This window comes from Moschus berezovskii, chromosome X (genome assembly GCF_049115385.1).
Source record: "Moschus berezovskii isolate FMDL1 chromosome X, NW_MosBer_1.0, whole genome shotgun sequence".
Lineage (NCBI taxonomy): Eukaryota > Metazoa > Chordata > Mammalia > Artiodactyla > Moschidae > Moschus > Moschus berezovskii.
In genome coordinates this window covers 14848318-14992496 of record NC_142488.1, presented here as the reverse complement: position 1 = coordinate 14992496, position 144179 = coordinate 14848318, and the positions used below count along the sequence as shown (strand labels likewise).

The following is a 144179-nucleotide window of genomic DNA, read 5'->3' as shown; positions in this document are numbered from 1 at the left end:
AGGGGTGGGAGAGGGAATTATAAATTCTGTTACTGAGTAGTTGTGTGAGTCTATGATGAAATGAGGTAGCTTTTTAAAGATGAAGTGAATAATTAATACATAACATTGCTGGCACTTGGCACTCTCTGGATGTGTGGGGTTGATGACCTAGGACTCCAGGAGACTGTGGACAGGATGTTCTTCTGGTGCTGCTCCTACCCCAGATGTAATCTCATAGGCCCCAAGTAAAGGCCCCAGGCAGCACCTGCCAGGGGGCAAAAGAGGAAGTTGAGTTGCCCATTCACTCATAGCCACACCTGACTAATAATAGCTGAACTACCCACTCAGGGGGCCCCCTGAATAGGGCTGGTAGCAATACTGAGCAGAGAAGTGTGAAAAACCGAGAAAAAAAAAGAACCACAGCCTGACATTTGTAAGGCTATGGTGTTCAACTCCTAAAATGCTCTTCTCAAAAGAGCTTTTCACTCAGATTTTTCCACCTTGCAACTGGTCTGACAGTGTAAAAGATATATTGAGTTTTTTAAAAGATACTTCCCTATATTTCTATTTCTTCATCCCCAAAAGGAAGGGGTGGGGCAAGTGAACTCTAATATTCATTCCAAGTTTAAAAACTATGTGAAAAAAACGATTCTTCCTTTCAAAGGGCTTCCCTCGTGGCTCAGCTGGTAGAGAATCCGCCTGCAATGCAGGAGACCTGGGTTTGATCCCTAGGTTGGGAAGATCCCCTGGAGAAGGGAACAGCTACCCACTCCAGTATTCTGACCTGGAGAATTCCATGGACAATATAGTTCATGGGGTTGCAAAGAGTCAGACAGGACTGAGTGACTTTCACTTTCACTTCACTTTTCCTTTCAGAGGCCCAACTGAAGCTGGCTCCTCTTGAAGAGTTCTGCTCTGGAAATCTTGCCAGCACTAACCTCTCCCTTAGCCTTTACTGTTTCTACCATCCATTAAAGCAAATAATCTATCACAAGCTAATTCATACTTTAAAAGATTATATTACCTGCATAATGTATACAGAATAATAAAATAAATATCTATGTATCCACTGCTCAATCTAAGAAATAATGTTACCAATGTTTTCAAGGCCCCTATCTGTATCCCTTTCACTCCCAGAAGTGTGAAAGGGATACAGATTTTTGTTAACTATGTATCCCTTTTTTACTACTTCCTTGCTTTTCTTAATAATTTTATAACATATATATCTATCCCTAAAGAGTACTCGTTTAAAGTTGTTGCTTCTGAATGTTATATCTGTGTTTTCATACTTTATATATTCTATATTCTGTGACTCCTTTTACTCATTAGTGTATTTGTGAGACAGCCATGTTGATGGGTGAAATTCTAGTTCAATCATGATCACTGGCTCCATCACATTTTATTATTGAATATACTGCTGCAGTTGCTTTAGTCGTGACCGATTCTGTGCGACCCCATAGATGGCAGCCCACCAGGCTCCCCCATCCCTGGGATTCTCCAGGCAAGAACACTGGAGTGGGTTGCCATTTCCTTCTCCAATGTGTGAAAGTGAAAAGTGAAAGTGAAGTCGCTCAGTCATGTCCGACTCTTAGTGACCCCATGGACTGCAGGCCACCAGGCTCCTCTGTCCATGGGATTTTCCAGGCAAGAGTACTGGAGTGGGGTGCCATTGCCTTCTCTGATTGAATATACTACCATTTACTTATTCATCATTCTGGTTAGTGGACTATTAGGCTGTTTTCAGTTTGCTGCTATTTTGAATAATGCTGTGGTGGACATTTCATTCTTTACGTCTCCTGGTGCAAAGAGACCAGGGTTTCTTAGGGTAGGTGCATCTTCTCTTTTCTCAGTTCACTTCAATCGCTCAGTTGTGTCTGACTCTTTGCAACCCCATGGACTGCAGCACGCCAGGCCTCCCTGTCCATCATCAACTCTCGGAGTTTACTCAAACTCATGTCCATTGAGTTGGTGATGCCATCCAACCATCTCATCCTCTGTCATCTCCTTCTCCTCCCACCTTCAATCTTTCTCAGCATCAGGGTCTTTTCCAGTGAGTCAGTTCTTCACATCAGGTGGCCAGAGTATTGGAGTTTCAGCTTCAGCATCAGTCCTTCCAATGAATATTCAGGACTGACTTCTTTTAGGATGGACTGGTTGGATCTCCTTGCAGTCCAAGGGACTCTCAAGAGACTTCTCCAACACCATAGTTCAAAAGCATCAATACTTCAGTGCTCAGCTTTCTTTATGGTCCAACTCTCACATCCATACATGACTACTGGAAAAACCATAGCTCTGATTAGATGGACCTTTGTTGGCAAAGTATTGTCTCTGTTTTTTAATAAGCTGTCTAGGTTGGCCATAAGTTTTCCTCCAAGGAGCAAGTGTCTTTTAATTTCATGGCTGCAGTCACCATCTACAGTGATTTTGGAGTCCCCAAAAATAAAGTCTGTCACTGTTTCCACTGTTTCCCCATCTATTTCCCATGAAGTGATGGAACCAGATGCCATGATCTTAGTTTTCTGAATGTTGAGCTTTAAGCCAACTTTTTCACTCTCCTCTTTCACTTTCATTGAGAGGCTCTTTAGTTCTTCTTCACTTTCTGCCATAACGGTGGTGTCATCTGCATATCTGAGGTTAATGATATTTCTCCCGGCAATCTTGATTCAGCTTGTACTTCCTCCAGTCCAGCATTCCTCATGATGTACTCTGCATATAAGTTAAATAAGCAGGGTGACAATATACAGCCTTGACATACTCCTTTCCCAATTTGGAACCAGTCTGTTGTTCCATGTTCAGTTCTAACTGTTGCTTCTTGACCCGCATACAGATTGCTCAGGAGGCAGGTCAGGTGGTCTGTTATTCCCATCTCTTTAAGAATTTTCCAGTTTGTTGTGATTCACACAGTCAAAGGCTTTGGCGTGGTCAATGTTTTCCAAAGGGGTTTACCAATTTACATCCTCACCAGCAGCCTATCAGTTCTCCGTGCTGCATGTCTTCCACCCAGGATACTGTGAGAGCAAATAAAATCAATTTCTCTGCTTACAGTGGGCAAAGAGACCATTCTCCTACCCACCCCTTTTCTTAAGAGTACTTCCTAAAACATATGGACAGAATGAATCTGAGCCCTCATTCTAAACTTTGGAATAGAGATAAATCTCTCTACGGGTTAAGCCCAGTCTCCAGTCTTTACAACAGAGTTATCTCCAAGGCCAGGAGCAAACAGAATTATAAATACATGTGTACTTCTGGAATTAGCTAAGGGGTTGGTAGGAGACTTTCAGAAGGCACAGTCCTTTGTCTCTCCAGGAGATAAGAGAAGTCATTGCTCTTTCTTTTGCTCTGGTCTATAAATTACATGAGACTTTGTCCTAATTTGTAGTCTCTTGCATGGACCACCTGCATCATGCGTTTTCTCTCTTCCAAAATTGATATGGAGGAGGTCTTGCTGGCAGGATTGTTTTATTTCTCCAACATATTACTCTTTCATCCATTATTAAAATAATTTTTAAATTTTGGGAATAAATTTAGATTTGCAGAAAAATTGTAAAGATAGTATAGAGAGTTCCCATGCACCCCTGATCTCAACTCACTGGAAATTTTTATTTAGTTGAATATTTAGTATCTTGCATTATTTGCATATCATGTATATTATACATAGTATATATATATATATATATTTGCTCATATGCATTTTTGTTTACATAAGGGTCTGGGCAAGGCGCTGCTCTAGGTTTCAGTACTTACTATAAAAAGTTAACAATAGGAAGAAAGGCCCTAGCTGAATTTGAAGGCAGAGGTGGGAGAGGGCCAAATTGTTCCCTTAAGAAAATGAAAGGAATTTATATTTGTCTTCTGAGAGAAATGAAGCAGAAAATGGGAAGGAGAAGAAAATTTAACAAGGACAGAAGCTGATATGGAGGTGCAGAGGAGGCCAAGCAATTGTTTTAAGAACCAGGATATTGAATGTTAATTTTAAGTTTTGTCCACTCTAAAGCTGGGATGCACAAAAAACACAGTTCAGTCACATGCCCAATGGCCCAAGCAAGGCCAGAACCAAATATTCTATCCTAGGATGAAATTCCATACATAAAATTTTATTTCACAATATTAAAATTTTATTATTAAAAGTTATAGTCATTTTCTTAAGTACAATGTTTTACTGTAGCTATAGAAGCATTTAGGCTCAGACAGCTGCTGGCCTGCTCTTTCAACCACTGCACCATTGTTTGTAATTTTGTACCAAAGGGATATTCACTTTCAAGTGAGGTCAGAACAGGTACACCACGTTTTTGGTTAGCACCACCTGCATGGAATTCTGCCCTTAGTGACGCCATCACCGATTTATTAAGTTTCTTTCCTAATAGTAACTGACCAAGGTCAAAATTTACCTCCTGGAGTCCAAGGTTAGGTTGATGGTGACAGTGCAATTTCACTGAAGCAGGCTCAACCAGCTGAGCTTTGTGAAAGATTTAAAGAAGATAATTTCTGAATATTTTCAGGAGCTGCCTTAAGATTGTTGTTCTTGCTCTGGTTTTTTATTTCTAATATGTGTTCAGCACTTACAATGCTTCACATGATCACAGGAGATAAATTTGTCCTCAAACCTTGGATCTGGAAATGTGGCATTGGAGCAAGTAATTGGCTTTCAAGATGACAAAACTATCTCTGAATTTCCACCTGCATCTCAGCTTTCATTGCATTCACACCAATTTCAGCATCTTCACTGGAGAAAAATGATAGAGGTATCTCTCCAGCAGGTCATGGAGAAAATACTTGCAGCTTCAAGGCACATCAGGCTGGTTAACTGCTTCAGTAGCTTTCAGCAAATAACTACCTTCTCTGCAAATAAATGCTGGCTGCTAATAAACCCTGCTATGTTGGTATTGTTATCTTCAAAACACAGAATTAAGGTTCCATTGCCCAAGTAACATTTTTTTTTTAAATGCGTTAATGCTGCTTTTATATCTTGTTTGGCCTGCAGTTTGGAAAGCACCTTGCACACTGTTTAGGGAAGGAGTTCTCATTTATTAAAGGTTCAGTTCAGTTCAGTCACCTAATCATGTCCGACTCTCCGCGACCCCATGAATCACAGCATGCCAGGCCTCCCTGTCCATCACCAACTCCAGGAGTTCACTCAAACTCATGTCCACAGAGTCGGTGATGCCATCCAGCCATCTCATTCTCTGTCGTCCCCTTCTCCTCCTGCCCCCAACCTTTCCCAGCATCAGAGTCTTTTCCAGTGAGTCATGAGTTAAATTAATACTTCCTCAGCTTTAGTGATGCCTAGGGATTCTGATTTGGTAGCTTGGGGTAGGACCCACATTTCTTTTTTTTTAAGATTTATTTATTTATTTATGGTTGTGCTGGGTCTCTGGTGCTGCATGTGGGCTTTCTCTAGTTGCAGCGAGTGAGTGGGGGGCGAATTTTGCTTGTAGTGCTTGGGTTTCTCATTGCAGTGGCTTCTCGTTGTGGAGCACAGCCTCTAGGGCGCTCAGGCTTCAGTAGTTGTGGCACACAGGCTTAGTTGCTTGGTGACATTTGGAGTCTTCCTGGACCAGGGATCGAACCCATGTCCCCTGCATTGGCAGGCAGATTATTAACCACTGTACCACCAGTGAAGCCCCAAAATTCACATTTCTAATGAGTTCCCAGGAGCTCCAGCTGCTGGTAAGGGGCCTGTACTTTGGAACAGCTCCAAATTAAATCATGACCTTGTCTCCACCCACTGCCTTCCGTTGTGGGTCTGGTTTGCTGCAGGGGTGTCTGTCTGCTTTTCTTATTTTGCCGGCTTCTAAACTTCTTTCCAAGGAAACCACTTAGTCTTCTAATTTTTTTTTTAACAGCTTCATTGAGATATAATACACATGCCATATAATTCATCCATTTGAAAAACAATCCAATGGTTTTTACTATATCTACAAAGTCATGCAACCACCATCATAATTTTAGAATATCTGCATCATCTCAAAAAGAAACTCTCTTTAACTCTCACTGCCACCTCTCTCCAGGCCCTGGCAACCTCTAATCTTCCTAATGTCTCTACGAATGTGCCTATTCTAGCCATGCCATAGAAATAGAACCACAGTCACCCTCTGTCCTTGAGTACTTTCATGAAGGGACAGGAACACAGCAATATTTGTCATGACTAAACATGATTAGAAAGACAACCCTGTTGGGCACCGTTCTTCAAAAGACGAGGCACTGGAGGATGATATCTGTCCCTGAACAGGGTCAGTTAGTGGCGTCAGTGGCGAAGGTTATTTGGATTTTGAAGGTTTACTGCTGTGGTGGCATCTACTGACCTTATGTGGCCATCACTCCACCTTGTGAGAATGATGCATTCTTTCTTTTGGAGGACTCATCTTCACTGGTCCAATGGTGTGATTGTGAAGGTGCTACTAGTCATAATACCCTCCTCCCAACTCCCATCATTCCACCTCTTTAACCCATGTTATGGACTAAATGTGTGTGTCTGCCCCAAATTCCTGTGTTGGAACCCTAACCCTGAATGCATGGGCTTTAGGAGGCAGAGCCTTTCTTTCAGAAGTGATTAAGTCATGAGGTGGAGCCCTCATAAATGGGATTAGTGCTCTCATAATAGAGCTTGCTGCTTTTCTCTGCTCTGTGCTAAGTAAGAAGGTGGCCAACTGTAAAGCAGAAAGAAGGCTCTCATCAGAACTCAACCATGATGGCACCATAATCAGAACTCCCACCCTGTAGAATTCTGAGAAATAAATGTTGCTTAAGCCACCCAATACATAATATTCTGTTATAGCTGCTTGAGCTCAGACAACTCAATTCATAGGAGAGGATACACGATCCAAGTTTGCTTTGTCAGAGGCCTTCCCTGGACATTTTCAAATCTGTCCTAAGGGAACAAAACAGTTGGGAGAATGTGAGCCCTTGATCTGCCACCAATCAAGAGTTTCAACATCCTGGTTGATATGGGCAGGGAGTCAGAATCTTGAGGAGAGGGGGTTCCAATCTTGTCCCTGAGGTTCCCACGTTCTTGTTTCCCTAAGAATTGGGTTTGTTCATTCAGTCTCTATTCTAGAAATATGGAATGGACCTCAGGCAGGTCTGAAGGCTCAGACCTAGAAACTTGTGGTAACTTAACCTTTAATGTTACCAGTCTCATGGCAAATGAGGGGTATGCCTACTTCTTATAGCTTCTATCTGCTTCTATCTCTGTGTCTTACTTCTCACATACAGTGAGCAGGCAAGCAGATAGCAGGTTCTCCCCAGTATGACTGAAAGGGGCTAAGAGAGTAAAAAGACCTCAAGGGTAGAGAAGAGCAAAACAGTCTGTGCTCACTATCCTTAAAGGGATCCTGGAGGAATAAGGATGCAAGCCACATCGTCTCCTGCTTTGTGAGGTTGCTGGGTGCAGCTGTCTTAGTATCTTTTGAGGTCAGAGAAAACACATTCCTTTAACTGTGTTATGGGCGTCTTTCCACCAGTCACATCACTGCCCCACTGAGACACAGTGCACAGTGAATTATCCCAAGATCCTGCCAATAAATCCCTTTCAACCTAAAGTCCTTGGTTTGCTTTACCATCTGTTTTTAAAAGTTCCACCTATATACAACGACTGATGCTAAGAAATTTAGTTGTCATCCTGCTTATCTAAAGATAAGGCATGCTGCTGCTACTGCTGCTAAGTCACTTCAGTCGTGTCCGACTCTGTGTGACCCCATAGACAGAAGCCCACCAGGCTCCCCCGTCCCTGGGATTCTCCAGGCAAGAACACTGGAGTGGGTTGCCATTTCCTTCTCCAATGTGTGAAAGTGAAAAGTGAAAGTGAAGTCGCTCAGTCATGTCCGACCCTTAGCGACCCCATGGACTGCAGCCTACCAGGCTCCTCCATCCATGGGATTTTCTAGGCAAGAGTACTGGAGTGGCTTGCCATTGCCTTCTGACTTTTGCATAAATGTGACTGTCAGGCTGAACATCATGTACTGGCTACCAACACTAGAGAAGGACTCTGAACACTTCTACCTACTGTGTGTTGGGTTGGAGTTGCCAAGGAAAACACAACACAGTCAAGCACCAGATGGAATGATGCTTTACTTACATAGAGAGGAAACAGAGCAAGATCTGTTATGCCCTGAGTCCGGTCCCCCCATACCGGTAGAATAAGACACTCGTAGCAATGCAAAAGCAAGAATGGGGTTTATTTCTAGCTCGAGCTAGGGCTCATGCCTCCTCCAGAGCAGTGGAGTGTGGACAAGAGCCCTGAGTCCAGGTCACAGCGGTTTTTATAGTCTCAGATTACATAAGCACCTATTTTTGTTCAATCAAGCTGGCAGAAGCTCATTGGCCAGTTCATGTGCGCGCAGAAGCTCATTGGCCAGTTCATGCGCATGCGGGGTTTTTCTGGGGGATTTCCCGTTTTCCTCTGATTGGCCTGATTTTTGGCACCAGCGGGACTTTTCTAGGGAGGAGTTTCTGTGAACTTAGCCTCCACCCTGTCTCCAGGAAATCAAAACTTAAGCCTAAGCAAGGTCTCAGGCCTATCCTGGCTACTCAGATGTTAGGGCTCCTAACAGATCAACTTCAATAGTGGGTTTCAGCCCCTTGTGGCCGGCAGGCCCCAGGGCAGCCAACACAGAGCAACTGGTCTATGCACACCCCTCTTGTGCTGCAACAGAAGGACCCTGACCTCTCCCTGTGGAATCTGAAATATTGAAAGCTGGGTGCCTGCCTGTGGGCCATTAACATACATACTTAGGCACCATCAACACTCTGTGAGCATAAAACAGGGAAAGATACTCCATACAAGACAGAAAGACCAGTATGGGCTGTGTGGGCTCTTTACCTCTTGGTAAGGAGGTGTTCCAGGCCCAAAGTGAAAGTGTTAGTTGCTCAGTCATGCCCAACTCTTTGCCCAGGGCTCTTTCTTATTTGGCTGAGCAGAGGGTCAAAAGATTGCCTTTCAAGCCTGTCTTTACCCGAAACAACCATCTTTACTTGGAAACTTTGGCTTTAGAGATACAGAAACCCCAACTCAGAACTGGCTCAACACAACTAATAAAATTCAGTAGTAAGAGTCTCAGCTCCATTTATTTGTGACTCTTTGCTCTTCCTTCTTATGCAATACTGTCACCATTTTAAGACAGGTATTCTTTATGGAAGCAAAACAGGTGCGCACTTTGTCTCTCCTTAAACTCTTCTCTACTTGGACAAACTCAGCATTCTTGAAACAAAGGGGAAGGCATTAAGGCTGCCACTTATTGCAAGAGACAATCTCAAAGTTTTAGTTTGATAATGGTTGAATTCAATTGTTTACGGAGTATTGTCAATGAAACAACACAGCCCTGCTCAAAGAAATTGAGTCTTCTAGTCAACACACAAATAGTTACTCTGAATATAATACAGAATGCTAATTTAAAAGTAACCCAAGAAACCCAGAAGAGGTTACTTTGCCTAACCTAGAGTGCTATAACCCTGGATGAGGCCATGGCAGTCCACTCTGATATTCTTGCCTGGAGAATCCCATGGAGAGGGGAGCCTGGTGGGCTATAATCCATGAGGTCACAAAGAGTCAGACATGACTGAAGTGACTTAGCACAGCAAAGAGTGCTGTAAAGGCTTCCTGGTAAACCTGGTAAATTGAACCTGCACTTTGAAGGGATTTCCACTTGGGACTTCAACTCCACACAGACACTCTTATGAGGGCAAGGCCTGTCACCACAGTATCCACTTATCCTGGCAGGGACTAGCGCTCATGCCAACCTAAATTTGTTCCAGAAGAAGCCATTGCATAGTTGTATTTTAAGTGGTTTGTGGTTTTCTTGTTTCCATTTTCAGTCAAGTTGTTTGTTCTTTTCTATATTCTCCTTCCTCAACTTCTGATAGTGTAACAATCCAATCCTGCTCTCCTCCATTTGTTCTTACAGCTCTCCACCTTCTCCATCTACATGTGAAAACTTAATTTTCATTTTCCAATGTATGGAGACACAGAAGTACTTTTCAGAGCAAGTTTGACAATACAGGGAAGGTGAGAACTGACATTTATTAAGCACCAACTGTGTGCCAGGCACAACAGTAGGCTTTTTTGCATCCATTTAATTCTCAGAGAAGTCTGTGGGATAGATATAGTATCCCTGTTTTACAAATGAGGAAACTGAGCCCATAGAAGATATGTTACTCACAGAATTCTATACAGCTGCTTAGTGGAGTGGCTGCATTCTCTACATAAGGCTACCTGATTTCAAAGTTTTTCCAAAGCTACATTCTTTTCATTACCAAGTGATTTAAATTTTCATTACAAAGAAAAATCATCTGGAGAGGTCACACATACACACACACACACCAAGACCTTGGCTCCACATCTAGAGATCCTTATTTTAAATGGGGGTAGGGCCAGTATTTTCCTTCAAATCTCCTTGGATGATTCTAATGAGAATCCAGGCTTAAAACAAATTGTACTAGAATGTGTTGCCTCCAAAACCATATCAATAAATTTCATGAAACCTAGCAGAGTCTGGACAGCACTTCAATCTCAACATCTAAAAATAGCTAATAGTGGCACCAATACACAGTATTAAAGGAAACTGAGGGTAATTTCACCTAGAATGCTTCACCCATGCAAAGTGTTTATGATTGGCCTGGGACCAAGATAGATAGACTTTGCTTCTGAGCCTGTGTATGACGGTTGCCTTCTCAGCACACACTGCAAATGCCCTGCCCCATGCCCCCCTGGCAGGGCCTGGGTCACCTGCAGCTGTTGGGAAAGACAGTCTTGTTCCTGCTGACAGTTCTTTGCCTCCAGCAACCACCCATGCCTCTCTCCATCTCTGCCCCAGGGCTTCACTAGCACCTTCAGTGTGAGCTCACTGGTACAGGGCATCTAGGAAGTGCCAGGGACTTAACTCAGCCTTTTTTTTGCTGACTTCTCCCTCGCCGTCCAAAAGTCCCCACTCCCTCACTTATGCTCCCTGAGGTCACATCCCCAGTTTACTCCCTGCCCCCAAATCCTAGTCTCAGGATCTGCTTTGGAAGAACCAGACAGGAAATAACCTCCAAGTGTTTCATTTTAGCCTCAGATACAAATAAGCATTAGGCCAACAATGATACTAACTTATATATGAATTTTACTTTACAGCTTACAAAGAGCTTTCACATTCTCATTTTGATCACTAAAGGAGAATATTCCCTAACACCATCACAAGGGGAATTGGGGATGGATACAATTCTCTTTCATTTCTTTTTTTTTTTTTAATCAAATAATCTAATTTTATTTTTTTTTCAAGTTGAACAGACTAAATTTCTTTAAACAAACTTACTTATACTCCAGAGTCCTTTAAAAACTTAATAGCATTTATACATTGAAGGTATTTGATTTTCTTGTAACTAGCACTTCAAATGCAACAAGCATTTGAAGCAACAAGCATTTGACCCAACAAGTAAAACTTTCTACAGTTCATAACTTTTATAAATAAAATAAATTAAATGTACAGTGAATAAGTTCTCTGAAATATTTCAATATTTCTGCAGGTTTAGTAACATCGTAAAATACATTTCAACTAAAATTCACAAATCTAAAAACCTGTTAGGCATTTTTAGGCGTTTTAAGTTGGAAATGAAGACCAATGTTACATCGTAATATGCCAATTACAAATAGTACTTCAAAGAGCAAATACTACAGTTTGTCCCAAACTTTAAAAACTATTCATGAACTCAACACTGAACTATTGATGGCTATGAGAATTGTTTCCTAGCCTTTTTGAAAATTTCAACCCATTTACGTTTAAGGTAATTATTGATAAGTATGATCCCGTAGCCATTTTCTTTATTGCTTTGGGTTCAAGTTTATACACTTTTTCTGTGTTTCCTGTCTATAGAAGATCCTTTAGCATTTGTTGGAGAGCTGGTTTGTTGATGCTGAATTCCCTCAGCTTTTGCTTGTCTGTAAAGCTTTTGATTTCTCCTTCATATTTGAATGAGATCCTTGCTGGGTATAGTAATCTGGGCTGTAGGGTATTTTCTTTCATCACTTTAAGTATGTCTTGCCACTCCCTTCTGGCCTGAAGAGTTTCTGTTGAAATATCAGCTGTTATCCTTATGGGAATCCCCTTATGTGTTATTTGCTGCTTTTCCCTTGCTGCTTTTAATATTTGTTCTTTGTGTTTGATCTTTGTTAATTTGATTAATATGTGTCTTGGAGTATTTTGCCTTGGGTTTATCCTGTTGGGGACTCTCTGGGTTTCTTGGACTTGGGTGATTATTTCTTTCCCCATTTTAGGGAAGTTTTCAACTATTATCTCCTCAAATATTCTCTCATGGTCTTTCTTTTTGTCTTCTTCTTCTGGGACTCCTATGATTCTAATGTTGGAGCGTTTAACATTGTCCCAGAGGTCTCTAATATTGTCCTCATTTCTTTTAATTCGTTTTTCTTTTTTCCTCTCTGTTTCATTTATTTCTACAATTCTATCTTCTAGTTCGCTTATCCTGTCTTCTGCCTCTGTTATTCTACTGTTTGTTCCCTCCAGAGTGTTTCTGATCTCATCTATTGCATTATTCATTGTATATTGACTCTTTTTTATTTCTTCTAAGTCCTTATTAAATCTTTCTTCCATCTTCTCAATCCTTTTCTCCAGGTTATTTATCTGTAACTCCATTTTGCTTTCAAGATTTTGAATCATTTTCACCATCAAAATTTGAAATTCTTTATCAGGTAAATTCCCTATATCTTCTTCTTTTGTTTGTGTTGGTGGGCAATTAGCTTGTTCCTTTACTTGCTGGGTATTTCTCTGCCTCTTCATCTTGCTTATATTGCTTTGCTTGGGGTGGCCTTTCCCTCTTCTTGCAGTTTGTGGAGTTCTCTTTATTATGTAGTTTCTTTGCTGTGTGTGGGGTTGGATGGGTGATTGTCCGGGTTCCCTGGTTAGGGAAGCATGTGTCGGTGTTCTGGTGGGTGGAGCTGGATTTCTTCTCTCTCCTTTAGAAGACAATGGGCTGCTTTTCTGGGAGCCTGATGTCCTCTGCCAGTATTCAGAAGTTGTTTTGTGGACTTTACTCCACGTTCAAATGTTCTTTTGATGAACTTGTGGGGGAGAAAGTGGTCTTGCCATCTTATCCCTCCGCCATCTTGTTCCTTCCTCCCCAGAACACTGGATTCTTATATTCCACTTGGTCATGGAGTATCTCTTCCCAGCTGCTCCAGCAAGGCGTAGCCGCTGTACCTTACCTTGGACGAGGGGTATCTCCTCAAGGCCGCCCCTCCTGCTTTGAATGTGGATCAGCTCCTCTCGGCCCTCCGGTGCCCAAGCAGCCACCGCCTCCTGAACGTGGTACAGCTCCTCTCGGCCACCGCCCTAACCCTGGGCGCGGGGTAGCTCATCTCAGCCACGATTCTGCACGTGGTCGGTTGCGCCGGAGCCGGGCGTCTCCTGCGTCTCCTCTCTTTCATTTCTTGAGAGTAAAGTACTCCATTATCATAATAAAGACAGGCATAGATTAACTTTTCCCTGTATGCACACACTCTGCCCACTCTTGACTCTGTGTGTTCTTCATAAGAAAAATGGCCAATTCAAGCAAATATTAGAAATAACTTTATATAGTTATTTATATATATATTTATATAGTGGATTCTCAATTAGTGCAACAATGTTAGTGTGGGTTGTTTTTTTTAAACTTTTATCGTGACTAGTCATTCATGCTTCATTATGTAAAATTATATGTCAAAAAATGATTGTTGTGGAAACATTTTTCACTGAGATAAATACAATTTAACATGGGGCACAGACTAGGGATAACAGGGAAATTCAACATTTTTTATGTGTTCTTGTAAGTTAAATAAAAATGAGATAGAAAGGGGGAGATCATTGGGGTTGCACCATAAAAAGTAATATACCTTTGCCATTTCTAAAGATTCTGCTGGGTATTATAGCTTACAGCAGTCTCAACTATAGAAAATTTTAAATAAAATTGACTGGCTTGAGGAAAGAATATTATTATTTTGAGAACAGGAATGAGCAAAAATGCGCAGCTCTCTCTCTGAGTCTAAATCCCTAATGAAGTGGATAATCCTGCAGTAGAAGAATTCAATTTAAGCTATTATTGTCCCATCTGTGCTGAGTCAGGGCTCGCCACCTTGCACAGAAAAGTAGGGCTCCTTTTCAGTAGAACTGCCATCTTTTCTCTACAATTTGGATCTTTTTGCTGCTGGTTGGATTTCTATTATTTGTATTTTAAGGAATTTCAAGGCATTTCCTTAAAAACAAGATTAAAAGTTTTAAGTTTATATGAGAGGTACCACATGAACCATGTAGGTAAGGTTCTTTTAGTTTTATATTTACTTTTCAAGAAAATATAGATTTCTTAAAATGTCTAAGCTCTAACATCCACAACTGAAGCCTTGAACTTCCAGAGTTTTTATTCTTAATCCATTACCCGCCCCCAGAGAGAAGGTGGATTTGCTAGTGACTGCATATTTGACCTTCTTAGTATAGTCATGGTTCCTCGAATACATAAACAATTCCTGTTTTATCCACCAATCCCTATTGGAACATTCCGTGTCAAACTGGGGAGAGCAACGGGTTGGGCTCTGTCTGTAGTCTAACATTTCTATTCTTGATAATAATAGTAGGGAGATGTTCACATATTAATTAAAACAGTAGTAGTGTTCTTGATCATGACGCTAATTATTACTACAGGCTTAGGATAGACTGCGAAACAGTAAAATCTAGTAAGTGCATATATTCACCCATTTTCCTGTGCTAAATTAATACGACATTTATCTTGGGGAAGCAGAAAGATGTAATGCTCTTTTCAACATTTTTCTTTGGAACTTTTCATCTTTACCATTGCCTTTTGGATTGTAAATGGAAATCAGTTCTTTGGAAAAACTCAAAATGCATTCACATCTCCTTTGAGGCATATAATCTAAAAGAGGTGATTATTTGTTACCAGCATTCCCAAAATGCTGTTTATTGGGATGACTGCCCTTATCTGCACTTATTTTTATAACTTACCAAACACTACCATTCCAGTCTGCAAGTAACTTTAAGAGGAAAAAAAAAGTGTTTGAATTGGATGGTACTGAAATTAATAGAGAATTCAATTTTGGCATTTCCTACCTGAGGACTGTCTGAGACTCAGTTGAGTTGTTTTAGAATCTTTCCATGGCCCCACATTGACTTGAATTTTATGGGTGTTGCTCATGAAGATGTCATCTTATCCAGATGAGGCATTTACATTTTATTCTGGGTTTTGGAACAACTCCTGTTTTTCTCTTTGCTAGGGTAGACATATTTTTGATATGATATATGAATTTATGGTTCTGAAAAGTTTTAAATAATCAGGTAACTTAAAGTTCAAACACTACCACATAACACAGAATACTTGTTTATATTTGCAAACAGCAAACATTACTTTAAAATCATCCTTGCTGTAATGTTCAGATGAGTTTTCTTTCAACACTTGGAAATTATAATATTCTTGGATGTTTTATTTACCAGCTCCCTTTCTCCTACTGCTGTTTGCAAGTTGAAAGAACAATGCAAGACAAAAGATTTAAGTTTAAATCAGGTGAAGGTTACAAAAGGTGGTGACTGTAACTGGACTGGAACATAGATATTCCTATGTCACTTCATGCAGATTTTTTTTCTGGATCTGGCTAAGAGTTAAGTCCTTTGACATCAGCTAAGACTGTCAAAATCAAGTCAGTTGTGAAAATTCAAGTCTTATGAGGCATTCTTTATCTGAAAATCTGTAAGTATGTCCAGGCCCTCAGGAGAAAATCTGGTGAAAAAGATTTTGCAAGAGCAGATTTGAATTTTCTAATGCATGTTTCACAGTTAGAAACAAATCATGTTTATTACCTTTTTCTTATTTTTTCATCTGCAATTTGTGGATTCATAAATACTATACATAGTTAAAAATTGAATGGAATTCTATGATTTACTTTTTTGTAATTTTTTAGAACATAATTGTCTTGTTCTTTGGTGCTCTCATGATATTGAAGGTGAAAAATATTACATAAGCATTTTGATGGCTTTTGAAGTTTTACAAAATTAATGGTGTGGAAGTTGACTCTGGAATAACAGTCTCTGGTTTGGAGTCTAAACTGAACTGTTTCTGCCCCTGCTCCCACCCTCATGCACACACTCCATTCATTAACTGCATCAGGTGTGGCACCTGGAGGGGAAAGTGCTCCTAAGAAAGAGATCAGTACAGCAAGCAAAATATTTGGTAGCCAGTGGTTTTTTAGTTTGTCCACATAGAAGATTACTGAAATTTTAATATTAATCTGTTATGAGACGTTGGAAATACATCCAGGCACTTTCAGTGCATTCTTCAACAGGCTACCTGGGTAGCCTCTAGCACTAGCAGCTATTGTCATGTTGATTTTTCTTAAACAGGCATTTATTCTTCCTAGCTTTGTTACTCTTTGAAGGAAAAACTAAATCCTTAAAATGAACCCTGGTTAAAATATATATTCAGTTCAGTTCAGTTCAGTCGTGTCCGACTCTTTGCGACCCCATGGACAGCAGCATGCCAGGCCTCCCTGTCCATCACCAGCTCCCGGAGCTTACCCAAACTCATGTCCACTGAGTCGGTGATGCCATCCAGCCATCTCATCCTCTGTCGTCCCCTTCTCCTGCCTTCAATCTTTCCCAGCATCAGGGTCTTTTCCAATGAGTCAGTTCTTCGCATCAGATGGCCAAAGTATTGGAGCTTCAGCATCAGTCCTTCCAGTGAGTATTCAGGACTGATTTCCTTTAGGATGGACTGGTTGTGTTAACTGGCCTAGGAAATCTCTGGACTTCGCTGGTGGTCCAGTGGTTGAGAGTCTGCCTGCAAGTGCAGGGGATGGGGGTTTGATCCCTGATCCAGGAAGATCCCATATGTTTCAGGGCAACTAAGCCCATGCACCACAACTACTGAGCAGGTGCTCTACAGCAAGTGAGCCACAACTACTGAGTCCATGTGCCACAACTACTGAAGCCCGTGAGCCTAGAGCCCACGGTCCCTCCACAAGAGAAGCCAACGCATTGAGAAGCCCGCACACCACAATGAAGAGTAGATCCCCTCACCACAACTAGACAAAGCCCACATGCAGCAACAAAGACCCAGTGCAGCCATAAATAAATACACACACACACACACAAAGAAAATTTCCGATTTTTTTCTACAGGTGATCCATCTGACCCACTGACGTTATTTGCAAAATTAAAAAAATACACACACACACACACACAAATAAATATCATCTGGTTAGGTTTTAACTCATCTTTCCTGCTTGCTTCAATCTTTCAAAATCCTCATTCTAAATCCTGATTCAAAATCCTTTCATTTGAATGTCATCTGAAAATTTGATCAGTTTGCCATTTCAAGAGATGGATAGTCTGCTGGATGGGCCTGGGCCTTCCCTCAGGGAGCTGAGTAACACACTGTCTCATAGGAAGGACCTCAAGGTGTTCAGATGAGAAGCATTTGCAGCGTGCAAATTTTAGGTGCTTCACATCCTAGATAAAGATGAGTCTCACTTCAGCAAGGCCATTCTGCTGACCATTAATCCAAGTCTTCCTAATTCCTGATGATGCTCTCCTGATGTGGTACCTCTTGCCTTTCCTAACTTCTCTAGAAGTAAAGAGGAGCAGAATCCTCCTGAAGCCAACCCTTGGTGCTTCCCACTATACCCTGCCTCCAATACTTCCCATGGAAAGAACAGCTGCTGTGGAAAACAGTTCAATAGGTCCTCAAAAGGTTAAAGACAGAATTTCCATATGGCCCAGCAATTCCACTCCTAGGTATATACCCCAAAAAATTAAGAACAAGTGTTCAAACAAAAATTGTTCACAAATGTTCAGAGCAGTATTGTTCACAATAGCCTAAAGGTGGAAACAACTCTAATTTCCATTAACTGATGAATGGGTGAGCAAAATCTAATATAACGTTCAGTTCAGTTCAGTCACTCAGTCGTGTCCGACTCTCCGCGACCCCATGAATCGCAGCACGCCAGGCCTCCCTGTCCATCACCAACTCCTGGAGTTCACCCAAACTCATGTCCACAGAGTCGGTGATGCCATCCAGCCATCTCATTCTCCATCGTCCCCTTCTCCTTACTCAACTATTAAAACGGATGAAGTACTGATACAGGCTACAACATGGATGAACTTTGAAAACATGATGCTAGGTGAAAGAAGCCAGACAAAAGAGGCCACGTTATATGACTCCATTCATACGAAGCACTCAGAATAAGCACACTCACAGACAGCACAGAAAGCAGATTAGTGATTGCACAGGAGTGGGGGTAGGGGAAAATGGAGAATAAGAATGGCAGTTTCCTTCTGGGGTGATGAAAAAGTTCTGGGACTAAAAAGTAGTGACAGTTGTACAACATTGTGAATGTGCCTTAATACCATTGAACTGTATACTTCAAAATGGTAAATTTTATGTGTATTTTACTACCACACTTAAAAAACAAAAGAAACTAATAAAAAAGAACAAAGCCATCTAACAGGGTGACCATTCAAAGCATGTCTACCATCTCCTCTATGAGGATATCAAGACCTTGCCAAATACTTTGCAGAAATCTCTGTACACTATTTGTACTACACTACTTTGATCAACCGCTTAATATCATTCATGAAGGTGTAAGTGAAAAGAAGTCTGATAACTTATGTGATGTTCTTTTTGACCCCACCATCCTAGCTCCCACAGTTCACTCACTTCCTGTGTGGGTGCTTATAAATCATTCTTTGAATATCGTAGCCAATTACCTGGGAGTAACATCAAGTATACTCGGCTGGTATTTTTGGCACTGTCTCTTTTTTTCAGAATTAGGACTCCCCCTATACCGTCCCCCCCCCCTTCCATTCCTCTGGCTTTTCTCCTCCTTCCCAACCACAGGAATTTAGGGTCTCATTTGTAAGTTTTCTCGGAGGGTTTATCACATTCATCCGGGCCCAAAGCCCAGCACTTACAGCCAATCCATCCGGCACCTTTTTTCTCTGTGGTGGTGGTGATGTTCTTCTTGTTTTTATCTCACCTCTCATCACTATCCTCTTCATTCACTTCACTCCAGCCAAGGTAGTCTCCTTCCAATTCCTTACTTTAGATATGGCTTGTTTCCTCATGCCGAGCTCTAAGATTTGGCAGTCTCTGTTCTCTCTGCCTGGAAAGCTTACCTCCTGGATTCTACTTCCTCACTGCCTCACTTTCTTCAACTCTGTGCTCAAATATCACTTTGCTAGAGAGGCATTTCCCAACGAGTGTATTTAAAATAGAGATTCCCAAGACCCCTCTCTGACACTTCTGTCTCTCACTATTTATCACCTTCTGACCTATTTGTTTATCTGCTTATTGTGTGTCTCCCTCTGTCACTCTGTTCCCTTCACCTCTTGGCACTCCTCACCATTTGACAGATTTATGTGTTTATATTTGGGTTGTCTGGCTCTGCTGGGATATGATGGGGGCTGTTTTATTTATGTAATAAATCGAGATTGGCCTTCAACTCTCCCCTGACCCATTCAGTCAATCAACCAGGAGTTATTGAGCAATTTTTATATGCCAGGCACTGTGATAAGTCTCTGAACTAAGGAAAATGAAAAGACATGGTCCCTGCTTGTAAGTAGCTTCCTGACTAGTCAGAGTAGGTCATAGGAGAGGCTACAATCTAGGGAATGAAGAGGTGATGAGGGCTGAGGTTTTCTGAAGGCCAAGGAAGGCTTCCACAGGTGTTCAGAGTCACTGAGGTGGGAGAGAACATAGCTCATTCAGAGAACTTTAATATTCTAAGGCTGGAGCCCCAGATGTGAGGGAGAGACGGGTAGCACTTATTATCACCTGATTATTTGTTAATCGTTTATCTGCCCCATTCTCTTCCCTTTAGTTCTTGGGCTTATCACCTCCTGAGCAAACCCCAAGAGCCTGACCTCGAGGGCCATCACACAGAGTTTGACACCTGTAGGTGATGGAACATGTGGTCAAGAAGACAGCAAGGAGGAAAGGAGGCCTGGAACCCAGCAGTTACGCTGTTTGTACAAAGCCCTCATTATTCCTGCTTTCAGATGGCTGCAGTACTTAAGAAAGCTGCCAAGTCAGATTAAAATCAATCAAGAATGTAGAATATGGGTCTTAGGTTCAACAGACAGAACTACTGGCGAGGGAGTCGTTGCTATACAAAAGCCTCCCTGTTTCAGCGTAGGCTGGATCAGGGCAGTGTTCAGGGAAAGGCTGGTTAACCAACCCAACATGTAATTGAGTCTGTTCTTTTCTCTGTTCTACTAATGATTCATTAAGCAGAGTGTACCACTCACTGTGATCCAGACTCATGACTTCAAATCAAACAGAGGAGGCCAATTTCTGCAAAGTACAGGAAGGAAATAATTAGTGCCCTGGGCTTGGTTAGGGCAGGCTACAGATGCAGGAACCCTGCAACTGCTTTGCTACGGGCAAGGCGTTTTGGGAAAACTATAGTTTCTTTTTGCAGAACCAGTAGTAGAAAAAGTCGAGGCTAATAATAAAGACATGCGTTGGATTTGGTTACCATCACACAAATTTTTTTTTTTCGCACAAACCTATAAATAATTATTAAGTTAGGACATTTTAGCTGTAGTTAAATGATTGTGTTAGGGAAAGAAACGGCCAACCGGCACTAAATTTTTTAATATACAAATATTATAGTGTTAAGAAATTAAATTAGACATGTTACTTTAAGGGAGGTTGAGGATTATTGGAAAGTTACTGTGGGAGAAATTAATAATGATATTCATATTCCATGGTATATGTACTTCCTACTAAGCATTATGATAGGTTATTAGCACACTTTATTTCACCTTCAAAATAATTTCCTGAAATATATATTAATGACCTCCTTTAACAGATGAGGAAACTTTGTCTCTGAAAGATTAAGCAAACTGACTAAGGTACCCAGAAAAAGCCAGGATTTAAAGCCTGAGGCTGTTTGGGTTGGTAGGGCAAGTTTTATGTTTTCTATCGTGCCCTGAAAAGCTCTTCTAAGCTTTTGTGTCAAATACCAAGTACTTTTCAAATCAAAGTCCTACTGGAGAGAGACTAGGATGAGAATTAGGAAAATATTTTTATTTAATATAAATTTACAATGATGAAAATCATAGTACGGAGGCGCAGTTTCTTTAGAGTACACACACATGATTCTCCACTCTTAAATTAGGAGATATCCACAAGCAAAAAGAAAGCACTTGAAGGAGAGAAATCACCTCAATGCAAGGCTAAATCACAAAAATAAACGAGATATAAAGTGAGAAAGCATCTTCATGAGAAATACAGAGAAGCTTAAAAAAAAGAGCCTCTTCACTGAGTGCCTGTGGGTTGGGCATTATAGGGGAGAAGCAAAGCAAATTCTTGACACTGGCCTTCTACCTCATTTGTGCCTGCGCATTCTAGAATTCTGATATATAAATCATTTCTGCTTAGGGTGGAGAGAAACAACATCAAAACACATACCCACAAATCCCCAAACAACTGACTGGAGGTGAGATTTTCTGGATGCCCAAAGTGAATAAAAAGCCTTTAAGGTTCTGAGCATTCAACCCTTCATATAGCAGAGAAGTCCCCTCTGCCAAGTCATTTGTTTGAATATCTCCAACAACAGGGAGCTCACCTACTTTGATTCCAGACTCTTAATTATTAGTAGTAACTTGTTTATATTTTATCTGAAATCTACTACCCCAGTAACTTTTATCTGTCAATGCTCATTTTCCTCTTGAAACTAAAGAGAATTCTGTCTTATGTCCCAGCTCTTTCAATGTTGTGAGAGAGCCATCCTTTTGCCCCTATTTTATTCCCTGAGCTAACCATCCTCACTCATTTCAGCTGTTGCTCATATACCATGATTTATAGTACTCTATGATAGGACTGCTATGAAGGAGTTGAAGTTGGTCTATGTCCCTCATGAAATATATTTCCAAGAATTGAACATAATAAATCAAAGTTTAGTAAGATTGATTATCAAAAGCCCAGAACAGTCAGAATACTGTATTTCTACTTAAACAGCCCAATATTCCTTTGGGTTTTTTTTTTTTTCCTTCTTCTTTTTCCTTTGTTTTATAGCCTTATCATGCTCTTGGCTCGTATTGGCTTCAGGCCACTAACATCCCTAAGTCTTCTTTTCAACATGCTGCTATTTAGCAAGTTCTCCCTATATCCTTAACTTTGGTTCCAAGGATAGAACACTAAAACTTGTCCATTAAACTTTTAATAGAGATGACCATTTATTAACATATTTACCCTGCCTTTTTGCAAAAGATACTACCTGATACATCATTCCTGGGCCAATGCCAATTTGGAATCTGCTTTGTCATCTGATTTATTCACACAATTTATTCACACTCTCTCCCAGATTCTTGTTCTCGATACACTGATAACCAGGTCCATTCAGCCCACATCCAGATACTTAAAAAGGACCATGATAGTAAAGCAACCCTGTTCAAAACAGATCTTCAACAAAATTTGCCAGATTTGACAGAGATCCAGTAATCAGTATTCTTACAATAGAATGATTATGCTGTTAAATTATCCAATTATCCATCCAGTTTCTCCATCTTTTCAGGAAGGATGCCACAGAAGTGTTTGAAAAATGCCTTGCAGAAGCACAGAAACTCTATGTTCACAGGATTCCTTTGATCTACTCATCTAATAAACATATAACAAAAGAAAGCAAGGCCTGTCAGGCTCTCTCTTCTTAGTGAATTCGTGCTGGATTCTTTAAGGATCACCTCTTCTCTCTTTGGGAGTTCACACAGCACCCATTTGATAGTCTTAACAGTGAATAAATATTGAAATCCTGTAAATATTTGCATCATCTACCATCTCCCCGGGTCAGGAAGATCCCTTGGAGAGGGAAATGGCAACCCACTACAGTACTCTTGCCTGGGGAGTCCCATGGACAGAGGAGCCTGGATGACTACAGTCCATGGGGTCACGAAGAGTCAGACATGACTCAGCAATTAACGCTATACTACTACACCATCTCCCCATTTTTGAAAACCAAGACATTTGTCCATCTCCTGTCTTCAGGAAGCACTTCTATTTCTAATCTAAATTTCCTAGGAAACATAGATTGCAGATGATATTTTAAGAATCTCTTTTAAAAATTGTCTTCATAGTCTCAGATGGGATGTGTCCCAACCTGAAGATTTGCATTTTTAGTTTGCATCCTTGGAATGGGAGTGATAGTGGGATAGGGAGAGAATAGTTTCCCTAAAGAATAAGGGTACTGTTTTTAAAAGGAGTGAGAGATGCTGGGCAAACAAAAGAGATTCCACTGCAAGTGAACCTTTAAATTCAAATACCCTTCAGCAAGCTTCAGTTCTCTCTAGCTGGTCTTTCTTGCATTAGTGTTATAGCTCTGTGCTGTTCTTGCGGTTTGAGTCTCTGATTACTACCTACCTCCCTCTTCCCAGGTTTTTATGTGTCTTTTACAATCTGAGCTCCTCAGAGAGCCTTAGCCCCTCTCACCAGCATATTTAGTCTCTTGGATTACTTCCTGTACCATTATTAATAAGGGACTCTAGTCCCTTCATACAGATAACAGTCCCTTCTGCTTATTTGTAATTGACATTTCCCAGAGGTTGATGCATTCATTCGGCTTTATTGCTTTCAGCAGGCTCTGATCACATTTTTGCAGTTTCAGTTTCCAACATGGTTGAAAAAAATTATCCAAAGACCAGAGAAGATACAGCTGTTGAGGGCTTCTAAGGTCAATAGGTTAGAAAATATATTATTCCATCATCAGGATGAAAACTGAATCCTCGCATTAACCTTCCTAATTGCTTGCTTACCTTGTTTTCATACTTACTAAGTGAACAAGAACAAAGCCACTTGCTGATGTTCTCATTAACACTAATGATCAATAAGTAGAAAAAACTTTTTCTGCTGATTCTTATATTTTGTTCAACATTATGTAGGCTTAATTTAGAGCTTATTAAGGCATTGCCAGTTTTGCTCATTATCTCCTCTATAAGATGAATGTTTCTCAGGCAAATAGTTAAAAGAAGCAACAATGACTGACTCAGTTTTTGTCATTAAGCAAGACTTCTGGTTATGTTTACTGCTGGGGGTGGGGAGGGAAAAAGCAGGCATGAGTGTTTAACACTGACTTAGATACTCCCCAGAGAAGGATGAGATGTACTTATAACAGTTTCAAAACTGAATGTCAATGACCAGAGCTGACTTTGCGTACAAGGCAAGTGTTTGCCTTGCATCCGCCCCCGAACTCTTTTGAAGTTCTTTCCAGCCATTAAAATTGTGCTCTGAAATGAAATCCTGCCACAACATGGATGAACCTTGAAAACACTATGCTAAGTGAAGAAAGCCAGACACAAAGAACCACCCATGATATGCTTCCGTTTATACTGAATGGTCAGAATAGGTAAATCTATAAACAGAAAGCAGATGTGGCTGCCAGGGGTTGGGTGGTAGGGAAGGGGGAGTGCTGGGGAGATTGGAGATGATGACTAAGGGGTGTGGAGCTTCTTTTTGCAGTGAGGAAAATGTTTTGAAATTGACTGTGGTGATGGTTGCACAACTCTGAATATACTAAAAGCCACTGAATTGTACACTATAAATGGATGAACTGTGTGGCACATGAATTATGTCTCAATAAAAACTTATTTTCTTAAATCACACCCTACTCCTCCTGCTGCCATTATATACTACTCCTTCTTTGGAGTCTTTAGCAACTGGATCACTGTCACCTTTCCCATCAGGTCTTACTACCATCCCGGACGACTTTGACATCCACACAGATAACCTACTACTCATCAATCAACCAGAGAAGGCAATGGCAGCCCGCTCCAGTACTCTTGCCTGGAAAATCCCATGGACGGAGGAGCCTGGTGGGCTGCAGTCCATGGGGTCGCGAAGAGTCGGACACGACTGAGCGACTTCACTTTCACTGTTCACTATCATGCATTGGAGAAGGAAATGGCAACCCACTCCAGTGTTCTTGCCTGGAGAATCCCAGAGATGGCGGAGCCTGGTAGGCTGCTGTCTATGGCGTCGCACAGAGTCGGACACGACTGAAGCGCCTTAGCAGCAGCAGCATCAATCAACCCAGTGAGTCCCTCCCTGGGTCTTCTCTGCTCCAGTGGCCTTTGCCTCCTTTCTACCTGGCCGCCACTCCACCCTCATTTGTTGCATTTTCCACCCAACCTCCACCTCCCCGCCTCTAACACAATGCCCTCACAGTCCATCTCAGAACGCAACTCCCAACACTTCCAGCCGCCTCACTCGGCTGCTCTAATTCTAACCTGGTCCTGGTGCGCACAGGCTCCTCCTCTTCCACTGACCCCATCACTTTGCCTCCTTCTGCTCTATCATGTTGGCATCCACCACCTCCCTCCTGCCCCCAAACTCCCTGCTTGGGAATGGCTCTCCTTTTCTACCTTGAATCCCACCACTTCAGTGTTTCGTCCTTCTCTCTCAGCCATCAGGCAAATCTCAACCCTCCACCGATGCACCTAATTCCAGAACGACCCAGCCACAGATCTCATCTCCACTGCACACTCAGCGCCCTCAGTGATCTGTTCACATTGCTCCAGGATCCTCTCTCCAGTTCTCCAAGGTCTCTGGGAGAAACCTGCAGATAATCTGCCCTCCGCCTCTATGTCAGAGAGGAAGAAGTTGCTTCCCTACCACCAAAGTATGTGCTTGCTGGCATCCTTTTCTCTCCCACCATTCGCTGATCTGAACAAAATGGAAAAAATACCCCTTCTCTTATTTAGCCTATACCCCGTCTGGCTTGCATCGCCTCCCTCACAGCATCCTTGCAGGACTAGCATTTACTCCTTCCCCCGATATCTTCAAGCTCTTCCTCTCTACTAAGTCCTACCCATCAATACGGCTCTCCCTCTTGAAGCAACAAGAGCACCTCAAACGTGATGCCACGCCCCCTTCTCCAGCTCTCTTTCTTTCCTCTTCTTTAAATACAAACCTCCCAAGAGAGCCATCTTCACTTCTCCCTTTCCACTTTCCCTCTATATGCTCAGGGTGTTTCCACACATCACTTCACACAAATGGCTTTTTTGAATCCGGTGAGCCCTTTCTATTCCTTCTTGAATTCTCAGCAATATTTGGCACATTCAGCAACTTTCTCCTTATCGGGATCTCTTCCTTTAGCTTTATTACTCTACATACTTCTCGATCTCCTCCTATGCTTCTGACCACTCCTTCTCAGTCTTCTTCTGAGGCTTTTCATTTGCCTGCCCCCAAAGGTCAGTTTTCATTCCAATCCCAAAGAAAGGCAATGCCAAAGAATGCTCAAACTACAGCACAATTGCACTCATCTCACATGCTAGTAAAGTCATGCTCAAAATTCTCCAAGCCAGGCTTCAGCAATACGTGAACCATGAACTTCCAGATGTTCAAGCTAGTTTTAGAAAAGGCAGAGGTACCAGAGATCAAATTGCCAACATCTGCTGGATCATGAAAAAAGCAAGAGAGTTCCAGAAAGACATCTATTTCTGCTTCATTGACTATGCCAAAGCCTTTGACTGTGTGGATAACAATAAACTGTAGAAAATTCTGCAAGAGATGGGAATACCAGACCACCTGACCTGCCTCGAGAAACCTATATGCAGGTCAGGAAGCAACAGTTAGAACTGGACGTGGAACAACAGACTGGTTGCAAACAGGAAAAGGAGTACGTCAAGGCTGTATATTGTCACCCTGCTTATTTAACTTATATGCAGAGTACATCATGAGATATGCTGGGCTGGAAGAAGCACAAGCTGGAATCAAGATTGCTGGGAGAAATATCAATAACCTCAGATATGCAGATGACACCACCCTGATGGCAGAAAGTGAAGGGGAACTCAAAAGCCTCTTGATGAAAGTGAAAGAGGAGAGTGAAAAAGTTGGCTTGAAGCTCAACATTCAGAAAATGAAGATCATGGCATCTGGTCCCATCAATTCATGGCAAATAGATGGGGAAACAGTGGAAACAGTGTCAGACTTTTATTTGGGGGGCTCCAAAATCACTGCAGATGGTGCTTGCAGCCATGAAATTAAAAGCTGCTTACTCCTTGGAAGGAAAGTTATGACTAACCTAGATAGCATATTAAAAAGCAGAGACATTACCAAGCAAGGTCCGTCTAGTCAAGGCTGTGGTTTTTCCAGTGGTCATGTATGGATGTGAGAGTTGGACTGTGAAGAATGCTGACCACCAAAGAATTGATGCTTTTGAACTGTGGTGTTGGAGAAGACTCTTGAGAGTCCCTTGGACTGCAAGGAGATCCAACCAGTCCATTCTAAAGGAGATCAGTCCTAGGTATTCACTGGAAGGACTGATGCTAAAACTGAAACTCCAATACTTTGGCCACCTCATGCAAAGAGTTGACTCACTGGAAAAGACTCTGATGCTGGGAAGGATTGGGGGCAGGAGGAGAAGGGGACGACAGAGAATGACATGGCTGGATGGCATTACTGACTTGATGGATGTGAGTTTGAGTGAACTCCGGGAGTTGGTGAGGGACAGGGAGGCCTGGCGTGCTGTGATTCATGGGGTCACAAAGAGTCGGACATGACTGAGCGACTGAACTGAACTGAAAAGTTAGTGCTCCTTAGTTGTGTCCTGGGTATGTGAATAAGTAATTAATTTATAATAAATTTACACAAACTTAGCAGTTTAAAACAACATCCATCTATTATCTCTTAGCTTCTGTAGGTCATGAGTCCAGATTAGCTGGGTTCTCTGCTCAGGTCTCACAAGGCTAAAGTTAAGGTGTTGGCTGGGACTGCATTCTCATCTGGAGCTTGGAGTCCTCTTCCAAGCTCATTCATGTTGTTGGCAGAATTCAGTTCCTTGTGGTCATAAGACAGGTCTGGTTTTTGGTTGGCTGTCAGCTGGGTTCATTCTCACCTCCTAGAAGCTATCCTCAGGTCCTGCCATGTGGGTTCCCCTATCTCATCTATGAAGAACCCCCTCTGATCAAATCCCTCTTATGCTTCAAATTTCTCTGATTTCTTTTTCTATTAGCTGGAGAAAATTCTCATCTTTTAAAAAGTCCCATATGATTAAGTCAGGCCCAGTTTTATAATCTCTCTACTTTGTCAACTGATTGGTAACCTTAATTATATCTGAAAACTCCCTTTGGCCAGGTAAACTAACATAACATCATGGAAATAGCCTTATGATTCTGTCTTTCATGGTATTTTTTAAAAGAAATGTATTATTGTTGTACATAATCTTCTGGAGTGACCTCATCCTCCTACTCAGCTTAATTTACCAGCTCTATGCTGATGACTCACAAACCTCTAGTTTCAGCCCTAACCTCACTCCTGAGCCTTCAGATTTAAATCAGCAACTCCCACTGTCCATTTGGAGGCCCCATAGATATCTGATTTTGGAGGATGAAAAACGAGTTCATTATTTCACCACCAGTCTGTCTGCCTTCCTCCTGGGATCTGTCTCTCAGGGAAACATCCCCCAGTGGCATCCTTGACTTTATACTCATTTCCCCTACACTGGGATCAAAGCAACCTACCTCCTAACTCTCTCTAATCAATTCTTTCTTTTTATTCCTTGTTCAAGCTACCTCCACCTCTCATGTGAATTATTTAATAGCTTCTCAATTGCTCTCTCAGCCACCAGTCTTGACCCCTGCAGTGGACACTGTGGATCTGCTTGCTCAATATCAGTGCTAACGCCCTTCAGTATTCCTTCCAGAAAACAAAAAACTACACTCCATACAAGGCTTCTGGTTGTGACGTAGATTCCAACACTCAGGTGCACCTATGCAAGACCTGGAAGGGGGAAATAACGGGTCATGAAGAGGTGGGAGCCTCACCTCTCCTATTGCTGCTGACTAGCATGGTTTAGGGAAGCATCTGACTTTCAGGGGCAGTTGTCGAGGCAGTCCAGTGTCAAGTCTCTAGCCACAGGAGTGTAAAGAAGGGAGACCCATGGCATCCACTTTGCTAGCAGCAGATTTTTGATTTCTCGATTACAGCAGAGGCAGTATAGGCCTGAAGCTAGCAGTGATGAAGACAGCTTCTCAGCATTCCAGCTCACTGATTATTGCAGACATAGTAGCTCCCTGGCAGTCAAGTTCTGCAGTGTTTTTCTGGAAGGTTTTCCCAGAAACTCAGCCCAGATTTGGCTCTTCCAATCATTTTCAGACTGCTTCTGTTTGTTTTAGTTACAACGGTTTATTTCATCTGCAACTAAACTCAAACTAAAGTGCATCCTACAATTAACTGCATTTCACCCTGAGTGATTTTTCTGAAACTCCAGTAATGGCACTGCCCTTGCTTAAAATCTTTCAATGTCCCCAATAACTTTATATAAAGCCCAAAGGCTTTAATCCTGTTGAAACATCCTGTATAATCTGGTCTTCTTATTCTCTGCAGATTCATATTTACCTAGGTACTCCCTGACCACACTGATCTTCTATTTAGGTCAGCGAAACAGTCATACACTCATCTCATCTTTGTACATACCATTCTTGGAACACTCCTGCCTGTCTTCTTTTGACTAACTTTTTTCTTTCCCAATTTTGGCATAACGGCTGTATCCTACAAAAATCCTTCTCTGACCTCCCCAATTCTGCCATGGTCCTCTTGGTAGGATGGATAGGAAGGGGATGGGGGTCCTTTTAAAATGTACACTCCTTGGAAATTCTTAGAACTCTGTAATACAGACGGGGGCTCCCCACTCTCCACCCGGGAACTGGGGGCCTGAGAGGTCTACCCCAGGATGCTGGGCATCCTGCTGGCAATGCTATTCAGGCCCAGGAGGAGCCCCTGTCCTCCCAGGCTCACATGCTTACCCCACACCTCTTGTATCACCATGAAGGCTGGCTTCTGAAATGTTGCAGTGTGGGTACCCCTCCCAGAGGACCTGACCCGTGGCTCAGATGGTGACTGCAGCCATGAAATTAAAAAATGCTTGCTACTTAGAAGAAAAGCTATGACAGGATATTAAAAAGCAGAGACATTACTTTGCCAACAAAGGTCCACAGAGTCAAAGCTATGGTTTTTCCAGTAGTCACATATGGATGTGAGAGTTGGACTATAAAGAAAGCTGAGCACCGAAGAGTTGATGCTTTTGAACTGTAGTGTTGGAGAAGACTCTTGGGTGTCCCTTGGACAGCAAGAAGATCCAATCAGTCAATCCTAAAGGAAATCAGTCCTGAATATTCACTGGAAGGACTGATGCTGAAGCTGAAACTCCAATACTTTGGCCACCTGATGTGAAGAACTGACTCACTGGAAAAGACCCTGATGCTGGGAAAGAGTGAAGGAAGGAAGAGAAGGGGACGACAGAGGATTAGATTGTTGGATGGCATCACAGGTCGATGGACATGAGTTTGAGCAAGCTCCAGGAGTTGGTAATGGACAGGGAAGCCAGGCGTGCTGCAGTCCCTGGGGTCGCAAAGACTCAGACACGACTGAGTGACTGAACTGACTCCACCACTTATCACTGTCACTGTCTAGGTCAGGCCCTCTCCTGTATATTCTCCCAGCAGCCTGGCCTTCTCCCTTTTGAAACACTTACTTTACTGCATTGGGATTGCCAGTTGGAAACTGTGCCCTCCTGCCCTTATAGCATATGCACCTGGTAGAAGGTTTCATGTCTATGTTGTTCTCTATTTTACCCCTAGTACCCAAAGAGTATCTGGCCCAGACTTAGACATAAATATTAAAGTAATAAACAAACTGAATTATTTTAAGCAGAGGGTCTAATCTTCATTGGACTTAAGTTTCAGGAAAAAAAAACAACAACACTCAGATGGCCACATGCAGAAGAAATTACAGTAATGGGATCAGATGGAGGAAATGAGCTGAGAGAGAAAATCCAGTCTGTTGATTTGACCTAGAGCAATATTAGTGGGGATGGAAAGGAGATTACTCTGTATGCTATGGTAGGGCAAGAGGAGCATTAAAAACTGATAACACTCAAGGAGTTTATTTGAGAGATATGGGCTTATTTTTCTTTTAGCATCCAATTCAAAGTAATGTTTTCTGAGCATCTACTCTATGGACTTAACAAGATGGCAGAGTAGAAGCACATGCGCTCATCTTCTCCTGCAAGAATTCCAAAATTGCAACTCGCTGCTGAACAATCATCAACAGGAGAATGGTGGATCCCAACCAAAAAAGATACTCTATGTCCAAGGATAAAGGAGAAGCCCCAACAGGACGGTAGGAGGGGCAAAATTGAGTTTAGAATCAAACCCCAACCCTCCAGAGATGCTCGGAGGGTCAAGTTAAACCCTGGGCGCACCAGGACCCAGAGCCCCACGGAGACTGAGGCCGAGCTGCCGTTCAGTTTCTGAGTGCCTCCCGCGGAGGCAGGGCAGCAGTGGCCTGCCGCAGGGGTGGGGACTCTGGCTGCAGGAGACCGGGCCACCCTGCGTGTGGCATAAGCCCTCTTGGAGGAGGTCACCATTAGCCCCACCATAGAGCTGCTGAGCAGATGACTCACAAATTGCTGAAAAATTATACCAAAGAAATTCTTGTACTGTTAAGTTCTAGAACCCACAACAGATTTCTGATCCAGCAAAGGGACTGAGAACTGCCAGGGAATTTGACTTTGGAGGCCAGTGGGAGACTGAGCCAGACTTGCCAGTGAGTGTCCAGGAGTCTCCAGTAGAGGGTCAACAGTTTGGCCTCAGGTCAAACAACAGGGAGGGAATGCAGCCCCACCCATCAATAGAAAATTGGATTAAAGATTAACTGAGCATGGCCCTGCCCATCAGAACAAGACCCAGTTTTCCCCCCCAGTCAGTCTCGTCCATCAGGAAGCTTCCATAAGCCTCTTATCCTTATTCATCAGAGGGCAAACAAAATGAAAACCACAATCACAGAAAACTAACCAAACTGATCACATGGGCCACAGCCTTGTCTAACTCAATGAAACTATGAGCCATGTTGTATAGGGCCACCCAAGACGGACGGGTCATGGTGGAGAGTTCTGACAAAACGAGGTCCACTGGAGAAGGGAATGGAAAACCACTTCAGTATTCTTGCCTTGAGAACCCCATGAACAGTATGAAAAGGCAAAAAGACAGGACACTGAAAGATGAATTCCCCAGGTCGGTAGGTGCCCAATATGCTACTGGAGATCAGTGGAGAAATAACTCCAGAAAGAATGAAGAGACAGAGCCAAAGCTAAAACAACACCCAGTTGTGGATGTGACTGGTGATGGAAATAAAGTCTGAAGCCGTAAAGAACAATATTGCATAGGAACCTGGAATGTTAGGTCCATCAGTGAAGGTAAATTGGAAGTGGTCAAACAGGAGATGGCAAGAGTGATCATCAACATTTTAGGAATCAGTGAACTAAAATGGACTGGATTGGGTGAATTTATTCAGATGACCATTATATCTACTACTCTGGTTAAGAATGCCTTAGAAGAAATGGAGTAGCCCTCATAGTCAACAAAAGAATCCGAAATGCAGTACTTGGGTGCAGTCTCAAAAACGACAGAATGATCTTTGTTCGTTTCCAAGGCAAGCCATTCAATATCACAGTAATCCAAGTCTATGCGCCAACCATTAATGCCAAAGAAGCCAAAGTTGAATGGTTCTATGATGACCTGCAAGACCTTCTAGAACTAACACTAAAAAAATGATGTCTTATTCATCACAGGGGACTGGAATGCAAAAGTAGGAAGTCAAGAGATACCTGGAGCAACAGGCAAATTTAGCCTTGGAGCACAAAATGAAGCAGAACAAAGGCTAAAAGAGTTTTGCAAGAGAACCCACTGGTCACAGCAAACACTCTCCTTCAACAACACAAGAGAGAGAACTCTACACATGGACATCACCAGATGGTCAACACCGAAATCAGATTGATTATATTCTTTGCAGGTGAAGATGGAGAAGCTCTACACAGTCAGCAAAAACAAGACCGGGAGCTGACTGTGGCTCAGATCATGAAATCCTTATTGCCAAATTCAGATTTAAATTGAAGTAGTTTTACACATTCGTAAGTAAATGGTCTGTATCCCGTGCCTTTGTTGGCTTTCTGTGAGCTGTAGTTTCTGGGAAGTGAGCAGCTCTCATTCCTGTAACTCTTGTAATTCAGTCATTCGTGTGCCTCCTTCATGAGGATTCCGTATGGCTGTGGTGCTGTTATCCCTCTGATAGGAACTCTAACTCGGTGTAAAGCCCCAAAGGTCTGTTACTTATTTTTATTTTATATTGTACTATATTTCATTTACAGTGTTGTGTTTGTTTCAAGTATATAGCAAAGTGATACAGTCATATATATATATATATGAATTAACAAAAGCAGTTCCCGTCTTTTGATGGGGTGCTCATGGTTTATAACATAAATGGCATTATTTTGAGAGAGGGATAACTTATGTATGGCATTGGGTTTTTTTTCTTTTTGCAGCCTGAGGCAGTTGTAAAATAACTTAATGTAGCTTTCTACAACTGTGTATTCTATAGTATTTTTTCATTTGGTGAAATTTTAACTGTTAATGTTTTTGGCATTGTGCTTTGTACCATTTATTAAATAAAAATTTAAAAAAAAATTGAAGTAGGGAAAACTACTAGACCATTCAGGTATGACCTAAATCTAATCCCTTACAATTATACAGTGGAAGTGACAGACAGACTCAAGGGATTAGATCTGATAGAGTGCCTGAAGAACTATGGACAGAGGTTCCTGACATTGTACAGGATGCAGGGATCAAGACCATCCTCAAGAAAAAGAAATGCAAAAAGGCAGAATCATTGTCTGAAGAGGCCTTACAAATAGCTGAGAAAAGAAGAGAAGCCAAATGCGAAGGAGAAAAGGAAAGATATACCCATTTGAATGCAGAGTTCCAAAGAATAGCAAGGAGAGATAAGAAAGCCTTCCTCAGTGATCAATGCAAAGAAATCGAGGAAAACAACAGAATGGGAAAGATTAGAATCTTGTCAAGAAAATTAGAGATACCAAGGGAACATTTCATGAAAAGATGGGCACAATAAAGGACAGAAACAGTATGGACCTAAGAGAACCAGATGATACTAAGAAGAGGTGGCAAAAATACACAGAAGAACTATACAAAAAAGATTCTAATGATCCAGATAACCATGATGGTGTGATCACTCACCTAGAGCTAGACATCCTGGAATGCGAAGTCAAGGGGGCCTTAGGAAGCATCAGTATGAACAATGCTAGTGGAGGTGATGGAATTCCAGTTGAGCTATTTCAGATCCTAAAAGATGATGCTGTTAAAATGCTGCACTCAATATGCCAGCAAATTTGGAAAATTCAGCATTGGCCATAGGACTGGAAAAGGTCAGTTTTCATTCCAACCCCAAAGAAAGGCAATGTCAAAGAATGTTCAAATTATCGCACACTTGCACTCATCTCCCTGGTGGCTCAGAGGTTAAAGCGTCTGCCTCCAATGCAGAAGACCCGGGTTCGATCCCTGGGTTGGGAAGATCCCTGGAGAAGGAAATGGCAACCCACTCCAGTACTCTTGTCTGGAGAATCCCATGGACGGAGGAGCCTGGTAGGCTACAGTCCACGGGGTCGCAAAGAGTCAGACACGACTGAGAGACTTCACTTTCTGCACTCATCTCACACACTAGCAAAGTAATGCTCAAAATTCTCCAAGTGAGGCTTCAACAGTACATGAACCATGAACTTCCACATGTTCAAGCTGGATTTAGAAAAGGCAGAGGAATCAGAGAGCAAATTGCCAACATCCACTGGATCATAGAAAAAGGAAGAGAGTTCCAGAAAACATCTATTTCTGCTCTATTGACTATGCCAAAGCCTTTGACTGTGTGAATCACAACAAACTATGGAAAATTCTTAAAGAGATGGGAATACCAGACCACCTGACCTGCCTCCTGACAAATCTGTATGCAGGTTAAGAAGCAACAGTTAGAATCATACGTGGAACAATGGACTGGTTCCAAATTGGGAAAGGAATGCATCAAAACTGTATATTGTCACCCTGCTTATTTAACTTATATGCAGAGTACATTATGTGAAATGCCGGGCTGGACGAAGCACAAGCTGGAATCAAGATTGCCAGGAGTAATATCTATAACCTCAGATACGCAGATGACACCACCCTTATGGCAGAAAGCAAAGAGAAACTAAAGAGCCTCTTGATGAAAGTGAAAGAGAAGAGTGAAAAACCTGGCTTAAAACTCAATATTAAGATCGTGGCATCCGCTCCCATCACTTCATGGCAATTAGATGGGGAAACAATGGAAACAGTGACAAACTTTATTTTCTTGGGCTCCAAAATCACTGCAGATGGTGACTACAGCCATGAAATTAAAAGACGCTTGTTCCTTGGAAGAAAAGCTATTACCTACCTAGACAGCACATTAAAAAGCAGAGACATTACTTTGCCAACAAAGGTCCATCTAGTCAAGGCTATGGTTTTTCCAGTAATCATGTATGGATGTGAGAGTTGGACTATAAAGAAAGCTGAGCACTGAAGAATTGATGCGTTTGGACTGTGGTGTTGGAGAAGACTCTGGAGAGACCCTTGGACAGCAAGGAGATAAGACTAATCAATCCTAAAGGATATCAGTCCTGAATATTCATTGGAAGGACTGATGTTGAAGCTGAAACTCCAATACTTTGGCTACCTGATGACTCCTTGGAAAAGACCCTGATGCTGGGAAAGACTGAAGGCAGGAGGAGAAGGGGACAACAGAGGATGAGATGGTTGGATGGTATCATCAACTTGATGGACATGAGTTTGAGTAAGCTCCAGGAGTTGGTGATGGACAGGGAGGCCTAGCGTGCAGCAGTCCGTGGGGTTGCAAGAAGTCGGACAGAACTGAGCAACTGAACCGAACTCAACTCTATGCAAAGTATTGGATTAGGTTCTGTGATAGAAAGATTAGTAAAATACTATCCCAATCCTGGAGATCGCAAAGGTTTCAGTTCGCTAGTGCAGACAGAAATACTTTAGTACCAGGCAGAAAGGCAAGATAAAGAAGAGTTTGTATTTTGAGGGGCTGTGGGTGTATGGTTTTCCAGTTTATCTGTTTATTTTTGTGATGGCTGGATGGCATCACCGACTCGATGGACATGAGTTTGAGTGAACTCCAGGAGTTGGTGATGGACAGGGAGGCCTGGCGTGCTGTGATTCATGGGGTCGCAGAGAGTCGGACGTGACTGAGCGACTGAACTGAACTGAATGGGTTAGTAATTTATGGGCAGGAGACAATGGACTATAGTGGGAAACCACTGGCTAGATACAGAACACAGGGCTCTGAGCTCCTCATGATCTTGAGCAATTTGTTTACTTTTTGGGGCTAAATTTCCTTATTTGTAAAATGAAGTTTTTAAGTGAAGCAACCTTTAAAAATCCATTATTTCACTAATTGTTAAATTTAAAATGTATGTATTATTTCTAAAAGGTTTTCAAACCATTCAATTGAAATGTCCACGTATTCTAAGTAGTGTTTCAGGATAATGTTTTAACTTTGTCCTATAGTATTTAGAAGACGAGGATATAACCTGATGATAAATAAACTGTCAGCTTTGGTGTGGTTCTAAGAAACTGGCAACATCATCCACTTTCGACAATTCGGGATAGTTCACCAGAATACGCTCCCCCATGCCATTTTCTTGGCTCTTTCAGTCGTATGTTTTTCTAAATATCGCATCATTTACTGCCTGGTACAAATGTGATGTTTTGCCAGAGGAATGTAAAGTTAATGAAAATTCTCAAATCAGTCTTTTCTGCCCCTTTGATAGATGAGTAGTTTTAAATTCTGAACTAAGATTTTATATATAGGTTTCTCTTTATATTTCAATTGAAGCAAGACACATGTAGCAGCACAAAAAGTAGGTTCAGAATGGAGACAAAAAACTTAAGTATGTAACAGTTTACAAGGACGGCTAGTAACACTAATAGTTGTAACAGATGAACCTGGAAAAAAATCACTGGCTTGATATCACCCTGGGTGTCCATATCCAAGGGGGCAAAAGCAGGGTTGAGGCGGGATGGAGGGAAGAGACCTTCTTGTGGAAGGTTTTCAGGGCCCAGCCTGACAGCTCTTCCATCCACATTTCATAGCCTGATCTCAGCTCCATGGGCCTATTAACTGCAAGGGAGGTGGAGGAACAGGGTAGTTGGGTGCCAAGGAAGAGAAGGCAGATATTGATTAAAATACTATTTAGTGGTTTCCGCCTTATCCAGGGATACAGATTCTGTCTAGCTGGTTCCTCTCAACTCTCTCCCTTCCACCTCATGTCTGTAATCGCTGACAAAGTATTTAGAGGTAATCCCAACTTGGAGGAAGTAGTTGGAAAAAAATTTATATCAGTAGTGATATTCATCAAGTAGGAATCTGATTTTTATGGTACAACCTTCAAGTTTCTCTAAGTGCCCTAATTTCTAACTTGGACTATTACAGTACATTAGTTTGTACAAGGCACACCATGATCATAGGCAACTGTGGGTTGTGTATATAGACTGAGTTTCAGGTTCATATAACTGGGAATGTTGCTTTTCCAATGTTATAAGACTTAATGAGATCAGCAATAAAAAATATTCAGATCTCAGGTTTCCTTTAGATCATTTGTCTGGGAAAATTATATCACAATCACTGGCTTTGAGAACTTTTCTACTAGCTGCTGCTACTGCTACTGCTGCTGCTAAGTCACTTCAGTCGTGTCCGACTCTGTGTGACCCCATAGACGGAAGCCCACCAGCCTCCCCCGTCCCTGGGATTCTCCAGGCAAGAACACTGGAGTGGGTTGCCATTTCCTTCTCCAATGTGTGAAAGTGAAAAGTGAAAGTGAAGTCGCTCAGTCGTGTCCGACCCTTAGCGACCCCACGGATTGCAGCCTACCAGGCTCCCCCATCCAAGGGATTTTCTAGCATAGCCTTTTTTTCTATAGGGTAGTGGAAATGGCAACCCACTCTGGTATTCTTGCCTGGAGAATTCCATGGACAGAGGAACCTGGCAGGCTACAGTCCATGGGGTCGCAAAGATTCGGACACGACTGAATGACTGACACACAGTGGTTCTCCAAGTGTGATTCTAAGACCAGGAGCATCAGCACCACCTGGGAACGTTAGAAACCAACTCTTACCATAAAACTTCTAAAAGAGAATACAGGCAAAAGATTCTCTGACACAAACTATAGCAATGCTTTCTTAGGTCAGTCTCCGGAGGAAAAAGCAATAAAAGCAAAAATAAACAAATGGGACCTAATCAAATTTATAAGCTTTTGCACAATAAAGAAAACCACCAACAAAATGAAAAGACAATCTATGGAAAGGGAGAAAATATTTGCAAAAGATGTGACCAACAAGAGATAAATTTCCAAAATATACAAGCACCTCATACAGCTCAATATATACATTTTTTAAAAACCTATTCAAAAAACAGGCAGAACACTAAATCGACATTTGTCCAAAGAAGACATACAGATGGCCAACAGACATATGAAAAGATGTTCAACGTCACTAAGTTTAAGAGAAATACAAATCAAAACTACAGTGAGATAACATCTCTCATGGGTCAACATGGACAGCATCAAAAAATCTACAAACAATAAATGCTGGAGAGGATGTGGAGGAAAGGGAACCCTCCTGCACTGCTGATAGGAATGTAAATTGATACAGTCACAATGGAGAATAGTATGGAGGTTCCTTAAAAAACTAAAAATACAGTTACCATATTATCCAGCAATCCTACTCCTGGGGCACATATCCAGAAAAGACAAAAACTCTAATTTGAAAAGAATCATGCACCACTATGTTCATAGAAGCATTATTCACCATAGCCAAGACATGGAAATAAACTGTGTCCACTGATAGATGATTGGATAAAGATGTGGCGGTGGTTCGTGTCCGACCCTTGTGACCCCATGGACTGTAGCCAGCCAGGCTCCTCTGTCCATAGGATTTCCCAGGCAAGAATACTGAAGTGGGTTGTCATTTTCTTCTCCAGAGGATCTTCCCAACTCAGTGCAGGTGGATTCTTTACCGACTGAGACACCAAGGAAGCCCAAAGAAGATGTGGTGTGTGTGTGTGTGTGTAAATATTACACACACAATATGGAATATTACTCAGCGAAGAATGAAATAATGCCATCTGCAGCAACATGGGTGGACCTAGAGATTATCACACTAAATGAAGTAAGTCAGACACAAAAAGAAAATATCGTATAACATCACATATATGTGGAATCTAAAAAAATGACACAAACTTATTTATAAAACAGAAACAGACTCACAGATATAGAAAACAAACTTACAGATACCAAAGGGAAAAGTGGAGGGAGGATGGATTAGGAGCTCGGGATTAACAGATAGCAACTACTACATATAACATAGGTAAACACCGATAATGGAAGAATCTGAAAATGAATATATCCTTATAAATATATACACATGCTCTATGAATTGCTTTGCTGTACACCAGAAACTAACACAACCATATAAAATAACTATCCTTCTCCAGGGGATCTTCCTGACCCAGGGATCGAACCCAGGTCTCCTTCATTGCAGGCAGACGCTTTACCCTCTGAGCCACCAGGGAAGCCCCTTAAAATAACTATACTTCAATTTAAAACAAGAGAAAAAGAAATGTAATTCTTAGGTCTCACCTCAGACACGCTGAATCAGAAACTTTGGGGATAAGGCCCAGCCATCTTGTGTTTTCACAAGTCCCCTAAAGAATATCCTAGAACCACAGGTCTAATTGAGTTAGATTACTGCTGAAACGTCTCATTTTAAGGACCAGGTCAAAAGAAAATTATTTCAAACTGCTTTGCTGAAAATATACTGAATCTCTTATACTGCTGTGACGGAGAAGGCAATGGCACCCCACTCCAGTACTCTTGCTTGGAAAATCCCAGGGACGGGGGAGCCTGGTGTGCTGCTGTCTCTGGGGTCGCACAGAGTCGGACACGACTGAAGCGACTTAGCAGCAGCAGCAGCAACCTGCTGTGAATTAAGAGTGTTGTAGCAAACTCACAGAATGAAAAGATTGTGAAGAGCCCTGGGAGGTCATTAAGGTAGATTGTTTCCAAAGTTGTCAGTTACAGAAATCTATAGTTCTGTGAAGCATCTCTGCTGCTGCTGCTGCTGCAGAGAAGTCGCTTCAGTCGTGTCTGACTCTGTGTGACCCCATAGACGGAAGCCCACCAGGCTCCCCTGTCCCTGGGATTCTCCAGGCAAGAACACTGGAGTGGGTTGCCATTTCCTTCTCCAATGTGTGAAAGTGAAAAGTGAAAGTGAAGTCGCTCAGTTGTGTCCGACCCATAGCGACCCCTCGGACTGCAGCCCACCAGGCTCCTCCATCCATGGGATTTTCTAGGCAAGGGTACTGGAGTGGCTTGCCATTGCCTTCTCCGATGAAGCATCTCTAGGGGTTTCCTAAAAGAAAATGTATTAACATGTTCGACTGGTGATTGCTCCCTTGATCATCCAGAGTTTGTTGCTAAAAGACATGGAATTCTGTGTCAGGAGAAATCATTTTGGAGCTTTAGGACAGAGTCAACGTCTTACTTGTCTTTGTATCTACATTACCTTCCATAGTGCCAAGCAGAGAGCAAACATAATAAACATATGTTAATGATGAATGGATGGAATAGTCACCTCATGGATCTTGGTTGTAAGTAACTTCCACTAATATTCCAGGATCACTTTGAAAAAAAATCCCATTTGGATAGCTTATTCTTGTTAGGTTAAAGAATACTAACTGCCTCACATATGTGGCTGGCCTTTTTAGCAGTTACGGATTTTACCTATCAAATATTAAGAACGCCCCCAACTATTCCAAGAGAAAACAAACATATGAAGGTAAGTGCTTATTTCATTTCTTGAAATATCTATATGATATTTCCATTGCTGCATGTTAACCTCTTCATTGACTAACTCAGGTTTCTCAACCTCAGCACTACTGACATTTTGATAATTCTTTGTCATAAAAGCTGTTCTGTGCATTACAGCAACATCAACAACTGTTCCTGAGCTCTCTTGTCCCGCTGTGACAACCCAAATGTCTCCAGATGCTGCTGGTGGGTGTCCAGATGCTGCTGGTGAGTGTCCGCTGGTGGGGGATAAAATTGCCCAGGTTGAGAATCCTTGCTTTAACGTAATACTAAAAGGAGAAGAGTCATTTACCTGCATTTTCTTCAAAGCTATGGAAACAGGCTTCAAGAAAGAACGTATGTTCCACATTTCTCTTTAGTTCATTGTGGCAGTGACAGCTCTTTCTACTTGAAATGATTTGGTTCATAAATCCTCATTATTTTAGGCCAGTTTTCTCCTTAGAACAACTTTATCTTAGGAGATGCAAATTCACAAACTCTAAGTATCTTTTTTATACTTGCTGTGATTTTCTATACTGATTCAGCATTGAATTCCATTAGAAGACATTTTTATTTAATAAATAATATATAGACTGGCTAAAGGAATACTGCACAAATCCATACTACAGTGCTAGCATTAACAGAAGAGTTTTTATCTACTTCATTACAGTATTTCAAAAAACTAAGTAAAACCTACACTAAAATAAAATGTAATAGTAACTTTTATTACATCCTACCTCAAGATTCTATCCCTGGAAAGACATCACTGCTTCTGGAATTTACTTCCTGGTATTGAAATATGCTAATAATGCTAATTCTCTTCTTTTTTTTTTAATCTTATATATTTTTTAATATTCATTTTTATTTATTTGGCTGCACCAGGTCTTAGTTGGGGCATGTGGGATCTTTTTAGCTGCACCCTCTATTTCTGGATTTATTTTCTGTTACTGCATGAGAGCTTAGCACTGTTTCAACATTCCTTCACTTCTGTCCTCCATATTCTCAATATAAATACAGTACTATTTTTACTTAAATTGTCAGTGGTTAATAAGTACCTTGTCACTGCCTAATGACACCCTAGTTGACACCCTCACGTTAATGTCCCCTCCATTACTGTCCATGTGGGTCTTACTTTAAACATTCCTCTTTTTTTTCATTTAATGGCATTTTGAGAGGTAGAGGAGATAAAAACATATGGTCATCACATATTTAACAGGACATTAAAACTATTTTTGAAAAATTATAAAAATCTCAAAATTTTAGTGTTAGAAGGTAGAAATCTCTATTTCACCCTCACCTCTTGGATTTACTACAAATAAAAGCTAGGCACTTTTTTTTAAAAAAAAAAACAAGTGATGTTAACTAGACTTACTTCAATCATTTTGCAATATATATAACTATTGAATCATTATGTTATACATCTGAAATTAATATAATGTGATATGTCCATTATATCTCAGTAAAAACATAAATAAAAGGTAGGTTACCAGAAATACTTCAATTCTTCCCCTTCTGTACACTTGGAATACAGTTATTTCTATTCCATGATAAATCTCTTCTCTCTTCTTACCTTGCTAATTTTCTTTTATCTACCAGGACTATTGAAACCTGGGAAACATCTGGCAGCCGTACACCATGAAACCACATGCTCTTTTTCCATTAGAAACAGTAGTGTAATAAATGTCTCCTGTATCAGAAAAAAAGTATAAAATCTTATTTTTAGTTCTTCATAAAAAATAATCCTTGTACCATCAATCAATAACAATCAAGAAATCAGGACCACCCAGATAACAATAGCAGAGGACTAAAAACAAGATACCCTATTAACATGACAGATGAAGATACTAGGTGAGAAGAACCCTCTGTAAAACAAACAAAGCCCACAATTTCCAAATTGTGGGGATCAAAGTCAAGCAGTTAATTACCAACAAAGACAATAACAGTGCTCCTTTTGTCTTTCACAGTGAATGGACAATTAACACTTAATCTAAGACTGGGGAATAAGCCATCTATAATCTACTGAAAAAGACCATCTGCTTCTATAAATTTTGTTCTTATACACTTGCCAAAAGAAGAGAACATATTAACAAAATAATGGGTCCTGCACTGTTAATTGCTAGGTTGTTTGCAGTTGTGCTGTTGCTATTAGAATTTAATAAGCCATTCCTTCTGCTAAATTAATAAGCAGCCAAGATTATGTAATAGCTGCTTTCCGCTGCTAATTATTTTTCCCATAATTCCTTTCCCTCCCTCCCCTTAACCCCCACCTTTTGTTGGCTAGAAACATCAGAGACTGCCAGTATGTCATCAGCAAGTCTCCCGTCCTCGTTTTCAGAACCACAGACCAAGATGAGAAACATAGCCAATGACTTTAAACTTGGAGGTAGTTATCTCAGGAAACTTGAGGACCTGAGTTTTGTACAGAAAAGCAGCTTTTCTGGATTTGGATTCAGAGGGCGAGTTTTCATTACATACTATTAGATCTGTCTTTGGCTAATGGCATGTTTTCTTTAGTAAGGGAGAAATGTGACATTAACATGTGCCTCTGGGACAGGATTGGTCAGGTTGCTGAGAGAAATTTGGACAGGGGGCCTAAAGACCTACAGAAAGTCAACTCTGTGCTTTATGCTGACCACTTTTTAAATATTACAGTAAATGTTTAGCATACACATTAGTAGGAAAATTTCCAAGCAGCATAGCAGTGTCTGAAAGGGGAGGTAATATACATTTTTATCGTGCCAAAGAAGGGCATTAAAAAATGCCCCCAAATCCCTACTATGTACTTAGTTTTACAGACATTTTAACACACATGAAAAGAACACAATCCCTAATAAAGGATTCCTTTAGATTGATTAAACTTCGCTACCTGGAAAACTTTCCCTTGGGCCATTAAAAAATTCTGGCGATTATGTTTGGGTACCTCTGCAAAAAGGCCATAGCTTAACAAAAGCAATATTCTAAATTTCCTTTATTAAGAACCAAGGTGTCTGGGATAATGAATAGCATTCGACAAGAGAAACCCGTGGCTGCTCAAGCAAGGTCACTTAATCCCGTGGGGCTCCCCTTTCCTCATCTGTAAGAGATGAGTTGGACTGGATGATTCAACTATTCTCTCATTCGAAAAAAATGGACATCCATTATGTGCCAGACACAATGCTCAGCACCATGGCTCTTAACTAACAAATCTACCGTTTTAGAGTCCTTATCAGTCAACTCACATGTATTAGTGGTGTTATATACCAGGCAGAGAACTAGAATGGGATGTAAAATGAAGAAAACTCAAGATGTGCTAATGGGTATATGGGTGAAAGAGGGAATTCATTCTTACAGAATTTGAGAGTGAGGCTTCATAGGAGCTGTGACATTTGAGAGCAAGGGCATGCCAGGCAGAGAAAGTCGTCGGCAAGACTAAACTTGAACCCAAGCGGCTGTGGGGAGGAGAGGGTGAAAGAAGCGGAATCTAGAAGAGGTGCCGGTCGGGCTTTTCAGCAGGGAACGGACAGTAACTCCTCAGGTTCGCAGCACTGAGGATGGGCGAGGCAAGTCACGGCAAGAGACACTTGCAGAGTTTGGGGCGAAAAGGTGTCTAGGACTGTAGCACTGCGATGGGAAGGGCCGGATTCCGGATGGTTTTGAGGCAAAGTAATTGCAAAAAGCCCTCTAAACGCGTGCACAAGCTCCACGAAAGAGCTTTGTTTTCTTCCGAGTTGCAGCACTCCCTCTCTCCCCTCACCAACATCACCGGCCATTACACGGCCCCGTCCCACCCTCTTGGGGCACCGAGAGTTATCGGAGCTCGAATGTGGTTCCTGGAAGTACGGAGCTTCCCTGCCCAGCTTAGTACGGTCAATAAACGGCACCGCGAAACACTATCTTCTCACTACAAGATAGACAGGACAGCCGCGCGCGTCACAGAGACGCACTCTGGAGAGCGCAGGCGCGCCAGCCCTGGCAACAGCCGCTTCCGGGTCACGTGGCCCGGCTTCCGGTCCGGACCACCCCTCTCGGTAGAGACGCGGCCAATCAGATTCCTCGGACTTCGCGGTCACCTGAGCTGCCTCCGGAGCCGTTGGCAACAGCCGAGCTGCATCCAGCGCACCGCCCTGCCCGCCCCTCCGCTAGCCGCAGCCCCGGCTCCTCCCTCGTCCGGCCCCCGGGGCGGGGTCTGTCGGCTCGCCCTCCCCTCTCAGCCTAAGCCTTCCCTCCGCGAACCGGGTCCCCTCCCCACAGCAAAACGGCTTCTCTTCCTCAGCTCAGCGACAGGGGCTTCCCCTCAGTCGCCGCCGCCGACGCCGCCGCCGCCGGCCGAGCCCCGCCGCACCCGCGGCCCGCGGCCGCCGTAAGTCCCGGGAGGCGAGCGGAGACACCGGGATCGGGGAGTGGGGAGGGAGGGTCGGGCGAGCCCCCCGGCCCCCCGCGAGCGCCTGGACGACCCCACCCCACGCCTGCCCGCCCGGCCCGCCACTGGGGCACCGCGCCCCGAAACTCACTTCTCTTGGCGTCCGCGCCCCTCTCCACGCGGCGCCGCGTCCCGGGCTGCGGGGACCAGTTACGGACGCTGCAGCGGGTCCGCGGCACTTGTGGTTTGGGAATCGCCTCAAGTTTTGCGGGGCATTTGCGGGCGGGGTCGGCGGCCGGGGGCGGCGGAGACGGAGGACTCTTGGCGCCCCCTGCGCGGCGGTGGTTGCCATTGTCTTCCCCGCTCCTTGCCTGTCACCTCGCCCGGGCTCGATCGGTCAGTGATGGAGTGCGGCCCCGTGGGGCGGCGGACAGGCAACGACCACTGGCCCCGAGCCCGCTCCGCGGCTGAGCCCATTGTTTTTAATACCAATCTCCAGGAATTGAGGCGCCTTGTGATTTGAAGCAAAATCGGAGCGTTGGTTTTTAACTAGAGGGAAAGAATACTTGTACCTTGCGACCAGGCATCATCCTATGTTAACATGTAATTTATTTTAAAGAGCATAAGTTATTTATTCGTCATATAAAGTGATGGTGGGGAGAGATGGAGGACCTTGCTATAGACTCCCTTGAGTCCTTGAGTTTCAAAAGCAAACCCCCAGTCCTCCTGGTCTCCAAGATCCTGGAATACGGGTCTGTTCTTTTCCAAGTTCTGCTAACGGGTTTGCGCGAAACATTGTCCAGTTGATGCGTTACTTGCTGTCCCCTTCTAATGCCGCTGTCTTAACAGGACTTCTCTGTGAGGCACTTTGACATCACCAGTATTGTTCGTTCATTTCGTGCCAGTGATGCGTTTTAAGTGTGGTGTTAACAGCCAGTTTTAACTTTATTAAAGTTAAATTGTCGCATCGGAAATTTCTAAATACCTTATTGGTGCCCGTTTGGATTATTACAAAAAGCGGCAATGATTTCTTGGCGAAATTTAGCGCCCATTTTATTCAGATGAATGGTGTAAATTCCCCCACCCCATGTTCAAATTCAGTATGGTATGGGTAATACCAAGAGTCAGGCTGAATCCTACTTGCAGAAACTAGTACTGAAACTTAGAATAATTAAAAGAAAAAATCTGAATTCTACCTTTAAATTACCTTTGTAGAAACAATGCTTTCTGTTTGCAGTTGGGGAGACCGATTGAATTACAAGAAGGTTTCCTTAAAAATTAAAACATGTAGACTAATCATCATTTGCAGATTCTAAATAAATGTATACAAAATAGTTTGTGTGAAATACACTAGAATTCAGCATCCACTCCATCTGTAGATGCTATGTTTTTAAATCGTTTTAAATGAAGTATTTCGTATAATGTTTGAATGTGTGTAGCTCTTAGTTTGGCTTTTTAAAGGTTTATATTCTCTTTAGTAAAGTTATATTAACTCACTGTATTGTGTGTATATTTATGTTGGAATTTTTTAAATGAGATGTGAATTTTTAAAATCAGGCTTTTATTAAGGAAGATGTGTGTTTATGGGCTTTTTTTGGTTTATATTTTAGTTCTTTTGTTTTGCTTAAAATATGTAAACATAAACTGAAGACAGCATTCCAAGTTATAGCAGTCTGTCTACAAGTAATTCAGTTTGGCACTAGAACAGCTTGTTCTGTGTAGGGTGAAAAATAATAGGTCTGTTTATTTCAAATGCATCTAAACCAGTTGATGTCAACAGTTCTCTTTTGATCCATATACATTCCTATAGCACACATACACAATAGTTTCTTAAATTGCAAGAATTATCTTTCTTTTTCATCAGAATTTTCACCTCACCTGTTTTTGTCCTCCCCGTCTCCTCCAACTTAAATGGAACAGGGTGAGGTGGGAGGATTTGCATCTGGTGGAAAGATCTTTCTACAAGAATTTCCTGCTATTTTAACTAGCATAGAAATATTGATGGCTACTCATCATTTGTTAGTAAACGCCCCGTCCCTCAAAGCTTCTCTTTGCCACATGTCATCTTAATCTTAACTTTATTGAATCAAAGTATTGCCTGTAATCTTGGTTCTGTTTATCTTAACAGATGCAGTTTATGTTGCTTTTTAGTCGTCAGGGAAAGCTTCGACTGCAGAAATGGTATGTCCCATTATCAGACAAAGAGAAGAAAAAGATCACAAGAGAACTTGTTCAAACCGTTTTAGCACGGAAACCTAAAATGTGCAGCTTTCTTGAATGGCGAGATCTGAAGATTGTTTACAAAAGGTATAATTTTTATTTATTAGAAAGGTAAAACAGAATCAGATGTTTGATCATTTATAATGTGGAAACTGCAGACTTTCGAGAGATGACATTTATAAATAATGATTACTAAAGATGAAATAGTCTTAAGGTAAAGCTTTGTACTTTTAAGATAACTACTGTTTTGGTGAAATGATAAAATCATGGGACTCTTTTTAAACGAAATTATGTAACTAAAGGCATAAATAATACTTCATGCTTAATCATCTTTTTAGGAAAACTGAAAGAATTCATTTCTTTGCAGGGGAAAATAAAATCAGTATTTTAAATTGTGTGAGTGATTCTCTGAATATAGATAATCATTTACCTCCCCCTCCCTTCTCCCCACAAATCTGTAATGACTGGTATTTGATATGCCTTTTAATCTGACTTTCAGAATCTCTTACTCATGTATAAACTCCTTAGATACGTACACCATTTTAGTCATAGATGTTTAAAAATTGGATGTATACAGGATTTGTTCGTTACTGCTTATTAGTTTGAGGTACACTTGTTGCCATGGTGGAGGTGTGATTAGATCTGGTAGATAGATAATTTTTCCCAGAACAGATTTTTAAAATTTTGATGTTGCAAAATGACTCATAGATTGGCTTTGAACACTAAGCTTTTAAATGATGCTATACATCTTTATTAATATCTGAAACTTTTTGATACATTAAACTTCTCAAGATTGTTCTAATAGGGTTAAAAGAAATATAATTACTTTGTTTCTTCACTATTTCTGTTCGCTTACAAATAACTTACTGAATTTAAGATAAGAATGGTCATGCATATAAAAATTCTCTTCTGTGGGGGATGTGCAGGGAACTAACTATGGATTGCAAGGAGTGTCAAAGAGAAGTCTGGGTTTTATCTCAATTTTCATTTATTCCACTCTACTATGGATGGGGTCGTGGGCAAGATGGCAGAGAAAGACATGAAGATTATAGAACATGTAGAATTTTTAAAATACCATGGATGACTCTACAATTTTTAAAATACCATAGACTCCTCTTTACAATAGGATGAATTTAGTCATCTTTGGGTGATTTTGTATCCAGTGTTTGGTGTAGTATTTGTTGATAAAAATCATAAAAATACCATTTTAGAGGTGGAAGATGTTTTAGAGTAATCTAGTCAAGTGTTTTGTTTTTTTTTTTTTTTTTAAAGAAACTTTTGCCCCAGGGATAAAACCTTAAATGAAACAAGTGGAAGTGGAGGTGCTTGTGTGACCGTATCTCTGCTCACTTGACTTCCACCCTCTGTGTAGGGCTCCTGAGTTTGAAAACCACTACTGTTGGTCAAAACTGAGTTTTATTTAAAAAAATGAGAATTTGGGAGAAGTGACTTGTCCAAGGTCAGTTGCTCATGACTGCCATAGGGGCCAGAACTCAAATCTTAAACCTGGAGGCCAGGGTTTTAAGCTGGGATGAGAAGAAAATTTGCATTTCTTTAAGGATCCTGTAGTTGGAAAATGGGTGTGGGGAGGGCTGAGACTGGCACCTGAGGGATCTATTAGGATATGGCAGTCCTGAAGGAAGATTTCTGCTGTGGGCTCAGCAGGTGGAAGAGGTGTTCCTGAGGTAAGTTTGGTAAGACTTGGTCATTGCTAGAAGCAGCGACGGCAGTGAGAGAGAGGGAGGACTGGGGTGATTCCGCATTTCTGGTTCAGCTGATGAGGTAAGTGTGCGGTAGAAAGTTGACTTTGAGGAGCCTGTGTGACTTCGATTTGGAGATGCCTAGTTTTCTCAGGGTGGGCACAGGCACGGACGTCTGGGGGAAAATGAGGCATAAAGTGTTAGATCAGCAGCATTTAAGCGGCAGACAGAGGGTAAGTTATAGGGTCAGTCACCTTAGGAAAGGGGAGAGAGTTCAAAACTAAGGTCACCAGTGCCAAATGTTGCATGCTGCTGCTGCTAAGTCACTTCAGTCGTGTCCGACTCTGTGCGACCCCAGAGACGGCAGCCCACCAGGCTCCCCCGTCCCTGGGATTCTCCAGGCAAGAACACTGGAGTGGGCTGCCATTTCCTTCTCCAATAATGTTGCATGAAGGTCAACTAAAGTGAAGAATCTATTAGATTTTACAGTGAGCATTTCACAAAATGCCCTTTGTTGGAACATTTTCAGTGAATAGTAGAGACAGAACTCTTGAAACAATGGGACAAAGTGTGAAGAGGTGGAGACAATAAAACAGCAGGTGCAGACTGTTGCGGGGGTTGGGGGATGGGGGAAGCTTTGCTATGAAGGACAGAGGAGGTGATAACCACCTATAGACAGGAGTAGGGAGACAGACAGGGTTAAAAAATGGCATGAGAGACTTAGGCTTATTTCTAGATAGGGAAAGGAGTCCCCCGTGTGGAGGAGGAAAATACTAGCAAGGGAATCAGTCCCGGGAATCAAGATTCTTGGAGCTGAAGGAGATGGCATGTCCATCAAGAGGAAAGAAGCACTAGTTGGTACTCGGCATAGCATTCAGCCCATCCGTGTTGGGACACTGCTTTTTTTGTTGTAAAAACCTGTAAAATGTAGTCTCACCTGACTCTGATATTTACATCAAACTCCTATAAATAAAGATGCACTTAAAAACACCAGCTTTACTAAGATGAAATTCACATACAAAAGTTAGACCCCATTTCATACTAGAAACTTTTCTAGCACCTTAAGGACATTTTTTTGGTAGATATGAACAGGTGATTATTTTTTCCCTAGTCCAGCTAGAAGAGAAGACCTTTTAAGTAAAAGAATTACCACTTAGCTACTGAAAAATTTTGAACTAGCATTTTTTACTGTTCATATCACCAAGTGATCTTTCTGTTTGCCTTCCTCAAGTTGCCTCATCCACATTCTTTATCCCTGAGCCTTTCTTACAGTTGCCCCTCTTGGGGAGGGAGGGGTGAGAGAGTGGAGTAAGGTTAAAATAGCTGAAAAAATAGACTGAAAATCTGGGGACTTGAGTTCAATTCCTTTGTGCCATTAGTTTTGTGACTTTGAACAGGTCATTTGCCTTTGTTTCCTCATCTCTAAAATAAATACTCTTGAAGATCTTGTGAAGACAGAAAACACTATGCTTTTTTGATTCCTATTTTGTGCAGCATGTTACAGGATTAAAGTCTTTAAAAAATATACACCTACCAATTACAAGCTTCAGAATTTGTTCAAGAGTACTGTATTGATTTTCTTCACTAACAAAAGAATTTTTAATGACATACCAGTAGAATATTGAGAACAGTTTGGTTACATTCATCCACAGTCAGCTGATATTTAGCTGACTGGGGAGAAGTCATGTGTTATGAATATAAGAATAGGCACTTTCAGATGTTCTCTGAGTGCCAGTAATTAGAGTAAGCCTTAATCTACTCTGCTAAAAATAACCAAACATACCTTCTTTCTTACTAGTCTATTATTAATTTTACTTCAGATTTAGACTTACAAATATGCACTGAGAGAACAAAATGAATTCATTATTAAATTTTTTTAAAATCACTTGGTTCTAAAAATAAGGAATACTCTTCAGGTTCTCTTGATAATCTTGTACTAAATCAGTATAACAATTTTTCTTTCCCTCCTCAAAGCATGTGAAATATTGCTTTGAATATGTTTTAATTTTTACCAGTTGCAGGATTACTTTATTTAATACAGTTTTGGACTGTAGTTTTTAATATAAAACTTGGACTCTGGAGTCAGATTACTATTCCTGAGAAGGTTACTCAGTTAAGCCCGAGTCTCCTATAAATGCAAATAATAATAGTACCTCTCTGAAAGTTTGTGAGGATTAAAATGGTAAATTATGCCAAGGACTTAGGTAACATTTAGTGTCTTAGTCACAGTGAGGACTCAATGAATGTTACCTGTTATTATGCTTCTGTTTCTTCCTTAAACTTTTTGGAAAGAGGTGCCTTCTTATGATCCTAATAACTAGATGTTCACCTACAATGAAGAATTCATTTAATTTGATATTAAAGTAATATTTCTGAATGATTCATACAATCTAGGACCTTTGACTACTGTTGAAATGCTACTTATTTGTAAGTAAAAGGCAGTTCTGTGGTTAAGGAGCAAGAGTAGTGTAAGCATTAGATTGCATTGGAGAAATCTTGAAATTAAAAATAAAAGGAATTTTACCCGACATTGCCTATTAGTAAATTCTTTCTAGTGGAATTTATTTAGCACTGTGTTGATATCAGCTAGTCATGTCTGTTTTTTATTTACCATTTTTAATGTCTTTCCCTTTAATCTTTAGTTTTATTAATTCAGAGAATCTTATGTGTTATTTATATCAGTTTTCCAGATTTACAACTCTATTTGAGCAGCATGGGTTAAGGAGGATGGAAGGTTGGGTTGGAATATCTCGTTGCCTTTTAAAGCAATAAACAGAATAGTGCTGGGAGAGGGAGCACTTTGTTAGTAAAGCTGGAGGTGGTGCATGTTATGCCCTTTATGATAATAAATGAATGTGCTTGAATGCCTTCTCCAAGACTGCAGGAGACCAACCATTTAAAATAATGTCGTGAAGTAGAAATCAGACAGAATGGACATGACAACTAGTGTACGGTGTATGACAAGGGAGTCACTATGGTAGGTGGAAAAAGGCCTGGACTTAAGGTCTCAAGATCAGATTTCTTGTCCCAGTACAACCACTTGGCAGGCCTTGTACTTTTGGGCCTATTTTTTCTTCTGTAATCAAGGATGATGGTGTTTACTGTTGAAAAGCTCAAATAAGATTAAATGTTTTCTGATAATACTGAAATTCATAGTGTTATGAAAATACTAGTTATTGTCAGACTGAAGAGCAGAAGTTCATTGGATTTCAAACTGAGGTTGTATGTGTGTGTGTTTGTGTATTATTTTACATTAATGCTATGAGCAGTGATTACCCATTGTTTCCTAAAAATTGCTTAAATGCTCCTCAGTAAAAATTATAATGGCACTTGAGACTTACTTGGAATGTCTTAGTTTTTCATTTTGTTCCTTTTCAAGAGCTTCAAACACATTTAAACCATTTGAAAATACTTTTAATCCTCCTCAAAGGATTTGGTTAGGTCATCCTTTGTTAGGCCTCAAGGTTTTGCGTTAATAAGTTTTGGCTTCCTTGGGTCAAGTATAACTTAATCCCATGTACTAGAATTCTTATTTGGAGAATATGAGTTTTCCAACCTTATTCCTTCTTCAAGGATAAATAGCCTGAACTTCAACAAGGAACACTTAGAAAATTTGAGGACATGTCTTAGTTTTCCCTGTTCTCTTTCTCTAACTTCTGCGATTACTTGCAACTTGTTTTTTTTTTTTCTCAAGGCTTATTTTCCACAATCCTATATACCTTCCTTAAAAATAATTCTATGCTATTAGGAGTCAAGATAGTAATTACCTTTGGGGATAGGAGGCTGTGACCTGGAGAGGTTAGAAGAGGGGCTTTAGAGGTTCAGTAATAATTCTGTTTTGTGGTCCAAGTGCTGGTACCACAGGTATGTTCACAGTGAAAACTCATCAAGCTGTACATTTATGACTTGAGGTCTTCTCTGTGTGTATATTACATTTTACTAAAACATTCCAGAACATTGACTTCATGTTGATAGTATCTTCAATAAATCCTTCAGTTGGAGAGTTTATTTTCTTCCCTGTTTACTTGTGGTTTGAAACAGTCGCACAGCGTGTTTTAAATAAACTTCAGAACAACATGTGTCAGCTATGTTTTAGAATATTCCTACAAAAGGAGCCTAAATGAAGGAAGAGCAAAATAAGTAACTCTTTCTAGATAGTGTGATTCTTTTTTTTTTTTTGCTTTCCTGTACTTTTCAGAATTTCTTTTTTGTCCATTTATTATTTTATAGTCTAGGAGAAAAACAATTTGCTGTTGTAAAGAGGAAATAAATTGTATAGGCACAAGGTCTTTCACAGTAGGATATGAAAGTGTATTTTAGAAAATACATGATTATAGGGTAAATTTTTTTCTGCATCTGTTTTTTGTTGCAGATATGCCAGTCTGTATTTTTGCTGTGCTATTGAGGACCAGGACAATGAACTAATTACCCTGGAAATAATTCATCGTTACGTGGAATTACTTGACAAGTATTTTGGCAGTGTGAGTAGTATTTTGTTTTAGGAAATTAAACAGCATAATATATATTTTTTAACCTTTTCTGTAACAAGTTTATTATTTGTCTTGAGAATTCTATTTGACAGTAACCTCAAGAGAGGGAAGGAATGACTCTATTTCTTGTCAGTGCAAGTCAGAATTGCCTAGTCAGTTAACTGCCAGAATTGCTTGACCCCTACTCGTTTAATTATGCTGGTGAGAATGAGGTTTAAAATAGTGAAATAGAAAGGAGTCCAGCTGTAAAGATTAATATCTTATCTTTACTAAGCTGGAAGTGCTTAGTATAGAATTTAGATTTGGTTAGCAGTTGTAATCATATTACCCAGAAATATGTAAATATTTCAAAAGACCAGTCTTTATGAGTAGAAAATCATTATTAAGTTGCCCATGTTAGGAGCTTGCAGAGTCTGGTCTTTCTTAGCTTGAAGGCATTGTGTGTTTCAAGTATTTGAGACTTGAAAATTAAGCTGACTAAATCAATGATGCTTAGTTAGCAGGATTGCCATTTTTAGATATAATTAAGATTAATTCCGGAGAAGGCAATGGCAAGCCACTCCAGTACTCTTGCCTAGAAAATCGCATGGACAGAGGAGCCTGGTGGGCTACAGTCCATGGGGTCGCTACTAGCCAGACACGACTGAGCGACTTCACTTTCACTTTTCACTTTCACACATTGGAGAAGGAAATGGCAACCCACTCGTGTTCTTGCCTGGAGAATCCCAGGGACGGTGGAGCCTGATCGGCTGCCGTCTATGGGGTTGCACAGAATCGGACACGACTGAAGCGACTTAGCAGCAGCAAGATTAATTCACTCTGGTCAGATTTTATTGACTACCTGATAGTAGATAAATATCTTCTGCTTTCTTCAGGTTTTATTTATGTTTGCTTTTCAGGTGTGTGAACTTGATATCATTTTTAATTTTGAGAAGGCTTATTTTATTTTGGATGAGTTTCTTTTGGGAGGAGAAGTTCAGGAAACATCCAAGAAGAATGTCCTTAAAGCAATTGAGCAGGCTGATCTACTGCAGGAGGTAAGCTACTCAGAGTTCTCTTAACTAAACACTAGCATGTTTTGCTCTTGCTAGGGAAGCCTCAGTCATCTTCCCTCATTCTTACAGTTTCAGAAATTACTCTGAAGCATGCTTGGCATGTAGTGTCCATGTGCAGTTTATTGATTGGCATATGTGTCAGTCACATCAACTCAGTTATCTGTGGATGTATTGTTTACTTTGGAGATGGTCAGGAGATGGCCCATTTTTGGACCCCAAAACACCAAAGTCCAAACATTTACAGGGACAGACTACTTTAAGATGGGAAACGTAGTAGTAATTTGAGAACTTTGTGTCCATTGTTCTGAATTACTTAAGATAACCCCTTATCTAATTAGTGTCTACAATGAGGAGTTGACTATGAGATTATGGCATTTTCATTTCAAGTTGGTTCACATTTTCATCTCATGTCCATTAAGTGCAAATGTAGCCAAGCAAATGATAGTGTTTTATTATACTTTTTGTAGAATCCTCTAGTTTCTTGTTAGCAAAACTAACTGAAAAGTATTTCTACTTCTCTTTGCTTTTCTTAAATACAAACTATGTTTTGTCAAACAACTACATTCTTGTCTTGCCTTGATATCACAAGAACCATTGATAAAACCCCCTTCGCTTTCTAATTTCCACAGTTGTCTTGGGTTAAATGTATATTTGATGCTTCTGTACCTTCAATTTCTGAAGCTAAAAATTCATAGATAAGGCTACCTTTCCTGAAAAACTTAATGATACATTAATTCAGGTACCTAGTTGAATTATGCTTTAGTCATGATTGAAGTTTAATCAAATAGAAAATTTATAGCAAGAGGAGGAATTAGTCAATATTAAAAAAATGTTACTTGTTTTCATTACAGTAATTATCTTTTATATTATTATTGAAGGAGGTTTTAAATCAGAGTAAATCTTTTTTCTTCATTATAATTTATTAACTGTTGGCCTCATTCAGGCTTCTCATTCAGGAGCTCTCAGTAATCCCTCTGCATCAGTCACTGACTTAGGTCAGTTGTGGGGATTGTTTGAAGTTGGGATGACAGCATCTATAACATACGTAAATTAAACATTAGACTGATTTTTTACATTTAATGATACTGAGTTACCAAAACAGGGGTTAAGGTGCCTGCAGAAGTGAAGTATTTTGTTGACAGCCCTAATACCATCTGTTGCTCACTAGTGAAATGAACACAGCCCCTTTTCTGTGTTTGTATGGTTTACTATGGTTTTTTTATTAATTGATTGCATACTTGTCTTTGGGAGTTTTTTTTAAGTGTCAGGTGTGCTGACTACACACTTATATTCTCCTGTTATAAAATTGGGTTAAAGTTAGCACCTCCTTATTTTGCTGTTTGCTAACCAGACTTTTCTGAAAATCAGGTCAAAACGAGGGTCATAACTTGGGAATTTTTTATATTTATTCCTTCATTTGATCACTTTTCTATTTCATTATTATGGAACTATATTCTGTTGTCCTGGTATTTCCTCTAGTTTCTTTATCATTTAATTAATTACATTTGCCTTAAAACATTTCTAAAGTTGTTGAAGTTAAGCTTTTATTTTTAATATGTTTTTTCTGGAGAGTAATGTTTAGGGCATTGATACCTTCGTGTGTTTGGGTTGTATTTTAAACTTTACTGGGAAATCGCTATATACTTTACAATATGACAAATATGCTGAATTTACTTTATAGCATGTATTGAATAATGTACTAGAGGATCAGAAAGTTATTACATATATGTGTTTGTGAGTGTGTGTGTGTATCTCCCCATAAAAGTATTTTAATAAGAAGTCTTCTTTTTTGAAGTAGTATTTTATATCTCTAAGTGGGAAAAGTGGGAATGGAGAGAGAAGCATGGGATGTCCATTCCATGCAAAATTCTCCTTACCCCATCTTCACCTAGTTTAAATTAATTACAGTTCCTTGTCTTTAGAAGAGACAAGGCCCTATTTCTCTTCTGTGACTACCTTTACATTGTTTTTTTTTTGTACATAAACCAAATTGATAACTATATTAAGACATTTTCTATTCAATGGACCAAGTGAACCGTTTTTCTTAATTTCCCCACGCAAGCAACTCTTGAGGAGACAGAAAGTGGCTGGTCCATTCTGAATTTACAGTGATGTTCAGGCCTTTATGAAACCAAGCTAAAGTCTGTATAGGGCAGTTAAGCTTCAGGTTATTCTGTTCAGTTTGACAGTTTAACTTGTTTATTCATGTTATTCACCAACAACATATTGTCACAGGAAATCCAGGATGATAAGATGTTTGTTTCCTAAAATAGAGTCATTTATATGCTGATACATGATACAAGTTTACATCTCTGGGCGAGTATTTGAATCTTATGTTCACCAAATAGATGATAGAATACGATAAAAAAAAACATTCCACAAACTGCTAAAATTATTTGTCTGGACACTGTGATAACAAAAAAGAACTTCAATGATAGTTAATGCTTATTGAGCACCTAGATGTGAGGCATCCTATGCTAATCATCAGGATTCCCTGAAGAAGGGTCCTGAGAGCCTTTTAACCAACGAAGAAGTAGAGGCTCAGTGAAGTTCCAGTGACTGGTCCTAGGTAGCAGTTGGCAAAACCAGGATTCTAAACCCAGATCTGCTAGACTTTAGAACTGTATGAAATCTTAACCACTGTGCTCTGTCCCCCAACTCCCATTCATGTATTTTCTTGGTATGTATATTTTAAATATTCTGTTTTAGATACCAAGTTATGTTTGTCTCAGTAATATAGTAAAGAAATTCCTTATTCTTCTGGAGGTTTTTCTATATTGAACAAAGTAGATTTCCTAAGACTGATGCCCTCCTTTTTAGACTGGAAATTTTGTCCAGTTTATCAGTAGTTGGAATTCATTAATCGGATATATAGATATACATTAGTATTTTTCAAGTCATTTCTTGTTGGGTTTATCAGAATGTCTAGATCTATAGTAGCTTTTTTGGTCTTATAATTTAGGGTACAATATTCACTTAGTTTATGCCATGAAATTATTTTGCTTCCAAAATGGTACATATAGCTGTAAAGACACTTATCTAAATGCAGTCTTAAATTTGTAGAAGTCCAAATTTATTTTAATTTAGTTTACATATATCATGATTTTTTTTTTTCCTCTTTGGTGTCAGATCTTTTACTTGAATCAGTTGTTCAGCACACCAAAGATGACTGAATTATATTGAAAATATCTGCTGGCTTAAAGATATATGCAAATCACAAAATAATTTTGGTTTTAATCCTTTTTTAATTTGTGAAATAATACATTTCTATCTTTATGAATTTTTATTTTCAGAAATATTTATTTAAAATGTTTCTTCTACTCAGTTGGGGTAAACGTCATGTAGTTTGTCTAGGTAGTCCTTCATTTCATAGGCAAATAGGGTAGACATCAGTGGATAAAGTAGATTTTCTATTAGCATTTTACAGTCAGTAATGAGAACATAAAATGAATGTGTATTTGAATCATAATTACTAAAATATCAGACATTGTGATTAAAAAGTAAAGATATCTTTTTTATTCTACTTAATTACTTAGTAAAGAAGGGTTCAGTTTTAATATTTCTAGACTGAACTCTATGTTTATTTCTTTTGGTATTCCAATGTATGACTCCTTAATTAGATTTGGGGGTAAAGCTCAGAAAAATTGGTCCATTATCCAATTTTTAATGTTTGACCGTTGGAATTTAAAACATATTTTAACATGCCACTAGTACTTGATTCTTAAATTATTAAAATACAACATGCTGAGATTGCTAAATTGACTTTCTTTTTTTGCAATACTTGGAACATTTTCCCCAGCACCAAATACCTATTTTAAGCTAGATTAGATTTTTTTTGGAGGGAGGGCATGGGGGAGTGGTACAGTTGGGGTTTATTTTATAAACATTACATATAATGACAAAGGAAATAATAGAGTGCATATTCTTTGTGAAGTCAGGCACTTACCAGTTTTTCTCTGCTCCTTAATTTTATAGAGCCAGAATGAAGAATGGGGAGGTTTGTCTGAGGATATCTTATGATAAAGAGCAGTCTAAGGCTTTAGTCCCTTTGACCCCCAACTTATTTATTGGTAATTACTAAATTTACCATTTTTGTGGCATGGATAAGACGGGGTGTTATGCAAAAACTGTTGCACGTGAAATGATTTCAAGTCCTTGCTTGATCTGTGAAGATCAAATAGTTAAATACTGGGCGTTGGGCTTTAACCCTCAGCGGTAGATGCATGATGGTGTTGATCAGCGCTTTGAGATGTGTCAACCTTTTTTTTATACTAACAGCATCATTTTCAAATTTGTGGGGGTTTTCCTTTTGAGCTTTGTTTGCTGTTGGTATTGTTTCTCACTAAAGTAATCTGAGAAATGAAAAACAAGTGAGGTACCAAAAGCAAGCATTATACTCATGAATTTGCTTCTACTTCAAGGTGGTCCACTTTATAAACAGGTTTATTGGATTTACTGTTGTTAATTTGCCTCATCTAGAAAGTGGTGCTCTATGGAAAATTAGTGCTGCTAAAATTGATTTGTTTTAGTGCTGGGGCTGCATGATATACTTAGTACTATACAACATCTTTGTGGAAGTAGTAATTAATAAATCTGTTGGATTGCATAAAAATGGAAAGGTAAGAATCTTAGGCGACAAAGGGATTTCTTTAAACATGGATCTTTTGTAAATTAAAAGTATTTTAAGTAAGTAAGTATTTATTGAAGTATTTAATAACATGCCTCTTAATAAGTTTTTTTTTAATTAAAATTTGCTAATTAAGAATATTAAGGCATTGGGTAGTTAAACTCAAGAATATCTTACATTGTTTTAAAAAACATGCTTTCAAATATATACAGTAATATAACAGCAAAAAGCATTTTGATAAAAATCCTCTTAGATTGGTTTTTATAAGACAAACTCCTATAATTCCTTTGTAATTACCATTGTTTATATTAAAACCTTTAAGCCTAAACCTTCTTCTTTTCAGTTGGGTTAAAAGTTAACAAAGCTATAGTCCTTTATACCAGCATGTTTTAATTTTTTATATGTAAACTTGATTGGGTTTTACTAGAACAGATTCTGGATAAGTGAGGTTTAGTTACATTAATGCTTCAAATGGAAAATACAGTAGGGTAGATACAGAGTAAACAGAAGGTGGAACAAATCTTGCCTTTCACTTTGCATTTAATAAGAAACAATTTGGCCAATGCCCTTGGTCACTGGTTTTCAGATTGTAATCATTTGCTCTATGTCTTTTGAGCTCTTTTTCTTTTTCTTTTCAGAATTTTGAGAATTTCCTCACTTTTTCATTTTAATTCATTTGAGCCAACTCTTGTTACTCTGGTCTAATTGTAATAACAAAAGTTGGAATAACTTAAAATATTCAGTAACTGTAAATCTGATTTTCCGAAGTATTTGACAAGAAGCCACAGTAATACCATAGTTTTTTATATCACAATAGTTACATATACATAAACCAAAAAATTTTTTGGTTAAATTATATATACTTACTCATATTTCTTGTTTTATAGTCTCATGTTGTCTGTTCTATTCTTTTTTTTCAATGCTGATCCTGATCTACTAAGTTGATTGCATGAGCCCTAGGATTGAGACCTACACAGGGACCTGCAAAGAACATATTCCTAGGTGTTGGTGATGGTTTTGTTTATTTATGTATTTATTTTTTAAAATTAAAGTAAGTCAACATGATTTTTAAAACAAAGTACATTCTGAAAAATTTCAGTGTTGAGTTCTTTTTTTATGCTCCTGAGACATTGTTGTTTTTTTTTTTCTTTTATTGCTTTTCCTGTTGTCTTTTTTAAAATAAAAATCCCCACTATAGGAAAATTAACAAATATAAGCAAGGACACTAGAATATAATCTTACCCACCAACCAGAGACAATTAGATTAATTCTGGTTCTCAACTGGAGTTGGAAGTAGGGCAATTATGCCTCCTCAGGGGACACTGGGCAATGTCTGGACACATTTTTGATTGTTACTACTAGCCATGAGGTGCCACTGGCATCTAGTAGGTGAAGATCAAAGATGCTGTTAAATATCTAACAATGCCCAGAACAGCCCTCTCAGAGTAAGAAATTATCCAGCCTCAAGTATCAATGGTGCTGAGGTCCAGAAACCCTGGTTTAATTTAACATCATGTAATATATAGATTTCATTTACAGATTCCATTTACATTTATAGACTGCTACATCTTTTCAATATAACGTATAGTGCAGATTACAAATGACTAGCCAAAAATAAATCCAAAGTATAAGGGGAAAAACCCTAAAAATTGTGAAGAGAGGGATAAATGTGCTCAAGAACATGTAAATGGCTATAAAAATCACCTCTGTGATTCACCAAAATTACTTTTACTTGATTAAAAATAACTTTTGATAGCCAGAGATAACCCACAGCAAAACTTATGGGATGTCACTGTATAATTTAATTTCTCAACAACTAAATCTGTTAACATTTATTAATGTTATTTAGTTTTTGTCTGGAAACAAAATTGAGCATACCCTGCAGGCAGTTAGAACACCTGAACTTGCTGCCGATTTCCCTATCCACCTTAGGGATTTGATAATTCCTTATGAGAGGAATAGTTTAAATGACCAGAATTTACATATATAATATAGACATATTGTACATACATACTTTTTTGTTGTTTTTCTTTTGTGCCCTATTAGCCTTATAGAATTTACTTAGTAAAGATATTTAGAGTTTTAATATTTGAAATTCAGTGATTCTAAGAAATCGTTTATATTTTGAAAACCTTGGTTAAATTTAGGGCATTTCAAGTTATGATCCAAATGGAAGACCAAGACAAATACAATACAATTACCATAAGATGTACTTAAAACTATTTCTTTACAATCTAAAGTTGTATTTACTAAGTTAATTATTCTGCTTTATTTTTATTTTTTTGGATTGGCAAAGAATTGTTTCCTCCTTATGAGCACTTAAATTTGCATTCTATTTTGGAAATGTACATAATTTTCTCTTTGATTGCCTTGCGTACCAGAAAGAAAAATCAGGATACTAGGTTTTCCGTTTTGGAGCCATACCACTAATTTATTTAAGCACTTCTCGTCACAACAAGACTTAAGCCTTTAGATCATTTTACTTTTGAGTCATCAGCCTAGTATAGTGAATATCTGGGAATTTTTAAGGTAATGGGGTTTGTTTTAGGAACATAGGTGGTTTTGAGAACAGGTGTAACTTAATTCCTCTCTGCTGTGTTTGTTGTCCTACACTTCCCACTACATCTGGTCCTTTTTGTAGGGGATTGAGAAAAAGATTATTCTTAGGATGGAGGAAAGTTGAATGTGCATGTATACTAAGGAAAAGAGCGAATGCAGAGAGCAATGAAAAACAGGAATAGAATAATGGAAAAAATATATTGGGAGGGTGAATAGGAATGGAATAACAAGCATTGGTTTGAGTAAATGAGTCTTCTCCCTCCTCTGTTTTGAGTTTAATGGGCCATAGACTTCTTTTTTTTCCTCATGAGTTGGATGAGTTGAGAAACTGCATCTAGAGGAGAGCTCCTGGGACTGAGGAGAAAGAAGGGGCAGATAACTTGAAATGTTGAAGGTTTGGCATAGACTTAATGGGGAAGAAGTCAGTGATTTGCTCAGATTTAAGGCCCATTTCAGATTGAAAACAGTAAATATCTAATCTTTATTCCAAAAATAGGTCTCCAATGTGTACTAAGGGCAACTGTGGTTTATATTTGCGTAATACACTGGATTAAAATTTTTTTTCTATTTTCCTTTTGATCTTTATTCCCACACAGTCTATATCACTGACATTTCAGTGTATTAAACTCAGTTTGCTAGGTCATAGAAAACAGTAGGTCTAGTTCTGCAGAGGACTCGCACCCTCCCCGATTCTTAATTAATGTAATTATTCCATGACCCATAAAATGTTCTGGTGGTGTAAAGGCCCAGAATACTGGAGTTATATTTAATCCACTATAATGTTTTCCTTGTATATAAGAGAAAAAATAACTGTTAATTATGGGCATATCTATCATTTAAAATCAACCTTAAATGTTAAATGGTCATTAAGGCATTTATTTATAGCATAACCTTTTCTGCTTCTGTCAGTTTAAAATGGGAAAGTATTTGAAACATGTTATAGCAACTTAAAAGTGTTGAAAGAATACATTTGTTTTTGTGGATTTTAGAGTTTTTCTTCTTAAAGAATCTTTTTCAGGTGAGAATTTCTGCCTTTGAAGAGTATTCTTCACGGTTAATTGGATGCTAATTTCTTGTTTAAGTACAGTAATATGAATCACTGCTGTAAAGAATAGTTTGGCTTTATCAACTCTTTTCTTTCCTGGTAGTGGTTTAGCTTAGTTGCTCAGTTGTGTCCAACTCTTTGCAACCCCATGGACAGCAGTTTTTTCTCTAAAGGGTAGTAAAAGTTCTGTTAGAAATGCCCCAGGCAGTCACAGTTGAGAATTGCTCCTATAGAATCGTTTCTTTTCTTTCATGATTGTCTCCTCCAGTGAGGAACGGCTGTGTACTTGACCCTGTTTGGGAAACTACCTTTTTGTTTTCTTTTTTTTCTCCCTTACTGAATTTTTCTTTTAATTGTTGGTTTTTACATGGTGTGATATAAAATTAAGAGACAAAACAAAAAGATGCAAAGCTATAATATAAAGGCTCAAATATTGGTATTATATAGGTGAAAGTTTATTTGATAGACTTAAACCTTTCTTGTTCTCTCACCAGAAAACAGAGAATATGTTTTACAGTAAGAGTTTGGGTGTAAGAAAAAGCATACTAGAATACGTGCTGGAGGACTGACATGTATCAAAATGTAGTAGGATATATAAATTCAGTTTGTAATAACAATTTTGTCAAGTTTGTTACTTACACTTTAGCATCACGTGAAAAGTTTAATTACATTAAGTCCTAAGAGACAGTCCCACTTAAACTGATATTTTCATAGGAAATTTTGCTCTGATAATGATTCATCATTGGGGCTTATAATTTATTGTTTTACACAGAGAATATTGAAATAGGTTCAGAAAAATAGGTTCAAAAAAGTATTATTAATAATTGATACAGAAATAGGATTCTGTATCAATAACCATTGATACAGAAATAGAATTCCCTCATGAAAATGAAGCATTTGGGGGTTCAATTTATTACTGATATTATTTTAGCTTTCTGCTTTATTCCACAATGTTCTGAGTGGGAGAAAAAAAGCAATTATATCTTTAAACTGTTTAGGGATTATCTGAGGATTAAAATTTTACTGGCTTTTTTCTTCAAATATTTTTGTATTTAATGGTTATTACATAAGATATCTGTTATATATTTTATTGGAACAGTTTATATTGACTTTGTAGCCTAACAGTTCAGAGTGCCAAGTTGAATAAATAGTAAATTGAAGATATCTTAAAAGCAGTCAAGCAATTTTAAACTTTTTTGAGTCATGAGTCTTTTGGTTCAGGGTATAATTGTTTTGAGAGTCTGATGGTCTGTGGGCCGCCTTTTCAGGAAAATCTGTATCTAATTTTGCCCTTAATTTCAGGGAGTTTTGGAGTCCCTAGATATTCATCTCTTCTGTGCGATCTAGGGTCAGTTTAAAACCACTTCAGGTTACCTTGTTGATGTGTGAGAAACACCCTTTTAGATACATTTAGAGGCATAGACATTTAACAGATCTGTTTGGTGAATTCTTTAAAATCTGTCTTCAGGATTATTTTAAAAGTAATACCCTTAGTCACAAAGGCATAGTCTTTGGAATTTTCTCTTTTTTTGGTAAGCTAAGCCAATCAAACCTCTATTGCTGCTAAATGGGTAACTACTTTTCCACTCTTTTCTTCAGAAAGATTTTCCTTTAGAATCTGTAAAAGTTCATGGTCATTCTAGGATATAATGATTTTCATTAAGGGATTAAATTCCTTTGCTTCATGTAGTAAAATCCTGATGAACCTGAACACTGGCGGGAGGGAGTATTCTAACTGGACTTTGAGTTAACTCAGTGTTGACTAGATGACTTATACTGAAAACTCTTTTCAGTATATTTTTAGTAAATACAGTGCTTTGGGATTTTGTAGGACATAGGTCATCATTTTGGTTATTGTTATATACAGTAAAGTTATAAAAGATGAATATGAATTCCTGGGCATTGTTCAGAACTTAAATATTCAGCCATGAACCAAAATTCTAAAAAAAATTTGTAAGTTTCAATTTTCTTTGCTGTGCGCTAAACATTCTAGAAATCTGATTGTATCTGTGTCAGTTTGTATACTGTGTAAGAATATATGCATTTCTTTTGTAGCCACGTCATGAATATTTTAATGTCCCTGTGTACTAAATGACCACTCATCGTGTATGCAGAATTTCACAGAGGAAATAGAGAGCTGATATGCTTATGAAAGAAAATATCCTCAGCTTGGTGACTGATTACCTTGTGTAATAATAGAACATTTTAGAACCGTTACCTTTGTAATAATTTTCCTGTTCTCATCCTCTTTTCTGTTTTATTTTCATTTTGTGTGTGATCTTGATACAGCTTTTCCTGCTTGCACCTTGTTTAATTTCTTCTTGAAAAATATGATCTATGATCATTTTGAGTAATGTTTCATTTCAAACACCTACATGTCATCATTTGTGAACCATCTGTGATTAATCTTGTAAGAGAATACCTAGCAATCATTAAATGTTTACCAAAGAAAATAGAGCTGAAATGCTTGGTCAAAATTAGCAGTGCCACAATATAGCATGATTTAATCTTCAAATGTTGGCGGGATGGGACTATATTTAGGGTAATTATAGTATATATGAGGAAACATTTTTAATGTATCACATAAAAGTGTATTTGGCAATAATACAAGAAAGTAAAAATCTGTACTATTATATAATATTTAAGGTAAAACATTCACAGTTTCTAAAAAATTTGTAATGCCACATTTATTGACTCATATTTGTGCCATACAATATCAAACAGTCCCTCTAAGAACTATCAGAAAGCTGTGTCAGAAAAGTTTCTTCTGCAATATCTATTGTTTAAAAGTAAGTAATCCTTTCAAAGTATTAATATAGGGTTTATTTTATATAGTTAAGATTCTAATATTGTTTAAATACTATAATATTTTACTAGTTATATAGTTAAGTCTGCATTTAGATACTTAATGATTTGTTAAATATGGTTTTATATTTCTGATATTAAAACCTTTAATAAAACATGCAACATATATTATTATAAAGAGGAAATTACTGAATAATTCATTGTTAATGCTTAGAGAGTTTAAAGCCCAAGTTAAGTAAGCTATCATCAAACAAGTTCAAAAGATGTTCAGAGTGGTTTACCACTGAAAGAAGACCTGTGAAAATGTGTATTAGGCATGGATGCAGATCAGTTGTTTCCATTCTTCCATTCTTGCTGTACTACATGACATTTGAAGCACCTGGATGGGCTATCAAGTGAGAAATTAGCATTATACACTGATAGCATTGGGAAACATTGGTCTTTCATTTCCATTTTTTTCCTCTTTCCCTCCCCCAGCCCTGCAACATGGTATTCATCTGGTTTTAATGCTACATAAATATGCATTGTCTCATGCCTGTTTGCTTTGGATGCTGTATGCCCAGCTGTAACAAGATGTTGCTTCTTTTGTTATTTGTATACAGCTGCTTGCTTTAAACTAGTAGATTCTGAAATAGCTTTCCTTGCATGTCTAAAATAAAAATATTGCATGTACTTTGTCTCACGTGAATGACTTTTTTCTTTTCCATCCTTTTGACAAGTAATATATTTCATATTTTAATTTTTCAGGTAATTTTTAAAAATTATGGTTTAAATGTAACAAAATTTATTATATTAACCATTTTTAAATGTAGAGTTTAGTAGGGTCAGTATATTCACATTGTTGCACAACAGATCTCTAGTTTTTCATCTTGCAAAACTGAAACTGTATCCATTAGAAACAACTATTCCCCATTTCCCCTACCCTCAACCATTGGTAACCACCTTTCTACTTTGTTTCTGTGAATTTGACTAATTTACATAATAGTTTTTTCTAGATGGTTTTGAGCTACAATTTCAGTGTGAATGTGTGAAAATTAATTTTATATTACAACTGATTAAAAAACTATTTGTATAAGTCTCAGAAAATGTGTAAATGATTCTTTGAAATTAGGCCTTTTAGAAAGGACAGATATTTCAAATACATATTTGAGAAGTAATGTGGTTCTCTTCAAGAAATGCTATCTATATAAGATTGCAGGCAGTGAGCACATAAGGGGAAATCTAAGCCAGCTTCAATGAGTAGGATGAGGGGGCGCATGTACATGAATAAGCTAAGAATCTTAACTCTATAGAATTCAATGTAGGCACCCTGTAATACATTAAAGGTTGTAGTGACATTTTAAAAATTATTTAACATTAAGTGAAAATGATTATTTTAAAATTTCCTCCTTTAATATGATTCATGAAAACTCTGAGACCATACAAATAAAACAGTATAAGAAACCCTTATGTACGCATTACTCATCTTCAACAACCGTCAACAACTCAATATTGTTTCATAAATCACCACCCTACCATGCCTTTTTTGCCTGAGTATGTTACAGCAAGCCCTAGACATCCTATCATTTAATCTTATATACTTCAGTATGTATCCCTAAGAGATAAGCACAGCCCCCCAAATTAACAGTAATTCCTAATATCTTATTCTTGATTCGTTTTTTTCCTAATTGTCTGGAAATTGCATTTTTATAATCAGTTTGTTAGAGCCAGATTCCAAACAAGTTTCACACTGTATCTGATCTCTTTGCTGCTGCTCCTGCTGCTGCTGTCGCGTCAGTCGTGTCCAACTCTGTGCGACCCCATAGATGGCAGCCCACTAGGCTCCTCTGTCCCTGGGATTCTCCAGGCAAGAATACTGGAGTGGGTTGCCATTGCCTTCTCCATCTGATCTCTTTTAAGTCTCTGTTAATCTTTAATAACTGCTTTTACCCTCCCTTGCCCTTTTTTTTGGTTAAACGGAGTCTCCTATACAGTAGAATTTCCTCCATTGTGTATTTGGCAGATTATAATGGCGATGTTTAACTTGTTTTCTTATCCTCCATATATATTTAGATCTATAGCCTGGTTAGGTTGAAGTTCAATTCAGAGGTGGGGAGGGCGGCAAGAATACTTCATAAAAAATAGCTTTTTTCACCAAAGCTTTTACCCATTTTTCCTTAATGCACAAACATACTAAAAGGTCATTATATGAACTTTGTATATAGTTTATGGTAAGGCTAAATACCTTTATTTAGATTTCAGTTGTGTCATGTATCAGCTAACGTATTTTGAGCACTTTCTATGAATCAGGCACTAAGCCTTATCTCTCTTAATCTCTACAAATGAAGGTAAGTGCTATGATCCTTGTTTTCCAAATAAGGAAACAGACCAGAGAGTTTAAATAATTAATTTGAGATTATTCCATGTAGTGCTTTACATACAGTTAAATCTAATGTATGGATTTATGGTTTAATTAATTTTTCTTCTTGTTTTGTGCTGTACCACAATTAGGATGCAAAAGTAAGTCATCTGGGTACAAAAATTTGTTTTCCTCTGTTAAAATCTAGTATGCCTTTTAATGAAAAACTTGTTGCTACTAATACCTGAAATTTGATCTAGTTGGTCCTTTTATTTTGTGCTGTACAAAACTGGACACTTTGGAAATTTTTAAATTTTTTTATAGTATGCTTGCTTTGGTTAGTCTTTCTTTGGCATTTACAGATGAGTATTGGTTGTTACATAGAACAAAAGGCACTTCTGTCTCAGGTATCAGAGCATTCTTTCTGTATGTTGCTTCCACTGAAGCCATTGGTTGCTCTGGGGAGGTCTGCAAGGTAAGTTTCTGCAGAAAGGAATAAATACTTGTGACTCAAAAAAAGAGCAAGGAAAATAAAAATATGTGAAGAATGAGGAGAACTCAGGGGGTTTCCCTGGTCTTTATTTAGGGGAGGTTTTGAATTTTTACACTAAGACAACTTACCTTTTCTGTAGAAACTGTGAGTCGCTCAGTCGTGTCTGACTCTTTGTGACCGCATGGACTATACAGTCCATGGAATTCTCCAGGCCAGAATACTGGAGTGGGTAGCCTTTCCCTCGGAGAAGGCAATGGCACCCCACTCCAGTACTCTTGCCTGGAAAATCCCATTTACGGAGGAGCCTGGAAGGCTGCAGTCCATGGGGTCGCTGAGGGTTGGACACGACTGAGTGACTTCACTTTCACTTTTCACTTTCATGCACTGGAGAAGGAAATGGCAATCCACTCCAGTGTTCTTGCCTGGAGAATCCCAGGGACGGAGGAGCCTGCTGGGCTGCCGTCTGTGGGGTCGCACAGAGTCAGACATGACTGAAGTGACTTAGCAGCAGCAGCAGCAGCAGCAGCACTTTCCCTTCTCTAGGGCATCTTCCCAACCCAGGGATCAAACCTAGGTCTCCCGCATTACAGGTGGATTCTTTACCAGCTGAGCCACCAGGGAAGCCCAAGAATACTGGAGTGGGTAGCCTATCCCATTTCCAGCAGATGTTCCTGACCCAGGAATCAAACCGGGGTCTCCTGCATTGCAGGCAGATTCTTTACCAGCTGAGCTATCAGAGAAGCCTTTCTGTAGAAAGGTCGCTATCAATTATTTCCTTAAATGCCAGTGGGTTTGACAGCTTTTTGTATTACAGCAATGGAACACAGCACAATTGGTAGGTAATCAGCAGATATTTATTGCATGCTGAAAAAATCTTCCTGTGGTCTCTGGTGTTTGGGACACGAATTGCTAAATAAGCACTGGCTCTCCATGGAAGTACCCAGACTGCTGAACTGCTTGTGTTCAGCTTCTCTGAAACTTGCATGCGCTTCCATGTCAATTTCACATTCTCAAACCTCCCCAGATCTGCTTACCAGAGTCTCACATTTTCCCTCCACAGGAAGCTGAAACCCCACGTAGTGTTCTTGAAGAAATTGGACTGACATAATTCTCCTCCCCTGTTGATGACTTCCTGTGGCATTTCACACACTGTAGATGGTCACTGCCTTCATGTCCATGTTAGCTAATGGTGTAAGATGATGTCTTGTCAGTATTACTGTTCTGCTAAGCTGCTTCATTCAGGCCTACACAATTTTTTTTTTTAAGGCAACTTTGGTTAATCAAGTGGTAACAAGGGACTTAAATATGAATTAGAATTAATGCAGGGGAAAAAAAGGTACTTTTTCTGGCTATTTTAAAGTTTATAGGTCTGTTTCTCTTGAATAGGTTATTATCATTACTTTTGATTATGTGTATCTATGAGTATGACACAATCAGGCAATATACATTTATTATTCTCTTTGGCAAAAAAATCATGTGAAAGAAACCTGGTTTATGAAACCAAAGACTACTGCATTTCAGTATATATGCGAATAAAGGGAATTAACAAGTCACATATCAAATGAATGAAAATTTCACTCTATGTTGAAACTTAAATTATACCAAAGACCCTTATTAGAAAATAAACACCTTGAAACAAAGGGAATACACAAAAAAACTAATGGAATGATGCTGTACACTAAAAATTATTTCATAGGCATTCCAAACCTGGGACGAGGAACAGAGATCAGCTGTTTCATAATAGTAAACATGCTATTTTTAAGGTCAAGCAACATTTGACTCCTGACATAAATTTTTTTGTGGTCATAATCATTTAGTCACTTAGTTGGATTGTTTTTGATGTCTCCCAAATAAAATGAAAATGTTGACTTACCAGGGATTCTTAATAACAGTATCTTATGGAAAATGTGTTGCTCTTTTCACAAAGTGTTGCATAAGTCATTGTTTAAAGCAGGAATATTCCTTCTGGGGTGCTTGTTACAGCCAAGTTTATTTTACTCCCCTATTGCTTCCCTCCACTTAGAAGTGCAGTAAACTTTAGGGCAGCTTCCTTCCCTTCCATGGCACTGCCTAGTTATTGGAAGTCCTAAATATAAAAACAGACACCACCTCTCATGAAAGTGTGAGTTGAATGAAGTAAAATGGCATTAGTGGGCGCTATATTTTTTAAGGATATAGTCGTTTCAATGTCACTTTTATACATACTTCTACGTATGTAAACGTCTTCACAGTTTACACTTTTCATTTGTATCTGCTGGGCTGGATTAAGCTTTGTTGTGATTGTGACCAATATTGAGGCCACGTGAGCACTGTCTTACCACATTGCCAATTAGTTGTAATAAATGTTCAACGTACACAACTGTAGTGTGTTTTAATCTTTTTCCAAAAGTCTAACTATGAAGAGCTGCTAAAGGAAGAATTTTTTCAAAAAATTTTCGAGTTAGATGTTGTAAACTCACCTCCATTTGAATGTGGTGGTGATTAAAAGCACACACAAGATAAATGGTGGAAGATTAAAGGAGTCTTCATGTACTTCAAGCCCATTAAAAAATAATGTGGAGTCCATGCTGCTGAGAGCTTATCTACACACTTATTTTCAATCAATAAATGCCACTTTTAAAACCTTGATGCAGTTGATTTTTCTCTTTCTGAATGAACAATTCAAATCACTCCAGGTAATCAAAGGTGTCCTAACTCAACTGGAGTCCCCCTACGAACTGGAGGAACTAGCACACTTGCTGAGATGGATGGGTATAAACAAATTACTGCACAGTATAAGTACCAAAACAAAGCTTTGGTTATCTTGATAGTTAAGGAGCTGCCTACTAACTACAGATAGGAAATGTTACATAAAAATAATGTGGAGTTTTTTTTTAAGTATACTCTGATTTCTGGAATAAAATATCTTTATAGGAAAATAATCAAAAGGATATTTAAGAAGGAAACAACTACCATATCAAACGAAGTTGCTAGTCTGCTAAAAATAAAACGTGTGCAATTAAAAAAATATATATGTAGATTTAAAGAGCCTCTAACAATGCAGGTATCTCTTCACTGAAAACAGGCCTATGGCAATGCAGACCTGGCAATGTAGAGTTGCAATTTTTGAATCATAAATAGTAATCAAATTATAAGTTTAAAAAAATACAAGTTTTAAGTTCAAAGGAATACACAAAAGACTTATGGATATTTAACAGAGTAATGACCCAGTCAGTGGTTTAAAAACTACTTCCTTCCATCTCTCTCACGCTACCCATTAACACTTGAGGGAAAAGTCAATTACCTTGAGAACAAGCTGATGTTCATCTTGTTTTTTCCTTCTTGATCTATTAAAATGAATGTTCAGCTTTGAATGCCACATTTTATTATTATCTCATCTGTATTTAGGAAAGGATTGAAAAATTTTGAATTTAGTGAGAACTGTTCAGTGTTAGTGAATCCTGTAGATACTTACAGAAATTTTTCAATAATTTTTAAGCATTTATATTCTGGAACAAATCAATTTTTCCTTTTTTCTTGGCTGTGCTGCACAATTTATGCGATTTTAGTTTCCCAACCAGGATATCTAACCCTTGGGTGTGAGAGCTAGGGGTCCTAACCACTGGACCACCAGGGAATTCCCTAATGTTTTTTTCAACAAGTTTCTCTGAGCACTTTTTTTTTTTAACCAGAATTGCTTTAGCATCTGGCATATTCAGCAATGAACTCTGTAACACAATACAAAACAGATGAATGCCCTATAAACTATGGGGGAGGAGAGAGGGGAAACAAACAACTCTTCACTACTTTAAGAAAGTAAAGTTTAAAGTAAAAAGCTGTTCAGCTATTAATATGTAAAAAATCCAACAATAAGGGGCAAACAACCAAACTGAATGCCCATTAAATACAGAAAGTGTTTGGCTTAGCTTATATGTACAGAGATAAGTAAACCAAAAATTTTCCAAACTGGCAAAGATTAAAGTAATTTGGCATAGGAACAGCAAAATTTATTGTTGACAGCGTAAGTTTTTTGTAGTCTTTATGGACGGCAATTTGGAAATACTTTCTCTTGATATAATTTATACTAAGGCAATGATCAGAAATGGGTGAAAGTAAGAAAATCCACCACAGGACTGTTTATAGCACGGGATTCTTTAATAGTGCAAAATTTAAAATAACTTAAAAATCCAACAATAGGGATGTGGCTTAATAAACTGATAGATCCACACTATGCAATGAGTAAAACTAACAGACTAGGGCTTGATGAAATAGGACAATGTTTGGTGTGAAAACATTTCAACTACAGCCATGATCTCTGTGTAAGAAAAATGTGTACACACTCATATACTCAGAAAAAAAGACTTAAAGTAATGCTGCAGTGTTAATTGGTTATCTTTAAGGGTCAGGATTATAAGTAATTTTTGGGCTGTATACATTTTATGTTTTCTAGGTTCTCTATACTAAACACACTGATCATCAGAGAATAAAAATGTTTTAAAACAGGGTTCCAGTATACATACAGTTTTGCCAGACTTGCTAAGCCACATGAGCTGAGAGCCCTCCATCCAAGTATGTAGCCACCATAATAAATAAGGTGTACAATCACTGAAAAACACAGTAAGTTTATTTGGATTTGGGGCTCTGAAGAGTTCGGTCTCTGCTCCCTGACCTCCTCCCGCCACGGCTCCTGGACCTGGAGGAGCTCTGGCTGCGGCTCCTGCGGCTGTGGCTCCGGCTGCCCCGTCCGCGGCTCCGGTCTCTTTTTCTTCCTCTGCTTCGGGAACTGTGCCTTCCCCGGCTTCTGGACCTGTGTTTGTGAGATTTCTTGGCCCCATGACTACTCCTCCTCTTCCGGTCGGCCTCCCCATTCCTCTTATAGGAGTGGGCCAGCCCAGGGCTCCTCCTCCTCCTCGGCCTGCTGTAGTAGTTGTCGTGGGGGCCCAGTCTTGCCCTCCTCTCTGAGCTCTTCCCAAAGGAGGAGCCAGTCCGATCTGGAGATAGGTAGATGTCTCGATTCGCTTCCCAAAACTCATTGTTGGGATTTCTGAACACATGAAGGAAGTTGCAGTGTTTCCCTCTGGGACACTGCTGTATTTCAAATAAACCTGCAATGGCACAGCAAACAGCGTTTACTGTTGGCACTACATCCTTTTCACAAGGTACATTTCTGATGTTCGCTTGTGATAAGACTAGTTTCTCCTTATATACTTTGACCTCACAGTTTGGGTTACCTGAATTTCAAAAATATTAAATGCTCTAACAAAAGGCACTGTGAAAAGTAATAGATCAGAATTTTTAATTAACCAGAATGTCCCATTCCCCTACTGGGTTATGGTGTGGAGTGCAACCCAACCAATGGCAACCATGTTATTTATTATTTTTTCTATTGTTTTACCATCCTGCTGACTGACAATGTAGATCCCTAACTAACACTGAAGAACCAGCCCTGGTTGGCAGTCCTGGTGGCAGCATGCTTTGAGGGCACAGTGGTGAGAGGACAGAACCACTGCCTAAAATAAACAGCATGTTGTAAGTAGTTCAGTTCAGTCGCTCAGTCGTGTTCGACTCTTTGCGACCCCATGAATCACAGCACGCCAGGCCTCCCTGTCCATCACCAACTCCCGGAGTTCACTCAAACCCATGTCCATCGGGTTGGTGATGCCATCCAACCATCTCATTCTCTGTCGTCCCCTTCTCCTCCCACCCCCAATCCCTCCCAGCATCAGAGAATTTCCAGTGAGTCGACTCGTCACATGAGGTGGCCAAAGTATTGGAGTTTCAGCTTTAGCATCAGTCCTTCCAATGAACACCCAGGATTGATCTCCTTTAGAATGGACTGGTTGGATCTCCCTGCAGTCCAAGGGACTCTCAAGAGTCTTCTCCAGCACCACAAAAGAGTCCAAAATGCAGTACTTGGATGCAATCTTAAAAACGACAGAATGATTTCTGTTCGTTTCCAAGGCAAACCATTCAATATTATAGTAAGCCAAGTCTATGCCCCAACCAGTAATGCTGAAGAAGCCGAAGTTGAATGGTTCTATGAAGACCTACAAGACCTTTTAGAACTAACACCCAAAAAAGATGTCCTTTTCATTACAGGGGACTGGAATGCAAAAGTAGGAAGTCAAGAAACACCTGGAGTAACAGGCAAATTTGGCCTTGGAGCACGGAATGAAGCAGGGCAAAGGCTAATAGAGTTTTGCCAAGAGAATGCACTGGTCATAGCAAACACCCTCTTCCAACAACACAAGAGAAGACTCTACACATGGACATCACCAGATGGTCAACACCGAAATCAGATTGATTATATTCTTTACAGCCAAAGATGGAGAAGCTGTATACAGTTAGCAAAAACAAGACCAGGAGCTGACTGTGGCTCAGATCATGAACTCCTTATTGCCAAATTCAGACTGAAATTGAAGAAAGTAGGGAAAACCACTAGACCATTCAGATATGACCCCAATCAAATCCCTTATGATTATACAGTGGAAGTGAGAAATAGATTTAAGGGACTAGATCTGATAGATAGAGTTGTAAGTAGAGGATCCTGTATTTTCTTACATCTCAAGATGATAAACACTGCATCACCAACTCGATGGACATGAGTTTGAGTGAACTCCGGGAGTTGGTGATGGACAGGGAGGCCTGGCGTGCTGTGATTCATGGGGTCGCAAAGAGTCGGACACGACTGAGCGACTGAACTGAACTGAATGCTTTAAGCTTATCAGGTGCTTTTAATACGAAAGATTTTTGTCAACGGTGAAATCTACTTGCACAGTTTAGAGATCCCTTGAAGATTTTCAAACTTTTTTGAAAAAGCAGTAAATTATCTAAATATGTAAAAGACTTAAACATGAACTACCTGTACACCACACACTATATACAAAAAGTCAGTCAAAATGGGTCAGAGTCCTAAACATAAGCTATGGAACTATACATTCTTGGAAGAAAACATACAAGTAAATCTTCATGGCATGGGCTGACATGGATTCTTAGATATGATACCAAAGCACAAGCAAAAAAAAAGAAAAAATAGATGAATTGGGCGTCATCAAAATTTAAAACTTTTGTCCTTCAAAGGACACCATCAAGGTGAAAAGACAATCTATATAATGGGAAAAAATATTTGCAAATCTATCAAAGAACTCTTACAACTCAATAAAAAGACAAAAGAAAAATGGGCAAAGTATCCGAACAGACATCTCTCCAAAGATGATATACAGTGGCCAATAATCCAATAATAAAGACACAAAAAATGCTCAGTAGTTACTAGTCACACTCAGAAGCACCTCACTGAAATCACACTGGATTCCCAGGAACTGACAAAAGTAACTGCCTTCATGGAGAAAACAGAGCCATCTCTTTCAGTCCCAAAGTCTTTAAGGCATAATGGTTCTCTGGCCCGCCAAAGAAAGGAATTCTAAATTCCTCCCCCCGCCCAACCCCCCGATTCACATGATTTTTAAGTGCTAGCATCCATTAAGACCAGGTTTGCCAAAGATTCAGACTCTATAAATAACAGATTTTGAAATAGGTTTTAAGCAAGCAAGTATAAAGCGAAGTGAAGCAAAGGGTAAGGGAAATGGCCCCCGAAGGCACTGGCAGCTCCTCTCATAGCTTCCGGGGCACTTCAACAATAAATGGTCTGGCTAAGCCTATTTGATAGAAATCACAACAAAATGACCCCTTCAAAATTGCCAGCTACTCAAAGACTGACTCATTTCCTGATTCGGCAGCCACTATCTGATGAGTCAGTCTGACTGGATGTGCCCTGACCAGGTTCCAAAGCTATAATCAATCTCTAAGGCACAAAAGCTTGTATTTCAATAAAGCAGGAAGTGTTACAGGTAATGTTTTAGGTGGCAAAGATGACAAGGTTCATTAGGGATAAAGACGGGGAAAAAACAGTTCAAGTGAGAAGCCAATGAATAGAAAACACAGACACAGGCTTCCTGCAGAGCCTAGGACTTTGAACACTGACCTTGTCACCTATACACTGCACCTATACACTATACCTATACACTATACACTATGCATCTATACACTATACCTATACACCCAGTCACTGCATCCATAAAGTGACCCACAAGGTCGGTTACAGGTCTAAAATGTGATGTATATATATAGTGATTTCTGTTCATCTACCAGGTGAGGCAAAAGCTAATCTCCACTCCTTTAAAAGGTTGCTTTCCCCTCTCCCCCCAAGAATATCACTTTATATGACAGTGGAACAGTTGGGGAAATAAAAATCATGTTGTATTTACCACAAATTGCCATTTTCCATCGGGTCACTGGGCAGAATTCACACTGAAGCTGTCGTCCTGCGTACCACCGTCCATTAAACAGAGAAAGGGCTGCTTGGCATTCTTCTTCCCTTTAAACCACAAATTAAAGGATGTACTTTAGAGTAACTTTCTAATATGTAGATTAATCCTATTGTTAACTAACTCTTGTATTTGTTTACAGAGGGCCACCAAGCTCACTGCTTCTGTGCTACCTAGGGAGTCCTCAATACAGCATTCAAGCTCCTGAAGCTCAAAATTTATTCAGAAACCTTTTTTTTTTTAACTAACCTCTCAGAGATTCTGATGCCTGGAAATCAGCTTGAGTCAAAGCTTCTTAAACCAAAAGACTGGACTATTAAAAGTGCAGAAGTGTTTTCCACTGTTAGCGCCTGTTCTTTCTCAGCTCAGATCACTGTCCTTCCTATTACAATGGTTAATTTACCCCATTAGCCATGGCACCACGCAGGCAAACAGCATGACAAGCAGAAATGACACACTAACTGCTCTCTTAGCAGGTAAAATGCACACTGAAATCATTTGGGGCTTTAATTTCTCGCTCCTTCAATTTATACGTTTCTGTTCTCTATTCTGGTTATCCCTTTTCAGTTTGTGTTTTAATTATTAAAATTATATAAGTAAAATATTCACTATATTGCAAAAGATTAAAAACTCTAAGTATACAAAGAATGAAATACAAATATATAATTTTCTAATCTTTTCTATATTTCTAGATCAGCTCCTAATATTTACACTTTAAAAAATACCATTCAGGGACTTCCCTGGTCCAGTGGTTTAAAGACTCTGAGCTTCCAATGCATGGGGCATGAGCTCGATCCCTGGTTAGGGAACTAAGATCCTGCATGCCCCCAGTGCGGCCAAAAAAAAGAAAACAACAAAAACCATGCATATGAAAGCTGTATAGTCAGGGAAAAAAATCCCACATGTCAATGTCAGTCACAACACTGTACTGTGACAAAATGTGAAAATGTTTATGTTCAGAATACTTACGATTGATACTGAACATACACATTGCCCCTCAGATGAGGCTCCAAGTTGCAGCTGACCTAAGGAGCAATGAAGAACTGATTTACAAAAAAAAAAAAAAAAAGACAAAAACCTACGGAAAAGAAGCCCTCCAGTTATCATACGTACTTCTGTCCAGGCCAACATTACCGTAAGGTGTTATCAATCAAAAATTTCAAAATTAAGATACTACCCCATGCTCACATCTATTTAAGGCATACTTCGCACATGGCAGTGTTGCAGGCAATTACCTGATCCTTTTTTTGTTCAAAGATATGAAATTTTTCACACATGCATAAAAATAGACTATTAAAAAAAAAAAGAAGAAAAATACAGAGACTAGTAATCAGCCCCTATATACATCACCCAGATTTAATACTAACATTTTCCATTTTTGACTGAGCATGTTTAAATACGTAAAACATGAAAGACCCAGTTGAAGCCCTTCCATCCTGTTCTCCCTCCTCCATCATATAGATTAGCACTCTCCTGAGGTTGGGCAAATCCTTTGCGGTCCAAATACACACAGACACGGGCACCCCTATCTACAGAGACCCAATACCCACAGCACACATATACATGTGCATGCATGCTAAGTGCATAACTCTGTGCGACCCTATGGACTGCAGGCTGCCAGGCTCCCCTGTCCATGGGATTCTCCAGGCAAGAATACTGGTGTGGGTTGCCATGCCCTCCTCCAGGGGATCTTCTTGACCCAGGGATTGAACCCACATCTCTTATGTCTCCTGCACTGACAGGCAGGTTCTTTTTTTTTTTGACAGGCAGGTTCTTTACCATTAGCACCACCTGAGAAGCCCATACATATAGACAGACAGGCACATACACATATATGTATGCCATAAAATATGTATATATATATTTATGCATGGACATAACATACAGGTGGAGCCTGTGCCCTTACTTTCCCATCCCACCTAGTACTTCAGAGGGAGGCAAACCAGTCCCTCCTTCACATGCACTGCTCGTGCCCACCTTAAACTGGATCACTTTGCCCACGTTCTTGAACTCAGGGAGCACGTCGTCATAGAAGTCCAAGAACTGCTGGTAGGTTTCCTCTTCGCTGTACTCCAGGCTTGCATCGGGGTCGTAATCATCCCTTCTGCACTGCTCCATCCCAAACGTTGTAAACATGCTTTTAATAAGAAGGGTGGGACTCGATGTTGGGAAATTGTGTTTACGTGAACACCTGCATATGAAGGAAAAACTTCAGCAGTCCAATGGTGAGAAATTACACATAAGACACCTGCATTAAACTGTGAGATAAAGACTTGAGCAACTTAGCTGTTTTGACTGAACTGTAAGATGACAAACTTCATTCAGACTTTAAATATCAACACTTAACAAAACCGTTCTACAGCTGACCGATATATTGGATCTCATTAAAAGGTACAGTTGAGAATTATTTCCAAGTTCAGGAATCATTTTAGCTGCCTTTTACTGAAATTCAGAAAGCCTTACAGACACGGAAGCACATAGAAAGAGGAGCTGCGTGGGCATGACAGTGATGACAGGCACAGACACTGTGTTTGGGACTCAGGACAACATGAGAACAGTGCAATCCTGATTCTATAGTTACCAACAAACCCAACACTTAGAGAACAGAGTATTCTGAGAGTTTTAGCTAAATGGAATGCACTTCATAGTTTTCATGGCATTTTTATATTCTTTCCTCTGATCCTTGCAACCTGTTATGAGAGCCAGGGCTAATTTTCTCCACTTTGAAAGAAGGAAAGTGAGGCCTAGAAAAGCACACAAGTTACATGGCTGGGGAGAGAAGATCCTAGAGATCTGAGCTAATCGACAGTCCACTGCTTACGTGTTATATTATGTGCTAAATGTTAAGGAAATTCTCTTTAATGAAGGAGGTTGACGATTGTGAAGAACAATTTTCTTTTCACAGTTTAAACTAGACCGGGTTGTAACTGAGTAATTTTTTACAAAAAAAGCTTTCATATGAGTTTACTTTCTTATTTACTTCTTTCTCCTCAAATAGAGGGAAAAAATACAGTTTAAGATTCCAAATCATCAAATTTTCCTGATTAAATTTCTAGCTTAAAAATTACAACAAAATTTTCAGAAAATAAAGAACTCTTGAAGAAAAAAAAGTTGAAGAACAAAGCAAGTGTTAGAAAAAAAACAAAGGCCCTGAAATGAATGCTTAACTCATGTTTACTTTCCACTGTCTGTAACATACATCTGTACACCTGGTTGAGACAATGCACACAGAATGCCTTGCACATAACATCCCCAACTCAGAAATGTGCAATCAGTGCTCATTAATGTGAAATGTTATAGTTTTCAAAGGACTCTCCTAGATGATTCAGCCAAAGACCTAGTAATGAGATCCATCTTCCCAAGGACAAGTGCCCACAGAAAAAAGAACAAGGAATAGACCTGGTTGGCAGTGTTAGCAGAACCAGAAAGTATGAAGCACATACAGAATTAAATGAGAAACCAATTTAACAAGGTTAAAATCCTCATGGGATTCTTATAGCTGAATGAACTGGGCTCTAATACCCAGGATGTCAAACGAACATTTGCGAGTTTTGGAACAGTGCCAAAGTCCCCATGTAGGGGAAAATCCCACTTGGCCTGGAGAAAGTCCACATAGTCTGAGTGTATTTAAGGCCAGCCCTACAGCTTATACTGAAAATTCAGCTGAGACAGGGGATACTCGGGAAGGCAGTCTAAAGCTGTGGTACCCAAACCCGTGTGATTCTTAGAATCACCTGGGAAGAGCTGAGATTTCTTAGGTCCTGCCCTAGACCAATCTGTTCAGGCCTCAAAGAGTGGGGAACCCATGTTTTCAAAGTAACTCCACACATGGTCCTTAAAGTCAGTCATGTCTGGGGACTCCTGGTTTAGGCCACATTATTTACCCATTACTCAGATCCTTGAATCAAGTAAGACTGCCACAAAATCAGGTAGTTGGATGTTACCTTACCTGGAAGGTCAGCCAATAAATGGCATGGGTCTCCAAATGCCCCCTCAGGTAGAACTGACTATGCCTCTTTTTCTCTTCTCAGGGGACAACTCCAGGCACTCACTACCTTTGTTCTTTACAGAATAAAGTTATACGCTAAAGTTAGGCTCTGATTATTTACTGAAGGTCTTTGTGAGAAATATTCTCATGAAAATTACATATGCAACTGTTAATAAAATATCCATGAAAGTTACTGTCCACCTTCCTACTCAGTATCTTTATACAGTATTCTATGGGAAAACATTTAGACTCTGATGCCTAGAAAATTTGTCATTCCAGAGATCCCACTCATTTCCTTTTTGGTAAAAACTACAAAGCTCACTGCTGCATGGGATGGATACAACTCCAAAGTCAAATGTACTGTACATTCACAGTTATGCACTTCTCCTTTCCTTGCTTTCTACTTATTTTATTAAACAGTGTAGTAGACTATGAGCCTTCTTTAAATCACTTCTGGAAAGAAGTGAGGTATAAATAACTATCCTGACCAACGAATTTTACTTTTCATCAGTGATTATTTTCTTTAAGGACAAAAAAAAAAAAAAAAAACCTGAGCTCCCCTCCAAGCCGTGACTAAGAAAAAACAACTCCAGAAAGGTTCTAGAATTGAGCTCTATACTAATTACAAAAACAAAGCGACCAAAGAGATGCTTAGGTTATGCGAATGTATGCTGATGTGACAGACCTTAACAGAGAAGGGCAGTTGTATGATCTTGAGCAAGTCACTGGGGCTCTCTGTGAAAAGGGAGCAGCATCTTTGTTTGAAGGGACAGTACTGGATTTTGTAACTGCTAGCTTCACAGAATCTTATTTCACAAACTCATCACCTGAGTGATGAAAATATCCAAATCAATCTCATACTTTTTTTGATAGTTTACATACAATTTGGTTCAACAACCACCCCCCCCCACTCCCGCTGCCAATAAAAATGTGAACTCACATTCAGTCTCAGTTGTCTTTCAAAGGTAATTCACTGTACATTTTTTTTCTTTGGTGGGGGATGTTTTACATCAATCATTACTACTTTGATGAAACTAAACATACGTTTGGGAAACACTTCTAAGGGTACGAAGTGGGATAAAATCTTTCTCTCTTCCTTTTCCTCAAGAGGAAGAAAAGGAGCCCAGTTCCTCAAGAGGAGGCTTTCACTATTGACCGGATTCTGTGAATACTTTCACAGATATTCTGGCCATATAGCATCTCAACTATAAAACATAAAAGGAGTCACAAATCCTACATTAGTGACTCTTAATCCTGGGGCACATTACGGTGCCCAAGTCTCAAAAACTCTGATTTACTCAATTTGAGATAAAATGTAATTTTTTACATTCTAGATGATTCTAGTCGGAATCCAGGGTTGAGAACCACTGTTCTTAATGTAAAATGATGTGATGGCTTAAATTTAAAAAGAAAGAGAAAGCTAGAGAAGGTTCATATTTTCAAAGAAGGAAATAAAACTCACAACATATATAATTTTATGAACAAAATAAACATGAGAGACAACATTAGTTTTTCATTAAATACATATGAATTTGCCAATTCATATCCATTTTTATGATGAATAGGATACTAAGATATTAGATCTTTTCTTCTGCAGAATGAAAAGTAATACTTAGATTTTGCCTCAGATGGATTTATTCACCATTATAAATTTTTATCCACTTTTAAGTTGTTTATTCATAAACAACACAAATTATAAAAATCACCACTGCCTGCCATACAGTAGATATTTAAATATTTGCTAAATGAATCAAAACATCAACACTTAGTTTTCTACGTGAATGTCCTGTTTTAAAATCATTGTTCCAAAAGAGGCAGGGAACCAGAGGGTCTCAGAGAATAATGGCAATAGTAACAAAAAGAAATTATCAACTAACACTCAGCACTTGCCATGGGCCTGCCACATTCGACCTGTTGCCCTGCTTTCCCTGAATTCACGCATTTCAGCCTTGGGGTTGCGGGGTACTACTTTTAGTCTCCATTTTACAGGTGAGGAATCTAAGGCACAAGGGGCTTAAGTAACTTTCTCACTGTTATAGCCACTAAAGCCAGATACTGAACCCTGCGTCTGTTCCTCTATCAGAGCAGACTGAGAATGTGCACTAGAAGTTTTCCCTACTCACTCAGATCCTCTTTCACAGACACCCCTTTGGGCATGCCAGTTTTTAAAGCCTCCTTCATGCACAGTGTTTGCCATTCAAAAAATAAAGCCAGGCTGCTCCAGTCTTTTGAAATCGATTTCCTCATCCCAGTTCACCCATGTGGACCAATTTAAGTGCAGGAAGAAAACAAAAGTGAAACGTCCTCAGACAGCTGTGGGAGGAATGAAAAAGAAGCCCTGCCAGAGAACTGGACCAACCCACCCGGGGCAGGCGGGGAGGGGGGTGTCGCGGAGCAGGGGACACTCAGCTTGGGGAACTAGAGCAGCAGCAGCAAGAACATAGCAGAGGCCTGACTGAACATGAACATTTCAAACTCCAGCCCGTGCCGCTCCCCAAAAGGGAACTCAGAAACCTTGATGTTTTGAGTCACTTAACTCTGATACAATAAAACAAAACTGGTTACCGATCTCCGAATCTGCACGCTCCCGTTTTACTGTAGAATGGACAATTAGCTCGATCTTTCTCCATTACTCTTAATTCCGTGGGTGGTTCTGGGTTTTGCCATGTGGCACCATTTTCCAACTGTTGAAAATAACCATGACTTTATTTGATGTAAAAATCCACAAAGAATTAAATGTTTAAAAGGTATTCAAATATTTCGGTCAAAGAAACAGATTCCTGTAAAAATATACACATTTAAGTTTTGCCACACAATCGAGACTCTACAAACAACTGTCATGAGATACGGGCCATGTGTCTCTCCTGGCTCCCGGGCACTGTCCAGCATCAGGCATTGCCTCGGCTACCAGGAGCACTCACCAAGGTTTCCCTTCTGTCCATCGATTCTGAAAAGAGTCGAAGGACTTGTTAGGGAACTATCCCTTGATTTACTCTGAATCAAGTTAAAACATCCATCTGGGTGTAAAAATGTGTGAGGCTGATTATACATTCTTTAAGGACTATAAACAAGTCCAGTCCACAGGGGTGATTTTTGCTTTCATTCATCAGTTCACTTTTGTTGTTGCTGTTGTACAAATCACAGAGCCTCAGATGTGAATCCCACATTCAGACAGGATCTAAGTAACTTACCACAAAATTAACATTACTGGAAGTAGTGTTTTTAAATAAATGTTCATTGACCTCAAATTGTTAATGAAAGGTTTTGAAAATACCTCATTTTCAGCCTGCTCCAGCATCTTCTGCACAGCTTCCTACAAATGGTGCAAACATAGGACTAATGAAAACCTCGAAGTCAGGTAAGTCATATCTGGTTTATCTGGTTAAGAATCTCATGTATAACAATTTAAAAAAACCCATCACACAAAAGGCTTCGGGTTGCAATTTGCTTTCTATAGCACGATCTTCTGAAAAGCTTTCAAAAGACACACAGCTGAGAATCTTCATTCAACTAGGACATTAAATAGCTAACATTTCAAAACATAGTCTTCTAATAGTTTCAGTACGAGTAATATTTAGCAGATTTGAACATACATTCCACATTCTAGTTTTTAAGGTGAGGTACTAGTGAATATCATAAAAGACAATGGTGGCTGAAAGACAACAAACACTTAACAGATGCTACATTATGATATGAACAGTAGGAACTGGGATTGATGAAAAATCTCAAACTTTCTGATAAGGCAGTGTCACAGTTCTGCACTATGCCAGTAAAATTTTACCTCCTTGGCATTTAAATAAGCTTTAATTATGTTTGACAGACTTTTCCCTAGCTCCTTAAAGTAATACATAGGAGACTCATACGTCTAGCTGCTTACTTGATTAACTACCTGGCCATGTAAGGGTCCTTAGTAACTTAATGTGCTCAAAATGGAACTCTACTCTTCCCTACCCCTCACCCATCTAAATGCCTCATCTTAGAAAACAGAGCTGCCATGTGCCTACATGCTCAAATTAAAAACGTATGGCTTGAATTCTCTTCTCCTCCTTTCCCCTTCCTGCCCTTTCAGCCTACCAGCTAGAGTTGCGCTAACTGCCACGACTCATTACAAATCTGTGTACTTCTCTGTATTAAGCATCAACTGTCATCCAAACCACCATCATGTCCTGTTTGGAGCAGCAGCCTTCTAACTGGTGACCACAGTTCTACTCTTGCCTCCTTGGTCATCACTCCCAACCGCCACCCGCTATTCTTTATACAAAAGTTAGAATGATCTGTTAAAGGTAAAGATATAAATTAAATGAAGTCAGTCCCTGCTTCAAAACCCTTTAATGGCTTCCCATGACACTTCAGGTAAAATCCAAACTCCTTCCCACCCAGGAGGCCTTACATGAATGACCCTGCCTACCCTCCTGAACTTGGGCCGACCTCTGCCGCTCTCCTCTTTTTGGTCTCTAGTATTTAGGCACCCTGACCTCCCTTCTGGGAGAAGGCAATGGCACCCCACTCCAGTACTCTTGCCTGGAAAATCCCATAGACGGAGGAGCCTGGTAGGCTGCAGTCCATGGGGTCGCTAAGAGTCGGACACGACTGAGCGACTTCACTTTCCCTTTTCCCTTTCATGCATTGGAGAAGGAAATGGCAACCCACTCCAGTGTTCTTGCCTGGAGAATCCCAGGGATGGGGGAGCCTGGTGGGCTGCCGTCTATGGGGTCGCAGAGTCGGACACGACTGAAGTGACTTAGCAGCAGCAGCAGACCTCCCTTTAGCTCCAGGCTCAGACTTCCCTGCCTCTGCCTGGAACCCTTCTCCCCAAGATCTCTACACTCAGCAGTCAGTTCACACATCGGCACCTCCTCAGAGCAATCTTCCTTGACAGGCAATCAATTGAACGATGGAGTTTCCTACTGCAATCAGTGTGTCATGTGACCTGCTTTCTTTCTTTATAGCACATACCATTACCTTAAAGCACCTAAAATGATCTTTTCAGTTACTTATCATTCAGTTTCCCCATTAAGAAACCAAACGCAATGAATACAGATCTTTGTAGCTGCCCTATCTCCAATTCCAGAGAAGCATCTATCGGGCTCACAGAAGAAAACTCAGAATGCAGATCCCTTTATATATGCTTAGAATCGACTTCATTTTACCCACTTCTCCTTATGTCTCACCAGACTTCCTTTGAAACAAAACTAGCTTTTATCTGGTGCCAGAAAGACCTCGATTGAAAAACATTTCACTGTTAAAATAGAAATTTATTACTCTCTCTTAAAAAAAAAAAATAATGACAAGCTCCAAACAATTTTCCTACCCCCTAAAAACCTAGCATGATCTTCCCACATCTGGAAAGCAGTACTCAAGTAAGGGTTTTTTAAATTTACACTGGAATTAACTGATGGCCCAAGACACAAGAAACAAAGGTTGCTTCTACCCCATTATGACTAGGATGTAAACAAATGCATTTTTCCCACCAGCAGGTGATTACCCAATGCTGTATAGCATTTGTATGCTTTTCAAATGTAGCAATATCACAGAAAAGATACATCCTGATGAATCAGTGAAGGAAAGATGAGCTGTGATATCTTTGAAATAAATGCACTGTTAAGGAATAGCAGCAAAATAGACCAAAGCAATCTTTAAAAACAATTCTAGAAGATACAGATATATACAAACACCTTAAGATTCTTTTTTCGTGTGAGCAACAATGTTACTTACAACTGCCTTTAGAGCACAAGTTAGAAAAGAAGTCAAAACTTAATAACAAAAAATATTTCCTAATCTCTCAATACTTGAGCTTCTGATTTCTTTCAATCTATTAGTTCTTGCTGACATGTCCAAAGTAGTGAAGTCTCTTATGAATCAAACAAAGGTGGAAACTATAAAAAATAGTATTCACTAAGTAAGTCAACCCATATACAACAAAACCTCAAAAAACACCGTCTGCTGTGGAGTGGTACAAAGTGTAAAGCAGGGGTCAGCTGCCCGTTTTTATCAATAAAACAATAAGGTATTGGTATTTGGCCACAACCCTTTATTTGCATGTTACCTATAGCTGCTTTCATGGGACATTGGCACTGTTGGATGTTTTCAACAGAGATCATACAGGCCATAAAGCCTGAAATATTTACTCTGACCCTTTACAGAAAAAGCTGGCCAATCCCTAGTATATAGGATAAGATAGGTAGAGTTGGGGAAAAAAACCTTAATTTAGGGCATCTGCCACAGCAAACACCCGGAGAAAAGCATCATAAGAAAATGCTAGTGTATATCTAAACTAAAAACATGATTCTAAAAAAACAACCAAGCTCAAACCCTGATATGCCTATAGCTTATTCTTCCACCCCATCATCCGCCCCATCCACCCACTAAGAGGATACGCAGTGCGTTTATCCTCCTGTGACAGGAATCACCTCTCTTTCTTTCTTCTCCTGTAGCTTCTGCTGCTCCTCTTCTCTCTCTTTTCTCTGCTGTTCTTCCCATTCTTCCTTTAACTTTCTCTTTACAGAGGGAAAAAAATAAAAAGAAAAGTAATTTTTTTTCAGACTCACGTTTTTAGAACATTTGGCATATGGGGCAAATAAATGAAAAATGTTAACACTGGTAAAATGAATAACATTCCCCCCCCTTTTTAATTTGGCTGCACCAGCTCTCAGTTGCAGTGCGCAGGATCTAGTTCCCTGACCAAGGACCAAACCCAGGCCCCCTGCATTGGGAGCACAGAGTCTTAGCCACTGGACCACCAGGGAAGCCCTAACGTCTGGTTTCTAAAGTTCAAGGTATGTAACTCTTACTGAGAGTCATTTTGGTTAACTAGTTAGTTAACTGGTTATCTGATTAATACCATACCTCTTGTTCTTCCTGCCGTTTTCTAGCTGCCTCTTCCTTTTCCTTCTTTATTCTGAATTCTTCTTGTGCCTTCTGCTCCCGCAGCAACCATTCCTCATGTAATTTTTGCCTATTGGTGTAATGATGTGATCAAATAAAAGGAATGGGCGCTAATCCACAAAAACATCCCACACATATATGAACGTAAAATGACATTTTGTGAATGATGAAAGTATCATGAAAGATATTTTCTAGAAGCAGTTAAGTGGAGGTAAGAGGACCAGGATACATGAGTAGTGATCTTGGAAAAGCACTGCATTTTAGCAACTATCCTCCTAGACGGAAACAGTGTAAAATAATTACTTCTACATTTCCTAACTGTAACATCTTTACACAAAACAATGACACTCCAGCTTTCTCTTTAGGCTGGCCACAGTGATGTCTGAGTTCAGTTCAGTTCAGTCGCTCAATTCATGTCCGAGTATTTGCGACCCCATGACCGCAGCACATCAGGCCTCCCTGTCCATCACCAATTCCCAGAGCTTATCCAAACTCATGTCCATTGAGTCGGTGATACTATTCAACCATCTTACCCTCTGTCATCCCCTTCTCCTCCTGCCTTTAATCTTTCCCAATATCAGGGTCTTTTCAAATGAGTCAGCTCTTCACATCAGGTGGCCAAAATATTGGAGTTGCAGCTTCAACATCACTCTTTCCAATGAACACCCAGGACTGATTTCCTTTAGGATGGACTGGTTGGATCTCCTTGCAGTCCAAGGGACTCTCAAGAGTCTTCTCCAACACCACACCTCAAAAGCATCAATTCTTCGGTGCTCAGCTTTCTTTATAGTCCAACTCTCACATCCATACATGACCAGTGGAAAAACCACAGCCTTGACTAGACGGACCTTTGTTGGCAAAGTAATGTCTCTGCTTTTTAATATGCTATCTAGGTTGGTAATAACTTTCCTTCCAAGGAGTAAGCGGCTTTTAATTTCACGGCTGCAAGCACCATCTGCAGTGATCTTGGAGCCCAAAAAGATAAAGTCAGCCACTGTTTCCCCATATTTGCCATGAAGTGATGGGACCAGATGCCATGATCTGAGTTTTCTGAAAGTTGAGCTTTAAGCCAACTTTTTCACTCTCCTCTTTCACTTTCATCAAGAGGCTTTTGAGTTCCTCTTCACTTTCTGCCATAAGGGTAGTGTCATCTGCACATCTGAGGTTATTGATATTTCTCCCAGCAATCTTGACTCCAGTTTGTGCTTCCTACAGCCCAGTGTTTCTCATGATGTACTCTGCATAAAAGTTAAATAAGCAGGGTGACAATATACAACCTTGATGTACTCCTTTCCCTATTTGGAACCAGTCTGTTGTTCCATGTCTGGTTCTAACTGTTGCTTCCTGACCTGCATACAGGTTCCTCAAGAGGCAGGTCAGGTGGTCTGGTATTCTCATCTCTTTCAGAATTTTCCACAGTTTATTGTGATCCACACAGTCAAAGGCTTTGGCATAGTCAATAAACCAGAAATAGATGTTTTTCTGGAACTCTCTTGCTTTTTCGATGATCCAGCGGATGCTGGCAACTTGATCTCTGCATCCTCTGCCTTTTCTAAAACCTGCTTGAACATCTGGAAGTTCACGGTTCACGTATTGCTGAAGCCTGGCTTGGAGAATTTTGAGCATGACTTTACTAACGTGTGAGATGAGTGCAACTGTGTGGTAGTTTGAACATTCTTTGGCATTGCCTTTCTTAGGGATTGGAATGAAAACTGACCTTTGCCGGTCCTGTGGCCACTGCTGAGTTTTCCAAATTTGCTGGCATATTGAGTGCAGCACTTTCACAGCATCACCTTTCAGGATTTGAAATAGCTCAACTGGAATTCCATCACCTCCACTAGCTTTGTTCGTAGTGATGCTTCCTAAGGCCCACTTGACTTCACATTCCAGGATGTCTGGCTCTAGGTGAGTGATCACACCATCATGATTATCTGGGTTGTGAAGATCTTTTTTGTATTGTTCTTCTGTGTATTCTTGCCACCTCTTCTTAATCTCTTCTACTTCTGTTAGGTTCATACCCTTTCTGTCCTTTATTGAGCCCATCTTTGCATGAAATGTTCCCTTGGAATCTCTGATTTTCTTGAAGAGATCTCTAGTCTTTCCTATTCTATTATTTTCCTTTATTTCTTTGCACTGATCGCTGAGGAAGGTTTTCTCATCTCTCCTTGCTATTCTTGGGAACTCTGCATTCAAATGGGTATGTCTTTCCTTTTCTCCTTTGCTTTTCACTTTTCTTTTCTCAGCTTTACATTTGTAAGGCCTCCTCAGACAGCCACTTTGCTTTTTTGCATTTTTCTTGGGGATGGTCTTGATCCCTGTCTCCTGTACAAATGTCACGAACCTTTAGGTGCCAATAAATGAGTAACATCCAGCTTTTCACATTCATAAAGTTTTACCCTTCCTATTCCATGCACTTTGAAAGCACCAAATGGGGGATTGTAGCACAACAAAAACCTGGCATCTCCTGCTCTAAACCCTTGGACTGCTACTCTTTACAGTTCAGAGACTTGGTCTGCCTCAAGCAAAAGCGAACTATATTGTGATCACATCTTTAAAATAAAGCTACAGGTTTTAAGAAAAGATGACAAGGAGTTAAAGAAAAATGAGTCAGTGTCTAGTTTATGCTTAGAAATGACCAGTTATAAAGCGTGATCTTGTATTAAAACGGTATCTCAGATATCCACTACCACAAGTTTCCAACCTAAAGACAGGTTATATTTCAAAAGTTTATTAGCCAATTTGGTGTTTAAAACCTTGACTGTATATTGTCCCACCGAATTTGTACAAGGAAAATGAAATATGAGAAACTGTGCTATATTACTTCAGGGACATCAGGAGTTAAATAAGGTTTTATGTCCAACCACAATTTCAAATACTCGATGGGAGAAAGTATTCCATTTCCAACTACAGATTCCAGGAACCCATCTTTTAGCCATGGTAGAGACTGGCATGTTGCATATGTCAGCGTTTCTGTGTATGTCATGGGGTATATGTAGATGTTTCAGTGTGCAGAACTCTGATTCATGAAGTGCTGCTGCTGCTACTGCTGCTAAGTCACTTCAGTCGTGTCCGACTCTGTGTGACCCCATAGACGGCAGCCCACCAGGCTCCCCCATCCCTGGGATTCTCCAGGCAAGAACACTGGAGTGGGTTGCCATTTCCTTCTCCAATGTGTGAAAGTGAAAAGTGAAAGTGAAGTCGCTCAGTCGTGTCTGACTCATAGCGACCCCATGGACTGCAGCCTGTGAGGCTCCTCCATCCATGGGATTTTCTAGGCAAGAGTTGTTGAAAAGCAGGATAATTATTTGAAGATACTGCACTTCATGCACTTCATGCAGTATCTTCAAATAATTATCCTGCTTTTCAACAGTAAACTATTATGCAACTCTTACAGGAATAAACAAATATTAATGGAACACAAAGACACATGTATGTGATTTAAAAGAAGCACCTAAGTAAATGGGGAAAGAAAAAAAAAAAGACTTCCCTATTTCATGCTATACATATTATCTTCATCGTAACAGAAATCTCTAATAAGAACAACCAGAGTTATTATAGCACCTCCTATCTGCTCACACTATGTTAAGTACTATACACTTACCACTTCGTTAATCTCATTCAATATCCTCAATTCTATGTAGTAGGTACTATGATTATTATTATATTTTTTGGCTACGCCATGCAGCATGCGCGATCTTAGTTCCCCAACCAGGGAGTCCTAACTACTGGACCACCAGGGAAGTCCCTGTTTATGTTCCTATTTAGGGTGAGGAAATTGAAGCTTAGAGAGATTAAGCAACTTGAACACAGCTAGTAAGTAGCAGGGCCAAGAATGGAATGCAGATCTGGCTGAATCCAACTCCATGTTTCCCGTCACTACTACCCTTTTTTTCCCCCAGCATTTTGATACTTCCACCTACTTATGTGCTTAGGTAGGTAATAGGAATTAATTACAAGAAAAGAAGCAACATTACCAGTGAACACACTAAATAGCTGGAGAGGGTCTATCAAGTTTTTTTTCCTTTAAAATATTATTTATTTTTTGTTGTGGCAATGTATATATAAGACTTACCATTTAAGTGTACAGTTGAGTAGCATTAAGCAAATTCCTATTATTGTGTACCACTTTTTTAAAAAGCCCAGAAAACAAAACACTACTCCCTGGAAAATGCCAAAAGAAAAAAAGAGTAGAATTTTGTCATTTTGTGCTGGGAAAGGCCTTTTGAAGTCAGATACCAAGGCCAGATATCATGACGAAATTGACAACATGGAAATCAAATTATGTAACTAACACTAGAATCTAAGTTAGGACTGATAATAAATGAAAAAATATACATCACACACATGACAGATATAGGATTAATATCCTTAATCAAGTAATAATATTGCCTACATAACAACAAAAAAAATGTATCCCCAAAGAGAAAGGTTTAAGCAATCTACAAATAGATAATACATAAAAAGATACTGAACCTATGTAATATATATCTGAACTCTACTCAATACTCTGTAATGACCTATATGGGAAAAGAATCTAAAAAAGGAATGGATATAAGTATATATACAACTGATTCACTTTGCTATACAGAAGAAAGGAATGCAATATTGTAAATCAACTGTACTCTAATGAAAGTTTTTTTAAAATGTACATTTGAAATGATCATATATAATGTTTTACTATAGGAGTTTTAAGAATTGATAATGCTTATTGTGAGTGACAGTATGGAGAGATGGGCACCTTGATTCACTCTTGGAAAGGTGGCAAACTGCAAACCGGGATGCTCTTTCTACCTGCATAAAAGTGCATTTTATGTGCACTTTTCCTCTCGGCATTTTTCTAAGGAAATAATAGGACAATACCAAGGATATATAATCATGGATACTCACTGCAACTTTTTTTAATAATAGTAAAAAGCCTGAATGTAAATAAATAACAAATAGTAAATGACAGTAAATTAATAGTACCATGGTAAGTGCATGTGATTTAACAGTAAACAACATTTATTTCGAGAACTAAACATTCATCCGTAGAGAAGTATAAATTATGAACAGGGAATAAATTATGCTAGTCATACAATGGATACTGTGTTGCTACTGAAATGGTTGAATTAGATCTCTGTATCAACACTGAAGTAAATGTCCTATACACTTAGCGGAAAAAAGCGATCTATAGAAAAACATGTATAAATATCATTCCACGAAAGGAATATATATATATATATAAATAAACTCCACATACCTAAAGATAGCCACTGTTAAGAAGGTAAGAAAGAAACTGTAGATGTCTACAGTTTCTTTCTTACCTTCTTAACAGTGGCTATCTTTAGGTATGTGGAGTTTATTGAAGTCTTTTCACCGTTTACACTTACTATCTGGATTTTTTTTTCAAAAAGCATTTACAAATTAGCAAAATGAGTGAAAAAACTTTTTTTAAAGACAACACCTTGTTTCAGCCCATCAACTAGAGATTTAAACAGCTTATCTAGGGTATTTTACAAGATCTATTTTGTGTAAGATTGTGTAAAGAAGACCTGTCCTAGTTAGTGAAGACTTAGGATATTAAAGTAAAAGAACTGGGCTTGCAGAAAGAGCTTCAATCAGTGCTGACCTCTCTCTCTCCAACAGCCTCTCTTCTTCTTCTTGTTCTTCAGTAAAAGCATCTGCCACTGCCTCCTCTTCCTCCTCCTTCTGTGAGAGTCCTGAAGGAATGTAAATGTTTTAGGACACTATCCGTGTATTACAAAGCCTTGGTCAATAATTCAGGGAAAAAAATTATATACAATTTTTTATCTTTACAATGATGGTAAAAACCTCTTTTTAAAACTTTCCAACAATAAAGGACCCCAACCGCCCAAATTGGAATAATGTGAACATTGAAAAGAACAATAATGGTAGTAGATTAAACTGATTAAACTAATTAAACTGATACCCCCTAAAATGGTGAGATATGGGAGGGAACATCCATCTTTATAGAAGAATGGCAACTGAAAAACGTAGAAAGACTTAACTAGAATAGTCCTCACTGCTGTACCCCACTGTAAGAACTAACTGTTGGGAAGAGGGTATTTATTTACACTATCTCAAAATACCAGCCTACAGATGAATACTAATTACAAAGGGGGGAATATCTATTACAGTGGAGCCATCTGATTGGCAACACTTTGACCACACTTCACATCACTAGGAGTGGAACAACTTGACATGAGAGGCCCCCAGATGTATGCAATGAGAGCTATACAGCCCTGTATAGTATTTTTCCATAGAGTGTACCTGAAGATACTCAGAAGACGTACTAATCTAGAATGCAGGGCATTCCACAAAACAACTGGCTTAAGCTTTTCAAAGTAATCAAACTTGAACTGGGAAAGTTTACATATGGTCTGTATATCATATTGCTGAACTACTACTCCTTTATTTGTTTAGTATTCTGGCCTTATTCTTAAGAGATGCAGGCTTAAATATTTAGGGGTGAGGGCTGTGTATATGCAACCGACATGCAAAGGGTTCAGAAAAAATTTGTACATATGTGTCTATCTATCTATATACAGAGAAAGTGAGGCAAAATGTTAACAATTGACAAACCTAGGCAAAGGATTCATGGATGTCTACTGTACATCATGGATATCTACTGTACATTTTGACTTTCTGTACATTGGAACATTTTCAAAATAAAAACATGGGAAAATAAGTCCTAATATAATAAAAATGTATATCCTCTCCTCAAAATTTAAATTTGTGGAGAGAAAAAAAGGAGGAAAACTGAAGTGATCTTAAGGAACTATAACAGAAGATCTCAGGCTAAAAGGAAAAAGATACTGTCTGTCACATACATTAAGTATTTAAAAAGTGAAAAGTGTTAGTCACTCGGTTGGGTCCAACTCTTTTCGATCCCATGAACTATAGCCCACCAGGCTCCTCTGTCCACGGAATTCTCCGAGCAAGAATACTGGAGTGGGTAGCCATTCTCTTCTCCAAGGGATCTTCCCGACTCAGGGATTGAACCTGGGTCTCCCACACTGCAGACAGATTCTTTACTGTCTGAGCCACCTGGGAAACCCATATTAAGTATCAGTTCAGTTCAGTCGCTCAGTCGTGTCCGACTCTTTGCGACCCCATGAATCACAGCACACCAGGCCTCCCTGTCCATCACCAGCTCCCGGAGTTCACTCAAACTCATGTCCATCGAGTCGGTGATGCCATCCAGCCATCTCATTCTCTGTCGTCCCCGTCTCCTCCCACCCCCAATCCCTCCCAGCATCAGAGTCTTTTCTCACTCGTTGCATGAGGTGGCCAAAGTATTGGAGTTTCAGTTTTAGCATCAGTCCTTCCAATGAACACCCAGGATTGATCTCCTCTAGAATGGACTGGTTGGACCTCCTTGCAGTCCAAGGGACTCTCAAGAGTCTCCTCCAGCACCACAGTTCAAAAGCATCAATTCTTCGGCGATCAGCTTTCTTGACAGTCCAACTCTCACATCCATACATGACCACAGGAAAAACCATAGCCTTGACTAGACAGACCTTGGTTGGCAAAGAAATGTCTCTGCTTTTTAATATGCTATCTAGGTTGGTCATCACTTTCCTTCCAAGGAGTAAGCGTCTTTTAATTTCATGGCTGCAATCAGCATCTGCAGTGATTTTGGAGCCCAAAAAAATAAAGTCTGACACTGTTTCCACTGTTTCCCCATCTATTTCCCATGAAGTGATGGGACCAGCTGCCATGATCTTTGTTTTCTGAATGTTGGGCTTCAAGCCAACTTTTTCAATCTCCTCTTTCACTTTTGAGTTCCTCTTCACTTAATGCCATAAGGGTGGTGTCATCTGCATATCTGAGGTTATTGATATTTCTCCCAGTAATCTTGATTCCAGCTTGTGCTTCTTCCAGCCCAGCGTTCCTCATGATGTACTCTGCATAGAAGTTAAATAAGCAGGATGACAATATACAGCCTTGACGCACTCCTTTTCCTATTTGGAACCAGTCTGTTGTTCCATATCCAGTTCTAACTGTTGCTTCCACCTGCATACAGGTTTCTCAAGAGGCAAGTCAGGTGGTCTGGTATTCCCATCTCTTTCAGAATTTTCCACAGTTTATTGTGATCTACACAGTCAAAAGCTTTGGCATAGTCAATGAAGCAGAAATAGATGTTTTTCTGGAACTCTCTTGCTTTCTCCATGATCCAGTGGATGTTGGCAATTTGATCTCTGGTGCCTCTGCCTTTTCTAAAACCTGCTTGAACATCTGGAAGTTCATGGTTCACATATTGCTGAAGCCTGGCTTGGAGAATTTTGAGTATGACTTTACTAGCGTGTGAGATGAGTGCAATAGTGCAGTAGTTTGAGCATTCTTTGGCATTGCCTTTCTTTGGGACTGGAATGAAGACTGACCTTTTCCAGTCCTGTGGCCACTGCTGAGTTTTCCAAATTTGCTGGCATATTGAGTGCAGCACTTTCACAGCATCATCTTTCAGGATTTGAAATAGCTCAATTGGAATTCCATCACCTCCACTAGCTTTGTTTGTAGTGATGCTCTCTAAGGCCCACTTGACTTCACATTCCAAGATGTCTGGCTCCAGGTGAGTGATCACGCCATCGTGCTTATCTTGGTCGTGAAGATCTTTTTTGTACAGTTCTTCTGTGTATTCTTGTCTCCTCTTCTTAATATCTTCTGCTTCTGTTAGGTCCACACCATTTCTGTCCTTTATCGAGCCCATCTTTGCATGAAATGTTCCCTTAGAATCTCTAATTTTCTTGAAGAGATCTCTTGTTTTTCCTATTCTGTTGTTTTCCTCTATTTCTTTGCATTGATCGCTGAGGAAGGCTTTCTTATCTCTCCTTGCTATTCTCTGGAACTCTGCATTCAGATGCTTATATCTTTCCTTTTCTCCTTTGCTTTTCGCTTCTCTTCTGTTCACAGCTATTTGTAAGGCCTCCTCAGACAGCCATTTTGCTTTTTTGCATTTCTTGTCCATGGGGATGGTCTTGGTCCCTGTCTCCTGTACAATGTCACGAACCTCCGTCCAGAGTTCATCAGGCACTCTATCAGATCTAGTCCCTTAAATCTATTTCTCACTTCCACTGTATAATCATAAGGGATTTGATTTAGGTCATATCTGAATGGTCTAGTGGTTTTCCTACTTTCTTCAGTTTCAGTCTGAATTTGGCAATAAGCAGTTCATGATCTGAGCCACAGTCAGCTCCTGGTCTTGTTTTTGCTATCTGTATAGAGCTTCTCCATCTTTGGCTGCAAAGAATATAATCAATCTGATTTCGGTGTTGACCATCTGGTGATGTCCACGTGTAGAGTCTCCTCTTGTGTTGTTGGAAGAGGGTGTTTGCTATGACCAGTGCGTTCTCTTGGCAAAACTTTATTAGCCTTTGCCCTGCTTCATTTCGTGCTCCAAGGCTCTAACCAAAGGTTCACCTAGTCCTAGATAACTACAGTACTGAACCACTGAACGATGCAGCGGTTACAGGCACTGGCCCTCCATGCAGTTGAAAATCCATATGTAACTTTAAAGTCAGCCCTCCATATATTCACAGTTCTTCCATATCTGCAGTTCTGCATCCTTGGATTCACCCAATTGCAGACCATGCAGTACAACAGTTATTTACTACTGAAGAAAATCCACATAGAAGTGAATGTGCGCAGTTCAAAACCCATGCTGTTTAAGGCGCAAGTGTGTATTTAACTGTATTATACATGTAAGTATATATGCAGTCATTCTACAGTTTTCCAGCTTCCTTTTTTCCTTCATGTTACCTTAATTTCTGATAATGCAGCTTATTTCAGATTATTTCAAATAGAATTGGGTGCTCAAGAAGCTACCTGTAATAGAGGTTGATAATCCAGAAATTTCTACCAATCATTTGACAATTCACTCTAGAGCAATTCTTACAGAATATTTTTATATTCTAGTCTTTTGGGTAATGTTTAGCCATCCAAGTGCGCTACAACCCACAGCAGTGTTTGGTTGACCACAGTATTCATGAAGCACCACTAAGTAAAAAATTGTGAGCCGGAGTAGGTCAAAGCAGGAGCAGTCATCCAGATGCAAGTGCTTCATTGTGGCTCTGCCATTAACCATATATAATCATGAGCAGACCAGTGAGCTGCATCCTTCAACTGACTAAACTGCCAAAGGACACATCCACTTGCCTATTCATAGAGACTCATTCCAAATGCACTTTACAAAGTTAAAAGGGAATAAAAAATATCAATGCAATACATTGGAATTGAAGTATATAAAGAAAAAGAGAAAGACTTTTAAAAAGTTGAAGCACGTTACAAGAAAACAGGTTAGCATAGTAAGGAAACCGAGAACTTTAAGGGGGGTGGGGAATTACTAAGGGCATTAATAATGCCAATCTACCCTGTTTCTCCTTTTATCCCTGATGCTTTAGCCTGTCTCAAGTAGACCAGTTTTGAATTAAAAAAAGAGATAGTAACACAGGCTGCAGGGCAATGCACTGTTCCTTTCATTCTAAATATCCCACGTATTGCTACTCAGTTTCTGGGCAACTCTAATGATAAATAAAACCTCTATGGCTATTCTTCTCAAGGCCCAAAAATCCTGGTTCCTTGAGGCCATGGTCTGTGGACTTCAAGAATTGTCCAGGATATCCGGGTTCGATGCGTGAGACAGGATGCTCGGGGCTGGTGCACTGGGATGACCCAGAGGGATGGGATGGGGAGGGAAGTGGGAGGGGGGTTCAAGATGGGGAACACATGTACACCTGGGGTGGATTCATGTCAATGTATGGCAAAACCAACCAATATAATATTGTAAAGTAATTAGCCTCCAATTAAAAAAAAAAAAGAATTGTCCAGGATAATTTACTAGGCATATTCTGGTTAATGTACACGACAACCATTATAACTCAGTACTCCTGTGTGATTTCAGTGCTTCCATGTGCATTTATTACTACTATATAACTTTACAACTAAGGTCATTAAACAGGTAGGTTTAATAAACAAACATTAGATTCTGTCATGTGAGGGCCAAATGACACCACCGCCAGTACAGATGAAGGTCCCCACAGTGTTTTAATAGGAAGAAAAAGTGATAAATAACCATATGGCAATAGTAGTAGTAGCATTCCAAACTCCACTCAGTACCATATTAATGTCCTGAGCATCTGTTTCCCATCATCCCTAACATTACATAAATGTAGATATAGGGATGGCAGTCGAGTGGTCAAGACTCCGCATTTCAACTGCAGGGGACCTGGGGTCCCTCCCTGGTGCGGGAACTAACACCCCACATGCCATGCAGTGTGGCCAAACCAAAAACCAAGTAAGTTTCATAATTAATTTCATCTGTATGTATTTAAATAAGATCAACAAGGGGTCTCTCAGTGTAGTTTGAGAAAAACTTGCAAAATGTCTAAACCCCTCGAATCCTGCTGGTTTTACAAAGAAAAATATTCGCCGAATACTTACTATGTGCAAGGGCTGTGCTAGCTGCTGTAATTCATGATGCCTGCACCTGTAATATTAGATACTTTATAAATACTTCCACGTAATCAGTGGGTGATGATTCACCATGACTTCTTCCCCCTCGAGTAAGTACTTTTACCATTGTTTCTGATATGGGTCTAACAACTTTTTGAGGGGTCGTGGCCACAAGCAACTGTGTTTCAGGTAACAGCACTTGGACGGGAGTCGTGGGAACAATTGCATACACAGAAAACAAGATAAGTAAAAGTCCATTACCAGAGTCTCTCAGTCGAGCGAGTTCCTGTCGCCGTTTCTTTCGTTTCTCCTTCTTCAGGGCGGCCCTGTACTTTTTGTGGCTGGAAAAACAAGACACACACTCCAGCGTCAGCAGCAGCAACTGCAGCGCTGCCTGAGCTCCCTTCTCTTCCGCGCCCAGTGGCAGGAACTCCAACAGTGAAGTCTTGCTTCCCGTGTTTTAATTACAGAACATGCCTTTACCACCGCCTCGCCATCCCATGCGCACACGGCAGGTCTTCTCCATCCCCCTCTGCTCCCCTTCTCGCCTCCCTGAGCCCACAGATGCCCACTGGTAATTCAGGAGCGCCCAGGGAAAGGATAGAGCTGCCGCGGTGGCTCGTCTGCTTGGCCCAGCTCCCCTTTACTTCATGCTTGCACATCTTCCATGCCCAGCCTCGGTCTGCTCGTCCCCTTTTCTCGGCAGCTCATCTCTCCTAACCCAGCTCACCTCAGCTTCTCCGAAAACACCATATTCTCGGGCACCGCCATCTTGCCAGCGCCGCCACGCCCACAGGAGCCGGCCGGAAAAGGCGGGCTTGAGGACGTGCGCAGGCGCAGTTGCTGTGCGGCTTCTCGGGCGGGAGTGGAGGGGAGCGTTTCTCTCCTCCGACTGACCTAAGACTAAAGGCCGGGGTAGGTAGCTCGTCTTCCAAAAGTCTGCACAACTAAATGTCTCCTTCCCGAAAAATCCTCTGGGGCACCTACCCCGCCCTGTAAGTAATTCTTCTCTCGTAGCGCTTCCCCAGTGCGTTATCATTTCCTCTCCCCAACTCGTGAGGTGTTTTGTGGTCAAGAAGTTAGTCACACCTCTCCTTTTCTCGTCATCCATTCACGAAGCCTCGTCCTACACAACGCGGCTAGCCTTCCTTTCCAGTCCGAGGCTGTGCCTCCGTTCGTGGTTCCACTTATCGTCGCCTTAGACAGAGCCCTACACTCCTCCCCCTTCCACTGACACCTGCCGGCTCTAGAGGCTACAGAGGTGCAACCTCTGCTCCCAAGGAATTTCCAACCTAGAGACAGAGAAGGACCAATTCACAGATAAGATTGTATGATATAGGCAACTCAGTTTACATTACATAGGCCACCTGGGAATTCAAGGAGCGCTTTCTAATGCCTGAGTTGTTTTGAAGGCAGTTGGCAGTTGAGCTAACCCGCCTGCCAATGCAGGAAACAGACGTGGGTTCGATACCTGGGTGGGGAAGATCCCCTGGCATAGGAACTGGCAAACCGCCCCAGTATTCTTGACCTGGAGAATCCCATGGACAGAGGACTCTGGTGGGCTACAGTCCATAGGGTAACAAAGAGTCTAACACTCCTGAAGCGACTTAGCACACAGGCACGAAGGGCTGTTTCTCAGGTGGAGAAGGCTGGGAATGGAATTGCAGGTAAATCAGCACAAGCAAAGGCACTGAGCGACGAAACAACGTGGAATCTGCCAGAACCGCGAGAATTTTGGTGGCTGGTTATGGCGAAAGGCCATTCCCAAAAGCTTTAATTATGCTCTGTAGGGAATAGGGAACCGTTGCAAGTTGAGTTGAGGCTTTTGTGATCGTATTTGTGTTTTAGGTAAGTGACTGGTTTGCAGTATAAAGGATACAGCCGGAATGAAGCAGTGTAGGTGAGAGATAACAAGGAATTAAACTGGGGCAACAAGAGTCAGAGATTGAGAAAGCAAAATCAATCCTGCTAATAATTAGACTGTGATTTACAGACATAAAACCAAGAAAAAACGTTTCTCCCAAGGACACGTTGCAACTGCAAAAGGATTAACAACTGCCTTCTTTTAATAATTGGATAACTTCCTTCCTGGCTTGTCTTTGTTCCTCTCTCATCCAAATCAAAATTACTGAGATACCCAATTACTAAGCTGCCTGTTTCCCTGGTCCCTCCCTGAAATCATTCAGCAGAAGCCCAAACTCTTCATAAACTCTGCCTTACTCTTTCTTACAAAGACACTTGAATAAACAAGGCTCCAGGGTGGCCTTGCTCAGCTCAGTGCATCAGTAATTAGGAACACAGACTTTGGAGTTGGATGGACTGGGAAACTCAAGCCTTGACTGTCTGATCTTTTTTTTTTTTTTATGGCTGAGTCCTAACCAGTAGACTGCCAGGGAACTCCCAGTTCCTAATGTTTAGTCCTCAGTTTTCTCACCTGTAAAAATCAGGGAAATGCTATATAGTGCATTATATAGTGCTATATAGTGGTATAGTGCCTGGCGATAATTAGTCTCCCCAAAACATTAGTAGTTATTAACAGCAGCAGTAGCTTGAAAACTTCCCAACCCCCTCAAGAGTGGATTAAATACTTGTCCTATGGGTGCTCCTTGCACAAGTATTTCACCTTTTATAACACCTATCACACTATATTGTACTTTGTTGCAGCCATAAGATTTCATCTTGCACTATATCTTAAACTTCTTGAAGGTGGAGATTTGACAGTTATAGCCTCTAACTAGAGAATTCCTTGGCTGGCACAAAATATAATTGTGCAGATCTCCAACTGTGCTGGTTTCTGTGACCAGGAATTATGCTGAGAATTGCTGCCTAAAGCATCAGTATTTGGGTTGCTATAACATTTCTTATGAATCAGACCAGACTCTCATGTCAGAATAATTGAAGATGTCTTCTAGGAAGATACTCCTAATTTAAAAGGATACAGATTTAGATTTTATTATGATTTAGAAGTGAATATAAATCTTCATTTATAGGAGTTAGATATTTATCTTTAACAATTAACTGCTGAATTCATTTTCATGAATAAGTTTAAATTGCTCAACTTAATTTCATTATAGAAGTTACTCTAAAAGCCAGTTTCATTTCCAAACTATAGTTCCCATCATTTGATAAATCATAAGATAAAAATAAGATATGCAAAAATGTAATGCAAAGATATAGTCTACTATGACATTCTGATAAATAGAACAAATTTATATTTATCCTGTAATGTAACATGTATTTTCTATTTTTCTTGGTGCCTGAAATACAACTTCTACTTATTCTCAGGTATACATGTTTTGGTTTATCCCTTATCTATGGGAAGAAGCCTAAATTTTTGTCTTAAATTGTCAGTAGGAAATAGCTGATTATTCTTAAAAAGTTAAAGAAAATATTTTACTTTACATTTAAAATATTTCACATTTATAAATATGTAAATGTAATAGATAATGCTATTGCAAATATGCTATTATTAAATGAGTCTTAATTATTATAAAATGACAAAAGAATGATCCATAACTGTATTTTTTTCATTTATAGCAAGCATAAAGGGAGAGCAAGAAAAAAATGTTTACTCTTTGCCAGGTTGGGAGTCTTTCAATTAATTTGGCTTTTTTATTGCTCTTGTAGGACAGTAATACTGGGACTCACTGAATGGTCAGTGCAGGAATTCTCATGAAAGAACATTTCTTGCCTACCATTAATTTCATTATTAAATCACCAGATTTACTCAAGGACATACAGTGGAATCTCAAGTCCTCTTCAACACTCATTGCTATGCCAAAGGCTTTATATATTTTCCAGACTACAGTTATCATCACTAAAAATAGCAAGATAAGATACTTATAAATGCATATTAATATGAAAATGCTTATAAATCTATATATGTACAACTGATTAAAAGTTTTCTTTGGAGGAAGGAGCTATCCAGTGGTAATTATTCTTTATTCAGTTCTTTATTCAATCAGTTCTTTTTCAGTTATTAGTGAATAAAGTTATTCTTTATTCATTCTGACTGATTATTTTGTCTAGTGATAAGCTCAGAGTAACACAACTGTTAGAATGGTGGCAGATGGTATCCCCACCTAGAACCCAAACCAAAGTACCACTTTTGAAGAGTAGGTTGAATTTGAAAAGCAGGAATCCAAATGTATATAGGGACAAGTGTCTTAGTTTGTTCAGGATGCCATAATAATATACCACAGACTGGATGGCTTATAAATAACAAGATTTATTTCTTATAGTTCTAGAGGCCGGGAAGTCCAAAATCAAGGTGGTGGCAGATGGCATATTTGGTGTCTGGTGAATACTTTCTTACTGATTCATAGGCGGCCATCTTCTTTCTGTGTCCTCACATGGTGGAAGGGCTGAGAGAGCTCTGTGGGGTCTCTTTTATAAGATCACTAACTCCATCATGAGGGCTCCAACCTCATGACCTAGTCATTTCCCGAAGGCTCCATCTTCTAATGGCATCACATTGGGAGTTAGGTTTCCAATGTATAAATTTTGAGGGGACACAAACATTCAGTTCCTAACAACAAGAATGCAGTATTATTTATAGGTGGAGTAGCCAGTATTGTTAATATGTACTAATTAGATGGCAAAATTGAGCTTATTCACTTAATTGAACTGTATCCATTTTGATCAGTAAAATTTGATATGAAAGAACTTAAAGTTGAATTGAAAAGACAATACAACATTAAGTAGAATAGTTATAAAAATTTGAGTCTTCTAGTGAATAGAAAAATACCTAAAGTGATTACAGTACTGTGTTTTTGCTAATATTGTGCAAAAAGAATGTGTTCTCCTTGCCCCATCCCCCTACCCTGCCACCCCCCCACTCCCCTGTGATAAGGAGAAGGGCATCTTCCTAAACTTTTTTGAGGTGGAAGCCCAGTTTTAGAATAACCAACCTCGCCGTAACCCATGTAGCCCTGGGAAAGGAGAAAGGGGCCGGCAGCTTGCCCTACTGGTGGTGTCAGCAGATTGTGCACTGGTCCCATAGAAACCAGTAAGCTGAGGAGCACTGGATGGATCTTTCCATTCCTGCTTCTCTAGTAAATCCCTCATGAGTTTTCCAGTCATTTTTTGATCGGCATGTTGTCTCGCTAATTTTACAAACATCTTACAGACTCAAAGAAACTAATAGGAACAAAAAGTCATTTAACAAATATTAACATTGTAAAGAAAGGGTTTTATTATATTATGTAATGAAAATGAGCAGCAATTTTAATACAAAGCAGGACATGGTTGAGAGTGAAAGAGGATACTGTTAAAAACTACACCAGAACACTGCTGCTGCTGCTGCTGCATCACTTCAGTCGTGTCCGACTCTGTACGACCTCATAGACTGCAGCCCACCAGGCTCCTCCATCCATGGGATTTTTCAGGCAAGAGTACTGGAGTGGGATGCCATTGCCTTCTCCACACCAGAACACTAGATGTAAGTTAATCAGGGTTGGCCAACCTGGACACACCCTGTGAATATCTTCTGTATCTCTAAGATGGAAGGGCAGCTCAGGCATTCTGTGCATTGGTTCTCACTCAAATATAGAAGACTCACTGCAATAGAATTTTTCACTAAGAATTTGCAAGAAAGCTAGGAGGGAAGCCTGTGCATATGTCATGTGTGTACCTGTTAAAGATAACTATGGTTTGCAATGGCTTCCCAGGTGATTCAGTGGGTAAAGAATCCACCTGCAATGTAGGAGACACAGGAGACGTGGGTTCGATCCCTGGGTCGGGAAGATCCCCTGGAGGAGGGCATAGCAACCCACTCCAGTATTTTTACCTGGAGAATTCCATGGACAGAGGAGCCTGGCGGGCTACAGTCCATAGGGTCGCAAAGAGTTGGACACAACTGAAGTTACTGAGCATGCACGCAGGCATGGTTTTTAAAACAGAAAAGAATAAAGTTAACATAACTTTTTCCCCATATTAATCTTGTAAAGAATTTTATTCATTTCCTAGAGCATGTATGCTTCCATTTTCCAGAGAAAGCATGCACTGTAGAAGCAATGCCTTCACCCTCTTCCTTTTTTAAGAGCAGAGATATGCCCCTAAACTGAAACATACAACTCCAACCTTATTTTTTTCCCTACTGAATTTATTAGTTACTTTTACTTGTGGTAGAATACACATTAAAATGAAATTTAACATCTTAACCTTTTTCGTTGTATAGTTCAGTAGTGTTAAGTATATTCATCCAACCATATCTTACAGATCAGATGACTAGCATACTAATGAAACAAATATACTAGTAAATGCAGTATTGAGTTTGAATACAGGCTTGTAGGCAATTAGAAACATTCCACATATTTACAAGCAAGGGCAACTCTGGATTGGATTCCTCACAGTATGTAGAATTATCTAGGGTTTACCTATCTGATGAGTTTCTTTCCTTATTATTATAGCGAAAGTCTTCTAAACCAATGTATAAATTAGGACATTTATGTTATCTCCTACCTTGCACAGAACCTCAACTAATGAAATAAAATACAGTTCAGATAGTTTTAAAGGGAAGTCAAGATAGTTTTTTCATTGTGGAAAATATTATTGTATTCTATGAATCAGGGTACATACAATGCAAAATAATACTGTAAACCATAGACTATTGTATTACTAGTCTTTTGAAAAATATTTCTGTAAAATAGATCATGAAAGCATTTTAAGTTCTAGGCACTCAAAGCATTTTCTTTAAAATGTTCTGCATATGCTTTTCTTTTCTTTTTGTTGAGATGAACATATTTGTGGTTATATTTTCCTCAGAATGCATATGCTTTCTATATGATCAAGCCTTTAAGTAGAACATCTGGCTTTCAGAAATGCAGAAGAATTTCCAGATATAAGTATACACTTGTGTTTTTAGGATTACAAAATATTTTTTCTATATTATTAATTGATAGTAAGTAATCATATCATGTGTTAGTGATGACAACTAAGAGTTGAGGCACATATACCCACTGAGAAGGCGTTATAAAAGAATACAGATTGATGTTTTAAAATCAGATATACCTAAAACACAGTCAATGTTCAACCAAGAAGTGCCAATCTGGGTCCTGTGGCTGTTTCTGAAAACCCTGCATTCTGGATGGTCAGTGACTGTGCCTTCAGTTCAGTTCAGTCACTCAGTTGTGTCCGACTCTCCATGACCCCATGAATCACAGCACGCCAGGCCTCCCTGTCCGTCACCAACTCCCGGAGTTCACTCAAACTCATGTCCACAGAGTTGGTGATGCCATCCAGCCATCTCATTCTCTGTCGTCCCCTTCTCCTCCCGCCCCCAACCCTTCCCAGCATCAGAGTCTTTTCCAGTAAGTCAACTCGTCGCATGAGGTGGCCAAAGTATTGGAGTTTCAGCTTTAGCATCAGTCCTTCCAATGAACACCCAGGACTGATCTCCTTTAGAATGGACTGGTTGGATCTCCTTGCAGTCCAAGGGACTCTCAAGAGTCTTCTCCAGCACCACAATTCAAAAGCATCAATTCTTCGGCAATCAGCTTTCTTCACAGTCCAACTCTCACATCCATACATGACCACGGGAAAAACTATAGCCTTGACTAGACGGACCTTTGTTGTCAAAGTAATGTCTCTGCTTTCTAATATACTATCAAGGTCGGTCATAACTTTCCTTCCAGTTGTTAAATCTTTTGATTCTCATCCCTACTTATAAGTCTATAGAATCGCCAATTGATAAACATAAAAAGACAGCTCAAAAATGTTGCATGTAAAAAGATGTTACAGTTACCAACAGGTTGCTATAAGAGAAACTTGTATCTCTTACTGGTACTTCACTAGCAATAAAAGTAAAAATAAACATCACTAGCAATAAAAGTAAAAATTTGTTTACTAAAGAGCTTCCCTCAAAGACTAAGGAACACTGCCATACGAAGAAAGGCTCGTTTATAGTTATTAAATACAGCCACCTCATGTGACGAGTTGACTCACTGGAAAAGACTCTGATGCTGGGAAAGGTTGGGGGCAGGAGGAGAAGGGGACGATGGAGAATGAGATGGCTGGATGGCATCACCAACTCTGTGGACATGAGTTTGAGTGAACTCCGGGAGTTGGTGATGGACAGGGAGGCCTGGCGTGCTGTGATTCATGGGGTCGCGGAGAGTCGGACATGACTGAGCGACTGAACTGAACTGAAATGCAGCCATTCAGAAGAGTCTAGTTAACAATATATTTAAAGAAGTAGTATATATTTAAGCAAGATAACTACCTAGATAATGGCATCTTAGGGAGTCACTTGGCTGGTGGGAAGCTTGGGTTTTGCTTGTATGTTTAGCACATAGTCATGACGGAAGGATGAGCGGACAGTGCGGTTCATTAGGGGCTGAAGGGGGCGGAAGTTGTCCACCATTCTTTTCTCTTTCTCCCCCTCGGAAGTGAAGAGCAGGGTTCGAAATTGCTCAAGCTAGAAATGGAAACAGGAAGCATAAATATTTTCAATAGAAAGATAGCTTTACTTCATGAATAAATTACTTTCATTTTAAACTTGTATACATTTATATAGCTAAGAGAACAGAAGGATTTATGTGCATCCGTATAAATAAAAGACCAGAAGGATTTATCCGAACAATGAATTAACACTTAGTGGTAAGATTATAGGCAACTAGGATTATTGATGACAGCTAACATTTTTTCTTACTGAATTTTCTGTGTTGAAATTTCATTTGAAAAGTTCTCACATGGGCCACTGAACCTCTGATTTATTTATTTTTCCATGTTATATCAATTCTTAAATATGAAGGATAGTAATAGACTAAATGCATAGGTCCCCAAGACCAGTCTTATGGTGGTTTCCACTACTCAAATTTTTTTTTTCTTTAAATTATGTTGTCTACTAGTTGCTATCTCTGTGACTTCCGGTTTTGATACATGGTTAGAAAAGCTTCCTCCATTTGGATGTATGAAAAGATTTTCCTAGGACTTTTATGGCAGTATTTTTAACACTTAATATATCTGGAATATAATCTTGTCTAAGGTTTAAATGGTTGATCCAACTTTTTGTCCCCAAGTGTCTGCTCAGTTGTCCCCATTGATCTTACTGAATAATCTCATCTTTTCCCCCTACTGAGCTGAGATGCAACCTTTATCATAAACTAAATTCTCATATCTACTTGGACATATTTCTGAATCTACGTATTTCATTCTATGATTGATTTCTTTGTGTACCAGCACAACACTATTTGGGCTTCCTCAGTGGTGAAGAATCTGCCTGCTGATGCAGGAGACTCCGATTCAATCCCTGGGTTGGGAAGATCCCCTGGGGGAGGAAATGGCAACCCACTCCAGTATTCTTGCCTGGGAAATTCCATGGACAGAGGAGCTTGGTGGGCTATAGTCCATGGAGTCACAAAGAATCAGACAGGACTAAGTGACTGAGCACACAACACTATTTAACTATTGAGGCTTTGTAACTTGGTTGATTTAATCATCTTTCATTTTCTCTTTCACAGTTTTCCCTGGCTATTTATTTATACTTTTTTTTTTCCACATGAGGCCAGAAGTAGCCTATTTTTTAAATCCTATTGGTATATTTATTGGGATTACATCAAGTTTATGGAGAATAAACAATTCATGGACAATAACAACTTAAGGAGAATTGACATCACAGGTATCTTCATGACGTCTTCCTGTTCAATCACATGGAAATAATTTTTTATCAGTTCAAGTCTATTGTGTCTTTCAGGAGTATTTTAAGTTTTCTTGTTAAGCTGATTCCAAGATATTTTGTATTTTTTCTTTCCATTATAAATAGCATTCTTTCTTCCATTATATCTTTTAACTGACTGTGATTTCTGCATGTCAAAGGTACTGATATCTAGAAATTAATATTGTACTCCACTAATTACTGACTTATTGTATTTTTGTAGTAGTTCCTTTTATTGTTTCTCTAATTTATTTTTTCTTTTCTTGACTAATTATACTACTTCTAGAATAAGGCTTAATTTAAAATTTAATATAGTAATATTCTTTTCCATATTAAGCATCCTACTTACTTTAGAACTGAGATCAATCTATTTTATAAAATTAGGGAAGTCTCCATACATTCATATTTTATTGAAAATTAAAAAGAAAAACATGAATGTTGAATTGTGCTAGTGCATTTTAAGAATCTATGGAAATGATTATAATTTTTATATTTAGATTCATTGATATGATAAATAATATCATTCCTAGTATTGAACCATCCTTGCATTACTGGAATAAATACTACTTCAACAGAGTATAATATATATTTCTTTTAGCACAATGCTGGATTCTGTTTCTGAAATACTATTTTAGTTTTTTGTTGTTTTTTTTTAACCACAACCTCTGTGTGATGTGTGGGATCCTAGTTCCCCAACCAGGGATCAAACCTGAGTCCCTTGCATTGCGGGGGTGGAGTCTTAACCACTGAACCACCAAGGAAGTCCCTATTGTAGCTTTTTTAAAAATATATTCTTCAGAGATATCAGTCTGTATATATTTTTTTTTTTTTTTTGGTCCTATCTTTGGTGGATGTTGGTGTCAGTTATCCTGGCTTCGTAAAAAAGGTTTTGGAACTTTTGTTCTTGTGAAAATGCTTTGTGATTAATTAAAATCCCATAAAGCAAGCATAAGCAAATACTACTGCAGTTCACTTATATTATGAATTAAATAGGATTTGTGGGTTAACATAGTAATTAACACCTATTTAGTTTCTAGGGAAAAATAAACTCCAGGGTCAAAACAACTGACTTAAAATTTCTGGACACATGCTGCTGGCTTCTGTTTTTATCCTGAGGTTCCATAGCAAAATTCCCTTAAAGATTTTAAAGAGTTTTGAGCACATCCACTTTCAGCCTTCATCTTCCCTTTAAAAGGGTCTTGTTTACATAAAGATTCATATTTACATATAAAATATACAATACATAAAACACATGTAATTGTCAAATATGAAAGTAAAAACTTATGTTTCCTAAATTTTAACTCTTCTCTCTAGTTAATTTGAAGCATTCCCTAATTCACATCCAAAGTAACACAAGATGTTAGCACATTTTAATAAAAATTTGTAAGCATTACAAGATAGTAAAAACTGATGCCAAAGTTTGAGCTCATCCTTGTTTTAAAGGCACAGACTAGAATTTCTTTACATAGAAATGTGGAAAGAACATACCTGATCATGATCAACCTCTACAGGCTGCTTCTTAATGATCCAAGTGACAGACTCAGACAATGGCGGTGTAGTCAGGGATCCCGAGTAGGTCCAGTAATCTGGGCAAGTAGGCATCAGACAGGAAGGGTCAAATGACCCAAATTCTGCAAGTGTGTCCTAGCCAAGAAAAGGAGTCACTGAGTCATTATTTCATAGTGAAAAGCACTCAGGAATCATATGATGTGGTGATGATTCTAGGGGAGTCTGAGGACCTGCAGTGATCCAGATGAGCTCCAGGTACCTTTGGTCACCTTAGGACAAAATCACACTCTTGCTTTGTTCTTACAATTAACCATGTATTTCTGACAGTCCTCAGTGGGAACAGAGCAAAAGCCATTTCTCCCTCAGTTCTAGTGAGGTTAGCGCAGGCTGGCTCCCCTGAACTCTTTGAGACGCATTAGGTAGTAGCTGGTGCATAAACATGGAGGCTTTTCATTTTCAAGAGAGACTAAAAGAATTCACCTTTCTAAAATGCAGTGCATTAGGAGGAGACAGGATCCTGGATTGAGAATGGGAGAGGGAGGAACAGGGACAGGAGAAGGAGGGCAGAAGAGTGGGAGAGAGAGAAAGGGAGAGGAAAGAGGGAGATGGAGAGGGAAGGAGTGGGAAGGAGGTGGGGGAGAGAGACAGAGGCAGGGAGGGGGAGGGAAGAGAGAGGATAGAGTTTCAGAGAGTAGCCCCATCTGGGATTCTGAATATTGAACAAATAATCTTTGGGGCACACAGAAATATCCACCCTGAAGGAAGCGGTAATTGTTCTGTAAGACTGCACAAACCAAGTTTCTATCAAACTTTGCTCCCCGCCTGTGGGAGGTTAGCTAGACTCCAGAAGGCTGCCCTGAGGGTTTGCACAAGGACTGAGAAGGAGCAGGGGTTGGGGCCGAGAAGGGGACTCGTTATGTTCCTGAGTTCTTGAGTCCCTGAGTGTTCAGTGGCGTGGCAGCCATGGTGGGCAGAGCCGTCCATGCCCACCAACAGGATCACTTCTGTCCCCTGCAGAGTGTCCCAGGGCCAGAGGCTCTCTCAACAGAAGCATTATAAATGGCAAGTTGTCTTAAGGGGTGACTTTCAAAGAGAACCTCAGTTACACTGAGGTGAGTTACATTTCCCAATTCAAAATGCCCTGTTATTGTCTCCACTCTGAGATTGAAACATAAACTATATCTCAAGTGATTTAGAGGGGAAAAAATTACCTTGTGCTTAATTGATGGCAAAATATTCACCAGTTTCTGTAGCTCTTGGTGATGCTTGCCTAGCTAAAGAAACAATGAGAAAATGCTAAAAAAAACAATAGACATACAATAGACATATCACTTTTGAAACTGCAACAGAATGTAAATTAAAATTAACCACCTGCTGATTATATAAAAACGAACCAACCATACTACTTAAGCTACATTTAAACTGGTAATTTAGAATGTTTTAAACATCACTGAATTCAATTAGACACAGAACAACTGAGCAGGCTGTTTGCTTACAGGGTCAGCGTGCCTATAGGCGAAGGTGCCCTGCTCCATTTAAGCATCATTTCTGTTATTAAAATTAAAAATTGTTCCACAAAGTAGCCACATTTCTTTTAAGTGGTCACATTTCCAGTGCTCAGTTGCCACAGGTGGCTTGTGACTACCGTACTGGACTGTGCATTTCTATACCATTTGAAATATATTCATAACAACCTTGTATTTTAAACATTATTTTTATCTCAATATTTTTAGAACTTAAAATTGCAAGGTTGTATCTTTTCATCCTAGGATACAATATATCATTTAAAGCTAGTAAGATTTTTTTTTTACCTTTAAAAATACTCCTATCACAGCCAAACCGTTTTCTTCCAGTGCTGCATCCTCAAAGTTTTCAAACTTGACTGCATTCCAGTGCACCAAGTGAAGCTGAAACACCATTAAAAGACGGTTTTACACATGATCATGTAGGATTGCTCAAAAACAGCCTTATTCACATATGACATTTACTGTGCTTCCTCACCCAAAATAAAGCCACTGAGACAAGCATATGAAAATCTGGTGCAAAATAATACATAATTAAAGAACAGGAAGAAATATATATAGGGGCAGTAATTAATACTGCTTTGGAATAGGCTTTATTTGGGGTGAAAATTTTGTATACACATATATGTGTATATATATATATCTCCAAGTGAATAACATTTCAGTGAGGGAGCAACATTTGTCCATTTCCATCCTGATTTGCATGAAACACTCATATACAAAATCCATTTGCATCTAAAGGAGAGATGTTTATGTTGAGAGAAATAGATTCTCCCTATGTGGACTAGGAGTTTAGGACAAATTTGTTCGAGGCATAACCACTTTGAGGTAACATTTAAAACTAAATTAGGTGGAAAGTTGTTAAGAAATTCTATGTATTTTGGCCCCTTTTGCTGCTGCTGCTGCTAAGTCACTTCAGTCGTGTCCGACTCTGTGTGACCCCATAGATGGAAGCCCACCAGGCTCCCCTGTCCCTGGGATTCTCTAGGCAAGAACACTGGAGTGGGTTGCCATTTCCTTCTCCAATGTGTGAAAGTGAAAGTGAAGTCGCTCAGTCGTGTCCGACCCTTAGCGACCCCATGGACTGCAGCCTACCAGGATCCTCCATCCATGGGATTTTCTAGGCAAGAGTACTGGAGTGGCTTGCCATTGCCTTCTCCGTTGGCCCCTTTTATTTCCCTACAAATCATTCCTTGTCCATCATTCATGAATCCTCACCCTGCCTCCCAAGTGACACTCTCAAGGTCATGTTTAACTTTTTCCTCTCCTTTCCTGAAGAGGACCCTGCCTCCAAGTCATTTTGCTTTAATTTCAAAAGTGCTTGTTAAGTCGTACTCTTTTCTTGTGTTTCTATTGCCACCACTTTCCTTTAGGCTTCCACCATCTCTCACTTGGGTTAATTTGACCTGGTGGCCCTGCACTGTTGCCTGTGTTATTAACTTAGGCTATCGTGTGAGCCTAGCTTAGAATTCTAGAAGAATTCTGTTTCAGGACCTTAAGGTTGATTTCTGTCATATTATTTGAAATGAGGGCAGTTATCATTTTTACATGTTTAAACTGGGAATCATCAAATATGCCCCTGAGAGAGTTAGCATTTATAGGAATTACCTGATTCTTCCTGATAATTCCTTAGAACTGGAAACTCAGAACTATTCCATCTGCTCCACTGTTGTCACTGTTCCCAAACTTCTCAACTTACCTCTGCCGGGTAACATTTGCTGTCCACGGTATGCTCAGAGCCCCAGGCATCAATGGCCCCCCAGTGAAAATGGAACTGCTTTAATCGGTAGTTGTGTTCCAAGGGTCCTCCCTCGATCACTGAAATGGCACATCCAACAATTCAGGGGATTTGATGTTTTTGATGTCATGGAGAAATGCAGGGGAAAACTAGACTCTGTGGGTGGACCTTCTCATGAATTGTCTTACATGGAGCACACTGTATTATGTACCAGTGTTTATAAACTTGATTTCCATGCAGTTAATACATGTGTAAGGGCAAGACCTGCGCTCGGAATGACACCAGGATTTAACTATACTCCAAACTGCACACAGTCGTTAAAGGCCAATTCTTGCCTTAGTTTTATGGTCTATATTTACTATGCCCAGTGTTTTTTATGCACAATAAAATGCAAATTTCTCTCAGCATATTTATCTAACACAGTCTTATAAAACTGAAATACGAGTACAAAAGATACTTTCTTTTTTATGTACCAACACTTTGCTTTTCAGTTTTTGAAGATGACAGTGATTCTTTTCCTTACATTGAAATGGAAAAGGAAATCTGCAAGTCAAAAACTATCACCTATCTCCCTTTGGACAGAGTGAACAATGTGAGTCATCCACATACTTTACTTTCTGGAACTACTGAAATCAGTACGTTATAGGGGAAATGTTCAGGTATGAGTTTTAAAAGTCATCCTTCCTCAGGCTTTGGGTTGTGCAATTTTTTTTTTTGCTTGACTTTGCTGAAGCTGTTAGTTCCTCATTTCTGGCATCTGAGCAGACCCTGGCAATGTCTGTTCATGGTTAAACCATACAACAACAGGAAAACCAAACCTTCCATCTCATCCGTATTAATTATTTTAGAGTTTATTGCCTCATTAGTTGAATTTTATGTATGCAAATGATTGAGTACAGTCATCCAGAGGTCCAAATACACTGGCTATGTAATGGCCTACTGTTTATCTTACTGGCTTTCATAAATGTTTTACATAATTTCCTTTTTTGAAAAATGAAAGAGTTTAAAAAAAAAAAAGGAGTTTTGTAAGGGTGAGCAAAGACACCAATGACTACTTTTCTTTGAGGGCTAGGGGAAGTGCAGAGAATAATACCACATGATTCACTAAATTAATAAGAGGATGATATTAAAGTGTAGTGAAATAGACATAAAACTGTCTTCTAAAAAATTCTTATTTTTCTATGCCAGCTCCATATTGTGAGCATGAGTTTGGCAAATGTTCAGGCTAATCTGTTGGGTGAAATTGAAGTTCTGCCCGGCCACATGTGGAATCTTCCCAGACCGGGGATTGAACCCATGTACTCTGCACTGGCAGGCAGATTCTTAATGACTGGACCACCAGGGAAGTTCTAAGATATACTTTTAACTTTATTCATTAACACTTTCATGGATGCATTTCACTTTCATGAGAGAATATCAAAGTTTCTCAATCTTAGCTCTATTGATTTTTTTTTGCAGTAAAGAATGATTTAGGCCTAATAAAAATCAAATATAATTACTGTATCAGTATTGGTAATAGAAAGAAACAAATGCACTCTATTGAGTGCATCTATTGATATTTGAAGCTGGATAACGCTTCATACGGAGAAGGCAATGGCAAGCCACTCCAGTACTATTGCCTAGAAAATCCCATGGATGGAGGAGCCTGGTAGGCTGTAGTCCATGGGGTCGCTAAGGGTCGGACACGACTGAGCGACTTCACTTTCACTTTCACACATTGGAGAAGGAAATGGCAACCCACTCCAGTGTTCTTGCCTGGAGAATCCCGGGGACGGGGGAGCCTGGTGGGCTTACGTCTGTGGGGTCACACAGAGTCGGACACGACTGAAGTGACTTAGCAGCAGCAGCAGCAGCAACGCTTCATAAATGCTGGTGATTGTGGCCTCAACCCACGAGATGCCAATAGCACACTCCTTCCAATGTGACAACCAAAATGCCTATAGATGTTGCCGTATCCCTAGTCCCTGGGGAGGGAGGGGTAGCAAAACTGCCAGTGGCTGAGAACCACTCCTTAAGATGGATCATGTGCTTAGTTGCTCAGTCATGTTTGACTCTGTGACCCCACAGACTGCAGCCTGCCAGGGTCCTCTCTCCATGGGATCCTCCAGCCAGGAAGACTGGAGTGGGTAGACATTTCCTCCCCCAGGGGATCTTCCCAACCCAAGGATCAAACCTGTGTCTCCTTCATTGCAGGCAGATTCTTTACCTGCTGAGCCATGGATCAATCCTTGCTTAAGATACATTATTTCAAGTAACAATTATTTCAGACAAATTAAGATTATTTGATACTATCAAATTCAGTTTGAAAAAAGAATCCTGCGTAGAATTAACCACATGGTTTTCAATAGACACTAAAAGTTTCAGGTAAACTTTAAAGTTATTAGATTAGTTTATATCCGGGTAGGCTGAAAAAAAGATTTAAAAGCAACATTATATTTGATTTTTAAAATCTCTTTTAAATTGTGCTTTACAGTAGGTAATATTAACAAAATTAACAGAACATGAGTTTCCATTTTTCTTACATACCATTGGCCTCTTAACTAGTTTAGACTGTAGCCTCATGCACACATGAATATGCTTTTTGCCCCATTTCAATGGTATTGCAGTCTCATCAGTTAGATCTATGTAAATAGTATTACAGTCTAAATAAAAGTGTCTTGTAAAGTCAGCAAGCGGAGAAAATTTGTACATATGCAATACACATATGCAAAAGAAATTTCTAGCAAGGGTTTAATTTCAAAGCCTATCTTTTTATCACTTAAAAATTCTCTCTATAGAGATATTTGTTCACTAAAGAAAAATACTACTGATACTAGAGGAAAACTTTCATAAAAAAGAGAAGGGGCTTCTTCCATACATTATGAAAGTAAGCCCATGAGTCCCAAACCACTGTAACCAAGAGACTTCCCGGGGCTGTGCGATGTGGCCTGTGCTGACATGAAGCTGTCCCTTTAACTCCAGATGAGACCACAGGTCTGGCTCTCACCTGATTTATCTGCAGAATCTTCAAATTCCACGAGGAACGAGTACCCGTTATTCCAGACATGAAGGCAGGTGGTCGGGTCATAAGAGATGGTGAGCGGCTGTAAGCCAGGATCGTAGACACTGTCCCTCCACCGGATGTTGATGGGCGACTGGCGCTCCCCCGCCGGGGCCAGGTCCACTTTCTCCCAGAGGGGGTGCACTAGGAGAAAGCACATCAGGGCTGTCATCGAGAGGCCCACTAGCTGGAATCCTCACTGCGGGGATCATATGGGCCTGCATAGGTGTGTCCTCTGAGTTCACCTCTTATGGGAGCCAGCTGTGAGGATTAGGCAGACATCCTGCAAAGCCTGGCCAGACGTTAGCATTGCTAAGGTCCCTGGAGTTCTCTCTGTCACATGCGTAGCTATGACACTGTAAGTTCAGGGGTACATGCACACTCTGTCTCACACGGCATCACCGGTGCTGATTTTTCTACCAGAATCAAACGCCAGGTCTTTGTGGCAAGTCCCTGATAAATCTCAGCAAATTTCTTATAACAAAGAGAGCTATGCACACGTGATGGACAGACTTCACGTGTATAATTCGGGTTGTCCAGGTGTCTGCCCTTTAGAAGCAGCATGGATGGGCAGAACCAAGACCAACAGGAAAACCAGACAAAATATGAATCGAGATAAATCATGAGCAGTGCCCCTCTGTCCCTCATCCCACTGCTGAGAACGAGCCTGAGGATTTGAGAAAGTGACAAGGCAGCTGCTGCCCAGTCAAACCCCTCTGTGCATGGCAAGGTCATTGGTACTCCACTTGTCAGAAGAAAAACAAGCTTGCCTCTGGTTTCCTCTTACACGGGAGATGGCTCTCTTCCTGACATAGCTGCCCCAAGCGGATCCTACAAGTGGCCCGCAGTATAGACACAGAGCGGGCCAAGGCAGTTTCTAGACCAGTGGTTCTCACGGGAGGGGGCCATTGGCAATGTCTGGAGACACTTTGGGTTGTCCAGCTGGAGGAGGGTGCTACTGACATCTAGTGGGTAGAGGCCAGAGATGCAGCTAAACATCCTACACGGTAGCAGGACTGGCTTTCACAAGAATTCAGTTCAGTTCAGTCACTCAGTATTCAGTTCAGTTCAGTCACTCAGTCGTGTCCGACTCTTTGCGACCCCATGAGTCGCAGCACGCCAGGCCTCCCTGTCCGTCACCAACTCCCGGAGTTCACCCAAACTCATGTCCATCGAGTTGGTGATGCCATCCAGCCATCTCATTCTCTGTCGTCCCCTTCTCCTGCCCCCAATCCCTCTCAGCATCAGTCTTTTCCAGTAAGTCAACTCGTCGCATGAGGTGGCCAAAGTATTGGAGTTTCAGCTTCAGCGTCAGTCCTTCCAATGAACACCCAGGACTAATCTCCTTTAGAATGGACTGGCTGGATCTCCTTGCAGTCCAAGGGCCTCTCAAGAGTCTTCTCCAACACCACAGTTCAAAAGCATCAATTCTTCGGCACTCAGCTTTCTTCACAGTCCAACTCTCACATCCATACATGACCACTGGAAAAACCATAGCCTTGACTAGACGGACCGTGGTTGGCAAAGTAATGTCTCTGTTTTTAATATGCTATCTAGGTTGGTCATAATTTTCCTTCCAAGGAGTAAGCGTCTTTCAATTTCATGGCTGCAGTCAGCATCCGCAGTGAATTTGGAGCCCCCAAAAAATAAAGTCTGACACTGTTTCCACTGTTTCCCCATCTATTTCCCATGAGTTGATGGGACCGGATGCCATGATCTTAGTTTTCTGAATGTTGAGCTTCAAGCCAACTTTTTCACTCTCCTCTTTCACTTTCATCAAGAGGCTTTTTAGTTCCTCTTCACTTTCTGCCGTAAGGGTGGTGTCATGTGCCTATCTGAGGTTACTGATATTTCTCCCGGCAATCTTGATTCCAGCTTGTGCTTCTTCCAGCCAAGCATTCCTCATGATGTACTCTGCATAGAAGGTAAATAATCACTGTTTAAAAAAAAACAAAAGGTGACTTCCCAAATAGGAGGGCCGGGTTCCATCCCGGGTCGTGAAAATTGTCCACTTCATTTGCTCAGTTGTGTCCAACCGGCTTTCTTATCCATCACTAACTCCTGGGGCATGCTCAAACTCATGTCCACCGAGTCAGTGATGCTATCTAAGCGTTTTACCCAATGTCGTCCCTTTCTCCCCCTGTCTTGGATCTTTCCCGGAAGCAGGAAAATCTCCTGGAAAACCCATTCACAATTATGAGACCCTTACTGACCAAAGACCGATCAATCTTACTGACCAATCAACCTGACCTGCCCCCTGAGAAATCTCTATGCAGGTCAAGAAGCAATGGTTAGAATGGAACATGGAACAACAGACTGGTTCCGAATCGGGACAGGAAAACATCAAGGCTGCATACTGTCACCCTGCTATTTTAACTTATATGCAGAGTGCATCATGCAAAATGCCATGCTGGTTGAAGCACAGGCGGCAATCAAGATTACCAGGAGAAACATCAATAACCTCAGATATGCAGATGACACCACCCTTATGGCAGAAAGAGAAGAACTGAAGAGCCTCTTGATGAAAGTGAAAGAGGAGAGCCAAAAATTTGGCTTAAAACTCAACACTTGGCTACCTACTTTGGCCACCTGATGAGAAAAACTGACTCAGTGGAGAAGACCCTGATGCTGGGAAAGAGTGAAGGCTTGAGGAGAAGGGGACAGCAGAGAAGGAGATAGCTAGATGGCATCACCGACTGGATGGACATGAGTTTGAGTGAACTCCAGGAGTTGGTGATGGACGAGGGGGGTGCTGGCGTGCTGTGATTCATGGGGTCATGAAGAGTCAGACACGACTGAGCAACTGAACTGAACCATAGGAAGCTTCAGGAGTCTAAAAGAACCAGCCGAATTCAGTTATTTTCCAAGTTCTATTTTTCGACACAACATTATTGGTCTTGTTTAGTCTCACAAGACCTCCAAAAATTAGCAGGTAAAAATTTTTTGCTTGGTTCTGGTTGACTTAGTCTGCACGGTAATGCCGGAGACTAAGATCAAGCAGAAGCAAGCTGAGGAGCATGGATACCGTGCGTGGGCACGGACCATTGAGACGAAGCGCACTCCTAATTCACTGAGGATGAGACAAAAAAAACACAGTAAGCACGGTGAAAAGGTTGTGGCAGATCTTTTCACGTTAGTGGACGAAGGCTCATTCTTCGAGATGCTATGTTTAAAGGAAATCTACCATAAATTCCAATAATACGTTGAACACACTGCGCGCAGTGCATGCTGGTTATGCAAATGAACGCTGAGTCCCCGCCCCCGAGATTCTCACCTCTCCCCGCAACGGCTCCCGCGAAGCCCGCTTCCAGTCCATTGTCCCCAGGACCCTGGCTCCATGTTTTCTCCTCCTGGACACTCTGGGTCGGATTTCTTTTGAATAAGGCTTTTCTTGACAGCTTAAGATAATAATATACAGGCGATGCATTTGACACACAGAAAGCCTCACGGGAGCCGGTGCGGGGAGAGGCGAGAATCTCGGGGGTGGGGACTCAGCGTTCATTTGCATAACCAGCATGCACTGCACGCAGTGTGTTATTTGAATTTATTGTAGATTTCCTTTAAACATAGTATTTCGAAGAATGAGCCTTCGTCCACTAACGTGAAAAGATCTGCCACAACCCTTTCACTGTGTCTTACTGTTTTTTTCTGTCTCATCCTCAGTGCATTAGGAGTGTGCTTCCTCTCAATGGTCCGTGCCCACCCACGGCCGGGTATCCATGCTCTCCAGCTTGCTTCTGCTTGATCTTAGTCTCCGGCATTACCGTGCAGACTAAGTCAACCAGAACCAAGCAAAAAACCTTTACCCGCTAATTTTTGGAGGTCTTGTGAGGCTAAACAAGACCAATAATGTTGTGTCGAAAAATAGAACTTGGAAAATAACTGAATTCGGCTAGTTCTTTTAGACTCCTGAAGCTTCCTATGGTTCAGTTCAGTTGCTCAGTCATGTCTGACTCTTTATGACCGCGTGAATCACAGCATGCCAGCCCCCGCTTGTCCATCACCAACGCCTGGAGTTCACTCAAACTCATGTCCATCCAGTCGGTGATGCCATCCAGCTATCTCCTTCTCTGCTGTCCCCTTCTCCTCAAGCCTTCACTCTTTCCCAGCATCAGGGTCTTCTCCACTGAGTCAGTTTTTCTCATCAGGTGGCCAAAGTAGGTAGCCAAGTGTTGAGTTTTAAGCCAAATTTTTGGCTCTCCTCTTTCACTTTCATCAAGAGGCTCTTCAGTTCTTCTCTTTCTGCCATAAGGGTGGTGTTATCTGCATATCTGAGGTTATTGATGTTTCTCCTGGTAATCTTGATTGCCGCCTGTGCTTCAACCAGCATGGCATTTTGCATGATGCACTCTGCATATAAGTTAAAATAGCAGGGTGACAGTATGCAGCCTTGATGTTTTCCTGTCCCGATTCGGAACCAGTCTGTTGTTCCATGTTCCGTTGTAACCATTGCTTCTTGACCTGCATAGAGATTTCTCAGGGGGCAGGTCAGGTTGATTGGACAGTAAGGTTGATCGGTCTTTGGTCAGTAAGGGTCTCATAATCGTGAATGGGTTTTCCAGGAGATTTTTCTGGTTCCGGGAAAGATCCAAGACGGGGAGAAAGGGACGACATTGGGTAAAACGCTTAGATAGCATCACTGACTCGGTGGACATGAGTTTGAGCATGCCCCAGGAGTTAGTGATGGATAAGAAAGCCGGTTGGACACAACTGAGCAAATGAAGTGGACAATTTTCACGACCCGGGATGGAACCCGGCCCTCCTATTTGGGAAGTCACCTTTTGTTTTTTTTTAAACAGTGATTATTTACCTTCTATGCAGAGTACATCATGAGGAATGCTTGGCTGGAAGAAGCACAAGCTGGAATCAAGATTGCCGGGAGAAATATCAATAACCTCAGATAGACACATGACACCACCCTTACGGCAGAAAGTGAAGAGGAACTACAAAGCCTCTTGATAAAAGTGAAAGAGAAGAGTGAAAAAGTTGGCTTGAAGCTCAACATTCAGAAAACTAAGATCATGGCATCCGGTCCCATCAACTCATGGGAAATAGATGGGGAAACAGTGGAAACAGTGTCAGACTTTATTTTTGGGGGTTCCAAAATCACTGCAGATGCTGACTGCAGCCATGAAATTGAAAGACGCTTACTCCTTGGAAGGAAAGTTATGACCAACCTAGATAGCATATTAAAAAGCAGAGACATTACTTTGCCAACCAAGGTCCGTCTAGTCAAGGCTATGGTTTTTCCAGTGGTCATGTATGGATATTGAGAGTTGGACTATAAAGAAGGCTGAGCCCCAAGGAATTGATGCTTTTGAACTGTGGTGTTGGAGAAGACTCTTGAGAGTCCCTTGGACTGCAAGGAGATCCAACCAGTCCATTCTAAAGGAGATCAGTCCAGGGTGTTCATTGGAAGGACTGATGCTGAAGCTGAAACTCCAATACTTTGGCCACCTCATGCGACGAGTTGACTCACTGGAAAAGACTCTGATGCTGGGAGGGATTGGGGGCAGGAGTAGAAGGGGATGACGAGAAGGAGATGGCTGGATGGCATCACCGACTGGATGGACATGAGTTTGAGTGAACTCCAGGAGTTGGTGATGGACGAGGGGGGGCTAGCATGCTGTGATTCATGGGGTCATAAAGAGTCAGACACGACTGAGCAACTGAACTGAACCATAGGAAGCTTCAGGAGTCTAAAAGAACCAGCCGAATTCAGTTATTTTCCAAGTTCTATTTTTCGACACAACATTATTGGTCTTGCTTAGTCTCACAAGACCTCCAAAAATTAGCAGGTAAAAATTTTTTGCTTGGTTCTGGTTGACTTAGTCTGCACGGTAATGCCGGAGACTAAGATCAAGCAGAAGCAAGCTGAGGAGCATGGATACCGTGCGTGGGCACTGACCATTGAGACGAAGCGCACTCCTAATACACTGAGGATGAGACAAAAAAAACACAGTAAGCACGGTGAAAAGGTTGTGGCAGATCTTTTCACGTTAGTGGACGAAGGCTCATTCTTCCAAATACTATGTTTAAAGGAAATCTACGATAAATTCCAATAATACGTTGAACACACTGCGCGCAGTGCATGCTGGTTATGCAAATGAACGCTGAGTCCCCGCCCCCGAGATTCTCACCTCTCCCCGCAACGGCTGCCGCGAAGCCCGCTTCCAGTCCATTGTCCCCAGGACCCTGGCTCCATGTTTTCTCCTCCTCGACACTCTGGGTCAGATTTCTTTTGAATAAGGCTTTTCTTCACGGCTTAAGATAATAATATACAGGCGATGCATTTGACACACAGAAAGCTTCACGGGAGCCGGTGCGGGGAGAGGCGAGAATCTCGGGGGCGGGGACTAAGCGTTCATTTGCATAACCAGCATGCACTGCGCGCAGTGTGTTCAACGTATTATTGGAATTTATCGTAGATTTCCTTTAAACATAGTATTTGGAAGAATGAGCCTTCGTCCACTAACATGAGGAGATCTGCCACAACCCTTTCACCGTGCCTTACTGTTTGTTTTTTTTTTGGCCTCATCCTCAGTGTATTAGGAGTGCGCTTCCTCTCAATAGTCCGTGCCCATGCACAGCCTGGTATCCATGCTCCTCAGCTTGCTTCTGCTTGATCTTAAGTCTCCGGCATTACCGTGCAGACTAAGTCATCCAGAACCAAGCAAAAAAACTTTACCCGCTAATTTTTGGAGGTCTCGTGAGACTAAACAAGACCAATAATGTGTAGAAAAATAGGACTTGGAAAATAACTGAATTCGGCTGGTTCTTTTAGACTCCTGAAGCTTCCTATGGTTCAGTTCAGTTGCTCAGTCGTGTCTGATTATTTGTGACCCCATGAATCACAGCACGCCAGCCCCCCTTGTCCATCACCAACTCCTGGAGTTCACTCAAACTCATGTCCATCGAGTCGGTGATGCCATCCAGCCATCTCCTTCTCTGTCAGATCCCCTTCTACTCCCACCCCCAATCCCTCCCAGCATCAGACTCTTTTCCAGTGAGTCATCTCTTTGCATGAGGTGGCCAAAGTATTGGAGTTTCAGCTTCAGCATCAGTCCTTCCAATGAACACCCTGGACTGATCTCCTTTAGAATGGACTGGTTGGATCTCCTTGCAGTCCAAGGGACTCTCAAGAGTCTTCTCCAGCACCACAGTTCAAAATTATGTGGCCCCAAATATCAGTAATGCCAAAGTTGAGAAATCTTGGTCTAGAGCCAAAAGCAATAGGCAAACTCAAGGTATTCCCTTTTTTCTGCTCAGCTTTTCACATACTGCAGATCATCTCTTCTCTAGAGAGGTTTGAACCCAACATTTTGGGTTCTTTCCCTCGGTATAAAATAACTTCTGAAGAACAAGAACTTACTTGAGAGAAGGAGAACTTTCTGCTTCAGAAATCTAGAGTGAAAAATGGGGGAAACTGGCACCATGTAATCATATTATTATTGGAGTGGAATGCAGATTCCTTACAGGCAGGAGCCATGTCGTCCTCCCCCTTTATTGGGCCCTGTAGCTCCTAATTTGTTATTTAATCTGAGCATGGATTATCCAAATGCTATTGTTGGGTTAAAAAGTTGTATTTGGTTAGTTTTTAGTTTGGTATTTTAAAGCTTCCAGAAACCCCCAGAACAGTCCTGATTCAGTCTTAAAGCTGACCGCCAGCAGAGACCTGAGATGCCCAGAGGGAGGCTGAGGCTTTGAGCATTCACACCCTTCAAAACCAGTTGGTGAGGGTCTGTTTCCCATGGAGACTAGGGAAGACAGGAATGATGAGCAGATGCCTAAGACGAGGCCCTGTTTCACCTTTAATCGGCCCCCACTTTGTTCAGGAAATGCCTAGAATCTACTCCCTCACCCACACAAACAGCAGCCTGAGGAAACCAGGCCTGTTCCTTCAGTGGCTCTTTTATGGTCATAACACTCCTATCAGTTCACAGGTTTAGCTTCCAGGCTTTCCCCACTCACCTCCTCCTTTTGGGAACCCTCCCCCCCGCCCTTTCCCCCCATCAGGGAGCCCTTGGTCACTGTCCCCTTAGAGAAGCCAGCTTTTGCCCAGGGCTTGTTTTGTCAATGATAAAGTCACATTTTTGTTCTCTTCTCTCATCTTCCTCCATTCTAACAAAGTACAGATTAAAATGATTTCTTGATGGTTGCTCAGACTTTGCCTCAAAGCAGGAAGATGATTACGTGCTTTGACAATGGAGCGTGTGTTTCCAGTTTCTTCTTGTGTGGGGGAAATGAAATGAACAGCAAGAGTGATTCTATCAATCATGGTTTAAGGGGCTACACCACACTATTAGGTGTCATTAATGAAAGACCTTAGATCCCATGTGCTTGGCTTGGCTTTAGTTCTTGTTTATGTGACTGGTCCTGGCTTTGATTTTTCTTTGTGCTTGTACCACCTATGGCTCCAGTCTGGGCTGGGATGGAGGAGGGGTATCACTTTTAGCCCTTGAGAAGCTTATTCTTGCCTTAGCCCCTCAGTTCCTACTCTTCCTTCTCCTCAGAAGTCAGTTTCCCCTCACTGAGTTTATGGCTGGCTCCTATTACATTTAGATATTGGGCTTGTCACTTTCTCAGTAAAATCTTCTCTCACTACCCTCTTATAATATGATCCACTCTTCTTATTTTTTAATCACAACACTCTGATCTTTTTCCCTCACATTTATTACATAGGCATAGTCATAATTATATACATATGAAGAGTAGCACAATATGCTTCTGTAGGGGAGTAAAAATAATTTTTCCTCAGCCTTCTAGGTCCTTAGCTGAGACCCCCACACCCCACCATAATAAAAAGACAGATTATAGGGAGAAAAAAATATTAATTACCTACTTACTTACTAGAATCCCCACAAGGATATAAAACTGAAAAGGCATCTGGAAAACTGTGGCTTAAATACTATTATGAGCTAAGGGCTGGGACTTCAAAGGGAAGGAATGAATTTCACAGGAAGATGAGAAAAGGAAATACATCCTAAACAAAGTTTATAGAAAGTTGAAAAAGTGATCCCCAGTAATAGTTGTCTTCCAGGTGCAGGCCCCCTTTCTAATGTAAATGTATCTTGCAAAAAACCTGGTAATTTATACTCTGTTTCCAGAGCTTCTTTGTCTGCGGGGTATCAAGAATAATCAGCTCAAAATAATCCATATGTCAAAGAGGCATATTCTGGGGTAGTGGAAGGGAACCGAATATGCAACCCCCAAATATATCTCTTTGGTATAAGGATTATTTTGAGAAACAGCAGACATAGGAGAAGCTCTGGAAACAGAGTGGAAGTTACGAATTTGTAAAGGAAACTTCCAGCAGAAAGCTCCATTTGAAAGGGTGTCTCCCTCTCAGTATCAGGAAGAGGAGGATGACTAGGTCACCAAAAACTCATCAGTCGAGAATGCAGGCCTTAGATCTGTAGAACAGCCTTACCCTTGTTAAATGTGCTTTTCCTGGTCATCTCCAATAACACCCCTGTCTCAGCAGCTTCTTTTGTCTGTAGCTAGAGCGGGTATTGAAGGTGGTGTCTAGGGCCACCCGGAGGAATTACTGTTTTCCTGGGTCTCTCCCATGTTATCGAGGACGTATACATGTTATTAAACCCTTTTTGTTTGTTTTTTTCCCTGTTAATCTGCCTTATTACAGAGGTCTCAGCCAAGACCCTAGAAGGCTAGAGGGAAAATTAGTTCTCCTCCCTTGCACATATACACTTAATTATCTGCCTCCCTCAGTGTTCTGCAATCCAGAACCAAGCTGCAGATTGAATGTATGAGATAAAGGCCATCATTGGGAAGGGCTCATCCCACTTTTATCTTTATTTCCTATTACCCTGCTGATCATCACACTACTTTTTCTTTAATCTTCCTTCAGGTTTGTGTCTTCCTTGCCTTGCCCGTGACATGGCCACTAGCCTAGTTTAGGCCTCCCAGCCCCACACTTCACACCACACTTCTTAGTTGTTTCTCCTCCTCTCTCACCCGTCTCTACTCCATCTTCCCAAACTGGTCTTGACATCTTCTCCAGTCACTCTAATCTCTCCTTCTTTGGAACTCACACTGCATTCATCCTCAAACCATTTAGCACCAACCATTTCTCATATAAAGTGTATTTGCTTAATCTGCTCAAAGGGCCTGTGTCCTCCACTTTTTATATAGCCCAGGGCCAAAGTTGGTACCAGGCACAAAGGAGGCACTGAACGCTTACGTTACTGACAGAGAAAACCAAACAAGGTCATGCCAAGTCTCTCTACCCTTACCTCACAGTCTCTCCAAGCAGGCAAGCAGGTTTACACCAGAACACTTGTGCTCAGATGATCACATCTGCCAGTTTCTCTCTCATTTCTTAAAATCCTATGAGGCTCTCAAGGTCAGTCCAAGCCCATTCCCTAACAACCCCACACTATATTAAGCATCCCTTCACCTGCTGTTACTCTTAACCTGCACTGTCTAATATGGTAGCCACTCATCCCATATGACTCGTTTAAATTGAGATGTGCTGTAAAAATAAAACACCTAGGGACTTGGAATACTTAGTACAAAACAAAGAATGTAAAATAGTTCATTTATAATTCTTATAGTCATTTTAAAGAGACAAGATATATTTTGGATATATTGGGTTAAATAAAACATATTAGTAAAATTAATTTCCCCTCTGTACTATATCTCACCTATATATTTGATATATTAAAATTAATTTCACAAATGAATAAAATTTATTTTTTCTCTCCCCCCCCAGTTTTATTGAGATGTAACTGACATACTATTTGTTCTTTTTAAGATGTGGTTATTGGAAAATATAGAATTGTCTGTATGGCTCATATTTGTAGCTCATATTTCATTGATTTGCTGGAATTGCTGCTCTGCACCATCATTAACCTTTTCTCCTGTGCCTTGCCCTGTGCTGTCCTTCTTCCTGAGATGTGCTGTTTACTCATTAAATTGAACACCATCCTAGCAGGCCTAGGTCTACTGCAGTGAGAGGATACACAGGGACCCTCCATGTGACTTTGTTGAGGATGGTCACAGAATCACAAACTGCCTTGTTCGAGCATCAGGGCTGTAAGAGGCCCTTTGGCGCTGAGCCAAGGTAACCACAGCATCACACGCAGTTACCACCACAGCAGACTAAGGCCCACGCTTCCTGGTGGTCACTTTAGGGCTATTTGCTAGTGCACTGTAGCTGCAGATTAAATTCACCCATTCCCAACCATTTTAGTTCACTGAATCCTAAGGTGTGGATGTTCACTCTTGCCATCTCCTGCTTAACCACTTCCAATTTACCTTGATTCATGGATCTAACATTCCAGGCTCCTATGCAATATTGGTCGTTACAGCTTTGGACTTTACTTTCACCACAAGACACAATCACAACTGAGTATCATTTGCACTTTGGCCCAGCCGCTTCATTCTTTCTGAAGCTATTAGTAATTGCCCTCTGCTCTTCCCCAGTAGCATACTGGATACCATCTGATCCGGGGGAGCTCATCCTGCAATGTCACATGTTTTGCCTTTTCATTCTGTACATGGGATTTTCCAGGCAAGAGACTGGAGTGGGTTGCCATTTCCTCATTCGGTGGACTACTTTTGTCAGAACTCTTCACTCTGACCCATCCATCTTAAGTGGCCCTGCATGGCATGGCTCATAGCTTTATTGAATTACGCAAGCCCCTTCGCCATGACAAGGCTGTGATCCATGAAGGGGATCCACGAATTTAATTCAGATGACCATTATATCTACTACTGTGGGCAAGAATCCCTTAGAAGAAATGGAGTATCCCTCATAGTCAACAAAAGAAGCTGAAATGCAGTACTTGGGTGCAATCTCAAAAACGGCAGAATGATCTCAGTTTGTGTCCAAGGCAAACAATTCAACATCACAGTAATCCAAGTCTGTGCCCCAACCACTAATGCAAAGAAGCTGAAGTTGGTTGGTTCTATGAAGACCTACAAAACTCTCTAGAACTAACAGCAAAAAAAGATGTCCTTTTCATCATAGGGGGTTGGAATACAAAAGGAGGAAGTCAAGAGATACCTGAAGTGACAGGCAAGTTTGGCCCTGGAGTACAAAATGAAGCAAGACACAGGCTAACAGAGTTTTGTCAAGAGAACATGTTGGTCATAGCAAGCACCCTTTTCCAACAACACACAAGACGACTCTATACATGGGCATGACCAAATAGTCAATACCAAAATCAAATTGATTATATTCTTTGCAGCTGAAGATGGAGAAGCTCTATGCAGTCAGCAAAAACAAGACCTGGAGCTGACTGTGGCTCAGATCATCAGCTCCTTATTGCAAAATTCAGTCTTAAATTGAAGAAAGTAGGGGAAACCACTCGGCCATTCAGGTATGACCTAAATCAAATCCCTCATGATTATGCAGTGGAGGTGATGAATAGATTCAAGGGATTAGAAGTGATAGACAGAGTGCCTGAAGAACTATGGACAGAAGTTTGTAACATTGTACAGGAAGCAGTGACCAAAAACACTGTAAAGAAAAATAAATTCAAAAAGGCAAAGTGGTTGTCTGAGGAGGCTTTACAAATAGCTGAGAAAAGAAGAGAAGCAAAAGGCAGGAATAGAGAAAGGGAAAGATATATCCAACTGAATGCAGAGTTCCAGAGAATAGCAAGGACAGATAAGAACGCCTTTTTAAATGAACAATGCAAAGACATAGAGGAAAACAATAAAATGGGAAAGACTACAGATCTCTTCAAGAAAATTGGGGATATCAAGGGAACATTTCATGCAAGGATGGGCTCAATAAAGGACAGAAATGGTATGGACCTAACAGAAGCAGAAGAGATTAAGAAGAGGTGGCAAAAATACACAGAACTATACAAGAAAGTTCTTAATGACCTGGATAATCATGATCGCGTGGTCACTCACCTACAGCCAGACATCCTGGAGGTGAAGTCAAGTGGGCCTTAGGAAACATTACTACAAACAATGCTAGTGGAGGTGATGGAATTCCAGCTGAGCTATTTCAATTCCTAAAAGATGATACTGTTAAAAAGTGCTGCACTCAATATGTTAGCAAATTTGGAAAACTCAGCAGTGGCCACAGGACTGGATGAGGTCAGTTTTTCTCCAATCCCAAAGAAGGGCAATGCCAAAGAATGTTCAAACTACCATACAATTGTGGTCATTTCATATGCTAGCAAGGTCATGCTTAAAATCCTTCAAGATAGGTTTCGGCAGTATGTGAACCAAGAACTACCAGATGTACAAGCTGGGTTTAGAAAAGGCAGAGGAACCAGAGATCAAATTGCCAACATTGGTTGGATCATGGAGAAAACAAGGGAATTCCAGAAAAACATATAATTCTGCTTTGTTGACTATGCTAAAGCCTTTGACTGTGTGGATCACAACAAACTGTGAAAAATTCTTAAACAGGTAGGAGTACCAAAATATCTTACCTGTCTCCTGAGAAACTTGTATGTGGATCAAGAAGCAACAGTTAGAACCAGGCATGGAACAACTGACTGGTTCAAAATTGGGAAAGGGGTACGTCAAGGCTGTATATTGGCATCTTGTTTATTTAACATCTATGCAGAGTACATCATGTGATATACCAGGCTGGATGAATCACCAGCTGGAATCCAGATTGCCGGGAGAAACAACAGCAACCTCAGATATGCAGCTAATACCACTCTAATGGTAGAAAGTGCAGAGAAACTAAAGAGTCTCTTGATGAGGGTGAAAGACAAGAGTGAAAAAGCTGGCTTAAAACTCAATATTCAAAAAACTAAAATCATGGCATCCGGTCCCACCACTTCATGGCATATAGATGGGGAAACAGTGGAAACAGTGACAGATTTTATTTTCCTGGACTCCATAATCACTGCAGACAGTGACTGTTGCTGAGAAATTAAAAGACACTTGCTCCTTGGAAGAAAAGCTATGAAAAAACCTAGACAGCATATTCAAAAGCAGAGACATAACTTTGCTGACAAAGGTCCATCGAGTCAAAGCTATGGTTTTTCCAGTAGTCATGTATGGATGTGAGAGTTGGACCATAAAGGAAAGCTGAGCACCAAATAATTGATGCTTTCGAGTTGTGGTGCTGGAGAAGACTCTTCAAAGTCCCTTGGACTGCAAGGAAATCCAACCAGTCCATCCTAAAGGAAATCAACTCTGAATATTCATTGGAAGGACTGATGCTGAAACTGAAGCTCCAATATTTTGGCCACCTGATATGGAGAGCTGACTCACTGAAAAAGACCTTGATGCTGGGAAAGATTGAAGGTGAGAGGAGAAGGGGATGACAGAGGGTGAGATTGTTGGATGGCATCACCGACTCCATAGACATGAGTTTGAACAAACTCTGGTAGATAGTGGAGGACAGAGGAGTCTGGCGGGCTGCAGTCCATGGAGTTGCAAAGAGTGGGACATGACTTAGCGACTGAGTATCAGTGGCTGCAGAGACCCCTGAGGCTCTTACTGTAATTCCAAAGGGCTCTTAATAGGTTCATTGTTTCTCAAGATTATTTGGAAGTTAATGGAAGACAGCACAGTCTGGATATCCCAGCCTCTGTTATCTGGGGAATACAGAATATTTTGTGAAGACGTTGCAAAACAAACTTTTGAGTACTGTTGTTCTCCAGGCTTTATTGATGTTCTTTAAAATTAATTGGAGCACTAATAGAACCATTTTCTAACACTGTTCAGTTATTAATAGATAAGTACTGTAAACTAGAACTTTCTCTGATGATGGAAATGGCTGATATGGTAAGTGCTAGGCACTTGTGGCGGAGAAGGCAATGGCAAGCCACTCCAGTACTCTTGCCTGGAAAATCCCATGGATGGAGGAGCCTGGTAGGCTGCAGTCCGTGGGGTCGCTAAGGGTCGGACACGACTGAGCGACTTCACTTTCACTTTTCACTTTCACACATTGGAGAAGGAAATGGCAACCCACTCCAGTGTTCTTGCCTGGAGAATCCCAGGGATGGGGGAGCCTGGTGGGCTTCCATCTATGGGGTCACACAGAGTCGGACACGACTGAAGTGACTTAGCAGCAGCAGCAGCAGACACTTGTGGCTATTGTCAGATTGGCATTTGCCATGGGCACTTGCCATCCATCTCTGCAAGAATTAAATTATGTATTGTTATAGCTCCTGATTTTCAACACCGCTTGAAAGGAGATCAGGATTGAGAGCAGAAGTGTGGCCCTCTGTGCTCAGGGAAAACCTGGCAGTACAGGTCTTCAGATAGATATTTTCAGGAGCCGATTTTATGAGCCCAGTTCTTGTATCTCCTCATGTAGAAAAGCACTAATATCCTTCATGGTGATGACTGCATTTAGGCTCATGACTAGGCATTTAGGCTCAATTTCAGTAGGTGATACATGAAGTGAAATTAATTTTTTTTTTCATTTTGGGTAATTGGTGCAGGCTTTTCTCTTTATTTTATCGTATTACCAGTCCGCAGGGTTAGGACTGTCAACATTTACTGTCTGTAACTGAGATCACAGCAAAGAGCAGTTTGAGTTGACACCAGTGCTGCCTGGGGATGACGGGGAGTGAAGGTAGAGCACAGGGCACAGGCCCAAGCGAAATGCTGCTTCTCAAGCTGCCATGCCCTCCTCCTTCAGTCAGTCCTTGCTGTGCTCCCCAGATCCTAACACGGTCAGACATCCGAGGGACGTGCTGAGCAGATGACATGATGATGGTGGTGATGACCTAACAACTGTGGTACTGGAGGCAGCTGCCAACACCAAGTTCTCACTGTGTGGCAGGCGCTCGCTAAGGACTTTGAACATTATCTTTTCTAACCCTAAACAATTTTGGATCATTCTTGATCACTGGGCCTTATGCTGAGGTATTGAGCTTCTAGGAACAATGAGCATTGTCCTTACAGCTAAACAGATGAGGGACCAGGACACGCTCAGTGGCTCAGGGCAGCAAAGACCAAATATTATCCTGGGTGAAACAAGGAGGGACAGTATAAACATCTAAAGCAAAACCAAATCATGACTGTCATCAGTCTGTCTTAGTAAGCTACAAACAAGAACATGTGATGTGGGAAATTAATCAAGGGTAGCCCCTCATCCCTATGTCACTACCACTTTGTTTTTGTCGTTACCAAAAGAAGCAAACTGTTTTATGTTTTGTTTTTTTTTTTTTGGCCCCACCACTTGGCTTGTGGTATCTTGCTTCCCCAACCAGGGATCAAACCAGGGCCCTTGTCAGTGAAAGTGTGGAATCCTAACTGCTTGACCACCAGGGAATTCCCTAGGAGCAAAGTATTCTAAAGACAGGAGCATATTGAATATTAGAACCTTAACTTTCAACTTTCTGTTAAAAAAAGCCTTTCTGTTAGTAACTAGATAAATATGACTAATTTTTTTCCATTTTTAGCCTTAGACCGCAAAGTGCCAGGGTTGAGAAGAAGCCATTCTGGGGAGGATGTGGGCTTGCTGGTAGGAAGCCACACCCAGCAACCAGAAATTTATTATGAGTCAGGCCAGTTCAGTTTAATGAGAACACAGTTAGTGATGGAAGAAACAAACTTACAATAAAAATATATTTATGAAGCAGTTTCAAGGCAACGAATTTAGCTAGATTGGCATTGCTCATAAATTCCTTTTTAATGTGCATATAGGGTCAGAGAGAGTAAGCCCAAGGAAGAAAAGTTGAGAAACCTACAATCTGGAAGCAAACCAACATTGGAAAGCTGTGTGAATTCACTGTGAATGGTGGAAAATATAGAAATTAACTATTTGGCACATACACTTAACCAGTGCATTAAACTCATGTCTCCACCATCACACACATCATCCTCCTATCATCCCAGGGGCTCTGCACCAGCGTCACGTTGCCTCCAGGGGAACTTTAAGGAGGTCTTGAGACAGTTAGGGATGCCATGCAACATCTGTAGCACACAGTCCAGCCCCAACAGCACGGGATGAGCCACCCCCATGGCAGCAGTGCCGTGGAGTTAGGGAAGACCATCTGCCACCTCACCTGATCTGTGGGGTCCCAGGAGAACACACCTGGGCCAGTTGGTCAGCTCCAAGTAACTCTTCTGCAATTTCTAATGAGGGGTGGAATGTTCCAGAGTACATCATCATGATGTATACCTCAAACTTAGGTCAGCTGTAGCTCAATAAAGTTAGGGGGAAAATTTCCCATATTTTAACAAACAGAGAAATAATGGTGTATTCTCCTCAAGGCATCTAATCCCAGTCTGGAATGCCACTGACATCAGAGCTGCACACACTCAACACACGTGACTCTTAGGAAACAACCAGGCTTCCTCCCTGTCCAGGCAGCCGTGTACTCACAGACTCGGTTCCGGGATTTGTAAGTGCAGGTGTAGAGGCTGCAAGGCCTTGCAGGCATGGACCTTGGAATCTGGAACCTTCTCCACAGTGTCTTGCATGGAGAAGCTTGAAGAATGGCCCTCAGGTGACTCATCATCGCCATCTTTAGCTTAAAATCTTGATCAGCTCCCCAGTAGCTTGCAGGAACCTAATAACCTAGAGGCAGGACAGAAGAGGCAAAGCCATAAATAATAGAGGTCCCGATCATGTGGAAAACACTCAGATTATTAGTACATAGGAGAGTCAGTCATTTATCCACTCTTATTCCTCAAACGCATTGTTCACCTCATTGGCAGGTCCAGAGATGACTGACTCAGGCGCCTTGCCTTTCCCTTAGGGTTACTAAATATTAGCGGTTCAGAGAAAGGACTGTCTTAATCCACAAAATGAAAGACTGTTAGCAATACAGTTTCTTAAATTAAAAACAAAAATTTACTCCTTGAAATCCAGATTAATAGTCCAGCATGGTACTCATATTTAGGCGAAACCAAAGGTGAAAGGCAACCTGAATTTTTAAAAAAATCAATCTGCTTCTGGATTGCTTAAAAAAAAACAAAAACCAAGATATATCCCCCCAAAATACTCATGGGTAGCTTTTGAAACACTTTTAAATGCTAGTGTGTCCTTTAAAGAGGTAGGTCTCATATCCCTATGTGTAAGACCTGAAGGACTCCCAAAGTTCTGCTTGATCCGAAAGAGAAACCTTCCTGAATATGTGAACCTAACCTAACCTCACAGCTTGGGAATTCTGCCAGTAAACATTTTCATTTCAACATTTCTTTGCTCTTAAACACTGTTGGGTGCTGGGAGATAGTAAAGATGAAGTAGATCATAAAAAAGAATGAAGTTCTCGTACATGCTATAATGTGCTGAACCTCGAAAACAGTGTGCTAAGAGAAAGAAGCCAGACACAAAAGGTCACATATGGTATGATTTCATTCGTATGAAATACTCAGAATAGGGAAATCTACAGAGACAGAAAACAGGTTGAGCAGAGGGGGAAATGGAGAATAACTGATGAATGGGTACGGGGTTTTCTTTTGGGTGATATAATTGTTTTGGAACTAGATAGAGGTAGTTGTTACATACCATTGGGACTGTACTAAATGCCTCTGAATGGTACATTTTAAAATGGCTACTTTGGGGAATTCCGTGGTGGTCCAGTGATTAAGACTCCTCACTCCACTGCAGGGGACCTGGATTCAATCCCTGGTCAGGAACTGGGATCCCACAGGCTACACAATGCGGCCAAAATATTAAAGATAAAATAGCTAATCTTATGTTGTGTGAATTTTTCCTCAATAAAATAACGTACATCATATGGGAAGGAAAACACACACCAAACCAGTTCTCAGCAGGTATTGGTACCTCCTGAGTCTGCTTTCTCCTGTCAAAGGAGGCCTCTCAGCAATTTGGCCTTGACTGGGGTGCAAAGGCTTTAAGGGAAGCTGAGGGGACAAGAAGACACATCACTTACTGACCTGAACTTTATTCATTCATACCATGTTTCCCCAAGAAGACTGTCAGATGCAGAAAAAGCACATGACCCAAGCGACGCTGAGCAAGGAGGGACACATTCTCATTTCATCCTCCCTCTGCTCATATACTTCATGGCGATTAATTAGCCGTGAACTAGCCCTTCTGCCTGTATTGCTGCCCTTGTCCCTGCTAGCCCCGAGCTGGAGGAGACAAGGCTGCATCCAAGGGAAAGGAGAGAAAATCACACCTGAGGTGTGTCCAGTGAACGCAGGACAGAGAACAGTTACTTCCTGTCACTACCCTGCAAAGCACAAGTGAGGGCTCCAGACAGATCTCTGTAACTGGCTCCCCACAAACCATGTGCCCACACCAGTATTGTAACATGAAGCACAGCATGGTGACAAGCCAGCCTTTCAGCCTGGGGCCATGCCCTCTGTTGTACACATCACTTTGCCAGTGAACACACTGAACTAAGGGAGTGGAGATAGGGAGCTCGTGACTCCCAGGGAGTCTCCTCTCCTGCAAGCCTAACTCCATACCCAGGGTCTTTAGGCCAGTGACACCTAAAGTGTGTCTGCATTGCCAAAGGGTATTTGATATTCTCAAACCAAGTTAAAATCACTTTTGTTCATAGTTTTATGTGTATGTTTGCATATATACATTTATAAGGGCATGGGCATGTAAAAATATACCTTATTTAAGATATGCAAAATCTGACACGATTTCAAACAGAGACTGATAATGAAATTTCAAGATATTATCTTGATAGTGCCTTGAGTCAAATGAGTACCTTGTTTCCAAAAATCTTAATATTTGAAATATCATTAACTGAATTAACTGAGCAGGGTTAAAGAGTGGACAATTTGCCACATCAACTCAGAATCTATTTCTGCTTTTTAAAATTTTTTTATTTTGGAAAACTTCAAACTTATAGAAATAGTGAAAATACTGTAATAAAACCACCTATGTACTTGCTACTGCATTTCAACAATTATCTCTTGGTGGCTAAGCAAGTTTTATTTGTGCCCCACCCACTACTTTCTGAATTATTTGAAACAAATCCAAGAAATCTTAGAAACTTATCCATGATTTTATTTTCCATATGAAAGTGAAAGTGAGAGTCACTCAGTTGTGTCCAACTCTTGTGACCCCATAGACTGTCCATGGCATTCTCCAGCCCAGAATACTGGAGTGGGTAGCTTTTCCCTTCTCCAGGGGATCTTTCCAGCCCAGGGATCGAACCCAGGTCTCCTGCACTGCAGGCAGATTCTTTACCAACTGAGCTATCAGGGAAGCCAGGGAAAATATCCTCCAAATTCATAGTTTGTTCCCCATGAAAATTATCTGTATAAAATAGCCCTTGGCAATAATTTATTGGCAGAATATGAAAACTATCAATTTTTCAAACTTAAAAACAGCACAAAAGCTCAGTAACCAGATACTTTCTCAGTACCTACCTATCCCTTAAAGTAAACACTTCATTTCTCTCTTGATATCTCCACTCTAATCTTGAATTAGCGCTCAGGTTCAGAACTTTATGCTTCTAATTTATAAGACTATGTCTAGCATGAAATAGCATAATCTATAATCACGGGTCAGCAGGGTCAAAGGAGTATATGAACGGAAATGTTTAAGATTAAGACTGAAGGGAGTTCCCTGGCAGTCCAGTGGTTAAGGCTCCCAATGCAGGGGGCATGGGTTCAATCCCTGATCAGGTAACTAAGATCTTGCATGCTGCACAGCATAGCCAAAAACAAAACAAAAAAGATTAAGACTTAATGTACGTCCTTCAATTTATGCAAGAAAGAATCCAGAACCAGAGGAGCAGGAAAAACAGTCATTCAGTTACACTGCACAAGAAGTTGCCTTTCTGTGACTTCAAATAGTGTAAGGTCTGAGAAAAGCCGAGAAAATCCTGTTAAGTATTACATAATTGAAAATTATTATTACTCAAACTGAATTTGCTAAAATGCTACCCATGATATAAGTACAAAATTTAAGAAACTAGAGAGCAGCTTTAGATGATTTTTAATGTCATTATTTTCTTTTTAAGACAGTATCATCAAATAATTCCAACTAAATAGGATTCTCTCTGATAAAATCAATTTGTAAAATTTCAAACTTGCTACGAGATATGGAGAAACCTTGCCTTAATTCTGTGCTTCTTTCCATTGACTTTCATTCCTGTATTGAAGCAATAATGAGCGATTATCTCATGCAAAGCACTGTGCTGGGTTAAGATAATAAAGTTATGTTTTCTCCTTATTCTTGCAAGCTTGCCATCTACAAAGAAAAGCTATTTAAACAAATAACTTCTCTCTTTAAGTTACTTTTTCATTGTAGTAAAATATCCATATTTATTGTTTTCACTTTTTTAAAGTATACAGTTCAGTGGCATTAAATACATTCACAGTGTTGTGTAACCATCACCACTATCTATACACAAAACTTTTTCATCATCCTCAAAACAAGCTCTGTACCCATTAAACAATAACTCCCCATTCCTTCCCACCTCACAGCCCCCAGGAACCTCTATTCTTTCTGTCTCTATGTATTTGCCTACTCCACAGTGGACTCATAGAATATTTTTTCCCTGAGTCTGGCTTATTTCACTTAGCATAATTAAATACTTCTTAATCAAAGTCAGATCTGATGACAGCCCTGACTTAATTCAGTGAGAACACAGAGGGTAGAGGCTTTAACTTTCAGGCACAGGTATCATCTGGAACCATGGGTCAGAGGGGACAGTTTTAACAGGCGGGGCAAAGACAGAGAGATGGCCGGGGAGGAATGATAAGGACATTTAGGGGATGGACGGAGTGCTTAAGAGCCAAGGCCAGAGAGGACAACTGGGGTTGAGTTGAAATGGGAAGAGCCTTGGGTTTGTTCAGTAATCAATCTCAGTGTCAGAAGAGGTGGGCAAACATGTGAAAAAGCACTCCTTTCTTGCTTACAATCTGGATGGTGGAAGAGACTTACTAATGCCCAGGAAGACAGTGCCAAGTGTAAGATACTGGTTGATCCTTCAAAGGGAAGGTCGTGATAAGACAAGGCCACAGACGTGCCTGATGACTGAGGGAATTGTACAGAAAAATGGGCACACACTTGGCCCTGCCTATGGAGCTGGGTGGGGAATCTGAGGCCTGTTGGCATGGCACCTGGAGAAGTCTGGGTAACTGATCCTCGGTCTAGCTCCACAGAGAGCAATCAGGAAAGCACTGAGGCCAGGGTGAGCTGACATCATAGGCTGGGGCTGACTGCTGGGGCCATGGCCATTGGGGGACTGCCCTGCATGCTATAGTCGTGCTGTTTGTGAACAGCACAGAGGCTAATGACACATGGCCAGAGGAAATGTCTCCTGTCCACTTTGAGACTGGCTGTCGAGGGCTAGGGAGAAACGAGAGCTCCAGACGATCTAACATCACCCCTACTCTCAATAGTCTCCCCAGGGCCCACCCAGGGGTGGGGTGCATGTAGTAGTCTGGAGAGCTGAACCTCTGTCCCCTAAGAATGCTGCTGACCTCACTGAAGGAGAACACTGACTCTGAAGATTACCTTTTGTGTTTTTAGACAAAAACAAAACCCAAATCCTTTTTTTTTTTGTAACAAAGCCAAGTGTATCGGAACTTCCCATCATCCCAAGTCTTCTATGAATAGTTTTCAAGGTGTTGGCTAAGCAGATACTCAGGGAACACAGTGGAAGGTAGAGCTGGATAGAGGTTTGAGATTAATTAAGGGAATATTAATTTCCAAGAGACAAGATGACTTTCAGATGTTCTTCCATGTGTACAGGATGAAGCACTGATGGTTTCTGCTGACTGTCAGCTCGGCACAGGATGGATGGGACTGGGCACAGAGGGGAGCCAGGAAAGCCATCCAGTCCACCACTCTTATTCTGTCATCCAGGAGGACATCAATCAAATACTTATTAATCGCTAGGCACTGTTCTAGGCTCATAAGGGGAATAAAACAAAGTCCCCGTCCTTGTAGAGTTTACATTCAAGTAGAGGGAGACAGATGATAAATAGCAACGTTGTGGACAAACTAAAATATGTTCAGTGAAAAGTAGAGCAGGGTAAGGTGAATTTGTAGTGCCACAGGGGAGGGGGTGTTGGGTTTTAAATAAATTGCTCAGAAGAGACCTTATTGAGAAGGTGAAATTTGAGCAAAAGACCTTATTGAGAAGGTGAAATTGCTCAGGAGAGACCTTATTGAGAAGGAGGTAAAAGAATTAGTTATACGGCTTTCAGGAGGAAGGTTATTCCAGGCAGAGGGAAATGCCTGTGCAAAAACCCTGAGGTGGGAGCTTGTCTGGCACATTCAGGGGACAGTGAGGAGGCCAATATGGCAGGAGTGCAGCAAAGCAAAAGTAAGGTAGTAGGAGATGAGGTCCAGAGGTAATGAATGCTAAGCAGATTTCTAGGCCATTGTAAAGGTTCCCCACTGCGGGGACACAGTAGAGTTTTTGGAGTAGAGGAGGAATTTAATCTGATATACATTTAAAAAATATCATTCAGGGTACCCTATTGGAAAATGACCAGAATGGAAGAAAGAAGCAGGGACCCCATTCAGGATAATCCAGGGGCTGCAACTGAGGATGCTGCAGTGGACATGGTGGGAAGTGGCTGGGCATTGGCTCCATCTTGGGGACACAGCCTGTAAGATGGGAAAGAAAGCAGTCAAGGAAGACTGGCAGATTACTGGCCTAAACAACTGCAAGGATGGAGTTGCCATGAACTGAGATAGGAAGGCTGTGTGTGGGAAAGGTTTTGGGTAGGAAATACGTAGATCAGATTTGGGTATGTGGAGTTTGAAATGAAATTCCAATAATTCAAGTGAGAGAATACGGTGGAATAGTCTATGTCGTGGTAGAACGAGGATGAATCCCTGAACAGAGAAACAGAACCTGGCACAGGAGCAGGCGAGGAGGGAAAGATGGTGCTCTTATTGCTAATCCTACTGAATTTGAGGTGCTGGGTCGGGGGCAGGCGAGAGGAAAGGTCTAGGGAGAGTTGACAATGTAGCACTGGTGCTCAGGAGACGTTGTGAGGCTAGAAGAAGGAAAATCCCCTCCCCCAGGGGTAACAGGTGTCTAGAGGGGGACTAACAAAATGGAGTGATTAGGGAGGCCTAGAGAAAGAGAAGTCAAATGCAATTAAGGAAGGAAGGGAGCATGAAAGGTCAGGGGCAAGGAGGGTTCCAGGGAAATCCGAATAGAAAGAAAATTTAGCTAATGCTCAGTTACAATACCTGTAACAATACATGAGATTATTTATGCTAAAGCCAAAGGCCAATCCCCTCTGTTACATTAAAAGGTAGAATTTATTGAGAGGTGAGGTGGTTATTTAAATTTACCCATGGGTCTTATAAAGCCCAAGCTAGTGAAACCACAAATGTTTAATTATCAACCATAACACATAACAGTGAACTACTAGCAGACATTACTGGGTGTCACAGAAAATCTGTCCTTACGTATGTGTGTCCTTAAAGATGGGACCATGGGATGAAGGGGCCCCAGAAGAGCCTTTGTTATTGCTAATTATTTATGTATGTCCCTGGATCTTACTAATACATCCCTTAACTGTTTTGCAGACTTGGAAATGTGTGAGGAAAAAAAAAGATTCTGAAAGCCTTTAAAAAAACATTCATAAATCATGTATTAAACGACAGTAGTTTGAACTCTGCCTGATTAAGCAATTTATAAAACATGCAAAACAGCAAAAAATGGTACTCTGACTAAAGGTTACAATTACATTGAAAAAAAATTCCTGATTATCATCAGATTCACTTTTCCGTTTCTCACCTCCTCATTTCCAAAGGAAGCAAGCCTTTTGTAGTTCCCTGACATGGAAATTAGGAGTTATGTTGCCATGTCTTGACTGAAAAAACTGAGTTTCTTCTCACCCACTTCTCTGATAGCAGGATCCCAATCTGGGATTGCCAAAGGTTTCAGAGTACATTTCTAGTAGCTGTTTTGCATGCTGCAATTAACTTCCCCAGTGCGGCCAATGAAATGAAATGCATTTCCCTCCTTCCATCAGATTTCCAAAATACTCATATTTCCTCATAAGTCACTCAGTCTTTATTGAGTTCTGACTGTGAGCAGTCACAGCCTTTTGCCTGGCTCCTAGGACAACAAGGCAAGAGTGTACAGAGAGAATGGTGTCCGGCTGCTCTTGACCTTTTGGTGAATTTCAGTCCTGATACTATGTAAAAATTGTCTGAGTAAAGGAAGAAAGTTCCAGATAGCTGAAAGGTTTTCCATTCCCCCAAATGTGCAAAAACAGTGATCCTTCTGTATGATGTGCAAGGGAGGAGAGGGGTAGGGTCTGGGACAGCTTCCCTCAGAGAAATCTAGCTACTCCCTTGCGTATTCCAGCAACGTTTTTAATAGCAGAGTGAAGATGGCCAGATTAGCAGTAAAGGAAGAAGAAGGGGAAGCAGAAAGCAATGTGGTTTTCAGCGGCTGGGTGAGAACAAATTCTGTCCAAATTAAGGTGTACACATTAACGTCTCAAATTTCTCAGTTTCCCAGTGAAAATACGCCAGAGGGGAGGGCACTTATATTAACAAGTTGGCACTAGCCTCAGGGCAGTAGCATTTAACACTGAATTTTAACACTGAATGCCACAAAGACTCAAAACAGACATCAACAATGTTCGTACTACGGAGGTTCTCCTCCAGTTCTGGGGCGGGGCACAAAACAAAAAGGCAAGAGGGAATTGTGGAATGGAGAACGCTCAGATTTGTCCACGTGACACAGCTGTGCCGCAGATACCCTGCCCTGGGGATAGTTGTGACTCCGTTCTCACACCCAGACATATGGGGGGCGGGGGAGAAATGCAAGAAAACCCAAGTCATTCCCAGTTTGCTGGGCCTCGGTTTTTGGAACTGCAATTCCAATTTCAAGCTATTTCACAGCAGGTTGGACTTTCTTGAGTTAATCACATCCAACCACCCCTAGCAAAACTCCCTCCCAAGTAACTACCCTTATGCCCCGACAAGTTCCCTGAGACAGCTGTTTACCCGTCGAGTGCAGACAATCCCAAAGGAGGTGCAGCCATTTGGTTGGTGACTCCCACAGTACAAGAGGTCTCCCGGGCGAGGAGAACAGGCGGGGGCGATGCCCTACGGGCCTCCGCAGTCCCCCGGCAACTATTCGCAGGACCAACAGCTGTCCGGACTCCGAGACCCGGCCTGCCTCCGGTATAGTCCCCAATCTACGTGGCTACCCATCCTTACCTGAGCCTTTCCCCAGAGAACGAACCTTGCGGCTCGCTCCAGTCCGGGACTCGCAGCAGGAGCGCTTGGCCATTGTAGCCACGCCTCCATCTCGCCCACAGCCCTGACCAAGCGCGTACCCCTCTAGGTCACGCCCCATATGGGATAGCCACGCCCCTCCAGGCCGATCTTGTTCCTGCCCGTTGGCCTGGCCATACCCCTCGCTCCAAAGCCACTCCCTTTGTTCCCCACCCTGAGTTCCGCCTGGGCCCGCCCCTTCCACCTTGGTAACGCCCCTGCATTCCGCTGAGGTCCGGCCCTTCAAGCCGTGTTTAGCTGCTCAAGCTCCCGCCTTGGAGCAGGACTTGTTGGCGGGAATTCGAGGTCGTGTGGGCGGCCCCCACCTTGAGTCTAGAGGAGCCCTCTTGGGTCCTGGGAACTGAGTTCTGGCAAAGTTTTGTTGCGTAAAGTCAGATGGCGGGCTTAAGTGCCTCGTCTAAAAAATTGCTTTTCTCAGGTTTCTCGCATTTCCAAACATCAAGACTAGGTATACTGAGAACAGGTGATTCAGGAAAACGTGTTTCTTTCCTCTCGTTTGCATTTCCACTTCACCCCAGTTTCTTTGACCCAGTTTTCATGTCCTCCAGACTGGAATTAAGAAACCGTGCTATCCCCAGTCAGTTTTCACGTTCTTTAAACCAGAACTGTCACCCGCGTGCTTTCTACTCCCTCGTGGGTGTTTGCTAAGTCGCTTCAGTATCTGACTCTTTGTGACCCTATGGACCGTAACCCACTAGGCTCCTCTGTCCATGGGATTCTCCAGGCAAGAATACTGGAGTGGGTTGCCATGGCCCCTTCAGGAGATCTTCCTAAACCAGGGATGGAACCTGGCAGGCAGGTTCTTTACCACTAGCGCCACCTGGGAAGCCCCTTCTAGTCCCTCATGGGAACTTTAAGGAGATCAATGGAGTAAGCAGAACTCATGTATTTCCTGATGTCTCTGGCTCCAGTGAGCTCTTGCTGTCTAGGGTCTGTCAAGACATTATCACATTTAGACTGAAACTCAGGTTGCCACCCTGAGTGCGTTGAGATTATTCTGCTAGCCTCATTCTCTCCATTTACAACTCTGGGTCCACAAGGAAAGTGTATAGAGGTTATAACAAGCTTTTCCACCCCTGTACAGAAATGTTTGACTCATTCATTCAAATTATATTTATTGAGTACATGCTCCCCTGAAAAGCCTCAGGAGTTACAGAATGAAGTAGTTCCAACTTAGATTGGGACATGACAAGAAATAATGAGAAAAAGATGTGGCAATAAATTGATGGGTAGAAAAGGATTTGGTAATCACAGGTCTTCCTGATTTGATTAGTAGGAATATTTTTTGGGAGCAAACATAGGAAGCCACTTTTATAGGACTTAGTACACTTCTTTACACAATAAATTCTCAGTAAATCTTCATTGAAACCCGTTTGTGTAGCAAGATAACGTTTCCCCTTCTAAGCAGTAAAATTTGCTACTTGTATATCTTCAAATATATCAGGGCTTCCCTTGTGGCCCAACTGGTAAAGAATCTGCCTGCAGTGAGACCTAGGTTCGATCCCTGGGCTGGGAAGATCCCCTGGAGAAGGGAAAGGCTACCCACTCCAGTATTCTGGCCTGGAGAATTCCAT

At 40.5% G+C, this 144179-nt stretch overlaps 3 protein-coding genes across 6 annotated transcripts; 1 reads left to right on the top strand and 2 right to left on the bottom strand.

Annotated features, from left to right (window-relative positions):
* Positions 1–44867: 44867 nt before the first annotated feature.
* AP1S2 (adaptor related protein complex 1 subunit sigma 2) lies at positions 44868–71020 on the top strand. 3 transcript variants are annotated; one of them, XM_088834137.1, is made up of 6 exons: positions 44868–45062; positions 47191–47369; positions 53355–53463; positions 54372–54509; positions 58503–58597; positions 69455–71020. In XM_088834137.1, exons 2-5 carry the CDS (start codon positions 47191–47193, stop codon positions 58545–58547), a joined length of 471 nt encoding a protein of 156 aa, XP_088690263.1. In that variant the 5' UTR covers positions 44868–45062; the 3' UTR covers positions 58548–58597; positions 69455–71020. The 3 variants fall into 3 exon arrangements, with proteins under 3 accessions (XP_088690263.1, XP_055294171.1, XP_055294170.1); XM_055438196.2 differs by lacking the exons at positions 58503–58597; positions 69455–71020 and adding an exon at positions 64814–68627 and having other exon boundaries at positions 44871–45062; XM_055438195.2 differs by lacking the exon at positions 58503–58597 and having other exon boundaries at positions 44904–45062.
* ZRSR2 (zinc finger CCCH-type, RNA binding motif and serine/arginine rich 2) lies at positions 69597–99942 on the bottom strand. Its single transcript, XM_055438194.2, has 11 exons — positions 99752–99942; positions 99283–99362; positions 93179–93269; positions 87532–87640; positions 87096–87182; positions 83960–83998; positions 83251–83369; positions 78675–78888; positions 77667–77722; positions 76638–76747; positions 69597–73478 (listed from the first exon to the last, which is right to left on the bottom strand). Exons 1-11 carry the CDS (start codon positions 99790–99792, stop codon positions 72997–72999), a joined length of 1428 nt encoding a protein of 475 aa, XP_055294169.1. The 5' UTR covers positions 99793–99942; the 3' UTR covers positions 69597–72996.
* A 3344-nt stretch (positions 99943–103286) lies between these two features.
* On the bottom strand, positions 103287–142661 carry LOC129534866 (carbonic anhydrase 5B, mitochondrial). 2 transcript variants are annotated; one of them, XM_055393379.2, is made up of 9 exons: positions 142528–142661; positions 133768–133962; positions 116433–116630; positions 113408–113526; positions 111997–112092; positions 111397–111459; positions 110165–110320; positions 107243–107437; positions 103287–103549 (listed from the first exon to the last, which is right to left on the bottom strand). In XM_055393379.2, exons 2-8 carry the CDS (start codon positions 133907–133909, stop codon positions 107258–107260), a joined length of 954 nt encoding a protein of 317 aa, XP_055249354.1. In that variant the 5' UTR covers positions 133910–133962; positions 142528–142661; the 3' UTR covers positions 103287–103549; positions 107243–107257. The 2 variants fall into 2 exon arrangements, with proteins under 2 accessions (XP_055249354.1, XP_055249353.1); XM_055393378.2 differs by lacking the exon at positions 103287–103549 and having other exon boundaries at positions 107190–107437.
* Positions 142662–144179: the final 1518 nt, after the last annotated feature.

Coding starts and splice junctions, on each gene's coding strand:
- AP1S2 (XM_055438195.2), top strand. CDS start 47,191: ATGCAGTTTATGTTGCTTTTTAGTCGTCAGGGAAAGCTTCGACTGCAG. Junction 47,370..53,354: donor CTGAAGATTGTTTACAAAAG/GTATAATTTTTA, acceptor TTTTTGTTGCAG/ATATGCCAGTCTGTATTTTT. Junction 54,510..69,454: donor AGGCTGATCTACTGCAGGAG/GTAAGCTACTCA, acceptor TTCCCTCCACAG/GAAGCTGAAACCCCACGTAG.
- ZRSR2 (XM_055438194.2), bottom strand. CDS start 99,792: ATGGCGGTGCCCGAGAATATGGTGTTTTCGGAGAAGCTGAG. Junction 99,363..99,751: donor GTGTTTTCGGAGAAGCTGAG/GTGAGCTGGGTT, acceptor TTGTTTTTCCAG/CCACAAAAAGTACAGGGCCG. Junction 78,889..83,250: donor GCGTGCAGATTCGGAGATCG/GTAACCAGTTTT, acceptor CTTCATATGCAG/GTGTTCACGTAAACACAATT.
- LOC129534866 (XM_055393379.2), bottom strand. CDS start 133,909: ATGGCGATGATGAGTCACCTGAGGGCCATTCTTCAAGCTTCTCCATGC. Junction 111,460..111,996: donor TGATAGGAGTATTTTTAAAG/GTAAAAAAAAAA, acceptor TTGTTTCTTTAG/CTAGGCAAGCATCACCAAGA. Junction 107,438..110,164: donor TAGAGGTTGATCATGATCAG/GTATGTTCTTTC, acceptor TTCCATTTCTAG/CTTGAGCAATTTCGAACCCT.